This window comes from Oryzias melastigma, linkage group LG3 (assembly GCF_002922805.2).
Source record: "Oryzias melastigma strain HK-1 linkage group LG3, ASM292280v2, whole genome shotgun sequence".
NCBI lineage: Eukaryota > Metazoa > Chordata > Actinopteri > Beloniformes > Adrianichthyidae > Oryzias > Oryzias melastigma.
This window is the reverse complement of record NC_050514.1, coordinates 23,470,749-23,604,552: the sequence shown is the minus strand read 5'-3', so window position 1 is coordinate 23,604,552 and position 133,804 is coordinate 23,470,749. Positions and strand designations below refer to the sequence as shown.

At 37.6% G+C, this 133,804-nt stretch overlaps 5 protein-coding genes and 1 long non-coding RNA gene across 23 annotated transcripts in view; 1 reads left to right on the top strand and 5 right to left on the bottom strand.

The window, feature by feature from the left end:
* Nucleotides 1-19,420: 19,420 nt before the first annotated feature.
* isl2b (ISL LIM homeobox 2b) lies at nt 19,421-22,653 on the bottom strand. Of its 5 annotated transcripts, none has more exons than XM_024294874.2 (6): nt 22,363-22,653; nt 21,929-22,113; nt 21,346-21,608; nt 20,492-20,790; nt 19,904-20,071; nt 19,421-19,831 (listed from the first exon to the last, which is right to left on the bottom strand). In XM_024294874.2, the coding sequence occupies exons 2-6, from the start codon at nt 21,982-21,984 to the stop codon at nt 19,715-19,717; spliced, it is 903 nt and encodes a 300-aa protein (XP_024150642.1). In that variant the 5' UTR covers nt 21,985-22,113; nt 22,363-22,653; the 3' UTR covers nt 19,421-19,714. The 5 variants fall into 5 exon arrangements, with proteins under 5 accessions (XP_024150642.1, XP_024150637.1, XP_024150639.1 ...); XM_024294869.2 differs by having other exon boundaries at nt 21,924-22,113; nt 22,363-22,652; XM_024294871.2 differs by having other exon boundaries at nt 20,504-20,790; nt 21,924-22,113; nt 22,363-22,652.
* A 5,752-nt stretch (nt 22,654-28,405) lies between these two features.
* LOC112160851 lies at nt 28,406-58,737 on the top strand. 3 transcript variants are annotated; one of them, XR_002921748.2, is made up of 4 exons: nt 28,406-29,033; nt 29,112-29,262; nt 52,453-52,564; nt 58,227-58,737. It is a non-coding gene; the product is annotated as an uncharacterized LOC112160851 (long non-coding RNA). The 3 variants fall into 3 exon arrangements; XR_002921747.2 differs by lacking the exon at nt 58,227-58,737 and adding an exon at nt 52,872-53,412; XR_004947471.1 differs by lacking the exons at nt 52,453-52,564; nt 58,227-58,737 and adding an exon at nt 29,808-31,261.
* On the bottom strand, nt 33,412-71,205 carry LOC112160849 (transmembrane protein 266). 4 transcript variants are annotated; one of them, XR_002921746.2, is made up of 11 exons: nt 60,252-60,399; nt 59,374-59,565; nt 44,003-44,157; nt 42,736-42,809; nt 41,790-41,846; nt 40,681-40,819; nt 39,962-40,077; nt 38,926-39,121; nt 36,097-36,159; nt 33,837-34,887; nt 33,412-33,750 (listed from the first exon to the last, which is right to left on the bottom strand). XR_002921746.2 is itself a non-coding variant. In XM_024295696.2 (11 exons), the coding sequence occupies exons 2-11, from the start codon at nt 69,497-69,499 to the stop codon at nt 34,283-34,285; spliced, it is 1,611 nt and encodes a 536-aa protein (XP_024151464.1). In that variant the 5' UTR covers nt 69,500-69,587; nt 70,038-71,205; the 3' UTR covers nt 33,412-34,282. The 4 variants fall into 4 exon arrangements, 3 of the variants coding, with proteins under 3 accessions (XP_024151464.1, XP_024151461.1, XP_036066882.1); XM_024295696.2 differs by lacking the exon at nt 60,252-60,399 and adding exons at nt 69,486-69,587; nt 70,038-71,205 and having other exon boundaries at nt 33,412-34,887; XM_024295693.2 differs by having other exon boundaries at nt 33,412-34,887.
* Nucleotides 71,206-71,415: 210 nt separating this feature from the next.
* fbxo22 (F-box protein 22) lies at nt 71,416-78,313 on the bottom strand. The gene is made up of 7 exons (XM_024295698.1): nt 78,101-78,313; nt 77,736-77,868; nt 76,433-76,520; nt 75,538-75,636; nt 72,770-72,922; nt 72,530-72,695; nt 71,416-72,443 (listed from the first exon to the last, which is right to left on the bottom strand). Exons 1-7 carry the CDS (start codon nt 78,229-78,231, stop codon nt 72,050-72,052), a joined length of 1,164 nt encoding a protein of 387 aa, XP_024151466.1. The 5' UTR covers nt 78,232-78,313; the 3' UTR covers nt 71,416-72,049.
* Nucleotides 78,314-80,039: 1,726 nt separating this feature from the next.
* tpma (alpha-tropomyosin) lies at nt 80,040-87,412 on the bottom strand. Of its 6 annotated transcripts, XM_024295464.2 has the most exons (10): nt 87,161-87,412; nt 86,687-86,812; nt 84,393-84,526; nt 83,094-83,211; nt 82,889-82,959; nt 82,711-82,786; nt 82,569-82,631; nt 82,378-82,447; nt 81,511-81,589; nt 80,940-81,167 (listed from the first exon to the last, which is right to left on the bottom strand). In XM_024295464.2, the coding sequence occupies exons 1-10, from the start codon at nt 87,272-87,274 to the stop codon at nt 81,164-81,166; spliced, it is 855 nt and encodes a 284-aa protein (XP_024151232.1). In that variant the 5' UTR covers nt 87,275-87,412; the 3' UTR covers nt 80,940-81,163. The 6 variants fall into 6 exon arrangements, with proteins under 6 accessions (XP_024151233.1, XP_024151235.1, XP_024151236.1 ...); XM_024295465.2 differs by lacking the exons at nt 80,940-81,167; nt 81,511-81,589 and adding an exon at nt 80,040-80,139; XM_024295468.2 differs by lacking the exon at nt 81,511-81,589 and having other exon boundaries at nt 80,815-81,167.
* A 5,004-nt stretch (nt 87,413-92,416) lies between these two features.
* The window catches only part of tln2a (talin 2a), a 98,640-nt gene continuing 57,252 nt past the window's right edge, over nt 92,417-133,804 (bottom strand). For 2 of the 4 annotated variants that reach the window (XM_036210978.1, XM_024295079.2), the window contains exons 11-59: nt 132,186-132,341; nt 130,913-131,014; nt 130,622-130,698; nt 129,167-129,347; nt 128,934-129,047; nt 128,722-128,830; nt 128,433-128,641; nt 127,932-128,030; nt 126,907-127,074; nt 125,525-125,659; nt 125,231-125,390; nt 123,708-123,874; nt 119,743-119,871; nt 119,350-119,463; nt 119,020-119,133; nt 118,589-118,723; nt 117,633-117,761; nt 117,373-117,475; nt 116,924-117,132; nt 116,563-116,682; nt 116,248-116,445; nt 116,013-116,152; nt 114,389-114,482; nt 114,093-114,182; nt 113,867-113,989; nt 113,619-113,762; nt 113,208-113,369; nt 111,808-111,948; nt 111,517-111,698; nt 110,536-110,668; nt 110,035-110,136; nt 109,672-109,842; nt 109,422-109,568; nt 106,574-106,675; nt 104,670-104,789; nt 104,385-104,531; nt 102,923-103,089; nt 102,182-102,365; nt 101,921-102,046; nt 101,673-101,789; nt 101,402-101,587; nt 99,292-99,399; nt 99,034-99,139; nt 98,824-98,829; nt 98,343-98,467; nt 96,431-96,619; nt 96,172-96,354; nt 95,569-95,694; nt 92,417-94,540 (exon numbers count right to left, since the gene is read on the bottom strand). In XM_036210978.1, coding sequence (XP_036066871.1) covers nt 94,412-94,540; nt 95,569-95,694; nt 96,172-96,354; nt 96,431-96,619; nt 98,343-98,467; nt 98,824-98,829; nt 99,034-99,139; nt 99,292-99,399; nt 101,402-101,587; nt 101,673-101,789; nt 101,921-102,046; nt 102,182-102,365; nt 102,923-103,089; nt 104,385-104,531; nt 104,670-104,789; nt 106,574-106,675; nt 109,422-109,568; nt 109,672-109,842; nt 110,035-110,136; nt 110,536-110,668; nt 111,517-111,698; nt 111,808-111,948; nt 113,208-113,369; nt 113,619-113,762; nt 113,867-113,989; nt 114,093-114,182; nt 114,389-114,482; nt 116,013-116,152; nt 116,248-116,445; nt 116,563-116,682; nt 116,924-117,132; nt 117,373-117,475; nt 117,633-117,761; nt 118,589-118,723; nt 119,020-119,133; nt 119,350-119,463; nt 119,743-119,871; nt 123,708-123,874; nt 125,231-125,390; nt 125,525-125,659; nt 126,907-127,074; nt 127,932-128,030; nt 128,433-128,641; nt 128,722-128,830; nt 128,934-129,047; nt 129,167-129,347; nt 130,622-130,698; nt 130,913-131,014; nt 132,186-132,341 — 6,678 coding nt within the window. In that variant the 3' untranslated portion in view covers nt 92,417-94,411. The remainder of the gene's footprint in view (nt 94,541-95,568; nt 95,695-96,171; nt 96,355-96,430; nt 96,620-98,342; nt 98,468-98,823; nt 98,830-99,033; nt 99,140-99,291; nt 99,400-101,401; nt 101,588-101,672; nt 101,790-101,920; nt 102,047-102,181; nt 102,366-102,922; nt 103,090-104,384; nt 104,532-104,669; nt 104,790-106,573; nt 106,676-109,421; nt 109,569-109,671; nt 109,843-110,034; nt 110,137-110,535; nt 110,669-111,516; nt 111,699-111,807; nt 111,949-113,207; nt 113,370-113,618; nt 113,763-113,866; nt 113,990-114,092; nt 114,183-114,388; nt 114,483-116,012; nt 116,153-116,247; nt 116,446-116,562; nt 116,683-116,923; nt 117,133-117,372; nt 117,476-117,632; nt 117,762-118,588; nt 118,724-119,019; nt 119,134-119,349; nt 119,464-119,742; nt 119,872-123,707; nt 123,875-125,230; nt 125,391-125,524; nt 125,660-126,906; nt 127,075-127,931; nt 128,031-128,432; nt 128,642-128,721; nt 128,831-128,933; nt 129,048-129,166; nt 129,348-130,621; nt 130,699-130,912; nt 131,015-132,185; nt 132,342-133,804) is intronic. The other 2 variants (XM_024295080.2, XM_024295081.2) reach the window with 2 other exon arrangements.

Here is a 133,804-nt window from a genome sequence, read left to right as displayed (position 1 = left end):
TTTTGTTTCTCTATTCAAACCTTAATTACAAAATAAAATGTCAGAGAAGATGCAAGCATTACTTCTGCTATCTAATCACCATGGAAATGTTTTTTTTTCAGTGCATCTTTTCTGCATTATCAGTGTCAGTCAGCTTTTATCACCTTTAAACTAAGATGTGAGCATAAAAATGGAATTATACATTTTTTTTCTCAGCTTTTTGAGAAAACTTCAATATATGTTTTTTTTCTTTCATCAGTAAAAAAAAAGAAAAGATATCAGAAACTATTCATTTGATTTTGTTTTAATACCTAACATTTGAAATTCTTCTAGCAATATTATTTTGTCTAAATCTATGTGCTGGCTACAAATTGAGCAGTTTTTCTTTTATATAAATTTTAAAAATAGACAATTTCTACTTCATTAATCAAGGGGCTGATCATATTTCAATAAGAGTCAGTTTAAATAATCAATATTTAGTTAATCTTTACTTAGAAGATCAATTTTGATCTTTCATATTATGAACTTTTTCCATTTAAAGCAGGGGTGTCAAACTCAATCGCACAGGGGAAAAAATCCAAAACACACCTCAGGTCGCGGGCCGAACAAGATAAGAATGTATTGAACGCTCTAAAACTACATTTTTAAAACTTTAAATACAGAATTTTTTATGAATACAAATAGACAGGAATTTTATTCCTGAATAAATCAACCTAAACCTAAACTACCTAAACTAATAAATCAACCTAAACCTTAAATAAAAAGTTTAATAAATTTTTTATGAATACAAATAGACAGGAATTTTATTCCTGAATAAATCAACCTAAACCTTAAATAAAAATAATGAAAATGAAATGTTTTACTCTCCATAAAAAATATATTTTGTTACAATTATACAAGTTAAAAATAAGCGCAAGATAACATCGAGTCATTAATAACAATAAAATAAAATGATCTGGAGGGCCAGATATAATTTGCCTTGACTTTAACATTCAATATAAAGTAATAATTGTATTTTATGTCAATAAAAAAAGTTACAGTTAATTTATGATGAAATTCCAATGGATGCGAAAATTTATAAAGTTGGTGTCTCCTCTTAGGGGGTAGTCGTGGTGCAGCTGTAAGGCAGTCGACCTCTCTGATAGGAAAATTGCAAGCTCAATTCCCACCTTACACACCCATATGTCGAAGTGCCCTTAGGCAAGACTGAACCCCACATTTCCCCTGGTGGAAGCTTGGCACCAGTGTTTGGCAGCGGAGCCGCCATCAAGTGCCACCATACAAGTATTCGCCATTTACCCCTAAATTTGTTCAGAAAATAAACATAACCGTAGCACAGAAATATTGTCACTAACTTCATAAATTTTTCTCAAATATTTTCGCTCTTCAGGGGCGGACTTACTATTAAGCAAAGGTGGGCGATCACCTTGGGCCCCTAACACTTTAGGGGCCCTGAGCTGAACACTTAAAAAACATCTAAGGTCATTTTCATACCAATTCCTATTTAAGTCTGTCATAAAAAATAACTGAAATGGCAAAATACTTCTCGAGTGAAAGTGTTTCATACTCCGTCTCTCTGCAGCAATGGAATATTCCGTCAACAGCAAGTTAGCAGGAAGGGAGAAACTCTTTAAAAAGCATTTTTAAGCTGTAATATGTAGCATAGATATCTGAGCAAACAGCAGTGAAAATGATTATTCCATAGGATACTGTTTTATTCCAGTAAAAGCTACTTTGTTTATTTTTCTGTCTTTGATCAAACCTGACAAAATAAATAAAAAACTCATTTGTCCCTACTAGAAAGTTAGTGTGCAACAAAAAAGTCTTTTCAATAAAGTCAATGTTTTTTTCAAAATAAAAATAATTTAAAACATTTATTTAACATTCAAACATAATTTCAGTTTTAGATGTTTGAAACAACATTTGGATTCTTGACGATGATGTAAAAGTGGACCAGGGAAGAAGTTATCCGACAAATGTTTTACCCTATAGTTAAGGATTAAAAAAAAAAAAAAGGTGATTAATGCAACCTTGCAGAGGGACCCGTGTCATTGTTTGCTTGGGGCACCTAAGAAGCTAATTCAGACACTGTTGTTTGTAAAGATTCTAAAACATTAGTGGACCTTAAAAATTAATACGAAAATCCTCAATGTTCAACATTAATTTATGCTCTATTTTTTTCAAACCTCCCCTAACTTTTTTGAAGAGTCCTGCTAAAAAGCCGCAATAATTTGCCACACAACTTTGTTTAGAGACACACAATTATTCTGTAATTCACAAAACCACTCATTTGTGTTATGGAATCATAACTGAAATTACAGCAAAATTAATAGTATATGATTGTTGTTTCTGCTTCTGTCTTCAAACGTTGGACCGCAGCCCAACTCGTAACACAACTTTGTGACTGATTCCTGTCAGCCTCAGGGTCAGCTCCTCCTGGGTCCTGCTGCCAGCCCTCATGTCAGCTCCAGCTGCTGGGCTCTAATAACAGCCAGCTGTTTGATCGTTGGCTCACTTGTCACTAAATATGTGTGAGAAACACGCTGCATGTTCACTCACTCATCCCACAGCCTCACCACCACCACTGCGCACAGTAGCCAGAAAATGCAATCTGTGCCAAAAGAGAGGAGAGCAGAGACCTCTTTCATTTCACTTTAACTTAGTATTGAATCATCCTGACCTGGTTTATATCTATCCTTAAAGTGCTACTTTTGCACAGGGGCACACTTGTCTTTAATACTGCTTCAAAGGAGTCCATCAAGGTGCACCCTGTGGCCTCTAGGAGAGGTAATGGTGTCTTTTTAGTGCCATTTGACTGCCCTTACCCCCCGGTGTCCAAGAGATGCATTGATTTTAGTAAGAGGAGGTGGAAATACGGTTTCTTCGGTTGTCAGAAAACCAAAGAGCAGTGAAGCAGCCTTAGAAGACATGCTCAACATTCAAATGTCAGCGTGCAGCCATCACTGCAGCTATGCACCCTTCCCCACTACCGACACTGCAAAAGTAAAAGGATGTACAGACATCCATCCTGTGTCAAATACTACAAAATGAAAGAGACTTGCTCATGGTGTTTATGCATCTTACTAATGTAGGACCAAAGTGGTGAAAATTTGCTGTAAAAATGTTTGCTGACTCATTAAAGTCAGTGAAAGGAGTTTAAGTTGCAGAGCTCTGGGAGATCAGACCGGTTTGTGTTTGTTTGCATACGTGCTGGAAGCGCACTTGATGTTTATTGAGTTGAACCTGGAGGCCAACTACATAATCAAAGATAATTGAGTTAAATCAAATCACTTTTTCAACATGTCAGTCTCTCTGCTTTCATTGGAGCACAAGGATTTCCTTTCAGGATGAGACACCTCAACTATTAGCATTTTCTTTTCAGCAGACAGTCCAGTCTGTTTTGTGGAGCAGTCAGTCAAATGTTCTGTTTTTTAATCAATTTGTTTATCATTTAAATAGAAAGTTTTGATTATTTATCCATGTAAAGCCCACAACATAAAAAAAAAAAATCCTTTTTAAATTAAGATGTTCTTTTCAAACTCTTTAATAAAACCATTGCAACATTAGTTTATCATGTGATATGAATAGTGTCAGTTAGGATATATTGTGCAATTTGGCACGTTTGTGCTCACAACGTTAGTTTAAGATATACAAATATGAACATAAGTGTTCAGGAAAAAAACACCTAATTTACTCATTATCTCAAATTTGATCAACACATTTTTGCATGGTGTATAAAAAAATAATTATCAACACATTTTGCATTATTTCAATGCAGCGAATAAGCATTTACAAAAAGGAATAACAATAGATTATTTATTTGCATCATTAATCTTTAAAAAAAAGACAAACAAATTCCCGTCCAAATTTTTTTTTGAGAATTCATGGGAGCAGCCATTTTAAAAAGAACAGGAAAAGCTCTGTTGCTGCCCCCAGTGGAAAAATAATACACTACACAGCAGAAAACATGGACCAAGTTACATGTAATAGGTTTATTAGATCATTCTTATAAAATAGGGGTCTCAGAATTGTATGAATAAAATTTGATACGAATGATTATATAGGGTTAAATAAATTATTTTTGATTTACTTTCTCTTCTTCTCTTATTTACCATATTTTTTTTATGCAAAACATATCTAAAGGCGATAAGCTATTTTGTAGACCCAGCTTGATATGTTATTAGGAGAAAAAGTCTTGTTGAACCTGTAGGCAGTCGGTAAAAAAGATGTTTCCCTTGCTAGAAAACCATGGTTGACCTCTGGCCCCTGGACATCCATCACGAGGACAGATAAGACAAAGCCAAGACATGGTCTCGTTGCATCAGCCGAGCTGCTGTTTTTCAAGCATGAACCTAAGTAATGTGAGAAGTCAAAGGATGCATTTGTCTCATATTTGGTTTAAGTTCTTTTGCAGAAGCTCTTCAAAAAAAAAAAAATCTACCCCAATCAAACATGAGGATCTAGAGCTGTAAACTAATTCTCATGAGTATATAAAGTTTTACTTTCTGTGTTTTCCTCCCATGCCTTCTGCTGTGATTCAGGCTTGACTCCACGCATCTGTCAGAATGCTGTAATTTCCTGCAACCAAGGCGGAGAGCAGAGTTCGTCATGGTGAAAACGATAAACACTTTAACGTTAGTACAGCTGGATTTTGGAACACAACTCAAGAAAGTTTACTAAATTACACGACGCTCAGATATGAGTCTGTGACGCAGTTCAGAACAAGCTCTGCTTCCAAAAAGCTGAGGCGTTTTCTAAAATCGCCTCAAGCTTGACGTCAGTTGTATTTTGTTTTTTTTATCTGAAGTTTTTAAAAAGCCCTCATGTGTGTCCTCACTGACCAATTCAAAAGACATAAATAGTCTAGCTTGTTAAATAAAAGCATTTTGGGAGAATGAAGTTTCAATGCTGTAAATTTTGCATTATTGAGTTTAAATATTAAATGAAAATAATGATATAAAAACTGTCACAACCTGAAGGACATCAGACTCATCCGTAATCAGCAACAAGGATAACTTAACTCAATGATCTTTCACTGTCTGGTAGATCTTTTCTGTTTTTTTTTTTTTCTTTGATCTGCTATAAGATTGTTTCTGATTTCTGTTCAAGCATACATCTCAATTAATGGTATGAGAGTAAACAATGAAAAATGACTCATGGTGGTTTAAGGATTCAGTGTTGCGAACACTGAATATTCAAACTTTTTATTAACAATAAAAATCAAATAAATAAGCATTAATTTATTTGTATTATTTTTGTTCCCAACAAGAGAACCCATGGGTGTCAAATTAAGAATGAATACAACAAATAAAGATTAGGTCAGTCCATTGTGGCTGAGGAAGAATAGTGGTTCCTCAGCACAAATCTACTCATGTGAAATAAAAGTATATTGCAGCAAGACTGCTCTAGAGTACATTCTCTTTCCAAAAGTTACTCAGGAGACCCAAACCCCAGACAAGCAGCAGATAATGGATGGATGGGGTGATTCGAGCAAATGTCACTGAGTAGATGTTCCTCTGGTTCCACTTTTATTTTTTTGGCATTTGATAAATGCCACGAAAAAAAACATGTATATTTTTGTCTTTATTAACGTTTTACTAGTTCTTTTTTTACACTTTTTTAAAAAACTTTTTACAATAAATACTTCTTACAATCAAATTAAATCAACATATTTATAAATGTTTTTTTCCCCCCGTTTTGCCATGATTTAAAATGGAAATTTGCGAAAACAAAAAGCTAAAGAATGCAATGGCTTACTTTAAAAATGATTGACTTTTGAGTTGATTTAACCTCATGGGAATCAATTAATATCACAAAAAGACAACTTCAAAAGTGAAAATTTGACTTTTTTTTTTTGGAACCTCATTCATTTATTTAGTGATTCAGAATTCCTTCCCTACAAATTTCCAAATTTTTCTTGTTGAAAAAATACAGTTACATGCAGGACACAGCTAAAAACTATTGAAAACTGTTTCATGAGTGAAAACTTTTTTATTCATCCCCACAGTAAGATTCATTAATTTACCGCCCTATAAATAGTTCTCTTGTTTGTTTTTCCACTTTCAGAGCCACCTGCTATTTTTACTACAATTTCTACTTCCTTTAATACGTCTTGTCTTTATTTGGACATAAATTAAATATAGTTTGTTTCCAAATTAACTTTTATAAAGCAAGAAATTATATGTTATGAGTTTATTGACCATTTACAGATAAGAAAAACAATATTAACATAAAAAAATCTTGAATATCCACAAGTGACAACTTGGTTTTGAAGAATTTCAACAAGTGCACTATAAAGGGTCCATCGCTAAACTGAAATAAATTGACTGAAGTAAACAGTCTGAGCATAAAGTGCCTTCTTTATGCTACATTTAGGTACGGCTTACATTCAGATAATTGCAGATAATGCACTGCAAAGAGGGTGTCCAATGTAAACAAGGACCCCTCTCCCCTGCGCACATTCACTGTGAATGTATTGGAAAAAGACGACGAGATAGCAGACAGGCTATCAGACCTGTTAATGTGTCAGTTTAGATGTCGCTACATCCTCACTCAAGCTTACTCCCACTTTAATCTACTGTGCTTCTGACCTACTGCTGTTCTGTCATGCTGACATGTTTAGCAAATACTGTCTGGCCAGGATGGGACGCACCGCGGTGTTACAGAGGTGTTGTTGTCTGTCTGCACGGAGAGTGATGGATTATGGAGGATTCAACCATCTTCAGACTTCTTCAAACTTCAAACACGCCTGCACATTTCTTCCCTCTAAGTAAACGTCGCTTGTACACAGAGACATCGCTACAATGCAAATAATGTTCTTTGTAAAAGACACAAAGTGATTTATTTTTGTTGTCCCTTCCTTTTTTTTTTTTTTTTTTCCTCCAGTGACTTCCGCTGGCACCAACACCAGATAGACTGTCTGAACAGCACCCTTCAATCACTGAGCACAAAAGCAACAAAACACGCCTCTGTAAATATTTCATTGCCTTCAGCCCCCTGTCCAGTCCTGCTGCTTGCTGTCTGCTGGTCCTCAGAGTGACCCATTGTGTGTCCCATGGCAGACGGTTTTGTTTTGTGCGGCTGGACATGGCGGGCCTGTTGTGGGGAGGCAGCAGTGCCTGCATGCGTGCAGCGGCGGAGGACTGGATTAAGGCTGATGTTTCTGTGAGGTTGCCAGGCACGCTCGGCTGCCCTGGCACAGCACGCGCAGTTTATGTCGTTTAGTTTTGCTTACTGCTGAGGGAACTCTGGATGCACTTGGTGAGGTTAAAGAGGGTAAATCTGGGGGAGTACAAAATAAAACAGTCATATTGATGTGATTCATTTATATTTAATTCTCCTGCACCTTTTTTGGTGAACTCAATCACACTTTCAACAGTATCAGTCATCTTGGTAACAAAACGTTCAGTTTGTTCAGGACATTACTGCTTGTACTTTTGGTATTCATAAACTTTATAGTTTATGAAATATTGAGCAAAATATGACCCCATGGGAAATGAATGAGAAATTACTCAAATCTTTCAAAAACCTTTGTGCACTTTGAAACGTATGAACTTCTGCAAACTTTCAGCTAGAGACTCCATTCAAACTTTAAAATTTTCAGCAGTAGCTGGGTTTTTTTCAGGGTAGTTTGGAGTTTAGCTTTTAATTTAGCAACATGCAAACTGTTTTTGACTAGTTTAGGCATTTTTCCAGATTGTCAGGCTAACTTAGAGTTCAGCTAATATTTTAACAATATACTGTCTGTTTTGGCTAATTTAGACATTTTTTCAGTTTTTTAAGCTAATTTAAAGTTTAGCTAGGATTTTTACAAAATTCTAGCTGTTTTGACAAAATTAGACATTTTTCCAGTTTTTTTTTTGTTTGTTTAGTTTTGACTAATTTAAGTCATTCCAGCTATCAGCTTCAGCATTTTTAGCTATCTATCATTTTCAGCGTTTTCAGTTATCAGCTCTAGCATTTTCAGCAGTCATATTCAGCTTACAGCATTCACACTAGCATTATCACAGGTGATGCCATTTATCTCCATAACTTTGCTTTGTCCTTGTACGCTGAATAAAAGCTGTAATTTCAATCATAGTTTGACATCTTTTAAAGAATAAAATGAAGTAAGAATATTTATTTTTGAATTGTTTTTCCTTTTTTCCCGCCTCCTTTTGTGCCTCCCTGCATTGGTCTTCAGGGAACACTTTCCAATAAGAATAATGTCCCCCCTGTGCACAGCCACCATTCAACAATTTACGGGCAGATTACAGATTCTAATAAAATTTTTGCAGCCTAATTAAAGAATCTGCTCCCCATTTTATGATAGTTCAGGTCCCCTCCACCACTTCTGTCCAATCTAATTATTCTGATGTACATAATTAGCATGAGCTGGCCATTGTTGGCTTCATTTGCATATTATATTGAATAATTGAATGAGAGTGGCTGATGATTAAATTAGGGTGAATGACAGATGATTCAGTTCGCGGTGAGGAAAAGTTAACAGAATGAGCAGACTGGGAATACGACATGTACCTTTTGAATATTTATACGTCCCATTGAGGTTCTCCCCCAACAGAAGCACTCTGCTAATTTAAAAAATGTGCAGCTCGGCAGTGCCTAAACTCGGCCCATTCCAGATCACAGGACGGCGTTTCTTCTTCTTTGACTGAATAAAGAGGGACAGTGTAAATGTTTGGTACGCTGGAGACACTTTTTTTTTTTTTTTTTTAGTGTTTTGAGCCTCCATCAACGAGGCACCACATTTACACACTGATAAGACAAATGAGAGTAGTGTGGGGAAATTCATTTCCAGGCACTTCAAATGTAAACACAGACTTCTGGTGCCGGCCTGCCTGCCATGTTATGGACAGGCTCGACCAGGAGGTCCTGGTGAAAAAAAAGGAGAAAAAAACGTGTGAAGCATGTCTTAAATCTATTTGAAATTGAAAAGGGGGCTAACTCCTTTATCTCATGTCACGACTCAAAAGTCAATAATTAGAGATTTATGATTCTCCTTAAAGTTTGGCTGAGTTTGGAGAATTGCCTTTCCTGCTCATTAGTTCTTCATTTGTTGGGTTGCTTTGACACGAGGAAAAGTTTTTTTTCTTTTCCAAATTGGAAACCTGGATCCATCCTAGTCCCTGGAATTTTTCCATACGGGGTCCAGGCAGGATAAATGTTTAGAGGGAATATTTGGAACAGCTTTAGCCTTTCACATGCTAATGTAAGCACTGGCGGCACAAGAAAGCTGGCCTGACCCAGGGGCCACACGGTGACACAGTCTGCTGATTCAGTGCCGGCAGACTTGGCTTTGTTTATGTGTGTGCGCATGAGAAATAATGCATGTCATAAAAAGGAGAACTTTGAAGGGGAACCACTATCCTTGGATGATGAATGCCCCCCCGCTCTTCGGATGTAAATAATCCCCCCCCAATAACACAAGAGCCATCTCAGGAGTGACTTACACACCATCATCCCCACAACATCAGGAAGTGTTTCTCTCCTGGTGTTCCTCACACGTTGAATCATCCTCTCGGAGATCCGTCAGAGGGCATCACTCCATCCATTTTTCTTTATGCTGCTAAACTCACCAGTCCATGAAAAGCAACAGATTTTTCCTGAGTCAACAGGTAGACAAAAGGTATAAAGCTCGCTCCGCTGGTTTACTTCAAGATTGGCCATTCTCAAACACTATTTTGTGACACATGTAACCTGTGTTTGTCTTTGCGTCCTGCATACCTTGTAAAATCTCCTCTGTTCTCTGGGTTATAGTACACACCAGTACACAAAGTGTCGTCTCATTGTCTGGTCAGAGTCATTTGGGAGGACAGAGGAATTTACACAGTCCCAGGATCTGTCGGTAGGTGGTATAGGAAACTGTAAAGATAAGCTACCACAGCGGCTTCCTTTTCACAAGAGCATCGGCATCTCTCAGATCTCCCAGATACAGCTGTGCCCTCGCTCTTATCAGAAACCCGACCGTGCCCACTTCCAGCTTCTGTCTGAGCGATGTGTAGCTCAGATCTCAGAGGAAAAGACGCCTTGATATCAAACCGGATTTTGTAACTTTTATCTTTTGATATGCTGTTTTATTGGAAAACAAAAGTGTTTTTAAATCAGCTGGTTAGAGTAAAAAAATAAATAAATGCATATTAGTACTGAAGTTTCAGCTACCAGAAAATGGATCAGTCTAAATGGTGTGCATTTATGTAGTTATTTTCTTGTTCAGTTACCAAAGTGCTTACATATTGTTTCATATTCTCCTGCTCTTTTTAAATTATTCAGCTTTTTCTGCAGCAAAACTTCTGTACATTTAGTGTATTTTCTACCCTGTGTAATCAGAGCAATTCAGACTTCTGCAAAAAAAGGAGATATTGACACATCCAAACCATAAACCAATCACACCACTTGGAGATTAGCAGATAACTGTTAAATTACAGCTGAATTTTTTTTTTATTCCTATTTTTTTAAGTGACAGAGATTACATATGTTTGTGGAGCTCTTAAACATTGAATACTCAGGATGAAAATGTAAAAAAAAAAAATTACCATATGCACCATGACTTAAAATCTACAGAACATTGACAATAAAGAGACAGATGGACTGTTGGGGAAGAAGGAAACATTTAAACAAATAACATAATCAGACAATGATGGTAAATAGTAGGCCAGTCAAGTGAGAAAATGCAACATTAATCATGCTAAAGACTCATTATGTCCTCATCGTAAATCATAGAAGTCTTCTTTAACTGAACACTTAACCCTCCATCACAGATGCACTTTTTCTACAGCAGCCTTACGGTGGCGCTACAGGAAAAGCCAAGAGAATTCACACTTTTACATGACTTTAATTCATTGGAGAGTTTGCAGAAAATCCATTCAGATTTCTGTAGTTCTGAAAAATTTTATTTGTTTCTTGAATTCAAAGATTCTCTTCAGAACTTTAACAAACGGTTGCATCAATTGATGAAAAAACAGCCACCCACTCATCTGGATGCTCTCAGAGCAGCTATCCCTGGAATTTCTTTCACTGAAAACTGCATAGAGCATTTTAGTGCACGCTGTTGCGCTGCCAAAAAAGAAAAAAAAATGTCATGTGTCTTGGAGCTGCAGAGAGTCAGCCTCTGCTCGGGATCAGACCTCACAGGCCTCCCCAGCTATCTGCTATAACTTCTCCTCCTGCAGGGAACATTTGATGAAGGACAATTTGCTTGTATGTATAGTGCTGTGGCACTGGCTGCTGGAGGGTTATATGAGCTGGTCCAGTGATTTGTGGCGACTCGGTCTGAGATAGTGTTCATGTGAGGAAGCATGTGGGTGTGTACAGTGTACAAGCACGTCTATCTTTGCCAGCGTTTCACCGTGGGTGTGTGTTGGGGCTGAGTTGACACGTTGTGTGCACAGTTCCAGGTGCTCGCTCCAGCACAGACGTCAGTTGTCTTACCCCTCTGTTTGCCGCAAACACTTAAATCGATGACAATGGAGCCTCAGTTCTCAGAAGATGTCGTTTTCCACAATTGGCCTTTTTTTCAATCTTCTTTTTTCCGACTGAAAGATTTCTAATGTGAAATCTCATTGATTTGAGATTTACTAAAGCTTTGCTGAGCCCTCGTTATATATTTTGGCAGTCGAGGGAATCGTTGACTTATCCTGTATCGCTTCACACACCAAAATCACCAGCCAAAATGCTACTGTGAAGCTTCCCAGATCTCACACACACAAATGAAGGCGAGAGGCAATGAAGGCAATAACATAAACCATGAAACAGTTTCCTTTTTCCAGGAAAAGTAGATCGAAAGCCATCTTCCAGCTGGAGTTTTTAAAATTTCAAATATAAAAACCTTTTGTATTTCCAACATTTAATTCTAGTTTTTTCCACTGCATGAATGACCCAAGAATCGTTTGCTTTCATCTCATGAGAAGGGCCACAAATGTCCAATATCAAGTCCTGTGTTTATTTATTTCATTGTCTGTGTTTCTTTTAAATGTTGCCCAGTTCCTGAGAAAACGAGATTGGGTTTCCTCTAATCCTCAAGAACAAAAAGAGCTCCTCGGTTTAATTTCAACTGTCGTCCCAAACATCTTGCGACGGCTTTCATTTCATCAGTCCGAGAGCCCTTTGAACGCTGCTGTAGAACACTGTCCTGAAGGGTTTCACCCTCAGATGATAAAAATGTGAATTATTGGTTTGTTTATCATGCTCTTAAAAGCTAAAGTGCATTATTAAACAGAGAGCACATTAAAGGGGGAGTATTGTTAAAAGTGTTTTAAAAATCTTGTAAATCCCAGTAATTTATGTCAGTGAGGTCGAAGAGGTTTGCCCTGGTCTTCTGGTTTTGATTTGCTTTAGGCTCTGAGGTCCATACCTGTGATGCTCCTTTGCTTCCCAGAAGCAGTCTGACCATTGCAGCGCCTCAAGAAAGGCCAACAGGAGCCTGACAGTTAAGAAAAGCAAGTGAGCTCCTGTCGGGAACAAAATTAAGATATTTGGATAAAAGAGGAAAATCTGTTTGACCATCTGCTGGTGGTGATGTACATCTGAGTGACATTTTATCTTTATTTAAATAAAAACCTTCCCTATTAGTCTTCACATCTGCACAAGTGAATTTATATCTTTTTAATCTTATTATAATCTTATTAATCAGCTACAGGATCATCTGAGCTACTTCCAAATGCAGAAACAAACGTTTATGTGCATGATATAAAATTACTGGATAAATACTTTTTCCTTTCTAAAAAAAAATATAAACTTAAAGAGTCCAACGGTTTCGCTGAAGCTTGTTGAGAGTCTGTCTGAGACCAGAACCCAGCACCGGCCTCAGGGGACACTCTGGCAGAGCCAACAATGGGTCAGAGCTCCTTCTTTGTGCACTTGCCCTCCTTAATCAAACTAGCCAAAGGAGTGATTGGATTTTAATACTGCCGGGCCCACCGTAATGGTGTGATGGACGGGGGACTGGTGAATTGGAGCAAAATGTCAGCCCTTGGTGGCCTCCATTAATGATATTGCTTCATTTCTTAAAGTGGCAGGATTGTCTTGAGAATAGGGGATCACTGCAGTTGGTGGGTGAAGCTCCACCATAAAAAATTTTATTAGCCTTTTTTTTCTTTTGTATATATATGAGCAGTTCTTTTTGAACGCGTCTTCTTTGTTCAAAGTGGTTATCTGCATGAAGTTTTTTTCTAGCTGCTACTATGCAGTTAGGGAGTGTTAACAGTGCTGCTTTATGCATGAATTATATATCTGTCAGCTCGTTCACAGGCAGATCTGCAGGTCTGGTGGAAGACGAGGGACTCCACTTCCTGATGAATTTCTTCATTTTCTTTCAGTGAATCAGTTGTTCTTTTACTTGGATCTTTATGCTCTTGACTTCATGGAAACATTGTCTGTCCCACCATCATTTAGTAATATTTTGATATTCACAAAAAAAGTTCTTTACAATTTTATGGTCCAGTTTTGTGTGAGAGCTCTTAAAGTCTTAAAGTCCCGTTCTCCCGGTGATCTTTTGATTATTATTATTATGCTGTTATTAGGCAAAATTTTAAAAAAAGTTATTTTGCAGGCATAGTTTCTGCAGAGCAGCAGGATGTCATCAGAAATTCACCTCTTGAGTTGTGGGCGGGGCTGTTAGGATTGAGCAAGCCTATATCCTTTTCCCGTCATCCATTTGTTTGCACTTTGACTCGCTTTTGACCCCCAACCTAATGTTACCAGTGCAACAAAAATGGTGATCAATATCGGAGCTATCCAATCGTATAGTTTTAAGCCAGATATCAGCTCCAAGGAGGAAACAAAGATGTCAATGGACCTATTTGTCTGCAACTGGATGCATCGGAACAGAACAGAGCAATGAGCTTGTGCCCGCCGACTGTAGATTTTATATCAAGGCTACAAGCTTTTACCAACTACTTTTTTTGTCTGCTTCTAATTTGCAACAATTAGAATAGAGAAATATTCAGAAATACAAATTTATGCTTAAATTTCTTTAAATATATTTAAATATATGTCTTCCTTCATGACAAAAGAACATGTCAAAAACGCAATTTTCATTATTGTGTCTTGAAAAAAATTCAAATGTATCCAAAAATAAAGACTTTCTGCTTGTTTTGTTTGCTTTCTTGTTCTTTTTTTGACATTATCAAATCTTTGGGATTATTTGAAGCGCTTTAATCACTTCGAGTCTGACATTATTTCCAATGATTTAAAACATTTTCATCAGTCTTTTTTGTTTAAGGTGATGCTAAATTAACTGGAGTCTTGGGTTGAATAATATGTTGCAATTTTGTGACATAGGGCATGAAGGGGTTAAGAACAACAACTCTGGGTTTATTTTTTTACTTGTAAACAATGTTCATCTGTTAATTATGCATTGTGGACTAAACAAATGTAAAGTTCATTTTTAACCCCTTCTGCACTGATCTTTATTCTCTCCAGAATCACCACAAGTATCTGTCTGATATTACACTGAAAAAAATGTAACATTGAAAGTTCTGTTTACATTTTTTGCTTTCATCAAATTTAAAGTTTGGGTTCATAGTTTACCCTACTCCAAAATGTAATTTGATAAACAACAATATTTTCAAATGTAACAAATTGCAGAGCTTTTGTTAATTGATTCAAGGTCTCATTTTTTTGCAGTGGATGCTGTACTGAAAGTTCCCATAACTTCTGCCTTCTTGAGGATTTTTTTCATTAACAGAACCTGCATGTTTTTTTTCTCATTAGTTTCTAACCAAACGTTTAGTTTTCCTAATGCTACTAGAATTTGATGTGTTGTCTGAGCTTGTATTTTATCCATAGCAACAGGCTGCAAAACCTGCTTCTTTATCTTCTAAAAATATATATTTTTTGGTCTCATATCTAAAGCTTTAATTTCAAAGGAAGAATATTTTTCAATGGAACAAGCAGACTATGGAGTACAGCTGGTATAGACAAATTACTTGTTTTCATTTTTTCAGGTTCAAACTGTATCAGTTTGAACTTGAAAGGGTGACTCACTGTTTTTTGTCCTTCATTGTAACAATATTTGAGTGACATTTAGAGCTCTGTTCTGTTCTGTTTGCTGTAATTAGGTTTTCTCCTTGTTCCGTTCTTGCCGAAGATAAGGAAGTTTAACTGGAACTTGGTACTAAATTTACAACGCAATGACTTCCAAAAACCATTCTTGAACTCCTGAACTGACGCTGACATGACCCTGATGAACGCCAGAGAGTCTCCTCCAAACCTTTCGATGCCATGTATCATTGGAGCGAGCGTGACTCACACTCGCTGAATCATCATTTGAATCCACTGACATGTGTTTGTCTTCCTCTTTCAGCTAATAACAGTTTGGTCTTGTCAGAAGGGGGCGGCAGGAACAGGTGAATCTCCTTTGTGTTTTATAGCACGTCATAGAAAAGTGGGGGGGTGGCTCCAACCTTTCCCTCTCCTCCTAATGGGCGTTGGTGTGTTGTTTTTGCAGCAGATTTATGCGTGGGTGGGGCGCTTTGATTTACAGAGGCCTGACACCGTCTCAGCGGCGGGTAGACGAGTTGATGGGGACTCTCTGTGTGTTCCAGGTGAGCCTGAGGTCCTCTCATCTCCACACACAACCTGAGCTATTGTCAGAGCTTCTTCTACATGCACACTGTTCTTGTTGTGTAACACTCTCAAACTGCTGACGCCATTTCCTACCTGCAAGTTCACCAAAGGTGCAAAGATCTCTGCAGCCGTGCATGATTCCTTCTTTTGTTTTAGATGTGTAAGACTAATTCTACCTAAAAAAAATGGCTGAAAAATGTCATCACATGAAAGTAGCATTATTTTGCTTCTAAAAAGGCTTTTACCCTTTTGGCCTTTGTGCTTTTAAGAGTTTAAAGGACAATATGTGGATATTTACTCATTGTGTCAGTTTCCCATAAAAGCAGCATTCAGTCTCCAGGATCAATAGTGCACAAGCAGCACAGCAGCAGCACACCCAGATGTTGACACCGCTCTTTCATTATCGCTGTAACCTGGAGGAGGCATGAGGAAATTCTTGTCCGCAGATGTTTAATTGGCTTGTTCACACAACAGATGAATTGCTTCTTAAATTTCTCATTAAAATACCTGATAAAATGTGTTAAACCTGCTGTGTAAAAGCTAAAGACATGCACCATAATAACAGTTTGTATAAATTTTAGAGAAGATAAGTGATTTGTGTTTATGTTGAATTGTAATTTTCAGGTAAATTATCACCTTTTTTTTTTTGCTTCCAGTGAGTCAAAATCCAATTCCTTTATTTTGAAGATTTTTCTTGCTATTTGTGTGTCCACACTTTATCTGACTCCACTTCACCCAGCCCCCTTTTTTCTTTTTCTCCTTTCCAGCAAAAGAAAAGGCTCGCAGTTCAGACTCTGCATTAAGTCAGCTTGTCAGAAACTCTTCCCTTGGGGGTTTTGGACTTTAAGTCTGTCCCGGCTGTTCCTCTGCTGGTGGCCTCTGTCGAAAGAGCAAGGTCAGAGCAGAGCGGAGTGTTGAAACTTTCACAGAGACCCTCTGAATTCCCTTTTTTCTTTATGATCAACAATAGTCTAAACAAAATTGTGAAAGACGGTACATGTTGCCATGGATTATCTTCAGAAAATCCTCCAATAATAATAATAATAATAAATGAAAATAATAATAGTTAAGACAAAATCTTCCAATTCAATTTTTTGCTTTCTTATTTTTATCAATAGATTTATTAATATGTGCTAAAACTAGAGTATGCAGGCCAATGCACGCTTTGTTAGTGTAAATATTTTTAAAGAATTTTTTATATATTACTTTTTTATATTCGTTTTTTGTCATTTCTTGATTTGTCAAACTTTAGGATGTTAGTAGAGATTTTTGTGGCTATTTCAACATAATTTAATAATCAATGATAACAGTGATAATTACTGTATTAATACTAAAATATGACGACAATATAAATAATGGATTGATACTACAATAATTGTTACAATATTATGTAAGCTAAAACACAAAGAATATGATTTTAACATTTTCTTTATTTTACATTTTATTAAAGAGCCTAGAATTATATTTCTTGTTTTTGCCCACCATGCAGTCCTGATGTATTTATTGACTATTCGTTGATTTTTTTTCTCCTATTATTTAATTGATTTTATTTTTTTACCTGTTTCTTTTCTGAAAAAAAAAATATTTTTTTTATTATAAAAAGGCCAAAAAAGTTTTTTTTCAAAATTATTTTTCTAGATTATGACTTAAATCAATATCAGATTTAACAAAATAAATTTTAAAAGCCAAGTGTTGGAAATCATTGAAGAAAAATACGAAAGACCAAAAATTCGTATTAGACGTTTAATTCAGCAGTTTACCCAGAATTTTCGAAACAAACCAAAATGATCTAAAGAAAATCTGCGTAAAATCTCCGTGACTGATCTGCGCCTCTCGCGGATGATCTAATTACGCCCACCCCTCCACCAATTAGAGAATTAGCCGACACCTTTAAATGGACTCGCCTCTTTATCATTAATGATACGGTGTCATTCCCTCTGACAGCCTCTAGTTGCATTGTGGGAACATGACACGTGCAGACTCGTTTTCGTCGGCGCGGTGACACAAGTCGGAATTAATCACGAGGGGGCGTGCGTAGGGGGGTAATTGTCGCTTTGTTTCTGCTCTGATGCGTTTAGCAGCTTTTTGGCTTTCATGGTTATAGTGTGAGTGCGCCGCGCGTCCGCGAGCTGAGGGGAAATAAAGCTGTGCGCATTTGGAATTTAGTGATGGGATGAACGTGCGCGCGCCGCGTGGGGAGGTGTGTGAGAACACACTCCCAAATAATCCGCGGTTCTTATCAGTGGAAATATCTAAAGTAGGATTTTTTTAAAATAAACGAAATCGGAGGGGGAAAACACAATTTAATGTTAATTTTTAGAATGTTGGTAAATACATTTTTAAATTAAAATTAAACTTTATTTAATCTATGTCAACATTTTGTTTTACTTCGGAATTATTCTCCAGAGGAGAGTTAACAGGCTCTGCATTCTTGCCTGTAAACTCCATTGTTATTCTTCTCTTATCTGCGCTATCTTAATCTGCGCACGTCGTCCGCTTATCTTATTTGAAATAGCTCAATTACAAATCTATAATCTGCCTTTTGTCATTCAAGATTCTCGTTAAGACTTTGGTGGAGCTTCGCGCACCAAAACAATTAGAAATAAACAAACGTTTTAGTTTATAAGAAACGGATAAAATATTTTTTTGTCTTGCTTTCTAAAAGAAAATGTGGACATTGATTTTCCTTTTTAATTAATATTATTTAATACACTAATCTGTCAATATAAATAAATGTTATCTCCTGGAGGTTTCAAATATGTGCTGCTTTTTGTCAAAAAGAAAAAAATATATAATCTCAACGTGCAGAAAATGAAGAAAATATCCAATCCAGCGCGCATTGGGCCTCTTTTACGCATCCCGACAGAAATAACGCAGCTCAGAGAAGGAAAATAAACTGAGGAGGAGAAGTGACCCTCCACGAGCTGCTCCCTGTTCCCCTCAGTTATGGGGTCCTTTTTTTGACGTTGTGTGTGTGTGTCTAAGGTGGGGGTGTTTAGTTTGTTGTGGCTTCAGTCAGTGTATCGTTTGCAGGTGATGCCAGGACCAGATAAGAGGTCGCCGATCCCTTTGCGCGCTGTCTGGACCAGCTTGGCTCGACCAGAGGAACTGGACTGAGTACAATTTACAGCAGATTTTTGCCCCCAAGATAGTAAATGACCACTGGCCGACTCCTGGAGCGAAAACACTGCGAGATGGAGCGGGGTGATAAGGGCGGCACAGCCTGTGGGCTCCAGGTCAGCTTTAAGGGTTCAACGTGACAGACTTGTTAGGCGCGCCAGAAATGCGCGCTTGTAGGACTTGTTTTTTTTTTTTTTTCTTTTTTTTAGGAGTGGAGAAAATCACCCAACAAACAAGCCCCCTTTTTTCTAACATAATATGCACTGACCTGTTTGTATCTACAAACTCAACTTTTATGGAAAAAAACATGTTTTATTGTGAATAAAGGAAAAAAATGAACTCGTTTTGCAACAAAATAAAACAAAATAGTGCGCCAGCGCAATCACCGTCCACGAAGACAGCAGTATTTTCCTCTTTTTTTATTTTATCAGTTAATATTCCTTTAGCGAATTGCTTTCCTAAGAATAAATAATATAACAATAATTTAACTTTTTTGTTCGAGGAGCTCAAACAACCTGCAGATCCCGCCTCAAAGATAAAGTATTTTACAACACCAATACTTTGCAGATTATCATGCTCTGACCTTAAGACAAAACGCAGTAAATGTATCAAAAATGTTCTCATATTGAAGAAACAAGACACAGTATGAGCACACTGAGAATGCAGAGAGTCCGCCTCTGCATCGATGAAAATGGTCCCAAATGTTTCTGAGGCCTCTTCTTCTTTTTTCCTTTCTGATTTTTTTTAAGTATATCCATTTGGAGATCCTCTGTACATCTTCGTTCATGCATCAATTGTTCTGCTTAGTGTTTGTTCTCAAAAAAAGCAACAAAAAAGCAAAGTCAATGGTTGCTCTGTTGGTTCCTTTCTCCATCAGGAAACAAAAAAACTCCTCTCTGGTTTGAGGCCACGTGATGAGCTGGTCGCATGCAGGGATGGGTGGGACTGGGATCATGCTGCAAACTGTCCTTGCAGGAGGAGGTGGTGGAGGTGGTGGTCATCTTAGTGTTGGTGGTGAAGAGAAGGGAGGGTGGGGTATAGCTGTAAGGTTTCACGTCTCCACCGGGCTGGGAACCATACTGTTGGGGGTGTCCGGCAACTGAGAGGACAAGGAAGTCACGTCGCTGCCAGATGAGTTCCCAAGAGAACCTGATTCTGAGAAGGACACCTGGAGATGGAAACAGAACGGTCAAGATATGGATGGGTTGATGAATGGATGGATGGATGCAGGAACACATACCAGTTGCTGAAAGGCTGGCTGGTCCAGGTCACTCTGCAGGGCGAAGTCGCTCAGGGCTTTCCACGGAGGTTGGTAGGTCTGAACCTCCACCGGGTTCCCCTGCACCGTGCTTTCATGCCGAATGGGACTCCCAGCGACAAGAGGGGTCCCTGTAAGACCTTGCAGGTTCTGAGGGAGGAAACATGTAAAATAAAATCAAGATTATACTTAAAAATAAAAATTAAAAAACATATTAACAGGCATATGTGTTCTCTTATTTGTATCTAAGCAAAACCTGCCTCTCAGTTTTGGGGGAAAACAGTCAAATTCAAGGTTTCAGATTTAATAAATGTTTACAAATTCATGTTTTTCTCTTAAAGATCAAGACTCTGAAAACAAAGCTATTAATTCATTATTCATTGGAACTTAAATTTGAATACAGTTTAGCAACAGAGCCAAAAAAAAGCTGCACTGCTTTAAAATATAACCATATTTTAATAAATCATTATCAGAAAAAACGGTTTATTCACTAAATAAACACAAAATAATAATAATAATAATAATAATCAGTAGTCAGGTGTGGTGCTTTGAGGATTTGGTCAAACTTACGAAGATGCTTACAGTCTTATCACTGTGCTGCTGCTGCTGGAGCTGCTTCATCAGGATGGATTTCTTCTTGTCCTTGCAGCGCTTGTTCTGGAACCAGACCCGGATGACTCTGGGGCTCAGGCCGGTCATTTCCACCAGCTGCTCCTTCATCAGCGCGTCCGGCCGCGGGTTCGCGTTGTAGCAGGTCCGCAACGTGTGCAGCTGCTTCTCGTTCAGCACCGTCCTGACGCGCGTCGTTTTCTCCGACTGCTTGTGAACGTGGTTCCGATGCGGGGCCTGCCGCACCGTCACTGGGTCTGCTGAAGACGGGGAGACACCGAGGCTGCATCAGAAACGGTTTGCGCCATAAAGGCCTCGAAATCACAACCTGGTGTTACGCTGCGTAATCGAACATTTAGGCACAGCTGTCGGGTTGATCCAAATAGAAATAAAGATTACATTTTTGGGGGAAAAGTTGTATTTCTTTTTAAATCATTAATTTTAGAAAACAGATTGTGCTTATGTTATCAGAAAATATTCTAAAAAATGCAAAAAAATAGTTCTTTGCATCCCCGACTAATTAGAGCAGCCGAATTACTGTTTGATCTCACTGTAAAATATCGTTGGATTTTGGGTAACAATTCTGCACCGGAGCCGTGCAGCTTTAGTCAACTTTTCCAGCGCATTGAGGTTGTTTCTTCCAAACAAACACAGAAAAGCAGACACACACCTCCGCGACCGCAACACAAACACCAGATTATTTAGATAATACCCCCAAAGCGGCCCAGACTGTCCCCAGACACTCCATTTTTATTAAAATACAGATTAAATTATATATTTATGAATATATTTTATTATTAAATGATGGATCTGACCTGCCATGTGCAGCGGTCTGTTGGAGTGGATGTGTCCGGGACTGATGGGGCTCCCCGCGGAGCTCCTCTCCAGCAGCATGCTGTGGTCCGCCCGGCACAGCAGATCCCCTTCCTGCAGGGAGAACTCGTCTCCCGGCAGCAGCTGCCTGCTGCACATCGAGCACCGAAAGCACTCGATGTGATAGACGTTATCCCGAGCCCGCATCACCAAGTCGCTGCTGCTGAAGCCCAGGTTACATTTTGCGCATTTTATTCCAAAGAGCCTGCAGAAAGGACAGCAATCAGCAAAAACTGCTGAGGGGGGAATATAGTGTACAGCACCATAGAAAAATGTTTTTTTTATTTATTTAAGTATTTTATTATAAATAATATTAATTATATAAAATTGCAACTTGTTTAAAATGTATTTTTTAACTTCTTAGTTTTAAAAAAAGTTTTACATTTTTTTTCCGATATTCCCCCCTTTTTCATACTTTTTTACAAATTATGCTCAACACTTCTTATTAAATATATTTTTTCCACATTTGCATGTGGTGTGAATCAGCCTTTTAGGGGGGGGGGAATGCCAAAAGTCGTACCTTACATAATCTCTTTTGCAATAAGTTTTTCCGTCCCGGACAAAGCAAGTGCACGTCTCATCCAGGTACTGGCTGCACTCTGCACACTTCAGGCAGGCTGCATGCCACTCCAGGTCGGGAGACACTCTGAGTATGTACTGGTCATGGATCTGGCTTCCACATCCGACACACATCGCGAATCCTGGCTTCTCTGCAAAAGAACGCACAGCCTCGTCATCTCCGGCACCACAACCTGGTTTTCCTCATTTTTGTAGGAGAACTCCTGCTAAACATGCGCGCTGTTGTGTAACAGTTGGCGGCATGGATGAAGCAGAACTTAAATGTTTTTAAAGCGGATCCAAAAGTGCAAAGCCGTGGAGGAAAAAAAATATATTTTTTAAAAAATCGATGCGTCACGGACGGACAGCAGCCGCTGCGGCGCGCGGAGCCGCGTACTTACTTTTGGAATGATCCCCCATATCATCCAAGAAAGAAGAGCTGAAAATAATATCCACCATACAGGAAGGATTACGGTGATTCTCGGTAGATGCGGAAAAGATGTGAGGAGGTGACTGGCCCTTCGGCTGCCTCCCAGATAACTTGTCTCTCCGGACAGGAGGGGGCCGAAGAGGCTACCAGGGTCCCACACGCTGCTGGGGTGACGTCATGACGTCAACAGCGGACTCTCCAATCGTCCCACCGCACCTCTCCACCTCGCCTCCACCTCTCCACCGGCGCACAGAGCGAAGGAAAAGTTCACGTGAGCGTGGAAAACAGCGGATTATTCCAATATGTTTATTGTGTCAATATAAATAAACAAATGCAACACAATTAGCAATGTCTTTTTACTTAATTAAGCAAGAATTGCATTTTTTTTTTACAAAATGCAATTGCATTTACATTATTGCAAAAGTACGTTTTTGATCAATTTTGAATCACTTTTTAAATGTTTATATTTTAACATATTCTGTTGTTTATTCTGAAAAATCATTCTTAAGTCAACATTTATATGAATCCAAAAAATAAATAAATATATGCACGTTGCACTTAATTTTCCTCTTTAAAAATAATAATAATAATCTAAACAAAAACGTGATTACTTTCATGTGTGTTTTTTGGACAGTTTGTTGATCTGAGCTATTTTAAGCGAAAATAGTGTCATCTACTGGAAAGAAAGGGGAACTACAGAAGAAGGAATGCAGCATTTTTTTTTATCTCCTCTGCTTTGAGATGGAGAGTCCTGACTCAAAATTCCAGTTAAAGGTCATTAGATGGTTTTTACCAAGACAACTAACTCAAAACATTGTTTTTTGTGGCGTCTTTTATTCTTGCTGCCTCCCTAACTTTGATTAGAATCATGTAAGAGTTTTAGATAGAAAATGAGGATCGTATAGTCTTTTACAAACTGAACCAACCAGCACTCCAGTACTTACAGGTCTCACATCTTTATTTTCCCTATCACAACTATTGATACTTGGATCAGATGGAAGAATTTGAGAAGTAACTATGTTAAATGCATGTACCTGTCATTTTTTAAGAAGTTTGGTGGTCAAATTGATGTCATTTGTGTGGTTTATTGTATCTGTTCAGACACAAAACAGATTATTACAGTTTTAAACTTTATCCTTTACTAGATGGATCAGTCAAATATTATTTTTTTTAAAACAGCAGCCTCCCAGAAAAGGTGAAAATATTTTTTTTTCACAAGACTGAAACTCAAAGGTTTGATTTATGGCAGGGGTGGGCAAACTACAACTACACGTGACCTGTTAAATCTGGACCACCAAGATAGAATAAATTATATTGATTATCTTAATTAATGTTTTATTTTCCATGTATTCCTGGTGTCTCCCCATAGATTGAGCACTACAAACTTAAGACATGTGTTTTGGTGCAGAAAATTATTCTCTGTTGGAAGATTTGTTGTTTTCCTGATGTTTATGTGTGTGTCATTTTTCCCATTATTCCAACACCACATGAAGGCAGCAGTCCTCTAAGTTTGTGTTTGTGCCTCTGAGGGACACCACAGTTAATGCATGTTTTTGTTCAGATTCCATATTATTTATTTCTCTTATGAGGTGGATTACCAAAACACAACTGCTTCTGGTCCGGCAATTGTGTCAGATTTTTTAACCCTTTGTTGAACAAGTCATAAATGTGGTTTATAGTATTACTTCTACAGCCTGCTGTCATTAACTTACAAGTCAAAACTCTTCATTTTGTATCATTTTTCCATTATTTTTTAATCCTTTAGCAATCTGTGTCTGCACATATTTTCCATTCTGTTATATTTGTTATATATACTGTTATATTTAAGAGGTTTGGTGAATATTTGTGAACGTTGGATTAGAAAGTTTTGGCTTTGAAGTGAGCAGACGGGACTTCCTGTTGCTGTATAAGCTTTTTCACACATTCAATCAACAGAGTCATCAGTTTTACAAATCTACACAAGTCTCCATACATGGGAGACAAAATACATTCCATACATATATGGTTCTAACATGACTTTCTTTTTATTTCAGATACTTGAGAATGCATTTTTAAAAAGAGCAACAAATTGAAATCATCCTGATGGTTGATTCAGCAAGCAGCTGTGTGGCTGCAAATAAAAAAAAAAAAAAAACAGGAAATGTTTTGGATCAAGCAACATATTCCTGACAAAATGACAGTCTTATGGAACATATTAATGGTTTATGTTGAGAAAAGTTTGTCTTTCCTATGTGTGTAGAGACTTATGGGACACCCTGTAGTGTTTTTTACTCTCAGGTGGACCAAATAAAGCTGCTGCTTACTCAGTGGAGAAGCTTGTTTCTTACTCTACTGTACATAATCATCATCATCTAAATATATGTTATTTTCAAGTTGTCAAATTTTTACCTCAGCTTCTGCAAAAAGTAAGTTACAAGATCAATTTAAAAAAAATAATCACATTAATACATTAAAAGGACTAAGAGAGAGGAAATGATTTAAATACATTCTTAAAGTTAATATGTGTAATAAATCCTAACTAAAAGATTTAGAAATCCAGCGGTTAGCCGAATCACAAAATTTTTGATTAGTCGGAGAAATGAAAAGAAATATTTGAACAAAGCAAACTGTCCAATAATCTGTTTTTAACTTGACATGTGACCAAAGCCTAAAGTGTAATCACTGTTCGTAAAGGAAATTAGAAAAATCCTAGTTTTGACATTTGTATTTGAATTATAGACATTTTTATGATGTTTTTTTGCAAATCAAACCTGAGTATCAAACACTTTTTTGTACTTTTGAAACTCTATTTCTTATGTCTTAAAAAAGAGAGTTTCAAAAACGTATCACTGGTTCAAAGATGCTCATTAATCACTAAATCCAACACTTATGTTATGTACCGGTTTATTATGTTAATTTAGTTCTTTAGCCAAATATAAGTTAAAAACATATCTTTAAAAAATATATTTTAAGTTTTTCCTGTAATTTAAAATCAAAACCATTTTTTGAGATGTTTAGTGTATTTAAAATGTTTTTTTTAAGTCTGTCATGACCCTAACATCACCCTTGAATGCACAGCTTTTTGGTTTTCTGACATGCCTCTGCAGTATAAAAAAGAGAAAAAAGAAGGAAAAAATCACATCCACATGCAACCAAAGTCACACTGAGAGGGGAACCATGTTGCAGATTTATAATTCATAATTCTTCAGAGTTAATGCAGTATTCACATGATAATTAGTATTAATTTTTGATTGGCGCCCCAGGGCAGCCCTGCATTGTTGGGCAGGAGAACCTCGATACCTTATTATTGTAAGTGTCAGCAGCCTGTGTTATTTTACAAATATTATCAGCTGCTCTCATCAACGCAAAGAAAGCATTTTGTACTTTTTAGAAGGGTGGAAGCACATGGGTTTGCATGAGTTAAAACGAATATATGACTATATTTCGACTTAGAACATGGAAAGACTTCAAATATAGTGTTTATCATATATAAATAATGCATTTTTAAACATTTTTAGCTGCATTCATTTCTTATTTAAGTAATGTAACATGTTTTTGTAATAATACTTTTCAATAGGATTATTGAATTTGCTTAAATGATCATTGTTGTAATTGTCCTCATCCAGGCTCTACTCTGAGAGGCCAGCTGATGAACTTGTCATGATCTGCTTGTTTTGTGACGCACTCGTGTTCTCACACCTGAGGGAAGCTTTTCAGTGTGAAGGAAGAGGTTCAGCATCACTTTGGGGTATTTTCTCAACAGGACAGCAGGTGCACGACTCCCTGACCCGCGCCCTCCACCAGCTGTGAGTGTGTGTCTCCTTAAGCATGTCGAGAGCAAACAGCAGACAGCCAGACTTGTGGGAAAACTGACCGAGCTTGGCAAATCGACTGCTGGAATCAAAAGCTGCCATTTGCTACCTCAGTCTGCAGCTTTGAAAAGCTGTTTGTGTGCAGCTGGTTGCTAAAAGTAAAGAGGATTTTTTTTGCTTCTCCACAGGAAAAAAAAGGGCCTTCTGGATTGACAGAGCCTTTCATACTGTATTATTCGTCCTGGCTTTTAACTCCAGGAGAACTGTGTTCACAAATTGATGCTCTGCTCCTTTGGGGCTGTAGCTGCAACATTAAATTGTACTGAAATATTCATATGTGAGTGCATTTAGCTGAGAGCAATTGATGTGTGACTCCCCAGAGGCCAGATGGAAATGTTTCGGGGCCCAGCATGCATTGGCAGACACCCTGAGCTCTGGTCAAGTCAGTGATTGTGATTTGGCTGAAGCCACCAGATCGGACTGAGCTGAGAGATCAAACAGGCAGTGACCAGAGATTAGTGTTGATAATCTGGTTCTGCATACAGGGGACAACAAAAAAAAAACAATATAAAGAGTAATTACCATCTTAACAATAATTTTCGCAAAAAATAAATTTTTATAATGTTCAATTCTTCTTATAAATATGCACCAAACTGACGTTTTATTAACCGTCTCTCACATGAACTATGATGAAATTAGTTAGGATTTCTTTCTTTTTTACTAAGTGCTTTAACTAATCTTTGCCTACATAATAAAGGTTTTTTTTTTTTTTTGAAAAAAAGGTATAACTTTAAATTCTATAAAGATATATTTATCTGTTCACTAAACATCAACATCAGAATCAGAATCAGAATCAGAAATGTTTATTGTCATTGCACATGGGGATACAATGAAATTGCAGCAGCCTTGGACATAAAGAAGTTAAAAAATAATAATTATAACAATAAAATAGAATAAAAAAATAATAATAAAAAAAAATAATAATAATAAAAAACATAATCATTTAGTAATCTGTAAGTATGACTGTAAATAATTTGAAATATGATATCATATTGTAATGGTGGTTCCTCTGTCTCTATAGGCTGATTTATAAATCAGGGGTGTCAAACTAATTTTGGTTCAGGGGTCACATTTAATTCGTCTGATCTTAAGTGGGCCAGACCAGTAACATAATAGCAAAATAACCTTATAATCTACAGCTTTGTTTTTGTTCATTTATTTTTTTCTCATTTTGAAAAAATGCTTCAAAAAAGCTTGTAGACTATTATTATTATTATTATCACCTTTTCCTCATTGATATTTTTGTAATTGTGGTGTCACAACGCATTATTTTTATAGCAATTTAACAGTGGTGAGGCTGGCAGAGAGCTTAACTGCGTCTTACCCAGATGTGGCACATGCTTACAAAGGAATGTTTATTTCTTGATCCCTGTATTTCTTTTCCTTTGCTCGCCCTAGTGGTGGAATTGCACATTGTGGCCATTTCTTTCTTTCTTTTTTTTTACAGCTTATTCATGTTTATTGGTTTAGTTTGCCATTTGCACTGTTCACACAACACAGAGTAAAAACAAAACCAAACAAACAATAAAATAAGGAACCAGCAGAAGCTTATGAAGCGTATTCGATGCCTTTCCTTGAAAACTCAACATCCAAGCTGAATAGCGTGACAAATAAATAAATACAATCAGCAAAAAAAAAAAAAATAAATCCTTTGACATATGTGTATTGTAATAATTTATACAATTCATTTTTAAACTTTTTTTTAAACTGCCAAAGCGAAGTACTTAATTTTAATTCTTCACTCAATTCATTCCATTGTTTTAGTCCAAGAGCTGAAACGCATCTCACCTTAACTCACACCTTAACATTAACATTTCTTTAAATAACCACAACTCACCAAAGGAATGGGCGAGAAACTTGCTTTTTTTCAACACCCTTATATTTTTTTTCTCTTCATGACTGGGCTGGATTAAAACATCTGGTGAGCCGGATGTGGCCCGCGGGCCGTATGTTTGACACACCACTGCTCTAAAACAAGGTGTTAAAAAAAGTAACAGTCACTGAACTCAGCATCAATCATCATATTGAATATGAACTGTTGTTTCTGAACTGAGCATCTTCTCTTTGTTTGTATCTCATGGTACATATTTTCTATCAAAGCATTCTGTACACAGTTGTAACCTCCATGCATGAAAGGGTTAACTCTGAAATCAGTTATCTTTGTACCGACATGAGAATTTGTTCATTCATGTGGTCATTTTACAAGGATCTGATCAGACTGCTTGTAGCACCAAACATGACTTTCAGAAGGTTGTAAAAATGTTCAGACTTTGCTTTGAGGACATCCGTTTACCTCAGTCGGCCCTCTTGTGGCCAATCATGCGAGGCCACCAAAAGACAGTAGCTCTGGTAATGTGATGTTTTAGATCCCAGAAGACCGTCCTTCTGTTGATCACATGACTCACTCCCATACATCTTCTTCTGATTGATTATGCAGGAGCAGCATAGTCTGAAATTATGTTGTTCCCATTCTTTTTTTTTTTTAATTCAAATCTCATCTTAGAATTTGTTTATAACTTTATTTATGTTCATGGTTTACAACAAACTGGTAAATAATTTACCTGACACCCCCCAGGACTGCAGTGATTTAGTTTGTCCACTTAGTGGATTTTGTTCTCAGTTCTTTCGTCTCATCGGGTGACCCACTTTCACTTGAAGAAAAACAAGCATCTGAAGGGCCGCAGACCAAAATGGTTTAATGGAGAAAAAAAAATCTTCTGTAGCCATGACAACAGTCTCTTGAGTGGATTTCTTCCACCAGGCGAACTGCTGGATCCAGAGCACTTAAGATGTATGTTTCAAAAAAGAAAACCTGAGAAGCTTTTTAAAAAATGATGTATAATTTATTTGTATTTTTCTCCTGCTTCAGAGGCTCCGTGGAGCTTCCTGTGTGGGACGCCTTTGGAATCTTCAGGCTGTGGCAAAAAACCTGGTGGTGTTTCCATATCAGTTTGGTCTGAGGGAGATGGTTGCACCCCACTGCTCGGTGCCGCTGAGCTGGAAAGATACCCCAGTCTGAGGTGAGACGACTGGGGCCTAAATATGAATATGCAAACATTATTGCTGTGTTTCTCCTATAAACTAACCTACAACATAAAATCATTAAAATATCAGTTGTATTAGTGAGTTTGCTTTAAAAAATATACATATTATGGAGGATGAAATCATCCTTTATATTTAACTTAATTAAAGTATCTTTATGTAAGTATAAATACAAAAAAATATCAATTTCTTTAAAAGTTTAGATTCCACCTGAAATAAATAAATAGATAAATATGTAGTTTTGTTTGGACACTCCTATTGCTGTAATATTGGGGCAGGATGAGTTCACATTTTCTAAACATTTAAAAATATATTTTTAACCATTATATTTTAGTTTTTTAAAGTATATTTTTACTTATTCAACATCAATTTAAACCTTCTTTTATTTCTTCTTTTTCTGTCTTTTTGTTGTAATCTTTAATTTGGTGCCTCCTGTAAACTCTTTAATATAAATATTAAAATTTTTGATGTGAGATGATGTTATCTGTATGTAACTAATTCCTCTGTTGTGCTGTTTCTGTAGTGCTGATGCGTACACAGGCTGTCACTGTAAAGAGGAACTTGTTCTCAATCAACCTGCATGTGTAATAAAGATTCAACAATAATTTTAGTCATTGTTACTTGAAAAAATGATAAATGCTTCAGAAATGGGATCTGACCTCTTACCTAATTCTGAGAAACTTTAAACATTTGCAAAAACATTATGGACCGATGATTTACAAGGACAAGAAAACATGTTTTCCATCTTCCAGTTTCACTTGCAAAACATGTCCCGCCCACTTTGCAAATTTTGCTGTTTTTTTTCTATAAAATCTCATTTTCACTGCAGCAATTTGCATATTTATCTGCCAGTTGAATGTCATGAACTTGTTAGATGCTGCAAAGTTTAAAAAAAATCCTGATACATTTACTAATAAACTCAATTTCTTTGTTCATTTACAATCAGTCCACAAAAAGTTTATTTTAGAGATAGAAAGATAAAATGTGTTTCTACTTTGAGTTTGAAAAAACATTTATTGAAACAGTAAGATGAGGAGGAACAGTCCTCCATGACCCACCAATAGATGTATTAACAAAGCATATGCCTATTATTCATGTAGGAGCAATAAATAGTGATGTTTTTTTATTCATTCTTTTATTATGCATAAAAAAACACAAGTTTTTACCTCTTTTAAAACTTTTTTTCTTTATTCACTTTTTTATTTTATGATAGACCTTTATAGATTCAGGGCAGTTTGATGTTTTTTTTCTTTTTCCAAAAAGAAAACTTGTACTTTTGTTGTTTTTATCCAGTGGATTTGCATAGCATCCACAATTGTGTGAATTTTATAAATCATTTAAAGGAAACCTACTCTAAAATAGAAACTCCTTTAGGTTTTGCTTGTAGTGTAAAGTAACCCCCACCCCTAAAAAAAAAAAAAAAATCCTTTAAAATGTTCTACTTGTGCATAACCTCGTTCTAGCAGAGTCACTGCAAGAGCAGGAATAAGAGAAAATTCCACAAAGGTCCAGGTTGACAAAACCAAACATACAGACATAAGACTTTAAGTCTCTGCAGAGCTGAAATACTAACAAACCCTGCAGATGTGTGCCAAACCGCTGAGAGCAGAATTGCTACAGGAGATGCATGTTGCAAATACCAGTGCTGGCAGTCTTTAAAGTTAATAACATTTAAGAATATTGACATTTAAAGAAAGTAACTTGAATAGCTGAGAGGATAAACTTTGTTGTTCAACAAGACTTTGCCATGTTCGGAACTCATGAAAACCTGCATTAGGAAATAGTTCTCCACAGGCAGCAGATCTACTAAGAATCCACTAACAATCTGCAAACTCAAAAACAGATTTAAATCAGAGTAAAAGTCTTCATGACACAGAAACTGTGATGACACAGCAGTTAGGAGTATTCTAGAATGAGAGAAAATAAACTGGAGATTAATATTATTATTGAGAATTTTCACATTTAGATTTGGAATTTGACGCTAGAATAATACAGTGATAAAACAGAATAATACAGTGATAAAACATAAAGTTTGGTGTCACAATGACTTGTAAAGAGACATAATTATGATGAAATTATACCCAAGTGTTCTTGGTTTATCCCATATGAAATTTGTTTTAATCCTCTTGCATGTTAGATGTTTATTTTCTAGACATTTTAGCATTTAAAGTCTTAAAAAAGGGAATAAATTGTGTCACATGTGATGGAGTTTTTGTGACATTGAAAGTCCTCACAGAAGAGCTATGTCAGCACTATTCAACAAACAATTCCTATTACATCTATGTATGAAGTGGAATATAAAACTAACATCACAAAAGGGGGAATTTAGCTCTTATTTTTGATTAAATTTAATTAGGAATGTGCAGTTTTTATAAGAGATAGAAAGTTTCTTATCATGGAAGTAATGAAAACAATGATCATGTAATGTTCATAAAGTTAAAGTGACTCCCTCTGTGCCATTATTAAACCATTTCAATTATTAAGAGTCTAATGGTCACTGTTCTTCAGTCGTCTTCTCGTGTGTGTGACAGAGACGGTTTCACTGGAGAGGTCCCAAAAGTAATTTACCTCTTAGCGTGTCTCTTAAAGATCTGCCCAGCGTCCCGGCCTGTCAAAATTCAACCCTGCACCCAGACTGACTGGTATGATCTGTTCTCAGAGTATGAATCATTTAGCCTGTAGTTAGGAAGGAAATGAATGCAGTCTCCTCTTTTCCACAACGTTTGTTTGGAGGTTTTATTTCCTCACAGATTTAGCTTTCACACGGTGAATCTGGGAACTGAAGCATGTGAGTTGTCTCTTCTTTCCATGGCTGGTTGGACTGAAGGGGGTTCAGAATAGAGGCACTACACCTCCACTTGAGACATTAATACGATGGCAGCTGTGACAGATAGAGGCCGAGCCAGAATTTGGCACCCATTTTCAAAAAGGATTCCTTTGTGAGTGTCAAGAGCCAAGCGTATCATTATTTATTTACTTGTGCCATGGCGTGCAACGGGCCTTCTGTCTGAGTAAAGAAGATGAATGTGAGAGCGTAAGGAATACCTGCTAGGTTGCAGAACCGGGTTCTCGTGCTTGTCTGCTGTTAAAAGAGTTACATTTGCTTTGTTTTTTCTTTTTCTCTTTTAATACTATCACTTAAGATGTCAATCTAAACATATAGCGATATCAAAAATGATAATAACTTATGATTGTATTTTAACCTTTTAACACAGGAACTAAAGTGTTTATGTTCTTTGATTTACGATAATTTTTAACTGTTAACACAATCAACGTAATTCTAGTAGATTCTAAAGGAGAAAAGCGGCTCGTCGAGCCGCTTTTCTCCTTTAGAATCTACTAGAATTACGTTGATCGTGTTAATGGTTGAAAAGTTACAGTATGTTAAGGATGTTGTGTTTAAGCATCACTCAGGTGTTTAAGGCGCCCAAATTCTTTGCATAAACAGTAAATCTGTTTCCATTTAATGACGTATAATTTAGTTTTTGGTGTCGTCAACACCCAATTATTCATTAATCAAGCTTAAAAATGATACATTTAAAGCCAATTCATAATAATGGGTTTGGTTTGCTTAAAAATTCTGATTTTATCACCTTCAAATAAAAAAATTTAAAAAAAAGCTTTTAATACAACTTTTGATTACACCAAAATGCATAAAACTATATTTCTGGCAAACAAACAAAATTCTCACCTTAAGGTTTTGCCACTAAAACCAGAGAAAATACTTTAAAATTCTGTACTTTCAAGAAAATAAATTAATAAACTAACAAACAGCACATTTTTGAAAATGATGCTAAAGTTTCGCTTTCTTGAAAAAAACTATTTGATAAATTACAATGTAAAACTAAATATTTTGAGCATAAAGAAGCAAGTCCAGCTATGACAAGTATTAACTATTTAACATTTTTGATAAACATTTGACAAGCAGCAAAATGGTACACTCTGAATTAATGAGAGGGTAATTGAGGAAACAAATCTCCGACTGACAGTGGCTTCACCAATTAGTGGTTGTTGTGACAGATTTGCTGTTAATGACCTTAAATAATTCAAAGTTATCAGAAGTGCATGCAGATGAAGAGACAATGCAAACCTGAATCTCAAAGACAGAAATCATCAGTCTAGGAGCATTTAGGGAAATACCAAGTTTTATTTTTGCTGTTTTTATTCAAATAACTCCTGCATTTGGCAACAACTCTCTCCATATCAAGTTTACAAAATAGTCTGTAAACATTAAAGTGCAAAGAATTTGCTCACCTGTTTATGGCACGTTTCTTTAAAGGTTCATGCTACAAGCACTCGTGTGAGGAGTCCACTCAGTTCCCTTCTCATTTCATCCAAACAAAACACTAATACTGTTATTCCAAAACACAAAATGCCATTCAGCAGGTTGTTTTTATAATGGGTGACAGGAAGGCAAAAGTTTTTTAAAAAATTGGCTGTTTTGAGTCCTGCCTTATACCCTGTGGCTGTTTGAACAAAGAACAGCATAAGTCAGTTGAACGTTGAAATACAAATGAAAAGAAAGAAAATACATTAGAAAACACCCCCTTACCTGCCTGAAAGGTGTTCAGCATCTGTGTTTTTGTTCCGTTTAGGCTTAATCGGCCCTTTTGCTGGTTTTGATAAGTTCAGTGCATTGCTGACCTCCTCAAAGTTCAAAGGATTCCTGATGAAGGCTGCGTCCACCGACACATCCCAGTTTTTGTGCTATGTCAGGGATTTCTGATTTGAAACACCATTGTGGTAGTTAGACCGCGTAAGAAGAATTTTCACTCCGACTACTTACCTCTGAACACAGTCAATGAAGGTACTTTAGTGTTAGCTGGAAGCTACGGCTCAAAGCTTGCCCTAAACTGGCTAATACTGAAGTTACACACACAAAAAAATCCCTATTTTCAAATCTGCTGCAGTCCTTCTGCAGCACAGATAAATGCCAAACGGAACCGAATTTATATAAAAGAATAAAAGCTTCTGTGTAAATGTGGCTTTATGTGCAACTTATGTGTCAGGCGTGTGTCCCAGAGGTGAGTCCGCCGGGCCCAGCAGCCGGTACTTCTCCTCCAGGGACGGCTCAGTGGTGCTGCCCTGCAGGTGGATAAGTGGCTTGGTCTGCAGGAGAACACACCCTTGGTTCCTGCGGTTGAAGATGTTAATTCTGTTGTCCAGCTCAGGGCTGGCATTTTCGGAACCAGTAGGACTGGGAAGCTTAAGGTTGACGGGGTTTACTGCCAGGCCCTTCTGAGCAAGGCAGGAGTCCTCCGAAAGAGAGGAAAGTAGCTCCTGCACCACCGCCGTGGGGTCCCTGCAGGGGTCCGAGCCTGAGAAGGAGGGAGGGCAGCAGCGATGGGAGGTGTAGCTCAGACTGAGGTCCTGAGCGGTGCTGCAGTCCGTCGTCGACGAGCCCGGAGTCTGGTTGATCAAGCTGAGAGGGCGGGCTGTCAGGCTGCCGCTGGAGCGGGATATGCTGATGGAGGACTCGTTCACAACACCGCCCGCCCGCTCCACGGCAAGAATCGCATTCGACTGGATGGGGTTGGTGGGGAGGTGGATGTCGATCGCAGCAGTGGTGATGACCCGGGCCCCCAAACCAGACACTCCCGCATCTGGAGACAAAAATATAAATGTACCACAATTATGGAAAAATACTTGCCTTTTCAATCAATCAACACCATAAAAATGAAATGAAACAAAAAAATACAAATTTAAAGGTCCTTATTGGCAAAATTGTATGAACATTTGGTTAGATGAGGTGCTGCAAAATATAATGTTGTCAAGGATATTTAATACATTTATTAAGCTTTTAACCAGTTTATTTATATGGCCTTTGTTGACTTTATTTTAAAGTGTTACCAAATATTTTTAAGTACATTTTCTGATGCACAGCAAAAACCCATTCATTTGACAGCAGCAAAGATTTAAAACCTCGTTTTTAGACATTTAAATTTTTTCATTTTTTTTTTAACTGTTTTAACTTATTTTTACTCTACACTTTTCCAAGATTTTCTCAAATCAGCACAGTCAATATTTTTTAATTAAGAGATAAGATTTAGAAATGAGGAAATTATTATTATTATTATGATCCATTTGTTTGTTCACCTTTCGGCAGATCCCCCCAGGGGTCGCCACATTTGGTTGGTTTGGCAAACAGTCATATGGCGGATGTCCTTCCATACAACCCTGTATTTCATCCAAGTTGGGGACTAGCACAGGGAGATGCAGACATGGGACCCCTTGTAGCTACATAGTTGAGCAGTATCTTGAAGGGTCTTGTCCATCGACTGTAGAAATCACTGGACATAACCCCTCGTGTTCCAAATAGGAAGTACCTGCTGGTTCCAATAAGGTTCCATATTCCATAGATGGAATAAGTTCAATAAATGTTAATGAGTTTGACTGGTGTTCATTGTCATTAAACTTAGATTTATGTTATAAATATATGTGCTAGTTTAAAATGTATGAGACTTTTTTTAAGATTAGCCACCTTTCAATAAGGTCATATTCTCATTTTGTTCTAAAATGAGTCATTTTACTTATGACACTAGTCTTTTGACACTAAAATAGAAATAAGCTGCAATTAGTTACATTAAAAACTCAAAAACTACACATCCTTTAGAACAAGCAAGTAAAAAATATTTATTATTGGGCTGAATAACGTATAATTTTAGGTAATTCTAAGATATATTTTTGGAAAAATGACTTGCTGCATGAACCGTGTATGTTTTATGTAATAAATACAAAGAAGAGTCTTCCACAATGAAAAAATGGGACTTCTGCATGTTTTCAATGAAAAGGAATTTATAAAAGAAACTTACCACTGCTTGCCTCACTGTAGTATTGACTGATGTAGTTGTTCATGTCGTCGCGCACCACTGGATCTAAGTTAGAGATATTGACTTAATTATTTGAAAGATTTTTGAAAACAAAATCAGAATGCAAAGGAATTCATGCTTTTAATATCATTTTGTTTTAGCTTGTCTCACAGGATAACTACATTTCTGCATTAACTTTAGCTCATTTTCAAGAATCACAGCACAAACTTGTTCCAATCAAACACATCTCATGTATTTACAAGAAAATATCGACAGAAATGACTTGGGCCCCAGGCCATAATTGCTTTAAAGGCAAGTGATCATACACTGGCACATTAGCTGCACCTTATTGCACCAGAAATAAACGGGGTGGGGTGGGGTGGGGTGGGTACGGGTGAGAGGGACCGGGAGCTCTTTGTTATGGCTCCGGACTCCGTGTGCTCGGAGGGCGACTGCGATCTGCCGTGCTCTTCTGCTCGCTTGATTGGTCTTAAGCTCACTGTCCGCTGGCTGATTGCGAGCCCAGAGTACCCTGAGTGCTTGGCCCTCTCTCGTGGGACGAGGCAGCAGACTCTGATGGGTAATTTCATTTATTTTTCAGACTAAAATATTAATCCCTGAGCCACCCCTGGAGAGGAAGCATTGCACTCACTAAAACAAGGCTGAGACAATCACTCCACAATTAATAACACATGAGATGTAAGGTGGTGGTGGGGGGTGTCCAGCATGTAGAAGAGGCTCCCTCCTCTATCTGTGTCACCAAACTTACCGAGCTGTCACCTCACCGTGGAGGAGGAGAGGTGACACGCGAAGGTCCTTTCAGTTCAACTCTAAATTCTACATTTATTTCTAACAATAGCACGAAAATGGAAAATAGCTCAAACCAAAACAAAAAAAACGAAACTGCAACAATAAAGTAACGTCTACAGTATGTTAATGAATTGTAACCATGTTCCTGGATTCATTTATTAAGTTCAGTCAATGCCGTTTAGTTTAGTGGGGTGGGCGTAATAATCTGAGTATTGAAAGGTAAAGTGTCAAAACTAGCATGATGAGATCGATACTTTCACAGCAGTTTGTCTTCACTACGTGCAGACAAGAGCTTGAATTTACTTACAGAACCTATACAGCATCTATCTGTCTGCAGTGTTGCCAGATTGGGCAAAAAACAGCCCAATTTGAGTAAATACCTACCCAATTTATGTGAGAAACTTCCCAATCTAGCAACACTTTCTGTGTATGCTGCTGCTCACACACCTTACCCCTCCTCTTCCTGCTTCATCGGAGAGCAGAGACATTAAAGGGTAACCAAACAGGGAAGTTGGAGGCTGGCTCCACCCACAGCCAAAATTTCAAAATCCAGAGGGGTGGGGCTTGGGAACAGGACTGTTATCATCACTGGAGCTGCTGATTATGACGTGGGACTTAAAAGGTTTGACCAGTCACAAAATTCAAATGTAATACATCAATTAAACCTGTAGGGGACAGCATACAGACTGTTTAGACTATGTTTTCAAGACTTGAACAAGTTTATTTTAATTTGTCAAAAATGTTGGCAATGACCAACACCAGCACTTTTAATGCCCCATTTATAGAGCTCAACAGCCAAAAAAAGGTGATTTGGGGTTTGTTACCCTTTGAAGAACCACATTTTTGTGCCAATAGCAGGATTTTTTTGTTGTGTTGTTTATGTTTTTATAGTTATTACAGTGTTGCTTTTGTCCACTTTTTTCACTTTTTTTATTACTGCTTTTTTTGCGGTGCTATTATACTTACATTTTTGATACATTTTTGCTTTTTTATTTTTCAGTAGTTTCTATTTTATTATTATTATAGTTTTATTATTATTGTTGTCCTGTGTTTTATTAATTAACAAAAAAACTGTATTTCCAAAATTATTCTACAATTAAACATTTCAACAAAAAAGTATCAGTATTGATATAGGCGATACTAACTCTGTAATTACTTGGTATCGGATCAATACCCAAACTCCCAATATTACCCCTCCCTACTGTTTATGCTAAACAGAAATTTGCCATAGGTGATGTAAACCTGAGTTGGACGTTTAATTGTCATCAGGCTGTCTCAGGAAGTCGTGTTTCTACAGAGCACCTCTTTCGCCTGATAGTTTGATGGCACCCTGCAGGCCCCAACAACTGAAATATTGAGGAGTACCAATGAATTCAACTTGTCCCACACCCTGTGGTCTAATGCTCAACCCAGTGACAATGTTCCTGTAAAAAGCCTCACTTGTTTTGGTGAGACAGATTTCCCACCATGCCCTTGGGGTATTTTTGCGGCCACCGTGGAGCCTCATGGTGCCCTATTGTGGTTTGCAGGTGGAGAACAGATGTTGACAGGAGCCCGTTTTTTTCTAAACATGGCCCAATGCACAGAGCACTCTGTACCTGAAATAGGCTGAGTGGCCGGGGTAAGCTGGGCCGGACCCACCGCGAGCGGGTCAGTGAGACAGATGGTCGGGGTTTGAGGGTTTGACAGAAGCCCGCGCAGCCTGATGTGGTGTCAGAGAACATGCATGTTTTCTCCAGGATTCATCATATCCTAAAAGCTTTTTTGCCCCCACATTGATCCCCAGAGCGCCTGCGGTCAGAGGGGTGTTGAGTGTGAGCGTTGAGGGGCTAAGAGCCCGGCCCCAAAGATGCCGCAGGGCTACTGCTCCAGATTAACTGTACACTGCTGTGGCATCCCGCTCACCCGACGTCACCCTGTCTGTGACTTTTACCTTCCACATGACTGCATGCAAGCTGCTTTCTCCAGAAGAGTTTGCATCAATGAAATCACTCTGATTCCAGTCTCTCACTAATATCCTACCTGCACCGACATGAGGCTCCCTGGGATTCCTCTGACCACCCTCGTCGTCAGACTCCCCCGGTGTCAAACCTTCCACGACGTGAAAGCTCTGGCCTTGTTTGCCCCATACGTGGTGGATCTGCATGGCGGCTTCCCGCTCTGCAGCCAGGTCCAGGTCTTGCTGGGCCAGATGTGCTCTCAGCTGTCTGATCTCAAACTGAAGATGGTTGGTGAGCATGCATATTCACAAAGAAACCAGAAAGAGAAACAGGGAGGGGGTCAGGGGCGTGAATGATAAAATCAAAAACAATCATTTAAAAAGGTGATAGAAGACATTGAAAAAGGGGAATGTGACCGGAGAGGAGGAGGCCAATCAGAGACATAAGAATGAATGAGAATGACAAGAGAAGAAATGACAGAAAAAAGTGAAAGCATTCTTCAGGTAAACTGATTTTGCAAAGAGACAAGACTTGTTTTTGAGGTTTTGCTGCCCTCCTCTGGTAAAGAAATGAATTACAGCCTCAAATGTAAAGACACAAAATAAACAATTAAGCATCTATTATAGCAGTTTTAAAAATATGTAATCTGATCAAATCATTTAAACATAATTAGGAAAAAATATAAATAATCAGTATTTAGTGGAAAATATAGTGGGCTCAGGTACAGCATAACATAAAATGGTGATTATTTGAACGAACAAAGTGCCCTTAAAAATATCTTTTAGAGACTTTTTGCCCTTTAGATGTTATATGAGGGAAATTTGAAATATTTTGATTAATCTGTATGTGACAGAAAGGTCAAAATACAGATTGTTATCAATCAAATGGATGTAAAGACTAAAATAGTCAGCTGAGTTTGGATGATTACAAAACATAAACTTTACATCAAACATGATCATGTTACATTAACACTCTTATGGTAATTTTTTTTCAACGTAGAGTAATTATAGAAAGAATATGGTTAATTCCATAATGTTGACTACATAATCTATACATCAATCTCACACATGACCCGAGCTGGCTGGAATACTAAATCCTGTGGGTGCTCGGGGACTCACAGCCTGCTCCTGACAGATCTGAGTGAGGCGTTCCAGCTGCTCCTCTCTAACAGCCTTGGTCTTCTCACACTGCTGGATCTCCAATTCCATCTCCACTTTCACCTGCAGTACATACGCTAAAACAGAGAGAAAGCAATAAACACATCGAAAAAAAGTGAGGAGACTACAGCAAACAGTGATTCGGCAGAGTATGATGTCAGCTTCTCCCTTTGACTGCAGAGACAGTAAGGTCTCATATGTGTTAAGACATTTTTTAGAATTTATAAAGCTTTGTGCTGTCATAAAGGAACTCAACTACTTAACAGAAAGCTCAAAGGGAAAGTATGACTGGATGTTTACTGAAATTATTAGTCGTAACCAAGAAAATATATGTATGTTTTTTTAATCTTAAAGACAAAACATGACAGCGATAAATAAAGCAGATTTAAAGGGAAATATAAACAGTCTTCAGTGTTCACCATGTCACTGGAAATAAAAACTCAAAACTTTTAAAATCTGCTCGCTTAATCAAATTTCCAGGATCAGACGAATGGTGGAGGTGAAGCCCCAGCACATGCCTGTTTTCACCATGGATTCCTTGAATTCACTAAACATTGTGCTTATTAAAAAATAACAAATAAAAACTAGAGAAATAGAAATACTAACCATAGCAGCGAAACGTTTATCATTTATACAGTCATGAAGAAGCTTAAGAGAGAACGTTTTTTTTTCCTCCTCACCGTCGATGATTCTCTTGACTCTCCAGATGCGTAAAGTGATGATAAGGCTGATGGCGTCCCACGGGCTGCTGGGCCCATTGGCCACTGTAGAGGCCACCATTGGGGCCAGAGACAGCACAATGACAGCACCGTCAAACACCTGAGGGTGTCGTGAACACAAGAGCACACAATGAATCTGAATCACAAAAAAAAGAACCTTTCATGAGATCCTATAAAAACCAAAACTCTGGCTTTAGATAAAATGTTAGTTGATGGAGTGATTTCTAATGTTCATCATTAGACAGCACCACAGGATACATTCCTTCCACTGCTGGAGACAGAATTACCAAAGTTGATCTCAGTACTTGACAATGATATTAAAGATTGGCTCATTCTAATAGACAGAATTCTTGCTTGTTTGTAGGAGCTATATAATTATATTCTTCACTGATATAGAAATACATTTTATAAAATCATACAATGGGATTTCCTGTATTCATTTCTTACATTCGGTCTCTTATATTTGAAGTCTGTGAAGGACATATTTTTAAGTCCGACGACGTGCAGAACTAGTGAAAAGTGGAAATTAACAAAAGCTTTATTTCCCACTCTACAATGGTTGCACTCTATGGTCTTCTTAATCAAAACGATACTTCTCAGCGTGTGGTCCTAACATATGGAATAAACTGGACAAATAAACTAAAAATACAAACACAATTGGTGCCTTTAAAACTATTATTAAAGTGTGATTTTAATCTAATATTAAAGATACAGTAATATGTAGAGAAATGTGTTCGTGAAACTTTAAGTAGTTAATTCCACTGAACCTTGAGTGTGATTAAATGAGGGTTTGTGAAGATAACTGCTTATGTAAATGTGTATGTAGTTATGTTTATATAAATAAACTGAGCTTAATATTTAGGTAAAGATCTTTTTTTTCTTTGTTTGACGTACTTTTGTTGATTTAGCGATGAGAACAGATAATATAAGTTTTCTTCTTTCAGCTCCTTTTCATTTATTAACTGTTATAATTTCATTTTCTATGTTGATGTTATATATTGTTATTAAATGAAATTAAAAAACAAAAAAAGACTATTTTCATAAACTTTTGTTGCATTACCAACACTAACCTCAACTTTATTCTCTATGTAGTCCCAGATCCCGAGCACAACGATTCTGAAGACTGTCTAAAGGAGACAGAGAGATAAAAAAAAAAACAAAACTATTTATTAAAAACATGTGCATAAATCATCAAATTATCCTAACATTCAATAACCTTAGAAAGAGAGAATGCGACTACTAAAAGTTTGCTAATAATGTTAGAATGTTTTGCCTTGGGTAAAAATCCAAAAATAGACTCTTAAAAATATTTTCTAACAGGTTAAATGTTAATTAGATCACCAAATATTAATTAAAATGTGTAAAAACTAGTAGAAACCACTCAAATCCGATGTGTTTATTGTGAAGGTGCCAAAAAACATTTTAGAAACCAGAAAACAAAGATAAAACTATATCAAAATAAAGGAAAACTTGAGCTGGTTGGAAGCCAATCATTCATCTTCATCTGTAAAACTAACAGAGACAGTGTGAGGACGTGAGGCTGCATGATCTGCTGTTGCTGGGTCAGCGCTGTGCAGGGATCTATTGATGATGTGACAAAGCAGCAAAGTCGGTTGAATTAATCCTGAATTATATCAAGAATTATATCAAGATCTAAAGATCTGAGAAAGAGCAAAGATGTCCGGAGACTGTCAGAGCTCTCTGTGGAGATGTTTCCTCTGTGAGGCGAGTGGGTGAGGAACACGGACGGATCACATCGCTGTAACCTCATCCCCAACTGCTCATTAGGCTGGGCTTTAATTATTGCTGCTCACTGCTAATGAATGTTTAGTGAAGGAAATTAAAGCCCAGGCCAACGGGTTAGTTGCTTTGCACTAAAGTGGTAGACTGTGGGTCAAATCAAATCTTCTTCTATTTTGAATTTTATGAATTAAGAATAGTTTAAATAAAAATAAACACATAAAAATGTTGATAGTCATGATGAATATGGCAAAAATGTTAAAATTTAAGGCTCACCTCTGAAAAGAAGAGTGACAGGATGATAAGGCTGATCCAGTGGATAATGCTGGCAAATTGGAAAGCATTAGAAACTGTGGAGAAAAATTCAAGAAAACTTTAATGTATGAAAGCGTTAATAAAAATAACTTTTTGTAAAAAGGAAATTAAACTTAATGATATGTTTAGAGTAATTTATTTTTTAATTAAACATCAGATTTGTATATATTTTGGGACTTATTTATGGAAAAATTCAAAAAAATTTAACTTTGGTTGAAAAAACATTTAAAACTTCTCTTTTAGAAAAATTCAGAAATCAGTGGATAAGTAAAATAGATATTGCCAATAAAATATGTCTTTTTGGAATGTTTAAAATGTTCTTATGTAATTTTGATGGAGGATATAAAATGAACATTAAATTTGAAACTATTTATGAGTATTTCTTCATTCAAATTGTGAGGAATCAGCAGACAAAATAATAATAATTTGAAAAAGAGCATATTTGTGACAGAGGGAGGGGAGGGCCACAAATTCTCCACTCTGCTCCATTCACATGCTAAATAGATCCATGAACACATTTTTTTTAAATTTGAGGCTTAAACAACATAACTATAATTAAAAAACAACTAAGAATATTTTGCAATAGATCAAAATATGATTGAAGTTGGACTTTAAAACAGTTTTTTTTCTGTTTTTGCTTCTATCTTATTTGAAATTATGACAGAGCAAGCACACAATTAAAAAAAAACATTTCTTTCACGATTTAATTTTTTTTTTGACTTATATTTTGCCATAATGTCATTTAGACATTAAAAATTATCTTAAAAGAGGGGTTAAAGGGGGTTCACTCTTTACAGAAAGCCTAGAAGTCCAACAATCAGAAGACTCCTTGAATTTCTGTAATTTATGCAGCACCTGTTTATTACAGATTGGATGTGATTGTAATGGATGCTCTCACAATGTTGAGTCTCCAGCTAACAGCTAGCTTTTGAGGCACGGTAGTATTTTTAGTACATAAAACACGGATGCTCAGAAAATGCTTGAGTCAGTGTGTTTCTGTGCTGCTGTTACACAATTGTTGCACAAACTTCTATTTTGACAGAAAACATCTGCAATTCATGTCCAGGGTTGTGCAGCACGAGCACAAATGTCACCCGACAGAGAAAATTCCAGTCATCAGTTTGAGACCATTTTGATAGGACGTTTTATAATAAATATAAAAACACTTCTTGTCACAGCTTAAAAAGATATTTCCCCCATGAGAAGAAGATAAAAAAAAAACACTTGCATTGTAAAAGTTTGGTGTCTATAAGGAGCTCCAAAGAGAGGAAAAGCACCACCAGGATGACGCAGGCCACCAGAACACAGTTGAAGCCGGCGCTGAGCAGACAGACCTGCCACAGAGCCACTCGCCGTCCACAGCACGGCTTCAGCCAGTTAGACCTTTGAGAAAGCAAAGAAAAGGGACGTGTTTTAGCATAATTTATCATTTAACTGAAATATAAAAGATAAAAATGTCTATCAAAATGAAAAAAAATGATACTTCTAATAGTAATTGACAAGTAAAGCAAATGTTTGAATATTTATCAGGTGAAAATGTATTTACTGTTAAGTAAAGTTGCTCTTCCGAATATTTTACAGGAACACATGTGTAGAAATGACCAGCAGAGGGAGCTAGAGTTAAGACTTTTGAAAGGTGAACTTTCCCTGGATCCGGTCATAGAAGGGCTGATATCTGAGTAGAGTGGTGAGGATGCGCTAACAGAGAAACAGGGAGTCTTTGTAAACCAGTGGTTTGACCATCAGCTGCCTGACTGGAATATTGATGCTTCTTTTCATGTGGCAATCAAAGGAGTTACTATAAATGATGCTGCTTGGAAAGAGAAGCTTAGCTTAATAAACAGAATTAAAAATTTTGATTATGATTAAAACATTTCACATTTATTTAAAGTCACAATAGTAGGTTTTTGTTGAGGAGATAGTAGTAGGTTAACATTTGCTCCAGATCAAAAGATCGGTAGAAAACAGCAAGAATCCACTGTAAAGCAACTAAAGTCTGGCAAGTCAGCCAAATGCTATTTTGAAAAATTGAGGTGCTGATAAAGATCAGCAACTACAAAGGCTGACAGCCGGCACTGACAGAAACAATGCCTCTCCCCAGTTCTCCAGCTGGAATGGAAAGTTGGCTCTGCCACAGCCGTTCCCTTCTCTCCATGTACTGGCAAGAAGGAGGCAGACTTTGGCAGAATGTTTCCCTCCTCTGATCGTGTTTTCGTTCCTTGCCGTGATGCTAATATGTGCTACAATGGTGGCAAAATGGCTTGATTTTTTTTCATTCATTGCAGAACAGAGTTACTCTCACCATGAAGTAACTTAAACAACATTTTTGTAGCTTCAGAAATACTGGAATTGAACAAGAAATGCATATAAAAAAATCAAACTTTGCAACAATTGTAAATTTTTAATAAAAAAAAAACAACTGGGGAAAACAGACTAATCTTCAAATTAGTTTGTCATTTTTAGAAGTTTTTCTTGAAATGTTTTCATTACTTTTTATGCATTTATAATATATTTAAATGCCTTTATAGCCTCTTTGAGGTCCTACAGGCATGGCTTATCAAAGCTAAGATAACCCAACCACTAAGCTCAAATACTTACACACTTTTTTTTGTACAGCGATTTTCCAAATTGTGTCACTCAAAGTGCTTTACATAAAAACATAATCAAATATTAAAAACAAAAAAGCAAGATATTGCACACTAAAATGATGTAAAATACAATAAGCACTCGTTTTGGATTTATTGACCAGCTCAGCGACCTTGTGGTAGAGTGTCTGGACTGAGACTTGAAGGTCATGAGTTCAAATCCCAGCTGAGTCATACCAAAAATTGGACTCAGCGCCTCCTTGTTTGACACTCAGCACAAAAAGAGGAGGGATTGGGAAGTTAAAACACCAAATGGTTCCAGAGTGCAATCGTGTCTGCAGCTCACCACTCCCCCAGCTGATGGGTGAAATGCGGAGAACAAAATTCACACTCCTATATGTGTGACAACTAATGGGGCTTGAACTCTATTGATAGCTGAAATCTTTTCTTTTAGGAACTGCTGCTGTTGGGCTCAAATTATATGAGACTTGATTCGCTGGACGAAACTTCAGCATTTAATAAAGAAGCTTAATGTGACACAACAGATGACCTGAAAACTAAACACTTAAATACTCTGATGGCAATTAACTGAAATGAAAACAACCAGGATACATGTGAAACTGGTGTGACTGAAAAAAAAATGAAAAATTCAAAACATAACTGACCAAAACCACAGCATAGCTGACAAAAACCAAACCAAAGTGCACAATCCTCACAGTTTCACACAGGATGGTCTTGTTTTCCTTCATCTCCAGTCTCACTACAACACTAGTCCCTTGTACAGCAAGTTTTTGTGACCTATAATAAAAGTGTGTCACTCAATTCTGCTGGGTCCTTCTGTCAGACTCCCACCTTAAACAAACAGTGGAAATGCTGAACTTACAGTAGTGATTCAACGCTGCAACAAAAGTGTCTCAGGGGTTTCTTTTTTCACGTGTCACCTCCTCACTGTTGCATATTTGCTCAGTCAGTGGAAAAGGCCACATGTGTCTTTTTTCATTTGCTTCACATGTGTCCCTCGCTATTATTTGGTTGAGCAGAGGCAGAATTCCCCGGCATAGCTGTCATAGGCAGTCGGACAAAGGAAAGTGCTGAAGAAGAAACTGTTTCTTTCCTATGTTTGTGCAGCCGTAAGGGAAAACTGCAGCTGAGTAGATCACTCTACCTTCTCGCTGATTTCTCAAAGAGAACCATTTGTTCGGGCCTTGCATGGATAAAGCCACAACTATGTAAACAATGCATGGCTAATCTAATAAAGGCATGGCCATGCTGATAGCAATCATCCCCTTGGCTTTGATTGGGGTGGCGCAAGTGTTCAAGCTCCAGATGGTGTGCAATCTGCTTTTCCAGAGTCTCGGAGAGACAATTATCATCATCACACAAAGTATATACCAGACCACTTTTTAGAATAAATTGGTAATATTTGCCTTATTCCTTAGTATGTTTAAAGTGCACAAATATGAGTGTTTGTCTAAGAACCTTTTAAGAAAATTTCACATATTTTTTAAAATGTTCATATTTCTGAACTGAAAATGCACTTCAGCTGCTTGGGGAACAAAAAAAAACAGTCCTGATTAAATCACTAAAAGTTTAAAGAGTTGTAAAGGTTAAAGAATGTGAAATAAAAGAGGACAACATAATTGAGAATAACTAAAATAAACAGATAAAGATGAACAAAAGCTGCTTGTCAGAACTTTTACGTTGTAGATACATTTTTTATAAATTAGAATAAGTTAATAAAAAAAAGAAAAAAAGTTTAAGAAGGAAGAATTTGTTGTCAGTCACTCACCAGATATCTGTCTTTTTCATGTTTGTTCATCCTGCATTTACTGAGAATGATGACATTTAAAAATGGATTGTGTTACAAGACAAGTACCAAATGTGTTTATTGTTTTTTTTTATTTTTTATGTTTACAAAAAATTACCCAAAAGTTTAAAAAAAAAGACTTTTGTTTGTGGGCTTTATAGAAATTAAATTTAAGATCCAATCTGATGAAAATGTGTTTTTAGGGTTTTAACACATTCTTCTGACATTTTTCTGATAATTGAGGACATAAAAAAAATTAAGCTCAGAATCACATTTCTGAATATTTTTTATTCAAATTGTTGTGAAGCAGATGAAAAAAATACCATTTGAAAAATAACTTTATGAGATGGGCCACTAACTCTCAGAAATGGGGAGGGGAAGGGGCGAGGTTACTCTGCTCTAATGGTGTTGCTCACAACTCAGAGGTGAATTACTAAAGAACTACTGCCGCTCTGCTATGTCACAAAAAACGACACAGGTTTTTTGATTTGGCAAAAAAACAAATAAACTGTATAATCACAATCAAAAGACCACTGGGAACGCTTTTAAAATAGATCAGAAGATGACTGAATACGGTCTTTAAAGAAGTCATTAAAGCTTTCAGACTTTTATTTAAAAATGAGCTTTGGTTTATTCTGTTGTATTCCAGGGAACTCCTCAGAGGCCTCCAAATTTTAACTGTCAAATTTGACACAAAAATGCTAATAATATCAAACGAATCAATTGAATAAGAATGTGACAAAACTTGTTTTTGCCTAATTTATGCCTACAAAAGTAATATAAAACAATCTGTTTATTAGAAATTAATGCGGAAATATACTTTCACATAATTTAAACATAACAGGTTTTTCCGTTTTTATTGTTTGCTTAGTCATTTTTTTCTTTTTATGGACGCAATTCATACTGTCAAGTCTTTTTTGTTTTACGTGATACTTGAAAAACCTACAGGTAAATAGAAATTAATGAAAAAAGCAGTAAAACTAAGATACAATATGAATAAACAACAAAAAAAAAACAAATAAAAACAAGTAAATGTGGATTTAAAGTTTTTTCTGGTGTTGTGAAGATCCAGATTTGATACTTGGGGGGGAAAGTCTCTATATTTTTGTGTACTCGCAAATTACAATAATTTGAATGTAAAACAAAAAAAAAACACAGAAATGCAGCTTTCTTTTCTTAATACATGTCCTCCATTCAGAAAAATGATGCAAACACAGGTTAAAAACAGCAAAAACATGCTTTTCATTGACGAGGTTCTTTAAAATTTGGGTAAAAATGTAATAAAGTCAATGAAATTCCATATAAAAGATAGTCGTGTGTGTGTCCTTTCTTTATATCATGCCAAAACTAGCCGCACCCAGAGGCGACGCGGCCAGACGTGGCTGGTGACACATGCAGCATTTTAATGAGTCTTAATAAAGCAACACAACAGTAACAAATGTTGTTTCAGAGCCTCTCGGTCTTGACAGATAGAAGAACCTCGTTTGAGCAATGTCAACCGAAACGACCGTGTCTGCCTTTTGAAGCCCCTTCTGATTCACAAGTTTAGAGTATTAGACAAAACAGCTGGAGCTGAGTCATAGTTATATGTACCGCTTGTTCTTTTTTTTGTCTTTCTGACGCCAGTGTACACTTGACTGGTTTATCACGCTTCCTGTTGGGGAGATTGAGTGAGGCTGGCCAGGGAAACACAGGAAGCTGATTGAGTCAGTGGAACTGATCAATACCAATAGTTTTAAGTGAGCTACAAAACAGTGGAACCTTCTGAAAGTCTCAATAGATAGAGGACTCGTGGAATCTACTCGGAATCTGTTCGGTTTGTTTAAAACAGACAAAATTTTTTCCTAAATTCAACAACTTTTCTACCTAATTTTGGATATTTTTAATCAATAATGTCAAATCATGACCCAAATATTATTACATCAATAAGTCTTTAATTAAAGTAAGCACTAATTTAAAAAATGTACAAATAAATACATGAAATAAACTATAATAAATATTTTTTTCTGGCTTATCCTGCAGAAAAATGTTTGAAAACATGCTATCAATAAAAAATAGTGGCTAAATTTACAGCTTTAGGGGGCATTTAAGGTCTGAATGGGAAAAAACAGTGTAGTTAAAAATATAATAGACTTTTTTCCCTTCTTTGCCTTTGTAGCTAAAATAGACTTGTCTGTCATAGACGTGGTTAATTTGAATAATGCTGTGAGTGGAAATAACAAGCATACTGTATAGCAATGGATTTGTGGAACAGTTCCCAGCGAAAGCTCAATCACGCTCGAGATTCAGTGTTGTTCGGTGTAATGAAATTGGGCAACAGCTGTCTTACGTTTTATTTTTACTCCGAACTGAAGCCTTTTTTGCTTTGACTTGAGTTCTATTTTTGCTCCGATCACCTGAGGTGCTTTGAAATGGGTGATGACAGCTATTCCTCGGATGAGAGGTGCGACTGTGAATGCAGACGTTAAGTGAGATCATCTCAACACTTCTTTTTTTTTTTTTTGAAATGCTAAAATAGAAAAAAAAAATCCCAGCGGATTAAGCAAAAAAATCTATCCACACCAGAACACATGCGGGGAAAGAGCTGACACTTTTTTAGGAAAATGAGAATGTCTTTCAAACTTAAAATTGAGGGATGTTTTTTTCCAAATAATTACATTGTTTAGATCGTATACATCATAGGTGACATTCTAATTCAACACTTTAGATTTTCTTTAGTTATTCTTTGATATTCACATCTGAAAGGAAAGAAAAAACCTTAGAGAATGAGACAACAGTTTCTAAGTACTGAAGAAGTTCACACCACGCTGACTTTTTCAGAACTAAATTTCCGTAAACATCTTTCAGTTTTAATGAGTTACTACTTTGTGATTGCCTATGTTTTGAATCAAGGAGAAATTACTTAGAAGATTAATTTAAATATTAGTGTGAACACAACTAAAATGTGTCTGAAAACTTTTCTGGTTTAAAAACACTCATCTAGAAAATATTTCTATATTTATGGCGAACAAACCCAAAACTTTATTTAAGTCGGACCAATTTGCATTTTTGAAACATTTTATTTGTTCGTTTAAATTGGCTTGTTTTGTAGTAACAAGGTTTGGATGTAATTTCTGCCAAAAACTGTCAATTGTAGTAACACACAAGGTTTAAGTACATATTTTTACAAATTTGAAGTAAAAAAAAAGGGTAACAAATCCACCAGCAAAGAATTGTGGGTCAATTCAAGTTAAGAAAATTCTCTCATTGTGTGTTCATGTTCTTTTATACTCTCCCCGGGACCTTTTAAAGATATACTAAAACAAATAGAAATATATAAAAGTGATGAGAAAGCTATAAAATAAATATATATATACATTTATATAAATTAAAAAAAAAACTGGTGAGAAATGATAAACTTTCCTTTTTATAAAACATGTTCATAAACACAGAAAAGGCTGCATTGTGTTGCCTTCCAAAAGTAACTCCCATAAAGATTCCATATTTTGGAATCCAATCCTTAAAGGATACCAGGCATTTAAAGGGGATATCACCTAAGCATAAAATACATGCTGAGTTTCCCTGATTCTGCCACATGGCATTTAGTTAATTTTACATTTCAATGGCTCCTCATTACCAGAGCAAACACATCACTGATTACAGCAGATCATCAAAATAAGAAGCTGGCCCCGAAGCATTAACAGTACAGACTCCAAAATCAGCAAAAAAGTATTTCAAATTTTTCATTAATCTCTAAAAATCCTCAGAAAACTGAAAGTTTACAGAAGTAAACTTAGAAATAACTCATACAGAAAGCTAATCAAGCTAAATAAAAACTAGTTCTTGGTCAAAGTTTCCAAAATTTAAACATTTTCCCATCTGAATGTAGTAGCCTTGAGTTGTTGAATTAAATAACTACAATAGCTTTATTTTTTATACTGCAGTGCTAAGGCAGATGCTGTCATGATTATGTTTGATCCAGATCTCTTCCACTCTGTTTTTCAAAAATCAACTGGAGTTTGGATGAAAAAACTTAACAATGAGGTATGTTGTTTCTAACTTTAAAATAGGAGAAGGCAAACACTTGCAAATGCTGATGGTGCTGCACAAAAATTCCATCAAAAAATAAAATCTGCTCATCTATTAAGGCACTTTGTTGTAAAAAACACTTTTTAGCCAGTTTTACACTGCAAAAACAGGCCCCTAAGAAGTAAGTAAAAAGAATTTACCCCATTGGCAGATTATTTTTTTAAATAAGCAAAAAATATTTGCCAATGTGGTAAAGAAAGGTTTTGAGAATGATGACAGCTCAAACGAGAAAACAAAGAAGTTAATGGATCACAAACCTGAGCTTTTTCAAACTGTGGGGTTTGTCTTCAATAAAGAAACACTTCGAAATGCAGTTTTTATCTTAGATTCTTTTAAAGGCTTTGTCCTCCATCACAACAAAAATGCTACAAGAACATGTTAAAAACACCAAAATACAGCTTTCATTGGAGTGGGTCCTTAAGAATCAGTTTTTGCAGTGTGGAATTATGTTTATTTTCTTAAAAAAGCATAATAAACCTGACTTAAATTCCAAGGCCCATTCCGAATTCTTCCCTTCTCCCTTCCCCTACATTTAGCCCTCCAAACGGAGAGTTATGAAAAAAAATAGTGCCTTATATTTCGGACGTCACTTTCGTTTGATGACGTTATCAATAGTCACTGGTCCGCTAGCGTGAGCGCGGAGCTTCCAGCCCTCAAATATATACGTAACAACAGCAGTTTTATAACTTTAAAAAGTCATTACTTACATTTAAATGTAAACTTATGTGCTTAAGACTGCACTAACGCGAAGAAAACCACTTCTCAGTGCGATGCGGTTTACATTTATGATGGAGGACTTTGTATCTCTCTGCTTGGCGGGTAAAATTAAAAATATATATATATCCCGGACACAGTGGAGCTAACACTTCGACTTCAAATGGAGCTGTTTTCTTGTCTACATGGACCCAGAGGAAGGGTTAAGGTTAAGGATATGGTTAGAGTTAGGGTTAATACGCCAAATGGTTCCTGAGCCGGACTTAAAATAGATGCAGGTAAAGTGCATCTTGGCTGCATGTATAACGTGTGACCAACTTGAATTTCCATCAGTTTTTGTGAAATGACATCACCCATGGAAGAAAAAAAAGTTGATTTTATCAAAAAGTGACGTCGGGCTTTCACAGTTTGGATGTTATATTCGAGTGCTGACCTCACAGTCTGTTTACATCTCCTCCTCTATATGTGTGTGTTTTCTCAAAACAATTCAATGTCCTTCTACAGTCCGACAGCACAGGCTGATGGATGGACACACAAGCATTTAACTTCCATACTATGTGGGCCAGCAGCGGCCCCTGAGGCAGAAGAATTAAGGAGCCTGGGAGATAACAGGAAGGTTGGTCACCCCCTCAGCACTGAATCAGACGGCTTCCTTTGCTCTCTAATTAAATAAGAACAAATTACTTCAACTGGGTGAAAGCCTTCTGAGTGAACCTAATTCTGAGGAGTAAAATGTCAGCTTTGCTCCCCTCTATCTCCCACAAAGTTTAGGATGTGAAGTGAATCTATTTAGATGTGTCCTTGCAAGATAACCTACAAACCTTCTAAAAAGATTTTTATTACCTACTAGTATTTTAATATCAGTTTTACCACAAAATCACTTGGATTTAGGAAAAAAGCTGATTTTTTTTTTTCCAAAACAGGAAACCTTTGGGTTGAAGCCGGAGGTGGAAAAGGGCAGCAGCATTTGTTTTTTCCTCTCTTCCCCTCTTGCTCACTACAGAATTAGATGAACCATCTGGTGTTGGTACCTAACCACAGATTTCTTACACATTTGGAGCAGCCATATCAGTAACATATGCTTCTGTCTCAGCGTCTGGCAGCCACACGCCTATCACTGAGATGGGAGGTGACATCACTCCACTGCTCAGGTGCTCACTTGTAATTGCATTCTGGGGGTTCGGGTGGTCTGCTGGGCCAGTCTGGCAACTTAAATCTTACTATTTTTATACAGCCAAAACATATTCAGCATTATTTTCTTCATTTTTATTTGATGTTAAGCATTTATATTTGCCCGCAGACATCCTTTCTGAGCAGCATATTCAACACTGCAGAATCTTTTCCTAACTTTTTTAGGTGATTTCAGAGATTGGAATTGGTTTATTTCATCCAATCAAAACACACACACAAAAAAAAGCTAAGTTAAGTAAAGCATCATAGGGATGGAGTTTTGACACATAATCCTGACACTTTATAACGATTTCTGAAATAATATGTCTATTTACATAATTGATTTGTACTTCATCTTTATCATTTGAATCTTCAATTTTTCAATGATCTAAAACTGTGTTTGTAAAGTATAAATAATTAATTTAACTGTAAGTAAATGATGATGATAATTTATGTAAAGAAAAAAAAATAATGAAGTTCTCTTAGAGTCCCAATTTTTTTGTTTTTAAAACAAGTTTCATCTTCTTAATAAATCTCTTAAAAAGATAATAAATAAGAATGCCATGATATTTTTAAATTGTTTGTCAGTTTACCTGGAATTATGTGATTTTTCCTTACCCTTTAATTTTTGATAATCTTAATATGTCTGCTGTTTGTCTTTATTTTTGCTTAGATTGCTTAAAATAAACAATTTTCAAATACAAATGCTAATCTAAGTTTACTTCCTCCCACTCCCTTTCAAGCAGTTGATCAACAACATAAACATGACAATGTTGTTGGCCAACTTAACATTTAATAGTTTCAATGCTCTGTATGTATAGGAGCTAATATGTTTATTTATGAATAAGAGTAATTATATGCATATCTTCCAATCAATTTCAGACTAATTGCTCTAAGCTTCATACATCTCTGTATGTATAAATAAAGGTATTTATGCTATTTGTCTTCTTTAGTTTTATTTTTGTATTGCTTAAAATAAATAATTCCCCATATATCTAAGTATAGTATAGATATATCTAATATTAAATTATTGACTGGGACTTGACTGGAGAGTTTAAAAAAAATAAAGTAAATGAGATACAGTCTCATAATTTCATGCACCTGGAAATGATCCCATTATTATTATTCTTAATTATTAATAGATATGTTTGTACCTATACATACAATTCATCACAATAAATTACATATTTACTCTATTTATTGTGACAGACTAGTAATATAAGCTTAATGAAGTTTAAGAGAATTAATTTAAGTTATAAAAAAGGTAACTTTAAGTGAAACTATTTAATAATAATAATAATAATAATAATAATGAACTATTTAGTTTGACCCATGGTAAAATTTGACTAAAGGTTGATTAGCTTTTAGAAAACTAACTTCCTGATTACATTCACATTTTTTTTTAGATTTAAAAGTAGAGATGTACCAAAAAATAAAAAGGAAGATTTCCTAACCCTAAAAACCCCAAAATAAAACCAATCTCTAAAATAAGTGAGCCAACCAATAAAATCAGCCTGATAGTATAGGTGGGGGGAAGCAGGCGGCTTTGAAAGTGCTGAACACAAACTCATGCCACCTTGGTCCTCCCAGCATCTTTCTCAGACAGAAAGATGGATGGGCCCAACTCTAATAATAACTATACTCCACTTACTATGGCGCCAAAACCGCTAACACTGCAACTGCCCCCTGAAGCTAGGTAGAACAACCACCTCCCACAAAATGTTGCCCACTTTCCTCCTGACAGGAACTCAGAGTGGGCAACAGGACTGCAAGCGCGTGCTGGTGACCTGTTTGCCAATCTTCATCTTGACTTATATGAACCATAGATGGCTGAAGGTGCCTTCTGTCGGTGTTCAGGTGACAGACCTGTTTTGCCATTTCCATAATCACAACACTGTCAGTTGAGGATGGAAAGGGAAATCTAAAAAATGAGATTTTATTGTGAAGTAAAAAAAAAAGGAAACCGACAGATTATAAGAAGAGGCAAGAATGCAGCAAAACAGAAAACAAGTAGAAAAGTGGTGAAAGAGAAGAAAACGAAAATGTGCAGTGCCATCAATGAGAGAGCACTATTGTTCCTAATATGGTGTGACAGCCCAGTATAAACTGGAATATGAAGTGAAGCATGATTACCGAGGATTAGATAACAACCACTATGCTGTGCAGAGAGAAGGCTTTTCAGGCGTGGCCTTGTTTCCTGACTCTCTTTCTGGGTGCATGACTGCTCCACGCGTTGTGTTTCTCTTCATGCATAAAGACATATATGCGTTCAGAGGGGAGAAAAAGAGCAAAAGGACCAGGGGTCGTGAGTGAGTGGCTGCCAAGCGGCTGTGCAAAGCGAGGGCAGCGCACTACAGGAGAAGTAGCATTAAGGTCAGCTCCACCTTCACCATTCTACAGGCTGTGATAAGTGAACATGCCTGACAGCAGGTGCTTCATCACACAGTGGCAGCTTGACACAGACGCCTTTTCTCTTGATTAATTCCCCCTGCTTCCCTTCTGCTAACATGCTGCATAGTCAAACAATTATGAGACAAAGCACTATTGAATTATCTCCTTCTCTCAGCATATGTAGACATGTAGTCTTTTTAGTTTCAACATCAACTAAATATAAGCACAGGCTGGTGCATGAAATGCATAGAGAACTTTAAAAGATGATGCAGCTGGGTTTTTGCATATTTTTCCCCCCTTTTACTTGGAAGGACAATCTTCACCAACTGATAGTGAAAAAACATTGGCACTTCCACCAGTGAGCTCTCATTACTCCGATAAAAAATCCCCACATTTCTCATGAAAGTCTTTCTTGATGATGAAGTATCTCGGAAAACCAATGAGCCAGTTAATGCACGTTAGAAGTAGAGTGGTGGTGGAAGAGGGAGTGAAGGCAATCCACTTCCCCAGGTGGAGTCAGCAGTTGATGCCATCCTGCTGCTGATCTCTTGGCTTCTCTCAACTTCCCTTCATCATTTCACTCTGACAATAAAAAGCATCCGTCTGAACCGTTTCCCTAAAGATAAAGATTTACTTCTTAGTATTTACAAACCAACTCAGACATTGGCAGGACGGTGCTTAGACGCGGTCATGACCCGACAAAGTCAACTCTCAGGTAGATGATGCCAAAGAGCTGATCCTGGAAAACTGTCAAGCCTGCTGCAAAACATGATGATGGTGCACAGGACCAGTGATCGTGAAAGTCATTGGAGGATCTAACGGTTGTGGTCTGTTTGATAGCAAGATCAATACAATAGTAGGAAGGAGGCACAAGCACAATCACAGAAAGCCCAGCTGTGCTGAAATCCACATATTGAAATACAGCTGAGTCCTGCAGAGCTACGGGTTGAAGGATGCATCTCGGAAATGTAGCAGCAATTACTCATTCATTGGTATTAGGCGTGTTTTAATCGTGCAGACGAGATGATCACAACAAAGGACACGAGCCTACATCTAAAAACTGGAATCATTTTCTTATCATACACATTAACAACATATAACTTTTTCTAATCAGTTATAAACTCCAGTAGAACATTAACAGGAATAAACTCACCTGTACCAAATGTCTCTTTGCACGGACAAAGTGAAAATTGTGTTTTTGGTGCTTTTAAAATGTTCTTATAACATTTTTTCTGGTGATAGAGTACATGTATAAAGAGAATTAAGATTAAAATTGTGTTTCTGATTATTTCTTTATTCAAAATCTTTATTCAAACTCAGTGCTCCAATCTGATGCTTCCACTTGTAGACAAATAGATCCATACACGTCTTTGTTTTCCTCATCTAAGCTGGCATTTGACTCAAAACTGCACATGTTATTAAATCTTAACAGTTTTAAAAGTCAACTAAAAACGTACCTTTTCAGAATGGCTTTAATACTCATTATTCTGTGGCATTTTATTTTTTTTTCATTTGTTTTATTGCGCTCTAATTCGTCTATTATGTATTTTTTTGATAATTGCTTTTTGTAACTTTATGATATTTTAAAATTTTTGTTCTTAATTTGCCAAATTTTAAATTTTCTTCTGTCCTTCTTTTATCATAACGCACGTTGGTGCCCTGAAGAAGTTGTAAAGTGCTATATATGTAAACTTTACTTATTCCTCTAAAACTGTACGGCTGGATAGCGCCAGTATTGCTTGCCCTTTTCGTTGCACTGCTAATGTTAGCTTAGTGTTATGAGGGACTGTGGGCTAGTGGGACAGCATGTAAACAACTACTGCCGCTCTGCAGAAACTATGTCCTAGAAAATGACTTTTTTTTTTTTAATTTTGGCTAAAAACTGCATAATCATAACTAAAAGACCAGTGGGAACGCTTTTAAAATAGATCAAAATATGATCAGAGTGGGACTTCAAAAGCTAAATAAGAACTAAAAGTTGAACACAACATTTTTGACCTGCCAAAACTTTAGGTTCGAATAAAATCCCATTTGGATTTTTTTGCATTCTATCCATCCATTTTCTAAACTTGCCATGTCCCTTCTGGGGTCACGGGTTGCTGGAGCCTGTCCTGCTGCTGTAGGGCGAAGGCGGGGCACACCCTGAACAGGTCGCCATTCTGTTGCAAGGTACACAGTCACTCCCACACAATCACATTTGCACACTTAGGGACACGTTAAAGTAGACAATTAACCAATGAAGAATGTTTTTGGACTGTGGGAGGAAACTGGAGTGCCCGGAGAAAACCCAATCATGCACGGGGAGAACATACAAACTCCACGCATAAAGGATCAAGCCAGATTTGAACAAGGGCTTCTAGCTGTGAGGCGAGAGCGCTAATGCATCTTTACAAGCACATTTTAGCAGGCATTATTCGCATCACAATCATAGGATGATTTTCAAAATTAGTTTTAGGAAAAAGCATGACAGTGTGTACATCCCTCCATTTCTTTTTAACAAGAAATGTGGCAGTTTTTTTTTTTTTTCAGGCAGTTATGTTACCAATTCTTTAAACATGCTTTCTACATGATTCAAAATCAGTATTTCACTCAAGTAGAAGGTAATCTTAATTTGCAACACAAGCCTTGCGGTAGTGTCATTAAAGCTTACATGTTAGATCAATAACTCGCTTTCTCTCCTTGGCTATTCTAACGAGTGTCTTTAAAATTTTCTGCAGACCAACACAAAACGTTCCCAGCTGTCTGCGGGTTTCTCCTGAGCGCTGTCACAGCCCCAGACAGAATGATCTGTGACGTTCACTTTGCATCAGTCAGGTAAGACATTGACTTTCCATCAGCAGAGACTGAAGGATGGACACCTCTGCTATTGAGCTGTATGTTTAGATAAGGCAGGCAAGAATGAATTGCATACTAGTGCTGCCACCTCCCCTGAAGTCTGATGTTTTAGTCAGTTAATTACCTCAGGGCAAAGATGACAAGCTCTGAATTCTAATTCAGTTAAGTAAGTCATCTTAATCTAAACCAGGGGTGTACTAACTTTTTGTGGCTTTGCTGAGGTAAAACCAACCATTTGCCTGCATTCTTTGAGCTATTTTAATAATATTAAGTGCAGATGAACTATTCAGAGAACATTTTATTGCAGTGGCATACTTTTACTTTTTTACATAGAAAACAGATGCATTTGAATATGCTTTCTGACCAAAATTATTGTCAATATGTCAATTGTTCACTCCCATTTAGCTTGTCGTAGTTAGCATGTCTTGTCTGCCTATTAATACTGAACTTATTGGAAACAGCCACAGACTCTTAGTATATTAGGCAGACGCTGCTGTTTCATATTTTTTACTGAATAAATGTGCCACTGCGACAGCCCTCACTGTCAACTTTTCTCTTTGATTTATAGTTGACATTTTAGAAATAAGCTAGTGTGTCACAAAGGGTTGCAGAACAGTGTTCCTTAGGTTCACAACGTAATTTAGCCAACCACAATCAAGAAATCATACACAGTTTTTAGAAAATGCCGGGTCTATTATTGATTTTTCTGTGGAAATACGGCCCGCAGGTCAGTCTTTGGACATGCCTGATCTAAGTATATTTTCAGGCATTGTATATACATGCTTGCTATTCACTATCATTAGTATGGATTTATTTTGTTTACTGACACAATATAAATATAAATGACTTCACCAAAAACGAACACCCAAGCTATTCAGCACTTTCTGACACATAATTGATGGCACCTTTACAGTACAAAATAATATATTACCTAAAATGTCGCAGCAGGCTAAGAAACTACATATTTATTAAGAATCATGTTACAAACTTGAAAGAAACTTAAATCTCAGATTGAGAAATTCCACTCACCCCTCCCTGTTTTCATCTTCATCTGCATTGGAGAGCAGCTGTGAACCCGCCAACGAGAGGTCCAGAGCAGCCAGGGGTAGATCTCTGTAGCCAAAGCTCACCAGCTGGACCGGAGGAGCCAAGCATTGGTTCTCATCGTCCACCGGCTGAGAGATAATCTCCAAGTCTGACAGACCCGCCTGCTCCACTTCGCTGGTCAACACACCATGATAGGAACACAAAATGGACAGAACACACTTTTGAGACCACAAATAAATACAAATACCAGCAAAGAGGTTTTAAAGCCAACATACAATATATTGCAATATGTTATCATTGCTGATTTGTTGGAGGGAAGAACATTATTTTCAAACATCAAAGCGAGATACAGCAAAAAGGAAAGAGCTGATGCTGCATAGAGATGAAAAAAAAGTTTAAAAATTGCAATACTGAAAAGAATACTCTAATTATTATGCCCAGCAATTTGACAAAAAACCTTCATTTGAACAGTGCTGGCTTTAGGAGTAAACACAGACACCCACTCAGCACCAGGAAAATGAAACTACCACCCTCCTCCATTGCAGAAGGCCAAACTGTTTTAGTGTCCTACGATTGTCCACAACCAAACATATGCAAGACAAAAACAAAAAACACCAAAAAAACATGATTTATCAACAGAACAATGCACTGACAATACCTGGGTGCCAAAATACAAACCTAACCTGAAATTTGGAGGAGTTTTTAACCAAAATATCATGACTCTTTAAGCTTTTTGGATTTATTTGTGTCCATTATATTACATTCAGCTTTATGTGTTTTGTCAACTGCATATAGAAATTGTAGTTTGTTAAAACTTTGTGATTTTTGTAGAATATTAAAACATTGCATTTGTGTCTTACATGTTAATATATATTTTTGTGCTCAGTTCAGCCTTTTTGTTTACTTTGTAATGTTTAAAGTGCATCTTAAGTATAACACATGTCTGCTGTGTGAGGATAGTACATTGACATTTTTATGTTACTTCTTTTGCTCTTGTGATGTTCACCAAAGTCACACCAGGTTTAGGTTGTTAATTATCCACAGCTGTCTTCATTTATCTTAACGATTGTCATGGTTTTGGATTCTTCAGTGCCATGTCATCTACTTTGTCACCTTTTTGGTTTTCCATGAGTTTTATTTCCCACCCCATGCTGAAGTTACTCCAATGAAAATCATGTTTTTAAAATGTTCTTGTTGCATTTTTTCATGATGGAGGACATGTATAAAATGATATATTATTAAAACTGCATTTATAAGTATTTCTTTATGTAAATCGTGATGAATCAGGATCAAATGAAAATCTGTGGTTTGAAAAAGTTCAGGTTTGTGGGGCAGTGATTGGAATGGGCGGGCCTAAGTCTGCTTTCTCCATTACAGTTCTGTTGCATCCACTTGCAGACAAATAGCTCCATTAACGTCTTCATTTTTTCTTGTCTGAGCTGCCATCTTGCTCAAAACTAAGTGGCTGGATAGTGTGATGGAGTATTATGGCCAGTTTACAAGCAAAACAAAGATTTTTTTTAAATACAACTTTAAATCTAGCAGATTTACAACTTTAAATCTTGTAAATTCTCAAGAGGAAAAACTCATAATATTACTTTTTTTCATGTAGCTCTAATAGTCCATCTAATAGTCCATGACTCTGATATTACTCACCTTTTTATTTTTTTTGCTATGCTACTGTTAGCTTGGGCTTGTCAGGTGCTATAAGCTAGCAGGAGACAGTGTAAACAGAGATATCTATGCTAACATGCTAATCTTTCCTTCCTTGCTGTTGAGAGCAATGAAGCAAATGTTTTTTTTTTATTGAGTGTGTTTACTCCAAAGAGAAATTTGGCTAAATGTTTTTACAATTGCAGATTTTCAGACAGAGCAGATACATTTTTATGTTTTAGTATAACAATCTACCCAAAGGGATCACCCAACACTGGCTTCAATTTGATTCATTTTTTTTCTCTAAATAAGGATTTTTTTCTGGGTTAGCTTTACAACAAAGACTATTGACAAGCAAATAAAAATGCATGCACTTTCTGTCGTTTTCATATAGTAGAAGCAAACATTTACTCTTAACCAGCTACAGTCATCAACCACGACATCTGAACGCACCACGGCCGCCCAGTTGGAAGCCAGCAGCATGCAGCCCCGTGTGCCCACAAGCCCCATTTGTACAAAAGCTGGGCCATCTTAGCAGCTCGTGGAGGTGGAAACAAATGCTGAGTGCATCTGCAGACTGACTGTGTGCGCCCTGTGGTGTGTATTTTTAGACCAGAGCAGATGCTGGTGTATCATGTCTGCTGTGACGTCATTGCTTCTCCCTTTGTCAGCTGAGTGGATCCCCACTCTCCTTCAAATGTCAAAGAGAGTCAGGAACAAGGTGGACGAGGAGGGGAAACTAGCGGAAGGGGGGGATATCAAAGGTTATGCAAGAATGAAAGATGACGGTGGAAGCAAAAGGGAACAAGAAAGCAGATGAGACAGACAGGAGGAGCACAAAAATTAAGAAGGCATATGGAAATGGAAAGTGGATATAACGCTCTAAATGAGAGGAGGAACAAATGAGTGAAAAGAAAAGAGGGAGAGACAAATAAGATGTTCACAGCAGATTCATCTGTGAGGAAAAGCTCAAAGCATGTCAGACTGATGGAAAAATGCCAAAAAGTTAATTATTTGTGTTTAAATAACCCACTTTGCATTTAGATTTTTTTTTTTGTGACACATTGGGAGATTTATAAAACATGGTGATCCATGTTACACCAGACAGATTTTAAAGACTCACTCGGATTAAAATCATGTTTTAGAGTTTTTAACATGATGATAAAGGACATATTTAAAATAAAAAAGTTATGGTTAAAATTCCAGTTCTGAGTATTTCTACATTCAAATCTTTGTGAATCAAGAGCACACAAACATATTTGAAAAAAACTCGTAGATCATGACATAGAACCTGCAATGGCAAGCCACATTCTCCCTGATCAGCTGATGTATCTACTTACAGGCGACTAGATCCATGATGTACGTCTTTGTTTTCCCCAGCTGAGCTGGAATCTAGTTCAAAGCTGTATGTCTGGATAGTTCCAATATTGCTCACCATTTTTGTTGCACTGCTAATGTTGGTGAGGGGCTGTAAGCTAGCAGGAGGGTGTGTAAACAGATGGATGATGGGAAATGGGGCTGGGCTTAGAAGTATCAACGGTCCTGTCCATAACTCAGAAGTGAATTTCTAACAAAGTAATGCAAAAACAATAGACGTTTTTTGATTTTGCTTAAAAACAGCAAAACTGTAATTTAATGACCACTTGGAAGGCTTTTTCAATTGATCAAAATATGATCAGAGTGGGACTTTAATGCACACAAATAAACCACATGACATCACATATCATAAGCACAACTGTGGTGTACAGAAACAAACAGTAAAAAGGACTCTAGAGAGTTCTGGACGGACAGGAGGAGCCTGTCAGCACTGACTGAAGACAACCTTATCTCCACTCTGGCTGTGGTCATTGTGATGTGAAGTAGAGAACACAGTAAATGTGAATTCCATGCAAAAATGTAAAATAAAATATTAAGTTATCACCCTCTTACTTTTCATTTTTTGAACCTCAAACACATAGAACATGAAATAATTGTGGAGTACTGTTGTTAGCAATGAATCAGAGATCTACAGAAATTGAACTAATTTCACGATTTTCACTTTTTCTATAATAATATCAAACTTCAACCAAATCTCAATTTTGGGGTCAACATCTAAGTTGGCTCATATTAAATGTAATAAAACAATTAATGACATAAATCAAAAAATGTTGACATTCCTGCATATTAGAATTACACAATTACAAATATTCTGAACTGCTGTTCAAAATAATATATTAATATGCATTTCTCCTATATGTGGCTCTACACACAGCAACCAAAACTGTTTACAAGAAAACAACACAACCTCACTTTTACCCATCTAAGTTTGCATCAGTCTGAGGGAAAACCTCAGTGAGGTTCAACCTCATTTTGTTTTTTCTTATGTATTCAATTTTCTATTTTATACAGGCATCTTACAACACTACGACTAGTAAAGTGAAACTTCATCTAAATGTATTATTTATCCAGACAGGCATTTAAACAAGTGCTTTTAAACTCAAACAAAGCTGTTTTACTGCCTAAGATTATATATATATATCAAACTAAAAAGGAAAAAATAAAGAATATTAAAGATTGGTCCTTTCCAGTAATTTTATGCTTAATTGAACACTGTTGCTGTTACTGTATTCCATTCCAGATATGTTTTTTTTTCAATTATGCATGGACAGGCCGAGCCACCTCTCATCCACAGAACAGCTGCAGGTTTGGCTCTTGTCCCAAACAATCAGAATTGTACACATAACTATTTATGACAGACACAAGCTGTCTGAAGCCCGCCAGACCAGAGCCTGCAGTGATGGCATGAGGCCTCTGCCAGGATGGCAATTACAGTACTAGGAAAAGGCAATAAAAAGGGGTGGCATGCCCTTTCACTGGAGTTAGAGGATTTTTTTTGGGATGCTTCTATGAGCAAACGTTTTAGTAAATTATATTGTACATTATTGCATTTGATTTTAATAGAAGTTACAGTAGTGTGTCAATATATCACATAGGAGGAATATGTCACCTTGTTTGCATTATTACTGGAAGTCAATGTGCCAAAACTACGAAATTATAAAGCCACATGTCGATCAGAGCTATTAAATCCTACAATTAAAAGTTAAAAGAAACACTTTTGAGGACATTGTTTTACATTAATTACTACTTGATCATGTGACCCATGTTGTGTCCAATCTGTTTTGTGCACTAAATACAAATACATTTGGGTTCAATTTATACAAAAACTGACCTTTCTGAGTGCTCTTATCTAACAGAAACAGCCAATTGAAAAAATTCTAAAAGTCTTTCATGGAAAGACTAACAGGAGGTGCAACTACAGAAGAGACGCCACGGGACAGAGGTGATATTCAGGGGAGCAGGTCTCCCTGAGGGTGGGAGATAAAATTAAATGGTGGGCTGTACGGTTGAGAGCCAGGTAGAAAAGGTCATTATGTGACAACACTTGCTCAAGGGATTTCACTGACCAAAACAGAAGGTCATGTAAGTAACTGGAGGCCAGCTGTGCCAATGTTCTGCCTCGGACCAGACGCCTGGCTCAGGAAGCTCCTGACTAACTGATAACTAGCAAGAAGGACTGGAAAAGAAAAAGTAATTTGTTGCTTAGGAAAATGTTTGTTCATTCATGATGTGACTGGTGTAAAGACTTATGATCCCAGAAGGAGAATAGCTTGATTGGTTTAACAAAATTCACATAAATATAAAAGTATCAAATGAGCACTTCTGCTGGAATTCACATAAGCTGTAATTCTTTTACAAATTTCCAACTTGACTTACTTGTGAAACTTGAACTAAATCATGAACTAGTTTATTAGCAGTTTCAAACCTGCAACAACAACAGAATCATATTTTACAACAAAAATAAATAAATCTTCTCTTAAAAAACATCAGAAAAACTTCATACAAGATCAACACACTTTTGTAAGATGAGGTTGAGTGCCGTGCCTTACAAGAGTACGAGGCCTCTAACTTAGCCAGAAAACTGGTAAGACAAAGCAGATGTTCACTTCTCCCACCAGCTGGCAGGAGGACTCTGCAGAAGATGAATATCCCCCTGTATTAACACAACAGAGCCATCTTTTTCAGACCAGAAAAAAACAACTCAACTCTTTTCATTACTTTGGTCATTTACAGTCCCCCTGTGATGAAAATCATGGTTTTTGAGTTTTTAACATGTATGTGCGGCATTTTTCTTATGAAAGAGAATAAATGTAATAAGAAATTTTGGTTTTGCATTTGTATTTCTCCTCTTAAATCGCTGTCAACAGCTCTGCTGCACATGCACTATAAACTCTTTATCTGTTCCGGCTAGCGTGTCTAGTTCAGGTTCTGGAGAAGAGAAGATGGTATCTTCACATTGACTGCAGTCAAATGAGCCGCTGTTCACATTTCTGTGGTCAAATTAGCCGTCACTGGATTTTTTGTGTGAGTTTCATAAAATACTAGCAGAACTGAGAACGCTGGAAAATTTCTGCTAGACTCCACGGAGTTTCTAGAGGTGACCACGGAAATGTGAATGGCGGCTCATTTAACCGAAGTTGTAAAGTTTAACGAAAGAGCATTTTGATGTTAGCTTTGATGTTAGCTTTCTTTATTTTCCCAAGGATTCTGCTCTGAGAAACCAATGATTGAACATATTGATCACAGCAATGCCAATAAACATTGGAGAATTAGCTAAAAGAGTCTTTGGTGAACTGGAAGGAGAAAGAATCAGGATTTTGGAGGAAGTTCTGTCCACGAAGCTCTTCACTTCCTCGTCCGAGCGGACATCCAATTCAAAACGATACGGCTGGACATTATTGATATTGTTTGACATTTTTATGTTAAGATTTATGCAAGCGAAGCACAGAGCTATCATAATCAGACAGGGGGAGGGAGGGTGGAGCTGCTCAGCTCCAATAGCCACGCCCCCTCAGAGGAGATTTTGGAAATGGAGGCTTCAAATCAGCATGAAAATGGCTTTTAAAGACATTTAGGTTGTGGGGTTTTGGTTAAAAACATCATAATCCTAATTAAAACACTACTAGGGACATTTTTTTTTATTAAAAAATTGTCATGGGGGACTTTAAGACAATAATACATCAAATCAAGATGGAAAAGTACATTGACATTTTGTTAATCAGTCTAATTAGGAGTATCATTTGTGGTCACATTCTTTCCTAAAAAAAACTATGTCTCTTTTCTTGCTTCACCATTTAGACCCAACATTACTCCAAACTTCCACAGAGTGGGGAAAGGTTTGTTCTGCAGTAGAGTTATTAAATTTCCTTTAAATATGCTTGCAGAGTTCACAAAGCTGGAATAGTTTCACCCAAATGAGATTTACCCAAAAATAGCAACTTCTGTCAAACTGGCTTCCATAAAAAATAAATAGAATTCAAATAGCAATGCTATGCCCTCCTCAATATGTAGCAATTATCTACTAAAATGTCCTCAGATGTTCTTTGAGAAAACCAAACCACATTTCTTCTATTATTTCTGGCCGGTGGACATTAATGAAGTCTACCAAGCTCATTAATATTTTCACAGATTAGTCTATGATGAATTGGCGGACTGCACAGTGAACAGTTTCAGTGCCGGTGTGACCAGCGTCTTATCTGACCTTTTCTGATGTGAGCAGGGAAAGGCACAGGAGGCACAGAAACTCTGGCGGAGCAAAAGTGAAACAGCAGAGGTTTGTTTTTAGAACAGAGAGGTTCATTAACCTTTTTACACCATCTCCCAATCAAATTTTGTTCTCATGAGTAAAATAATGTTTAAAAAAGGGACATTTTAGGTTAAATCTTAGACCAAAAGTTTAGTAAAGTGTAAAATATATGGATAAATTTGTGCGTTCAGCTGGTTTTAGAGTAGAAAATTCTCAATAAACACTTTAAATTACACCCAAATACTAAAAAACAACATATCTTATTTTTGTTTTTCCTTTAAAAATAGGGAACAATTATTTATAATAAATGTTATCAAACCTTTATCTGAAAGTTAGAAGATATATGAGACATTAAAGTAAAAAGAAATGAACTCTCTAAAGAAGAGCTAGTCCTTATGGCATCAGGATATTGGGGCACTTGTGGACAGTATGTATTCCCAAAAGGCAGAAAAACACCATATGCTCATCAATTTTTCACTCTAGAAGAAGAAAGAAAAACTTAAATCTCCCACTAGTGTGCAGAAAAAAAACTGTATGAACAGGATTGTGCCGAGAAAGATGAATGATCACTTCCAGCTCAGAGGAACCAGCTCAGTCCAACAGCTCCCTGCATATTTGCACATGAGTATATTGTTCTATAACACACAAGTCAGGTGGCACTCTCATTTTGTCCAGTAGTGTTCATGCTTCAATGCAATTTAAAAAAGAGCTTCTAGTTCTGCTAATTGGTCCACAAATACAAAAAATAATGAAAAAGAATAGATTATAAAGTATATAAAGTCTATTTAAGCCATTTTATTTATGGTTTTATCCAAAGTCTCAATGCTTCAGAGAATGACATTATTTTAGCCCTCACTAATATAAAGCACAAAACTCTTAGATATCAATCTCCAATCTGGAGGTTCTGGTGTGGACGCATTTTTAAGCCTTTCCGTTTTTAAGTTTATAATATTTGTTTTTACTTTGATTCTTGTGTCCATTGGTCTTAGTATTTCCATATAATTACTGTACCTTTTATGTATGAATTTCTGTTTGCTTTTTATAGTCTTGTTATTTGGACTTTCAGTCCGTAATGATAAATTATTCTATTCTATTTGGTTCTAATGTATGAGTTGGTATTTGTTTTGACAAAACATCTGAAGTTCAGGTGCTAGTTAATACCAAAACAAAGGATGTATTAAATAATCATGAAATAAGTAGAATTATTTCTTATTCCTCTGAAAAAGAGTATTTTGAATTACTTCAAAATCCATATACAATGAAGACAACTGATCCAAAGTAGAACATTTTATTCACTTAATTGGAAAACTTAATTGCCAAAATTCCTTTATTTGAAGTAAATTAACAACAAATATTTGCATGTTCACAAATGGCAAAAATAATAGATTAAAATATACAAACAAGTTTTTTTATTATAATTATTATTATTAAAGGGGCTCTCTGTTGAAAGATTGTTTTAAGTCAGTTTCAAGAAATAATATTGCAACCTCACGTCATTCTTCAAGTTGTATTAGAGCAAACCTCAAATTTGACACCATCTGTTCAACAGCTCAGCTGGAAATGGGTCACCCAAAGGACAACGATTATAGAAATATATCTACAAGAGAAGGACTGACAGGTTCAGACCTGCACCTGGATAAAGTGTGGATCTGCACAAAAGCTAAGCATGAATAACCAAATACTTGAAAGCTTTAAAAAAGTTGAGATCTTGTTGATAAATCGTATAGGTCAAAAACTTAAAAAATTGAACACACTGAGAAAAACAAATGTAGCTTATTTACCTTTTAACCTTTAACACCCGAGGCCTCATCGGTGACGCTTAAACACAAAATCTTTAACATACTGTTACTTTTCAGCACGATCAACGTAATTCCAATAGATTTTGAAGTTCAAAATCTACTGGAATTACATTGATCGTGTTAACGGTTGAAAAGTTACAGCATGTTAAAGAACATAAACACTGGAACTCCATTGTTAAAGGGTTAAAAATTCCTCCGTTCCTGCTAATCTGGATGCAAATATGTATTATTTAATGTTTATTTTAATTTAGCTTAATTTGAAGTAGATGCCAAAAATACAATCTGATGAAATGACTATTCCTTTATTTTACTTCCAGAAAGAAACAGAAACTTACTATTTAATTGAAATAAAAGCAATATTTTTGTGTGTAGTTTTTATCTTGTTTGTGTTGTTTGCTTGCGGGAGCCACTCTGCAGAGCTGGTGTTCTCATAAAAGCCCACATGGAGGAACAATTTGGGGCCATTCATCTAGGTCAGGGAAATGAATGCAGCTAGTTAACACGAGACAAACTTCATTCGTACAACAGCAGCACAACAAATATATCCTCTTGTTTTTTTTAACATAATCAAAGATAAGATGATGAGCTGCACAACATAACAAAAGATTGAGTGGACATTTTTTGCACAGAAAGTATCCAGCACAAATACTAGTACTCATTTTTAAAAGAAGTAATCAGTGCTTGTAAGTGTGGAACAAATGCTCTACAGTCAGAGCGATGCAGGTGGGTTTGCATGAATTTGCATGTTCATTCAGACAGATGAGGGTCAGCGACACCTCAATGGGAACTGTGTCTGCGTGAGTAAATGTCGGTATTGTGCAAAAGAGGGGACTGAGTGACTGCAGAAGAGATGGGATGTCTGAGAAAGCAGTAACCCGGGGCTAAAAGTAACGAAAGGGGGAGAGAAGTCCAAAATAATTTCGTTGTATGTGCACAAATTGATTGTATTTAATGATATTTTTTAATTAATGTGGAAGGAGTTTGTGGAGGAAAGTGGGAGCTATGTGTAAACTACTTACTCAGCATTTGCCATGATGATGTTGGAGATGGAAGCGTGGTGATGATGCTCCACACTAGATCTTCACTCCTTGTTTTAAAGCTGCAGCGCTTTCATGGTGAACCTGAGAAAAAAGTCTTTGCAACTTACAAACATTCATACTCTAAATAAGGTCAATGCTGTATCTTAAAATGCTTGAAACAAACAAACAAAAACTATTCTTTTTTTTTTCGTTTTCTGTTTAAGTTTTTAAGATATCCCAAGAAAAACTAATTTTCCATCAGCTGTTTGCATCTTTTACCAAAAACTTTTCCCCAAAAGTTCTAATCTATTTCATGAAATATAAAGAAGAAAAAATACCAACACATTTAATTATAAATTCAAAGTAAAAACTAGGATTTTTTGTGTTTTTACGCATGAAGCTTCGTGCGTGATTTCAGCTCTCTGCAGAGCTTAACTTCCCACGCTCTCAGTCAGTAATAATAGCTCCTTTTTTAAAAACTACACTTGATAGGTGCGTGTGCAAAAACCTGAGAGCCCCTTTCTTTTTTGGAGTGAATTTAAAAGGACTTACCTGTGAGAGACGTCCATTGTTTGGGGTAACCGTGCTTCCCGTTGCCCCCTCGCTGACAGCGATGTGTCCCTCAGTGTGGATGAGAGTGAGTGAGGCAGCAGCAGCAGCAGCAGCAGCAGTGCTTCTCCCCGCTGCTGCGTCGCGCTGCGCGCTTTTCAGAGCAAACCCGAGGAGAGGCTGCAGCTCAGAGGCGAGGAGCATCGTCTCCCGGCATGTTAGCCTTTAAGAAGCTATCCGAGCGATCGAGCAGAGGGCCCTCGATTGTGATGGCTATAGAGGAGGAGGGGGGAGGTTTGTTTGATCCAGATGCAGAACCGGGTCCTGCTCCCCCCAGCGCAGGGTTTCCCTCCTCGCGTGCGCAGCGGGGAACCCTCCGAAGGAGCTGTCCAGGTGCTGAAACGAGCCCGACGAAGACTGTCGAATCCCCTCCGCAGCGAGGAGCGGCCGACAAATTCATCCAGAAGCAGCCAAAACATTGACGTGCCCGAAACGGAGACTGACAGTAGCCCGTAAAGCGTGTGACATTTGCATCGTTCCGGTCACGACATAGCAGTCTCAAACCATGGGATGGATGAGCGCGCGCGCGTGAGAGGAGATGAATGTGTTCAGATCCAGGTCCAGCGGATTCCTGCCTCAGATGGATTTGTGAGCTTCACGCCTGGATAATCGTTCCTCTCAGTGTCATAGAGGTTTTTTTTCCTTCTTTCCCAAAATAAAAGACACTATGGGAATATAAACTGCCTTCACGGCAATTGGCTTAACCATTTGTCATTCACTGGGATTAACCAGTCGATGGTTAAAGCCCACATCAATCAATCTGAAGCTCTATCCTGTTTTTAAAAACAAGTGTGAACGCGGGTGTAAGATGACTGGAGTAAATGGCTGAGGGTTCAGAGAAAAACACGTTTATGTTTTTACGCGCGAGGTCACAACCCAGCGCGCCTGCAGGGGTGGAGAGAACAGTCAAAAGACTCAAATCAATGAAGTTCATAGAGGAGCAGGAGTTTGGGATGTTTAAAAACTTCTAAAATAAATGTAAATTGTACACAAAGACACCGTAAGGATCAATTTATTATATAGAAAAAAAAAAAAAAAAATAGGGAAAACTAATATTTTACAGAGATCCCTTTAACATCAAAAACCGAAAGCCCTTATTAGGATTTCTTTACTTAAAAGCACAAAAAAAATTAAATTACAATCACAAATGTGTCATTAGGAAGTTTATTTTTGTTAGGATGAAGGCTATGAGACACAATACCAGGAAAAAAATAGAAAAAATTAGAAATTCAGCTCATAAGAACATTTACAAACTAATTTTCTTTTTTTTATTACGAGTCAATTTTTGAGAATTTGACAAAAGTTAAAGTAAAATAAAACATTTTCTGAACCAAACATGTTTATTATCAACAGCAACATGATAAACAAGCCCAAACATTCATAAATATAAGCAGCAAGTTATAATCTGGAATGTGGACAAAGTACACTGGAAAGCTTTCACCTGCAACCTAAACCACGAATTATGAGAAGTTTGCCTGACATCTTTTACTGGGACCATGTTTGAAACATCCCTTTCAATTATTTCCACGTTGCTGGGGCCTATCCCAGCTGTAACACTTGGTACATTCTGAATGGTGTACCCCCCCAAAAGAGTAGAAGTGGTTAATGTAAAGATGCATACGTTTACCCTGATACTCATTTCTTTTACTTACATTAAAAGTGCCGTTGCGGAATCAATAACCTTTACACATGCTTGAGAAATACGCCAACATATATACTCACCGTCAAAGAGAAGGGAGTCATGTCAATGCATACTGAATGTCAGATACATTTGTAAAAAAAAAAATGATCAGAGTATTTTACACTCCAGAATGTCTCCAAAGGGGAACCTCTCAGCTTTGAAGGTTTGATATCCTCCATTCTTATTATTATTATGTATAGAGACAGAAATGCTCTTTACATTTCTGCTGCAAACACAACAAATTCCTCCAACTTTAAACTGATCTATCAACCAGTCAGCCCAGATGGACCAGGGTCATGACCGTAGTGTACTCGTGCTGAAGGGTGTCCATGTCTGTGTCACACAGCGTGTAATCATCTTTAATGATACGGTCACAGCCGATCTCGCCGTTGCCGAAGAGGCCGAAGAGCGGCGTGTTGGGGAAGACCTTGCGAAAAGCGTCGGCCTCCACGTTAGGCTGGTTGTTATAGTAGTTTTGGCCTCTACCGACACAAGCAAACATGAACCCCAGGGTGTTTTTCTCTGGAATCCTGGCTGCGCTTAAACGGCGAATGGTGGCTTCCGCTGCTTTGGCGCTGTTCACGTCTTGGTCCAGAAGTACAGACGCCCCCTGGACTTTAGGGCCACTCAGGGCCAGACCCACCGCGCCGTAAGAACCTTCACTGCAGCTGCAGAGTGGGAGATGGTGGAAAGTATGAGCAAATAAAAGCAGTTATTTACAAAACAGCAATTATTCGTATTAATCTTAATTTACCATTGTCTGGGAGGAGAGAAGACGCCCTCCACAATGCCTCCTGCGATCAGAGCCTTAGACTTTGCCAGAGGCTCCAGAACCTGATTCAGGAACCGGGCTCCTCCAGTTTTATAAGCTTCGTAGAAAAATATGAGCACTACACGCAGCTCCGAGTTATCAACTAACCCTGGAAGTCAAGTCAACAAGCAGACGTTCATGACAAGAACAGACAGGAAAGTTGGTGGAAGTATAGAGACTAACCTGCTTCCTTCAGGGCTGTCGGAGAGATGGTCCTCTTACAAAAATGAAAGGGCTTGATCTGGACGCCCTCAGTGCTGGGGAACATGACGGCAAAGCCAGCCTCGCCATCCTGGTACTCCTGGGGAGGGCTGGAGCAAGAGCCAGTAGGAGTCACTGCAGAACCACAGAGCAACAAATGAGGGGAAGTATGGTAGCTGGTTCTCACAGCCTGTTCGCAGCTGCTTTCTCTGGAGCTCAAGATCTAATGTAGGGGTGCCTAACTCCAGGGCTCCAGCTGGTTTTCCAGAAATCCTGGTGCTTATCTGCTGCTGATTACCTGAACCAGGTGTGTTTAGCCAATAAGAAGCTTCAAAGACAAGTTGGTTGGAATACATGTAGAACATCAGCCCTCGAGGAGTTAGACTTCCGTTTTAAACACTTTTACTTCAAAACGTGATTAGATCAGGGGTGCCCAAATTCGGTTAGAGTTAGGCCCTTGAGCCCTTAAATTTTAAATTGTAATAATTCCAATGTGATTGTTTTGTTTTATATTGTCATCATGTTTTGCGATGTGTGCTGATGACGTTAAAGGTCACCCTTGCAAAAGAGATCTTAATCAGAGTGGGTTTTTACATAGTTAAATAAGGTTATAAAAAAAATAAAATTGAAAAAAAAAAACTTCCCAACTGGGGGAAAAAATAGAAGAACTACCATGAAGATCAACATTTATCAATTCATAAAAGTGAAAGAGCAGAAATGTAATTTTATTTGTGGATTTATAGATTATTTTACTACTATCATCTACTTTCTCACATTTAAATGTGAGACACTAAAGTCTGTTGTTTCACTATTGTGCTTTTTTGTCTCATATTCTAAGAAGTTAGTGGGCATAATATGACAAATCAATACTGATGGTAAAAAAACTGATCCATATTCAAATAATTGTTCACAAAACAAGAAACTAGAAGGAAATAATCCCTTTTAAGCTTTTTTAAAATCATTTCCAGTGGTCTTTCCAGTATAATTATGACATTTTTAGTTAAAAAGTTTTTTTTTTTTTTTACAAATTTGAATTAAAAAGATACTTGGAAATGCTATTTTTAGCCTAATTGTCTCTATATATATATCCTCCATCATCAGAAAAATGCCACGAGAACAAAAGATACACCAAAAATGCTATTTTTAAAATCAAAGTAGGTAATTCAATCAATAATCGTTTAGATTAAATTCAAACTAAAACACCAGAATCAAAATTGAAACAAGTTCTGGAATCCAGTTTGTGTTTTTGGTGGATCCACCCTGACAAACGGGCGGCTGTAGCTGCTGTTACAGCTCTTTTTGCACGAGCTGCACGGTAACAGCAGCAGAAGACAAACGAGATCCATAAAAGGACAACTCAGCGCTCCTCATGTGACTTTACTACCAGAAATTAATGAGATAATCAAGCCCGCTCTCAGTTTAGGAGATGGATGCACCACGATGCAAATGAGAAAGCATGGTGCTGCAGAGCCATAAATACACATGGTCAGGGGACAGTTTCATTCACCCACACCATCATTTGATTTACAATTGACTCCTCAACTGATCTCTCAAAGAGTTCGTGCCTTATTTAATTTGTAGGATAAATAAACTTTTCAATACTTACACTCTAACATATTGAGAGTGTAGAATCATTTAGACTCCAGCTGTGATTTCATACATCTCCACCTCCATTCCCAATTGCCCGCAGCTCATTAAGGAATATGAAGAAACGTCTTTTCTTTTTAATTTCTAAGTAAAGAATCTGAATAGATATTCAGAAAATGTGAACAAACATATTCAATATGGCCATCATCCCCAATTGGACCGTCTGCTGATCAATGAAATATATCCAGCTGTGATTGATGAGACTCGTGTGGCTTTGAAATCTGCCCTTTGGGTGCAACTGTTTACAAAACACAACAAGCCGCGAATCAGTGATTCGCAATAAGAAAATGCAAAGATAATCAATGCTTTATTAAGCACTGCTTCACCTGTTGTAATGGATGAGCTGCCCCTGTTACTGCCTGACCCTTATTCGATTAAGCGTTTAATTTAGCTGAATAAGCCGAGCGCTGCGACCCGGCAGTGAACTCTGGCTGCAATATCACAAATGTGACAGTTATCACAAACAGCCATTAAAGCTGACAGACGAGGAGAGCCCGAAAAGCCACCATCTAGAGGAAAGAGAGCACAGCTGATGGAAAGTCACTTCTCTGGTGAGTTGTGATTAGAGGGAGAAAAAAGGGAGGGCAGCACCACACTCACTAGGTAATCTATCAATGTAAAAGGCAGAGAGGTGCCAGCCGCCAGCAATACGGAGGATGAATGCATGTTCTTGTCAGAGGATGGGGCAACTATTCCTCTTAAAAGGGCTCCCAAATCATAGTTTTCTTTTCCGGTGCTACAGAGGGTGAACACAAACATTTGAATTAGGAAAGTGGGAATAGATGCTGGAGCAGGTTTTTAGAAAAGTATAAGCAGGGTATCTTTACACAGTCATCACACAACAATAAAAGGTTTCAGGACATTTAGGCCGAATCCCTATTGCTCCAGCTGAAGAGGCATTTGAAGCTTTAATGGTGTCCAAATTAGTTTTTTTAAGGGTGTGACTTAGCGCTAGGTAAGATTAAATATAATATATTACGTTCTTTACACGTTTTGTTACATTACATTCTCAATTTAAATTCTGATAAATAAAAAAACATGACTCATTTTTGATAATTGTCTTCTGATGAGGTGAAGACAAGAAATAGATCAGAAATACTTACAGACTATGCCCGGTGCAGTAATACCCAGGATGTCGCAGCCTTTGGGGAAAAGCAGGTTCAACTCTTCGACTGTGTCTGGACTTTGGCGACTTCGTTTTGCTTCAGTCAAAAAGGGAAAGAAAACATTTGTAAGAAAGCGACATTAGTATCTGAAAAATCTAATTAAGAAATATACAAATATGTGGATCTTTAACCACAACATCAGCAAATATATAAATTAATATTTTTGTTTTGCACAGGTGACCTGAAATTTTAAGATTAGAGTAAAAATGTATTCCTAAAATAAATGTTTCCCACATGACTATTAAAAATGTATGGCTTTAATGAACCATGAGCAATTATAAAATCCATATTTGAACCACAGTCAAATATTTTATTTGCACCTAAATCTCAAATCATCTTAAATAATATAACTTTAATATGTGAAGTTCCTCCATTTCAAAAGTTTAAATGTATATATTTCAAGATCAGGACATCTGATCATTTATTATTAATTGAGTACATAAAAAACACTGGTACCTTACCTGAAACACATTATTTAAGAACTAATTATCAAATAATGATGTGGGGAGACAGGAAGTGCTGTGGTCAGCTGCCTTTCACTAATTATACCTACTTTACTGTTTCAGCTGTTTCTAAACACAATCTATTTTCTGACTTTTAAAAAAGAGCCTGAACAAACATGTTGTAAGAAATAATGTAAAGTAAACAATGGCTACAAAAAACTAGAAAGTAGGCAATGTTTTGAATCAAAAGAAGCAGTTAAAACACAAAAACGAGAACATTTTATCAAGATTCTACTTAAAAATGTTGTACTCCAAAGATTCATTCATTTTCCATACATTTTTCCAAAGTATAGAAAATAGCAATGCACATACAGATTGCACATACCAACCTTTGTTTTGTCTGTAACAATAAACTTGCCCGCTGAATGTAGCAGAATCCACCATAGCCAGAACTGTTTTTGGCAGGAGAAAGACTTTCTGAAAATGAGAATAAGCAAAATTCAGATTAAACAATTTAAATGAGTCTTAATTATTCTAGAACAGCCTTCAGAACATATCACATTTTAATAAAATACTTGAACAAAAGCACAGAATTTAATGGCAACTGATACAACGAGAAAGAGAGCCCACGTCACTACTGTCTTAAAGCTTTTACACTGGCTGACTGTCAGATTCGGAATTGATTTTAAGACTCTCCTTTTGGTTTTTATTAAATATCTAAATGGGTTGGGATTTTCCTAGTTATCAGGTCCCCTCGATCCTTACAAACCCTCCTCAGCTTCTGCTCTCTTAAATATTCCCACTATAAGAACCAGGACTCACGGTAAAGCCTCTTTTCAACACTGTGGTCCTCATCTTTGAACCTAAAGATCTAAGTTTTAAGCGTAAATTAAAGATTTACATAATACATTTAATTAACTTATTTATTTAATTGGGTTTTAAGTATTTTTAATTGCTTTTATGGTTTATGATTTTTGCAGGGGTTTTTTTATCTTTACTGTGTCTATTAAAAACCAAAAGTGTTTCCTTCCATTTGAATCTAATCTTTTGATTGTTTTTACCCTTAATCTATTGTGTTTTATGAGTTTTTAACGGTTTCAGCATATGTGCACCTTGTTTTCTACAGCACGTTGATGACAAGTGCTCTACAAATAAAGTAATTGATTGAAACTGCAAACAAATCTAGGCAGGTTGATCCAGAGAAATACTTGGGAGAAACTCTAACTAAATACAAATGTATGTAAAAAAAATATTATGTTAACACACACCTTTTTTAAGTTGCCCCCAGGTTATGGTTTTATTGCACCAGCAAAAAATAAATAAAAATAGGTACACAACTTATTTTTTTCCAAGTGCTATAAAACTTTGAGTGATCACACTCAACAGTAGGAAGGTATCAGTTCCATAATTATTATTTTTTTTTACTTCTTTTTATTTATTTTGTACACTTTGTTGTTGCTACTGTCACATATTTTTTAAATCTTGTTCTTTCCTGGAGAGTTGCAGCACTGAATTGCCTTTGGGGGATCAATAAAGTATTCTAACTGTAAACAAAATCTAGCGATCAAACTTTGGTTCTCCATTTCTTAAGGAGGCGTGTCCTTTTTGTGCATATCCATTTTGGAGGGTTTTCCTAGAACTTTCTTGTGTCTATGAACAACAGAGAAAGCAATTCAGTTTGACTTAGTTTACCTCCACCTCTTCAGACAGAGTGCTGCAGAGGGAGTGAGCCTCAGTGGTGGAAGGTCCACAGACCGACACCCATGCCAGCTGCTGCTGCGTCCTGAGGACTCTGCGAGCGCAGTTCCTCCACAACCTGCACACACTAGGAGCAAAAGCGGACCAGTCATTCACCTGTTCCCCGAAAAACAGCATCATTTCCGTTTGGACTTTTAGCAAAACGCGATTTAGTACCTTAAGCAGATAAAACATAAAAGTAAAGTATCTCCTAAAAAGTCAAATTATCGAAAGTAAAAAACAATACTGTTTCACTTTCATTCCCCGGCTAGCAGTATTAGCAAGGTTGTTAGCTTAGCATTTAGATATTTTTTCTTTACCTCGCCATCCGGAACAGCGATTTTGTCGGTACAAAATTCAAGATTCTCTCAACCACTTCAGCAACATTACTAAGTACGTATGTCGCCTTACTGTCCTGTAAAGGCTCATTTAGCTCTTGATTTTCAGTCATGTTTCACTCTCATGTGGATCGATTTCCAGCTGCTCAGCTAACTTTTACTTGCGCTTATTTATCATTTATTCTGGGGGAAAAAACTACAGCGCCCCTGGTGGCGAGGAGGGATATTGCGGGTGGACTTTTTTCAACGATGTTTTACTTGTAAGAGCATACATTCTAATGTGTTTTGCGTTTCTGTTTATTTTTGTAAAAAAAAAAAATCAAACACATGTAAAATGTTTTTCCATATGTTTTATTGATGAGAAAATTCCAGGAAATGACATAAAACATGTTAAATGTGTCATCAAGAAATTGATATGAAAAACAGAAGCACTAGACACCGATGGTGTGCATGACAGTGCAAACTGACAGTGACCACATAAATAATAAAAAATCTTGTCATATAGTCACAACAGTATTTATGGCTTCATTTGAATGACAATGTGCAACATGATTCCAGCAAAAAAGTGCAAATTACCAAAAGTAAACATGTAAACCAGTTCACAAAAACACAAAAGTTAAACTTGATAGAAACATGCAAACTCTGTATCTGAGCTGCACTTTTTCTTGCTACTTTGTGTAGAGGAAGGGTCGGTCAATTCCAGGCTTTAAGGACCTGAGTGTCTGCATGTTTTCCAGATTTCCTGCTCCTTTCATGGCTGGTTACCTGGATCAGGTACGTCCTGCTGTTTATACCAAGTCAGAGCAGAGTATGCTGGGAAACAAGCAGGAATGCAGCTTCTCGGTCCTCACTCATGACATAGAGCCTCACTCTGACTAAAACTTGTAAACCTACCCCCCCCCTCCCTAATATTATCTGTTCATGGGAACCAGCCACATGCAGGCCATCTGAGAGAATGTGGAAAGTAAACAATATTGCCATTAGTCAAATATTAATATTTTTATTAGCTAGATCCAGCATCCCGCTTTAAGGAGTTGCATCCAACCCCAGTTCTCCAAAGTCACACCCCACATTTCTGATTACCTGGACCAACTGGTGATTAGTCTGGAGACATTTAATCCAGCCAATCAGGAGTCACGGTTAGCACGGCAGAAGCTCCAGGGGACCAGAGCTGGAGACCACTGGCTTAGACCTCCTTTAGCCAATCTTATGTCCTAGTTAATAGCAAGCTACATCAGTCAAAGACTAGTAAACAAATGATGTAGAGAATATTTCTCATCATTTTCTCAAATTTTGAAATATTATTAAATTCAGGCAAACTACAAATTAGATTTTTTTTAACAGTAAACCAAATGGGAAATATTAGTTAAGGACAGCTAAGATTACAATTGTTACTGATAAGTCTTTTACATAAACAGGATGTTATTTTCCCTTTCATGTGAGTTTGAACTTCACCCCTATTCATTGGATCAAAACAAAAGCAGAACTAAATCAAATAGGGAAAAAGTGACCCCATCGAGTCCAAAAGAACAAACTAAAAGTGTTACTTTACTATCCCAAACCAGAAAATCTACAGACTTGAGTGATAAATATTTGATACATTTTCTGATTATTTTGCTACACATAAATCCCACTCAACTCTCCTCCCTTTTAAAGAAGGCAGTAAGTCGGATCTGTTGTACAGTCAAGCGTGCTCCCTGGGTTCTCTCCGTCATGTTAGGACACATTTAAAGAGATTTAGAAGGTTCTCGATACCTCGTATCTTTGTAATATAATTGGTTAATGGAAACATGGCAGCCAGATCTTCATGCTTTAACTGTGACACGCTTTTGTAAACCAACAAGCTTCTCATTTCAAACCAGAGAAAGTTGGGAAGAAATTGTCATTGATTTTTGAGTTTGGAGACTCCGTGTCATTTTTGAAATCATTGAACATAATCTCTTCAGGCTACGCTTCATTTAAGGCTACTCTCAGTTCATTGGTAAGAAGACGGTTTTTATCAAGCTGCTTGTATAGTTGATCTTGACAGTCAGAAAGCAGAAGGAGAAAAAGGGAGAAAGACAAGACGGCAGGTTAGTACAAACAGTGCACAAAGGGTTAACATAGCTCTGAAGAAGTGTCCGTTTAGAACTGCCTCCATGAAGCCATTTAAAGGCAAAAGGTCAGCATTTCTGAAGTGGATTCAAGTGTCTACAGCTCAATACCTCAGGGTACAGCCACTTGAAGACTGACCTTCTAGAAAAGTCTTGACACCTACTTTACCACTCATCTATAAAAAGAAGCCTTTAAAAAGGTCATAGAAGAGACATTCTAAATCTAATTCAAAGGATTTTCCTAAAAATCCTTTAAAATGTGTATTTTCATCCTTTTGATTTGCTTTAACATTTTGAGCTTCTCTATTTCAGTGCCTTTTTTTAAATATAATTTATCCAATCCAAATGATTTTATTTGTTATACATCTGGGATCAAGATGTGTTGTGGATACATCACTATTCTTTCATACCATTTTACTCAAGTCTAAATTTTAATGAGTTCCTATATGTAAAAGAGCCTGAAATAAGATGTTTTAGTAAAAAAAATCCAAGAAAATGTGTGTTTAGAAACAGCCTCCTAAACTATTGTTAAACTACCATCATTAGTTCATCACCTACTATAAGTATTTCCATCAATGTCCTCTCAAACAGAAAAAGGAACAGTAAAATGGGAGAGGAGCTCCAGATTTTATTCAAAAGCTACTCAAAAATAAATTAAAACACAAAAGACAAATGAAAAAAAAAGCAATTGGACAAATGCAAAGAAAGAAACATTGCAAGAGAAAGGGGAAGGGCTGACACAGATGGAATAATGTTTATTTTACAGAAAGCAGAACGGTTTAAAAGTCTGCATGAGTGATGGAACAGTGTGTGCTGACAGCGACGGCCCAATGTGCAGGAGTGGCAGGGCGGTAAAGAAATACAGACACAAAGGACACCGAAAGATGGGCTGTGCTGCACAGGAGTGAAATGATGACACACAACCAGCTTCTGACGTGAAAGGTGAAAGAGTTTAGCTGTGAAAACAGAAAAGCACAAGTGTTGGATGGAGAAACCAAAAGAATAAACAGATACAGACGTGCAAAATAAATATAGAAAATGAGAAAGTTAAACAAAAGGGCCACAAACACCACTATGAAGAAGTCTAGGTTAGTCAACTCTAAGAAGGTAGTCCAGAGAGTTTATTAGTTTATTTTCAAATCAGGGTTAATCAAGCAGCAAAGAGAAATTTAAAAATCTACAGTTGAGCTGAGAATAAATCCACACACCCAAACATGCCACAAGAGGGAGCTATTGCTACATCAGTTAGGGGGGTTAGGATCTAAGGCACAAAGCATTGTCAGGCACGTGGAGAATTACATGGATGTCATGTCGTTGAGGGCATGGTCCAGCTCCTCGCTGATGGCCTTGTACTTCAGCTTCTGGGCATACAGCTCATCTATTGTGTTGTAATTATTTAGTGGAGAGGTTGAAAACAAAAAGACAAAAGGAGTCAGAGGGGGTAAAGTTGCAACAGAACGTAAAATGTAAAAAACCGAGGAGCAAAATAATAAAGAAAATATTAAAATCAAGTCAGGGCAAAAATAGGGAAGTGAGATGAACAGCTGCTAATGTTGTGTCAGATTCCTGAGGAGTCACAGGGGAGCTGCTTCACATGCTGCACCCGCCTGCAAACACTGCTTGGCCTTGAAAAGTAACTATAGCAGAACGCCATACAGCGCCACGTTCAGAAATGTTGCCCTCATGACTATCAAACCGACCACTATGGATCACCTTTCAAATATCTGAATTTATTTTACCCAGCAGAGAAAAATTTATATTTTTCTGATGTTTAGCGTAATGAAAAGGAAAACTTCTCCAAATATTTAAACTCTGTTTTTTTCTGAACTTTGAGGTAAAGAAATTAAGATAAATAGATTTTCACTAGAAAAAGGCAATAGATTAATCAAATCCATGAATCAATTGATTATTTCTTGCACATTTTTAATGGAAAAAATATTTTGTTAGTTTTTAATTTAAGAATGACTTATTAGTAAATCACCTCTATTCTGTTTAAATATCTGCCCGACAAGTTTTCATCTAATTAAATAGATTTGGCAATTTAAAAAATAAATTGATATTTAATCTAATTGAACTGAAATGGTTGAAAATGTAGTATTGTGGCAGTGATAGATAAACATCCATCCCTAGATAAGTGATCGGTGTCCGAGTATAAAGATTTCATACCCTCAAGGTCATCAATGGTCTTCTCAAGCTTGGCGACTGATCTCTCAGCAAACTCAGCACGGGTCTCAGCCTGAGAAGAGGAACAAAGTCTGGCATTAGCCACATTTGAAGTACCAGCATGCAACAGTCCTTCAAGTGAAGTGCGATGTCGGCACGTTTGTGCAGCTCTATCTGGACTCTGGTGCTCTCACCTCCTTGAGCTTGTCTGTGAGAACCTTGATCTCCTCCTCATACTTGTCTTCCTTTTGCGAGTACTGTGGTTGCACACAAAGAGCAGAGTTATTGAAATGTGTTCACACTGACAACTTTGCTCCTCGGGATATGGCGCTCTACCTTCTCTGCCTGAGCCTCCAGAGACTTCAGGTTGTTCTGCACAGTTTTCAGCTCCTCCTCAAGTTCAGAGCATTTGCTGTCAAACCACACGATCGCTTTAAAATGTGGATTTTATAACTAAAATTTGTCGTCAATCACAATTCTCAATAAAAGTTGAAGGTGAGAGGGGAGCAGCTACCCTTCAGACAGCTCAGCGCGCTCCTCTGTACGTTCCAAGTCGCTCTCAATGATCACCAGCTTACGGGCAACCTAAAAATCAAACAGATCCATCTGTTACAAACTCGTGGACAGCACAACCTATGACTGCAACCATTACAGAGGAAAGGAATGTGACCCCCCCCCCACCCCCTCCCCAGAGAGCAGAGAACAGCTGAGAAACTTGCCTCCTCGTATTTACGGTCAGCCTCCTCAGCGATGTGTTTGGCTTCCTTCAGCTGGATCTCCTGCAGTTCCATCTTCTCCTCGTCCTTCATCGCCCTGTTCTCAATGACTTTCATGCCTCTGTAATTGACAACAACAAGTACATTTAAATCATTTTTAATTAATGCACCTATAAAGAAAATGACAAGAACTCAGTTTTCTCAAATAAACTAAATTATAGTTGTCCTGATTCGGTAGCTGTTTAAAAATAAGAGTTTATTTGAATACTTTTCAGTGATCAACTTCAGTTTTTATTGCCAGCATTGCAGGACTTTACTCCCTTGCATCTCTCGATATAAGAAAGGTCTGGTTTATACAGCATGTCTTCAAAATCTTTATTATAGCTTAATTTATCCAAATTAGTCTTATTGTAATGTATTTTTGGAAGAGTACTTTTCCTAATACTTCATAAATACTAATACTTCATAAAATTTTTGTTTTGCAAAAACACATTTTCAGTGCAACACTGCATCTGTCTTATTTCAAATTCTCACTTTGATATTAATATTTTTCAAGTACCTACAAAGTACTTTTTAGTGAAGGAAATATTCCTATGCATTTCACAACCTATTTTACAGTTACATTCTCACTCAACTCATAACTCTTCAGCTTTTTATCTTCCTAAATCTCTTACTTGTTGATGCCAGTTTTCAATAACATTTAGGACAGTGAAACTGTGGAATGACTTTTTTAATGCTGAATCTCTATAAAGTGTTACAAAAAATGCCTAAAAACATTTAATCTCTAAAGTCTCTCGTATCTTGTTCATTTAAAATTGTTTTATTTGTTGTGATAAAAATTCTGAATAATTCACTATATTTTAGGCATTAGGGTGGTGGAGGCTTAGTCCAACAGGTTTTTTGTCTCTCCCTACACTCTTTATTGTACAAAATGATAATAAAAATAAGAATGTATTGACTTCTGCTTTTACAAATAGGAGGGTTTTGACTGGAATAATTGGGAATCATAATAGCAATTTCCTTAGGAAACTAAAATAAAAATCTGCAAGCGCAGTACTGCTTTTAGCCAGAGGTGGCAGCACTGCTCCACATAATTGATTCTGATCCAGAATGTTTCATGTTACAGTCATTAAGCAGCATCCTCTGAGTAAAAGTGAAGAACACTTAGAGGGGTATGAGTTTCATCTTCACACAATCTCAATCTTGCTTTTAGGCACCAATACAGAACACAAATTAAAACCAAAAAAAGTCACATGAGAGTCCAAGTACTGAAAAGATCCCAGTGTGGTGGATGATGCTCACCTTTCACTCTCATCAGCAGCCTTCTCAGCCTCCTCCAGCTTGGTAAGAGCTGTGGCCAGACGCTCCTGAGCACGGTCCAACTCCTCCTCAACCAGCTGGATACGTCTGTTCAAGGAGGCTACATCTCCCTCAGCCTAGGACAACAAAACTCAGTCAGGGTTTGTGGTTCCCTAAAAAAATAAATAACAGGCCACTGGAATGACCGGAAGCCATTCTAGTACAACCGGAAGTCACACAGGAATGATAAAAACATGTTTAAACTGATTAAAATTTAGATAGTGTTGGTTGATTTATTAGAATTTTAGGTATATATCTATATATATTTTAATAATGGCAGGACATTGTTTCCATCCCCCACCCAGCAATTTCATGACTTTACTTTTTTGGGTCATAAATAAATTTGACACAAAATTCCGCTTTAAGAAGGATAAAGGCACCTGTTTATGTCCCCACAAGCTGCAGCCGAGCTAATGAGTCTTTTTAATCTCCGAAAAGCAGTGATGCTGCCCTCCTGCTAGCTTAATGTTTCAGGGGTGCCGGTTTAATCAGGGTGGTGTCCTTCCAGCCTCCCATCCTCTCCTCACCCCACACACTCGGCTATTTTCTAACTCATCTATTTGATACCCGGTTGTAAACAAACGCAAACCTTGATTGTTGGGCCTAGCGGCCACGCTTTTTGACCAGATTTGCGCCTAATGCCTCCCACAGCCAGGGGACTAATTGCCTTAAATGATTAGCAGCTTACAGCTTCCCTCGCACTCCTCTCCTGGTTCAGATCCCGCTGTAGCTGCGCCGCCCGTTCCTCCGCCGCATCGGCCTGCTCCTGCAGCGACTTGATTTTCTTCTTCACCGCCTCTAGAGAGCTGCCACCGGCCATTTTTTTGTGGGGGAAATATTTTGTCTCAGCCCGGCTAAATGTATCTCAACTCGGTGCACAATACGTCCAGCAGGAACTTCGCAGTCTTGGGGATGCGGCGCGTTTGATCCCTGCCCCCACCGCCTTTAATCAACCACTGATGAGGATTGGGACGTGCCACCATCCCCGGAAGTGCCGATTTTTACCCGTAAATAGTTCATTTTTTTATCCCAGCAAACAAAATATACATTTTATTCATTTACATTGTTTTATTTTTCAATTTTAAGAAACAATATCATATTTTTAGCAGTGTTTTATGCTCATTTGGCTGTGGTGTAATTTTGTGCGCATCCCCTGTTTTCGCATTGAGCTATTCCTGTCTAGATCAAGGCTCCAAACATCACACACTTCAGCGAGGAGCAGCTTAGAAGCGGCACTTGCTGTTAAGTCACACAAATCTATGGAAAATACGGCATATTACAATTACAAAAAAACACTTTGGAAAATAACTAATTATTAAAAATGTTGTTTTATTGTTATTTTTTTACTTTTCTATCCTGTTTGTTATGGAGTATTGTCTAAAATATGTATTTCTTCCTTTAGCAAAAAGTAGTTTATTTTATTAAGAGCACAGGAAGTATGCTATAGAATGAATTATACTCACTGAATACTTCTTCAGACTACATTGTTTAAGTTTACAATACATAAAATACATTATAGTATAGGCTTATAATTGACAATTTTATGCTACATTCATGACATATTGAATTGTTTATGACAAGTTTTCTATGAATGTGTGAATTTTACCTATTTTTCCCAACATTTTTTTCTGTATTTGCTTGTTTTGCATCTATACTCATCTTTTTGATAGTAAATGTATTTCTTTTCAAGTCTTGTCTTATCTTAATAATTACATTTTTACAACTTTATGACATTTGTTCTATGTTAGTTTCAAATAAACTGGCAAATAGTTTGTGTGAGACTTTTTTTTAAACAAACAGATTTATGATAATGTTTTTTGTTCCCTTCGTGAGGTACTGTTATTTGTAAAATGTGACCATCAGTCCTTTGGCCGTACATGAAAGGCCGGGTCAATAAACTGGTAACTTCATCTGGTTCAAGCAGCGCTGTGGAGTGCCAACTGATACCTGGACAACTACAAATCTGTCAAAGAAGTTTTTCGCCAAAGTACCCGTACTGTAACAGGACACCACTCTTAAGATTCACCCAAGTGTCTCTGTAAATCACTATAACTCAACAACCACTGACCTTACCATATGCAGCTCATAAGATAAATTTAACTATCCTATACACATCCTATGGAACTTCAGTGTCTCCTCTGATCAATTGTTGTATTATAGTATTTGAGGAGGTTGGTTAAATTTGTTTTCTGAGTATGAGGTGGTATACTTGAGAACCTCCTAGAGTCCAAACTCACATCTGTGGCTTTCTTCTCGGCGAGCTCAAGTTTCTCCTGGGCATCCTTCAAGGCCTCAGAGTACTTGTCCAACTCATCCTCAGTTGCCTTCAGCTTCTTCTGCAGTGCTACCAGGTCATCCTCAAGCTGTTGCACGGGCAAAAGAGACACAGCTTTAGACCACAATGATTTAAATAGAGGAATAAAGGAAAAAGGTAACTTATTTCTGTGCAAAATCAAGCAACATGTCAAATAGGTAAAAGCTGACATTGGTCCCACAGTTGTTTTAGATCAAACTAGGCCTCACTTTCAACAAATGGAAAATGAATAGTTTATATTTAAGTTTTGTTTAGTCAAAATATATAAAACAAACATTAATATATATATATATATATTTTAATTAACTTTGATTAAATAGGATAAGACACTCATCAGCATCATGTGGCGCACACCATGGCACCAACACATTATAACTGCAGTGGGTTTAGTGCTGACCTGTTTGCTTCTGTCCTCAGCTGCTTTCTTGTCTGACTCGGCCTGCTCAGCTCTGTCCAAGGCGTTCTCCTTGTCGAGCTTGAGCATCTGCATCTTCTTCTTGATGGCATCCATGGCTGCTTAGTGTCTGGGGTCTCCACACAAACTACAAACAAAAGAAACTGAATGGAAATGATGGGAGCGTCTGAACCACTCTGAACGCCAAGCTGGAGTGCGACTCCTCCGGGTCTGTAGTGAGTCAAATATGTATTTTGGCTGTGCAGATACTGGACACCCAATACTTTTTTGGAAACAACTGCAGCTGTTTGCCAAGGAGGGACTTGCATTTTTCCCGATTCTCCTCACTGATTCGTCCTTCAGAGACATTTGATCACATCTACGACTATACATGGAGCACAAGCGTCACACATCCCCTCCCTTTCCTCCACTCTTACACACCAGGACACCATATTCAAGACAACCTCTAAGTAGAAGTGTCAAGAGGTCGTTGCACTCTTGAACCAGTTTTTGAGGAATATTATTTGAAAAAAAAACTTTCTTCATACATTCAAATAAGTATATCTGTATTTGGAAATGTTGTTTACTTTATTTTCAAAATAAATTTTAACAGTAATCAAAGTTATTTCATAAAGCGTGGGAGATCCTGCTCATGTTATTCAGCTTGTTCACTCATTTATTTACTTTTCAGCACTGATTGAGTTACAGGAGCATGTCATGTATTCTCAAAACAAGTGCAGCTGATTGCATAAGCCCCTGTGAAAATTCTTCTCTCTTTGAGGCATGTCACATTAGCCAGCGTGGCTTGCTTGTCTTCTAGGGATCACTGCAGCAGCTCCCTCACAACATAGCGCAGCAATCAGATAGGCCTGGCCCTGCTGGAGTTTGTATTATCGAGCTTGTCCAGCTTCTGATACGTGCACGAGAGTTTGTATCTCACACACGCTGCAGCTGGTGCGTTGGTGAGTGCAGTGGAATATACAGAAGCTTTGGCTTTTCAACAGCCCCCTTTCTGTCTCTCTGCAGCTTTGAAAGTTCAAAGGGCCAGAGAGACAGTTACAGCTGTTTCACAGGGCTACCACGTCACTGGCAGTAAGAGTAGTTTGTTTTGGTTACTTTAAATTACATGAATAGTCACAAAAAATGATTTGATAAGTCTTCTACTGCTCCTCTATCAATGAAACATGTTGTAAAGCGCCTATTTTGAAATCTACAACACCTGTCAGGTTCTATCCATTCCATTACTGTTATACTCTCAGACTTTTACACAATTAGTACAAACTAAAATGTGTCAGTGACTCTCAAAAGCCACAGTTTTATATTTTTGCCTCACAAAAATCCCCTTAAATCAAGGCAAATTCAAACGTTTTTGGAATGTTAGCCCTCTGAATTTATTTCAAGTTCTGAAAAATATTTTAAATTGCAACAGTCAGCATCAAGGTGTTTGGCAAGAAGCACAGATGGCAAATAGCTGACAAATTACTCTAAAAGAACTGTTAAGTACTCCAAACTTTCCCCTTTTTTATATGAATGACTACTGTATTTCATTTCTCTGGCGGGACTTCTTTCCTGTGGGACTTTTTTAGGTTGGTCAGTTGTCACTGTGTTATCATCCTGCCATGTGTTTTGTGGACTATGCAGCAGCCAGCCAGACATACCAGTCATATACTGAGATCAGAGGGTCTTATGGAGCAATCCATGTCACCCTCACACCCTGGAAAGACAGAACGAGGAACATCGTCACATCGTACCTGTCCAGCAGTTAATGGTTTTCCCGGATTAGGTCCTGATTCTGGAAAATGAAGCAGATCGTATAGTGTTATAGTTGCTACCTCAAACTATTTAAAATCTTTGTGGAACTGCTAAATCTATATCCGCTAATGCTAACATTATTTTTATTAGTTATTTATTTGTGATTTTTACGTGTTAATGTGTGTAAAAAAAGACCAGAAATACACGATTTCCTAGGAGAAAGAGACTTTGGCTCTGCATGAATGAAAAAGAGCGGCTGAAACTGGAAGACAGACAAGCGGGATAACTGAAACTACTTGGAGTATTCCTGGAATTCCTAATGTGCAAATTGGAACTGGCCTAGTAGCAAGTGTAGTCTTTGTAGTTTGTGGTTGATAATTGTGTTTTTGTGATAGGATTTGTTATTTTTACATTTTTTTGTGGAGTTTACTAATCGCTTTCAGCACTTAGTCCATATTTTTATGATCGTCTTTGAATGAATTCAGACTTTAATCTGTCCAAATATTGGGTCTTGAAAGAGGTTTTTGATTAGACAAAATGAATCATGTATTTTTTTATTTCTTTTTATCCAATCAAACAATTTTAATGGTTTAGTGCTCACATGTGATACAATTCATGACTATAACACATATATTTTATAATATATGTGTTCCACAGCTGCATAAAACTTGTTGGATTTAGCTCAAACAGACTGATGTAAAACTTGTGATTTTAGTGAAAAAAAAAATGCTAATATGAGGTCATCTGAAATCAAGAAACCAACTAGTTGAGCTGCCAAGTGAAGAAGGTGAACTGAAGAGATGAAACATTGCATGTCACCATCATCAGAGTCTGTATCAGCTTTCTGACTTTTATTATTATTAGATTTAGGACATAAAAGTAATGGATGAGCTGTCTCCTATCAGCTGTTGGTCTTCATTAAATACAGCGTCCTTTTAAAAAATGTTTTTTTTTTCCCTTTCTGTTCCCAGCCAAGTCAGCATAAAAACAATTTTTTTTAACAGGTCAAAACATTGATTGATCTGAGAGTATTTTCCATTCCAGGAGGTCGGAATTTTTGTCAATTTGACAAGGTTATACAGGCGAAAAAAATAAAAAGCTGATGGAAAAATATCAGAAAAGTGATGGCAGTTTTGAAAGCAGTCCCACAAGCAGCTGTGCCTCTGTAATTGACATTGCCTCCTCAGATTTTAGTGCCTGACAAATTTAGCTGGGACTCAGTTTATAGCTGGGACTGGATATAGCTTTGGGTTTAGTGCTGACTCAGGAATGTCGTCTTCTCTTCACACTTAAAGGGACTTTATAAGATTGCTGGGACTGACCTTTCTTGTCAGTCACTGACTTTTCATTGGCTCTGCCTTCTGTCAGTTTGCTGCTCTAACACTCTGAATCAGAGATAAACTAAGACTATATATTTTATTGATACACAAAAATTGGTTAATTCAAATCAAACTTAACAAGACAATTAATACCTGAAAAACCACACGGATCTAAAAACTTTTAATTCTGTTTATGTTGCCAAACCAGCTCTGAAGCATCACCAGGTACTGAGCGATGCTTGGAGGAGTCTTTATAAGATTTTCTCAAGACTCTATAGGCAGATTAGAAAAAAACTTCATTTTTAAAATATAAAAAAAGTATTTTTACATTATATTATAGTCTTATTATCTTTAATAATCTCTTAAAGTTTGAACCAAACATTTAATATGAATATTTTTTCAAAATCAAATATGTTCTTAATCCAAACTAGTTTGAACGAGATTTTAAAAAAAAAGTTGAAGAACCACTTCACAAACAGTTGCAAAACAACAAATTTAAGTTCATCTCACTGTTTCACTAAAATGTAACCCTTATTTTGTGGTCAGGTAAAAACTGACCCAATTTCACACTTGAACACGGGTCCATTTTGACGGAACACAATATAAGGGGGTTAAGAATACTCTCTCCTCCGAAGAGCATCCCCATATAAGACAGTTACAGCACATCTGAACTGCCCTATAAAAAAGAGTTTGGGTTTTATGATAGGTGACTGAAATTAGCATTTGTGGTTATTACTATATCAGCTTATAGTGATGATACTTATTATAAGTTTATTACCCCTTAAAACAAAATAAAAGTGGTTTTAAAACTTGCAGAGGCAGAGAAAAAATCATATTTATGTTTTTAAATAGTAGATTTTAAATATTTCTCAACAAATTTGTTATACAATGGACAAAAAACATTAAAAAGATAATTGAAAAAGTCCACAGAAATAGCAGCAGAAAAAACAGTCCTGTTTTATCTTGTGTCCAAGGATGCCTTACATATTTTAAATGAAATAATCAGAGCTTCTGGAATCTAAAAGATGAGTTGCTCACACTGTTGACACTGATCCACATCATGACAGATGCTGCATTCAGCTGAACGTATGGTCCTTTTCATTTTTGGCACATGATTCATGCTTGATTTCTTTTTACTCATTTGACCCCAAACTACACGTGTACACCCTCTGCCCTCTGAAATACCTCCACTCCATTGTGCTAAGTGAAAATAGTTGTAAATGGTTATGTTGTAAAATGTTTTCTTTGTGATAGTGGAATATATATGGAGGCAGACCCAGTTGAAAATGTAAAAACAAATGTTTCTATGGTTATCAGTTCTATAGGAAAACAGAAAGACTTGTGCAAAACCAACATTTCTGATCATCCTCAATAACAGTGTTTCATCCTAAGTAGATATTAATGGAGCAAAAGTAGGTAATTGCTTAATGTCCCACTCCAACTACGTAATTTTCTATTATAAAATTATTCCCAGTGAACTTTTAATTAGGATTATTCTGTTTTTAACCCCCCCCCCCAAAAATCAAAAAGCATGCAAAAATTTTTAAGTCATATTTTCTGCAGATCAGCAAGAGCTCATTAGAAATTCACCTTTGAGTTTTGGGTTGGACTGTTGGTGCACAAGTTTGCTAACACTCTCCTGCTAGCTTATAGCATCTCACAGGCCCAAGCTAACAGTGTAGCAAAAAAACACAACGGCCGTATAGGAGCTATCTGTACAGTTTGGAGCCAGGTGCCAGTTCAGATGAAGAAAATGAAGACGTTAATGGATCAATTTGTCTGCAAGTGGAGGATTTAGAATTGTAGTGGAGAAAGAAGACTTTTGCCCGCCCATTGCAAGCTTTTTAAGCACAGCGCTTTTGTCTGCAGCTGATTTATAGTCATATATCTGCACATTTCTTTATATTGACACGTTTTATATTTTATTTTAAACTTTTTAATAGTGATTGCTCCAATTTTATTGTCCATGTAGATAGTGACAGTAAAGGCTTATCATATCTTACCCAACACAATTTGATTGAAAAAAATAAACAGAAATGCAGTTTTAATCTTACATTATTTTATACATGTCCTACATCATAAGAAAAATGCTACAAGAACATGTCAAAAACATGAGTTTCATTGGAGTTGGTCTTAAAGCAGAAATCAGACAGCTGTAAACTTTGAAAAAAAGACAAAATAAACATTATTTCATTATACTTAATTCTTTTATTTCTGGTGAATACAAAAAAATAGTTTTATCAAGGCCAGATAAACATCTTTTATAATGCAACTTGTCAATAATTTTTAGTGTAACAGCCTCCAAATTGAATTTTGTAAAGGTTTCAATTTTGTATTCCTCTGTAACACCTCAAATATCCCACAGCACTGAAATGCATCATATCTTCATGGTATATATTGAAATATTCCAATCACATTTATCTTTCATATAGGGTCATAAATGCACAAAAAAGCCCAAACATAAAATTTCAGAGACTTCATAACACACATTAAAGCAGCTAACTGACTTATGTCTGCAGTCTGTGAAGTTCAGAAGCACTGTGGTGCTGTACAAGCCCATGGAATGCAGTACAAAATGTGTCCAAGAGTAAAATACATGTACAGTATTGATACTGATAGGACATTTAAAACTGCAATCATTTGTTTTTTTTTAACCTTCTCCAGGACTTTCTACTAACCACTAATGTGAAGCTTCCATCCAAACAGTGTTGACAATGTATGGGCTACGGACTAAGGCACTAATAATGACACAACAAACATTCAAAACAATAAGCAGTGGACGTTCCCCTTCTTCCTCCCTTTATTTAATGCTCAGACAGAAAATGTCTAAAACAGCTGTCTGCCTCCAGCTGTATGGTGTGGTGTGCGGCCCTTATGCGAAAGTCGCTCTGCATTTGAAGAGCAAACGCATGCATTTGCACAACAGAACCTAACCGTACAATCAAACTCAGTAAACAAGACACTTCTAATGCAGCAAGTTGCACAGAGCTCCCAAAAAAAAAAAGATCGGTTGCAGTGATAGAGACAGTTGCAAGAGTTTAAAATTATTGCCAAATTTTCTTCCGTTATATGCGTGCAACTAAAGCTGAAGTGATGCAAGCAGTATTGCTAAAAAGAAAGGGCGAATTAGTAATGATGAAAGAGATGAATACTAATTAATGAATCAAAGTAGGTGTAGTGATCATATGCACAAATTTTCCCTCACGCTGGCAGAATTATGAACTTTTAGTCATGTGCAGCAAATCCTCCTCTGGATTCCCACTTCATGTTGCATGGTGTCCAGCTAACCAATGCTGCCCCCTAAAGCATCATCCGTTCCATTGCATCATGATCCAACTCCTGTTTATATTTATGTACATCTAAAATAAAGGAAAAATAATGTCCCTAAATCCTCTAAATCTACATTAGTTGAAGTTAAAATGTGACCATTTCTGATCCTAAAGAACTCTAGAGGTTAATAATATTTTAACGAGTAATAAATAATCTGCCTATGGTTGCACAAAATTCACATGTAGTGTAATCAGAGGTTGCACACATCTATCCGGATGGGTTTCTTTCAAGCGTTTATTATGGGAAAATGAGTAAAACAAAAAAACAAAAAAAAATCCCTTGTGTCTGAGAAACAGCATAGTTTCTCCTTTTGTCTTAGAGTTTTTGACTACTGGATTTAAGTCATGCGGACATTAAGGTGCAAACAGAAGCGTGAAGGCTGACATTTCCCACAACTGGAGTTGTTTTTTCTTTCAGAGTGAAGTTGCAGTTACACGGCAGACGTGACAGGAAGAGCAGTGCAATCGATTCTTCATTTTAAAGTTCTATGCTTAGTGTAAAATAAAAGTCTAGCTTATGGGCACACAAGAGAGCGTGTGAGCTGTGCTGTTTGTCCCTGGCATGTCACATTCTGGTTTACATTAAAGTAGCTATTCACGGACATTAAAATCTGTCAGTTTACCACATTCTTCATGTTGTTTTTGAGAAGTAGTCGTTTCCACGCAGTAGTAGTAGTAGTATAAAATATTTTCGGATCTGACTCGATCTTTTCATGCAATAAAGTCAGGTGGGTTTTCTCTGCAGACGGAAGCGGTTTATAAAAAAATCAGCGCCTGAAGTCTCTGCCGGCCGCATGCCTTTCCACGTGCGCGCATTTGCACACACACAGAAAGAGCAAAGGATGAGTCAGTGATTAGTTGGCATCCTCCCGAAGTTCGCTGGGCAGGAACTTGTACTGCTGCTGCCTGATCTGAGCCAGCTTCTTCCTGGCTTCCTCCAGCTCCCTCTCCTTCCTCAGCATCTCTTCCTGGGCTGCAATGATCTGAGCAGAAAGCACAAACATCTCATGTTATGATGAGGAATCAAATGTCACCTCTAGAAAGTTTTAGAATGTTAAAAGTATTTTCAACAAATTTCATTAATTCTAAACAGAGAAAAAACATATTTTTAATGAAAACTCCAATGAAAATGGTGTTTTTAACATGTTCTTATACCATTTTTCTGATGATGGAGGACATATATGAAGATTAAAACTGTCCTGAGTATTTCTGTAAAAACGTCACTTTAAAAGCTTGCAGTTGGTATGTAAAATCTACAAACGACAGGCCACAAGCTTTCCTGCTCGGCTCGATTCCGATGGATCCGCTTGCAGACAAATAGATCCATGTGGGTCTTTGTTTTCCAAAGCCTAAATAATTCAATAATTCATTCTTTCATTCTTAGATTCTCTATTTGGTTTCTTTATCCCAGTCTTTAAAATGACCAAATTTACCCAAATAGGTTAAAGGAAACCATAAATTCACTCTCTTTTTTACTGTCTTGCTGTTGTGGTAAACTGTGGAATAATGTTTATCAACATTTGAATGATGGTAAATAAAATGAATTTTCTGCTCAATATTTTTTGGATTGCTCATAAAAGTGTTCCTACTGTTTTTTTTGATGTGGTAAATTAGAGACTCTGGACCTGATGTTTATGTATTTATGTTTTATTTTGTTATTTGTTCAAGAATGAGAAAAAAACAAAAACAAAAGTGGTGTCAAAGTAAAGGTTGGAAGTCGTTGATAATAAAAAAAAAGTAATAAAGGTAACTTCTTGGTTTTATTTTGATCTTTTACTGCGCCACAATGTCCCAAACTTAAATAAGATAAATCAAAATAAACCTTTTAACAGAAATTATTAGGATCAAAATATTTAGTTTAAAATAAATTAATTAGATTAATTAATTAGAGGTCACAACTAATTATTTGCACACAAAAGTAATCACATGACAGCAATATTTATGATTTAAAAAAAAAATCTCTAAGCTCTTTCTTCTACCATGGATTCTTTGTGATAAGTTAACACATTACCTGGGCTATTCCACCCACAAACTTGGTCTTGACTACCACGTTGTCCTCATCCGCTTTGTCAAAAGCTGCCTTCTGAGCTGCACGGACCAAATTGTCCGACGCCTTTTTCACAGCGTTCCCAGCAACCTGCAGATCAAAAAGAGCAGCTGAGGATGATGGTCCAGTGTTGTAGAAGATATATATTACTTTCATATTTAAAAAACAGTTGACAAAAACACAATGGAAAGCAATGAGCCGAGTGGTTTAGCTTAAAAATTCATTATTTCAAACTGTAAAAGTAATGCAGCATTGGTATTCCTTCTTTAACTAAATAGCCGGGTTTAAAGAATAAAACCGGTTTGGTTTTGTTTATAAAGAAACACTGATTGGTTGTGCAAAAAAGACAGATATTTTTGCACATAAACGAGTTGGAAAAAAACACAAAAAGGTGCAAGAAAGTAAAATTACAGTAAAAGTTTGTAAAAGAAGCTGCAACTTCATGGACCTTCTATAATAGAATCTGATAGTAAAAAAATCTTATGTTCTACAATAATTGCACAGGTAAAAGAAACATTTAAAATGTTTCATCAGAACGTGCTCTTTCCAAACGAGGCTTGCTCAGACCTGCAGTCTCCTCATGGCCTCAGAGTCCTGGTCGGCCTTCACCTTGCAGGCTACCAGCAGCTGGGCAGTGGAGGCTGCCACCTGCTTGGCTGAAGAGATAAGCTTCTCCTCGCTGGCGTGGCCTTGAACAGATGCATTGGCTGCTTCACACAGGCTGCTGGTTGCTGCTGCTACCATTCGCGCCTAAAGATGAGAGTTGATTTAAAATTACAACAAAATGGTGCGTCGTCGGTCGGCGAGTCTTCGCAGCGAGACTCACGGCAGAGATGAGTCCCTGAGACCACTGCCCGTCATCCACGGCATTGGCTGGGATGGCGCCCACTTTCCCCTGAGCGACCAGCTCCCTCTGGGCAGCAGAGGCTGATTTGACCAAAGCGCTGGTGGCCGCAGCGATGGACTTGGCGGCTTCTAAGATCTGCTCTTCAAAGTTTAGCGTCTCATCTGCCTGCTGGAAAAAAACAAAAAACAAAAACAAAAAAAAAACAAGGAGACAGTCAAACTAAGACAACACAGTTATCAAACTACAGATAAATCAGGGTCTTTGTTGCTTAATGGGAAAAGAAATATCAATTGAACAGTTTTGCTTCACAAAGAAATCTGTTTGAGAAGCAACAGGAGAGTAAATCACCCTCTGCTCCAGACAGCCAATCATACTCCTGTCAGCACAGCATCCCACACCCTCAAACACACTCACGCCACAACTCTGTAGACAGAGCGGGACACTGTAGGAATATGTTTGATATATAGTTGGGACTGAATTACAACCTAATATATCAAACATATCAGACAGAGCCCTGCAGAGAAGGCCTCCGGTGGTGGTGAGGAGGGGAGAGGGGGGTTGAGGGGAGAAAGGAGACACTAGACTGGGAGAGACTTACAGCTGAGACCAACAGATGGAGGGATGGGGTCGAGATGAGGGGAGGGGGGGCAGCCAATGGGATGGTAAGCCAAGATTTGATTGGATATTTTAAATTCAATTTGATGGATAATATTTTTCCTTCCTTGACTCAATAGTCAGTTATTTAAACTATTTAACCATCAGATTTACTCATAAATAATAACTCAGGGGTCCCATTTTTAAAGGGTTTAATTTAACAAAAGCAAAATGCACAAAAAATTAGGCTTAAACTCTAATAGCTTTAATGACAAATTAAAATTGTTTTTCCAATGTTTTACCTTTATATGCATATTAAAAATACATCAGCTGATTATACTTTAAAATAATTTTGTTTTTCCTCTTGATGTGTTAATAATTAAAAATTTACAAGTTTGAAATTATACTTTAATTAAAAAATTGATTGAGTGGCTGTTAATAAATTGACCAAGTTTTTTGTGATTTCTCTTAAAAACACAAAACATTAAACTTTAAACATCTTTGCCTTTAAAAGCTGAAGAATTATGGCAGTTTTAGGATTTACAGTTTGAAAAATTCCTTCAGTGGATAAAAATAAGGCGGTTGATTTTCTTCCAATCGAAAATACAGTGATTGATTGTGATGTAAATGTAAGGTTAAGACCAGTGTTGGGTAAATTACTTTCAAAAAGTAATTGATTACTTTACTTCAGTTACTAAAAACAATCATAGTTAAATTACTTAACTCATTACCTGTTTGGAAAAGTAAGTCACTACCCGTTACTTTGCTTTTTTTTCCCCACTTATATACAAATTCTCAAGGGAAAACTGTTTAGCACAAACAAGATCCTCTTGTTTTTCGTTTTAAATATGCACAGTTCTGCACTGCTGCCAAACTATGCATATGCGCCACTAATGTTTTTTTTTTTTTTTCATTAATCACGTTTCTCTCGAAAATATCAGAGCTTCCAAAAGCTAAGTAACAAGGGTTTCTATAGACCAGTAATTGCAATTTATTTCTGAAATTTTAACTGTAATTTGTTACATTCCTTCATTACGGACGAAAGTAACTAAATTACAGTAATTTGTTACTTTTTATTTATTTTTGGTTTTGGTTTTTTTGTAAGCCGTTACCCCCTCCACTAGTTAAGACTTTTACGTCCCTCACTTTTCTGATAAAAATACTAACATAACAAACTGTTCCCAAAGAAAACGTTTTCTTTGTAAACCAAATTTGAGTTTTTGAGATGTGAGTTAAAGCAAACTTAACTTTAAATGTAATATTATTTCTCCATTGCATCAGTGACTCAGTGGCCCACCTTTGGTTTGGCTCTGGGTTTGAGCTGCTCCAGCTTCTTGGCTGCTGCTTCGATGGACGCTGCCGCTCCGAGCAGCTCCGTCTCTGCGATTACCGTAGGATCCTCGGGATCCACCCACTCTGAACCTTCAAGACGGATAACCAGGGATCATTAAAAAAACAGAGCTTGAATATTATCCAGCAAATGTGCGCATGCCTCAAACTACAACACTGCATTCAAAATAAAGCATTTGAAATGCATTGCCATCCCATGCATCACTATGCAGACCACAAACTGGCTGAACGTGACGTGATTTATTTGGAATGTGATGATGATGATTAAAAAAAAAGACGGATGATGGATGGAGCTCAAATTTGAATAACAAGCTTTAGAGATACTAGTTCAATGATGACAAAAGAAATATCCGTTATGCTGAAAGGAGATTTGTGTTAAACACTTTAAACAACTGGTGAAACAAGCCACAGCACAGAAAGCGGCTTACCTCCATCTGTGGCAAGAGAAGAGGACAGGAACATGACTACATGTCTGTTAAAAAGTTTTCTTACAGAATTGCAATGTAAAAGTAATGATTTTATGCAGATACTTGAATGCTTTTAGGACATTTTTCCCCCTAAAGTGAATCAACTATGAAACCTTCATATCCTGGAGTGAATCATCACATTATCTAGAGCTAGATAGCTTGAGTTTTTACCTTTCATGGCCTCAGCAGTATGGATCAGCTCTGTGACGGCACCTGCAACACGTTTGGAGCAAGCTGCCAGATGCTGCTTCTGCTCAGGGGACGGCTTCACCAGGACCTACACACACAGACATATGTAATGACTAAACACCTCTACAGCTTTAGGAACAAGTTTAAGCTTAATATAATTGCTCCAATGTAAAAATGAAGGAAAAATGCAACTAGAGGAGTCAAAACACCCCCCCCCCCACATTCAGGTGTTAGACCTACCAGGAGAACTTGCTCCAGTAGTTCAATGTATCCAGTTGTGCACTCGGCACCAAACCGGAGCGCTCTGGTCTTCACATCCTCACTGACCTCAGGATGGAAGGCCGCTTGCTGGGGAAAGAAAGAAAAAAGAAAGTCATTTTATAACAAAAACAGCCCTTAAAATCCCATTCCTCTCATGTTTTGGTTTTGTAATTCTTGAAATTCCCCTCTGAGTTTTGGTGCAGGGTAAGCCTCCCTCATTTCCCATGATCCTTTTGTTTACACTCTCTCTTGCTGGCTTACAGCCCCTCACAATCCCAACCTAACATTACCACTGCAGCAAAAATGGTGAGCAACAGTGGAGCTATCCAATCATGTAGCTCAGATGAGGAAAACAAAGACGTACATGGATCTATTTGAGTAGAAGTAGATGCATTGGAATGGAGTGGAGCGAGGAGCTTGTGGCCTGCCAATTGTAATTTGTACGCATTAACTACGAGCTTTTTCAAATTGCAATTTCGGCTCCTGAATTACTACAGTTTGCATGAGAAATGCAGTTTTAATCTCAACTTTCCTTATATATGTCCTCTGTCGAGGAAAGTGATACAAGAACTAGTTAAAAACACCAAAAAAGCCGTTTTTATTGGAGTGGGTCTTTAAACCTAATTTGTGATAAACAGTGTTGGGACTAACGCCGTTTAAGTATAACGGCGTTACTAACGGCGTTATAAATCAAGTAATTTAGTAATCTAACTAATTACTTTCATCCTCGCTGTAACGCCGTTATAGTTACTTCGTGTAAATCGCGGCGCGTTACTTCAAAGTTTGATGATCTTGCTGGAGCTGGGCGCTTCGCACCCGAAAGTTGCTTGTGTTGCGCGCCCCAAGTTGCATCAAGATACATGAGAAAATCCGGTTTCTTTTCAAAATATAACCAGTTTTTCACAATAAAATGCCACGATTGACAAATGTGATCATGTTTTTGTGTCTAAACAGGCGGTAGACACGGATATAAAAATTACAATCACAACACAAACGTGCACGCGCGAGCACAGTGACACACAAAACAGACAGGCACGCACACTTTTTTTTCTTTTTTCACAGACACGTACACACGCAGATCAACGTGGATAGACTCCGGTGCGGAGTGAGGAGTTTCGGGAGTTAATAAAACGACAACAGAGAGACAGAGAGCAGCTCATCTTAGCAGAAACGGGGTAATATTTATAAAACACACAACACAGACAGACACGAGCGCGCACAGATCAACGCAGTGAGCAGACTCCGGAGCGAGTGGGCGGGGCTGCGGGATTTTGGGAGAGAAAAAAGAGATGCAGAGAGCTGCTCCTCTTAGCAGAAATATGGGTTAATAATTGTAGTTTATTAATTTATTATTGTTTTGCACTTTCAGTTTTTTAAGCCATTTTGTTTAATTATAGTTGTAGGTAAGATACTTGAAGTATGTTGATAGTTGAAACGTTTACCTTTTTTGTGTGAAGTTACATTTTTTATATGCCACTTGTTGCAGTGTTTTGTGTGATAATTCTGACAAATAAATATTGAAAATTCTTTCCCTAAACCCTCTCTCATGTGTATCCTAAACTTAGACAATATGACTCCATTGGAAAACTATACCAGTATACTATTGTCAGTTATCATCTATTATTGAATGTAAATTATTTTTTTTATTTGTAACGCAGGAAAAAATACAAAATATTACCATATTTAAAGAGTAATTTAAAACGAGTTACTTTTCCAAGTAACTAATTACTTTGAAGATGCAGTAATTGAGTTACTAACTCAATTACTTTTTGGGAGAAGTAACTAGTAACTATAACTAATTACTTTTTTGAAGTGAGATGCCCAACACTGGTGATAAAACAGGTTCTGACCTTCTCCCACTTTTCAAACTAGCTTTTCAACCACATTTCAGTGGACAATTACCAGCACCATCCTTTTTTTTTAACTTCCATGATTTTCTTGTTTTCTTGTACCAATATTAAGCTTAAATAAAAAAATAAAATGTATAAAATCTTGTTGTAGTTACGCCTCTAAAAGTGTTCTCCGTGTTTACAGAGACTTCAATAGTACTACCCTGTAGTGTAGTGTACAAGTTGGATTGATTTCACACCTTGCAGGTGGTCAGCATGTCAGAAATAGCTTTGCGGCTCAGGTTGGCGGTATGAATGATGTCCTCTTGTCTCGCAGAATTTCCTGCAGCTACAGCTTTAGCTGTTGCCATGGTGATCCCCTTCGTCATGCGAATGAACTCCTCAGGCGTCGTCGTCTTGTATGGGGCATCCTTGGACTGAAACACCTGAGTATAGAGAATAATAAGTGAGGTTTTTAGTCCTTCCAAGTTTTCACTGTCAGGAGGAATGGGTCATGTGCGGTTTCCTCACCGCCATTTCCTGTTTAATGCACTCAATGGTTGCCTCCAGTGCCCTGGTGCCCCGAGTGGCCTCGTCCTCTACAGCCTTCACAGTCTTCAGCAGAGAGGTCACATTGGTCACCATAACCTGAAAAAAAAAAGCATGTATGTTTTCATCAATTCAGATCAATCAATTATCAATTAATCTTTGGAAGAATAAAATTAGACATAAATACAAGACTAATCTTGAAATGTAAGAGTTTAAAATGCTTTCCTCACCTTGGCAGCGCTCTTCAGCTGATACATGGACGGATCATCTGCTGCCTTGCCTGCTGCACACTTGGTGGCACTAATGAGCTCAGCCAGAGCTTTGGCCACATCTTTCACTGCATTAATCAGAACCACCTAAAGAGAGAACACATACCGACTGATCCTATCCCGTTGTGGAGCGAGGTCAAACAGAAACTGGGTTTTTTGTAGCCCACTCTCCCATCCCGATAACAAGCGCCATGAGTGAAAGAGGAGCTGAAATAGCCTCACCTGTGTCTCAGGGTCATCCGAGCCAATGCTGGCAGCCCCGAGCTTGACCACATCTGTGAGCTGAGTGATGGTTTTGGCAGACGACTGGGCGGCCTGCGCTAACTTCTCCTGACCGGAAGCAGCGCCGGACACAAGCATCTTTGTGTCCTCGACCAGAGCTTTAGCCGTCTTTAGGATGTTTTCCCTGAGAGAGAGAGAAGGATGATGAGGGAAAAACAGCAGGTTAAAAGAACAAAAACATCAAGACAAAGCAGCTTTGAGTTTCTGTCAACAATCATAAAAATCGACAAAAAGATTGTCGGAAAGGAATGATTATGTAATGAATGAAGTCCGCTTTTTCATGTTAATGAGCGGAATGAAAGGAGCAGCAGGTTTCTCTGCCATTCTCTTTCATCATTTTTCCTCTGAGCCTTTAAATTGTTTCTCTTTTATGATATTTAGTACAACTTCAGAGAGCAGCGATAAAGTCACAAACCTCCTCTTCTGACCCAGGAAATGCCTGCTTTAGAACTATTTCATTCACAAGTTATACCCCAAGCTGAACCCATTCGGAAACAGGAGGAGGAGTGTGAACACCACGAGACACCCTGCAGCTTTCAACCCAGGTAATTTGTAGTCTCAAGGACCAGAAATTCCCTCCCGTTCTGTGACTAATACGTCATCCTGTCAGCTTGTGATGAAAGACGAGAAGCAGAGGCTGGGCGTTAGGATTCTTTGCACTTGTAGATTCAGAGCTCTAACCTGTGGTCAGCGAAAGATTCATCGTTCTCTGCGTTGAGAGTGCCGGCTGACGCAAACATGATGGTGGTGTCCAGGTCGGCGATGATGCCGGACACTGCGCTGGCTGCTGTGATGCAGGCCTGAGTGCCTTTGTTGCCTGCCTGCAGGGATGAAAGCACCAAGGACACCTGGGGGACATGGAAGCACACCACAGACAATAATCATGCAGGTGAGGGGGAGCAATTCACTTGACACAAGATAGATATATACTTTTTCTTTTCTGTTCACTTTTAGGAGGAAAAAAAGCACATACACCATAGCACATAAGTCAACAGAAACTTTAAATGTACAAAAAAAAATGCAGAAAAGGTTTTAAAAAAGTACAAAATTCTACATAAAAATGACATTTGCGCAATTTTAAGTTGAGTTCTACAATTGTTTATAGAATAATTGAATGAAAAATTAAACTAAAAGAAATTGGGAAACAAAAATATTCAACTAAAATATATTTAAAGTCCCCCATGGCAATTTTTTTCATAAAAAAAGGTTCCCAGTAGTGTTTTAATTATGATTATGAAGTTTTTTAACCAAAATCCCACAACCTAAATGTCTTAAAAAAAATTTTTCGTGTTAATCTCTGTTTCCAAAATTTCCTCTGAGGGGGCGTGGCTTTTGGAGCTGAGCTAAGTAGCCCCGCCCCGGATCCCCCTCCCCCTTTCTGATTGTGATAGCTCTGTGTCTTGCTAGCATAAATCTTCACCGCTGCTACATTAAAAATGTCCAGCCATATCGTTTTGATACTCGGACGAGGAAGTGAAGAGCTTCGTGGACCATACTTCCTCCAAGAGACTGCAGTCAAATGAGCTGTCATTCCCATTTCCGTGGTCACATCAAGAAGCTCTGTGGAGTCTGGTGGAGATTTTTCAGCGTTTTCAGTCTTGCTACCGTTAAGTGTTGTATGAAACCCGCACAAAAAAATCCAGCGACGACTGATTTGACCACAGGAATGCGAACGCCGGCTCATTTGACTGCAGTCAGTGTGAAGATACCATCTTCTCTTCTTCGGCACCTGAGCTAGGTACGCTAGCTGGACCAGATGAGGGGTTTAGTGCATGTGCAGTTGAGATGTTGTGACGTATTAACATTTCATTCATTCAAACAGAGCCTGTCTGCGACAGTTTGACTGAGCGATTTAAAAAGAGAAATACTCGGAAATGCAAAAACGAAATGATTTCTTATTACATTTGTTCTCTTTCACAAGCAAAATGCCACACATACATGTTACATACTCAAAGAAAAATGATTTTCATCTTAGGGGAATTTAAAAAAGCAGAAACATTCAGCTAATACATATTTTTAAAAGATTACCAAAGACTTCAGTTTTTAGGCTACTTTATCTTCAACAATGAACTATATAAGCTAATTAGAAAACTCCTCCTTTGGTAAACAGACAGTGACTATATATTGAGACGTGTTTCCAAACCTTCTCTGTAACGGCACGGGCACATTCAATCAGCTCCCTCTTGGTGTAGCCGTCAGTGGGGCTGATCTGCAGAGCTCCAGCCTTCTGAACCAGGTAGATGCAGCCGTGACCGAGCTCCTGCACTCTGGTTTTGATCTGGAAACCAATCTAAAGGGATGCAAGAACATCCACGCAGATTAAATAAGCGATTGTTTGTTATTTCAAAATGACAATGGGAGAAATATAACTAAACAATGTTTACATCTATGGAGCTTTGATAAACATGTGTCTGGCTTTGGGCCTCACCTCTTCTGGCTCTGCTGTGTGGGACGCCAGCCGCCCTTGGACGGCCAGCTGGCTGTAGTCCACTGTCACCTGAGAGGCCAGGGCCCCCAGCTCGTCTGGACTCGTCACCGACTTTGTCATCTGATGATTAAAACATAAATAAACTTCAGGCCGTACACAAACACGCAGTTTGTTTGTGACTTGTGCAGTTCTTTTTACTAAAAAAAATGTGTGCGGATTTTTGCGTAGAACACCCAAACCCTAATTTGTGCAGACATATGAGAAATTCAGATTAACTATGTGGAGCATAATTTCAGGCAGGCGCCTCAGTTGTGCATAAATAATAGTGTTTTACTGCGCTCCTACACCCTGCCCACAGTTATCCATAAATGTGTTACTGAATAAACAAATGTTCATAATCAGCTTCGGTCATCCATTCAGCACACAGATAACGGAGGGATTAGGAACAAAAAGAGCAAATTTTAAACTTTTTAGTTAATTAAAGTTTGAAATTTTATTCGGTTGGTTAGTTAAATGTAACATTTTACAACTTTTAATTAATAACTGACATTAAGCAAATTCAGACTTGTTTAGGTTAAGTATAGCTGTACTCAAAAGGTTTTCAAGCAAGTCTCAGTTCATACATTTTAAAACTGGATATCTGCACACTGTGTGGACATGCATGTGAGCCACTGTTAAAAAAAATGTCAGGAATGTATGACACAGTTACCATAGGCAGATAAACATTATGCATTTGATATAATTCTCCACTTCATTGGATCATATTCAACTGAGCTTCTATATTCAGTGTCCTTTAGTGCTAAGGCGATTGCTGCCAACAACAAAAGAGAGTGACGGAAGAAAGGCAGCCAAAGAGCCTCATCTTCAGCAGCAGGGAGCAGAGGGATCAGTGCTCTTTCAGATCATATTTTTGCTGTGTGACATATTAAATAAGCAATGTTAAAAATAAAATGTCATGTTTTCTTTAGTTTACAGCCAACAGTCATATTTAAAGCTCTGAGCTTCTTATGTCATTGACCACAATTTAATAGAACAAAATATGTATGTAGATGGTTCTAATTTATTATTGTCGACTAATAACTAGGGCTGTCAATGTTAAGGCATGTGAAGAAAATTAACGCGTTGATATTTGCCGGTTCAGGATTCCACGCTATGCATTAATTTCTGATAATCCACACTTATCCCGCATTATCCCGGTTATACCATGGTCACTTAAAAAAGAAATAAATATTCAATATTTTTTTTGTGTTTTATTCTTGATATTTTTTAAGTTTAGATCGCTTTTTCACAAAAAAATTTACCTCACAAAACATTGTGATTAATTGGGATTAATTAATCAATGCATAATTAATTGTGATTAATCGCAACCCAAAAGTGTGATTAGTCCGATTCATTTTTCGTTTGACAGCACCTCCAATAATTTACCTAGAGGTGAGAAAAATAATTCACATATGTCAAATATGTGTAACTGAGTCGTATTTTTTAAAGAATCTGCCCCTTAGTGTTTCAAATAATTCTATGTCAATTTAAAATGTGTGTAGATGAGCACATTTTACAACACAACAAATACAGACGTTTGTGTTGAGTTCTGCTTCCCACCCGTTTTACCCAATGTTTTGGTGTAAAAAGAGCTTTAATTAATCAGGCCTCTGGTCTTTTTCTGTGATTTAATTTGTAATATTGCAACAACTTCAGTACAGTTACAAGCCACTCCGTTAAAAATCAATGAAAGTCTATCATACAAACACATTTATTAAAGTAACCTAAATTACCATTTTTGGACGGTTCTAGTAAACTCATTAAAATCTGATTTATGTTGTGACACCACGTATTTTCATTGCCAAATAATGAAAACAAAAGTTTTGTTTATGTTCAAAATGTAGGGGATTTACCCCAAAACTTACCATTTCCTGAGCAGTGACTGCTATAGCCTTGGAGTGCTTCACCATACTGGTCTGGTAGTCCACGAATGACCCCTCCCGCTCGGGGGGCGTGCCCTCGTCCAGCTGAAGCAGAGGCACACAGTAAAAAAAAAGAAAAAAAAGACAATTTTCATCCCAAGCATTACTGCTTTGTCCTTCACGGCAATATCTCCAAACAAAGAGACAATCATGCGGCTCATTAGGTTCCGCGACACGTTCAAGCACATCTACCCCTCAATTACACTGATTGAGGCAGGTGTGCAGGCGTCAGCGCATCCGCAAAACACTTAAATGCTCAGCGCATGAATGCCGAACACAATTTACTAATCAGCCATTAAATCTAGTCTTAAATTACAGGTTAAAAATCAGTTGGATTATCAAAACTGATCCTTAAATGGTATGTTTTTTAGCCAAATTAGTGAGAACTCCACACATTTGAATGGGAAGGCAGAGGAAATGGATGACGGTACATGAGGGATGCATTCCAACACGGAACTGAATCTGTAATATATCAAAGCACATGATGTTGGCTCCTCCTGTAGCTTCAACTGAGAAACACCAGCTAGATTTCCAAGACAGCTCAGCCCAATCTGCAGAGACGGGCATTAAGATGATTGATTTTAAGGGATTATCCCCCATTTCCGTGATAAACCCATACAAACCTCTGAGCTCTACATCAACTGCTTTCAATAATGATCTGCAAAATGTGGAGGGAAGGACGCGTCTCCATCTGGAGAATGTGCAGATGAAAGCCACTTGGTCACACCTTTGTAAAACTTCTCACTCGAGCGGGAGCCCAGAGATGCAATTAGCTGATGTTATTTTCAGTTCTCATTCTAGATAAAAGCTTCTTCCTTTCATAACACTTCTGTGTTTGCCAATAGTTTGGCTGTTAATTAGAAAGATGGACCAGTTTTTAGGAGAGCAAATCTGTGAATCCTTCCTTGTAGTCACTGACTTTTGATTTCAATTTCTATGTTAATCAGTCGTGTTTTTAATTGACGCCTTGAGAAAGAGTAGCACAGAGAGAGACACTGAAGTTTGGGTTAGAAAGTGGAAAAAAAAGCTTTCAATCAAAAAATTCTAATCTCTTTTCTTTCTTTCTATACTGAATTTAAGTTTATTTTAATATTCTTGCATTTGTAATACTGATATTTAATAATACTATGCACCAGTAACAAAATTCCTGTCTTAAACATGACACAGCACTTTCTCTATATGCAGGTTGAAAACAAAAGTGAGAGCAGCCAGGTCCGTTCACCAGGTAAGCACCAGCTAACCTCCGTCCCCATTGACTCATTCATAATAGAAATTCTTTTGAACTTTGTTTAATTTTACATTTGAGACTCTTTTGTTCCAATTATACTTTTATGTAAAAAAAAAAAAAAAGTTGAAAAAAAAGCTGTAAAACTGCACTGGTTTTGTAATGTAATCATGTGGATACATTTCACTGATTCTGAATAATCTTCGTCCGTCTGAATAAAAAAGTGAAGAAAAAACCTCCTTATGGAGCGGCTGTGGTGCAGAGATAGAGCGGTCAACCTCTGATTGAAAGGCCACAGGTTTGGTTACCGCCATGTGTGTTGAAATGTCCTTGGGTAAGACACTGAGCCCAGCATTTCTCCTGGTGCCTGCAGGTTAGCACCTTGCATGGCAGCAAAGGTGCCATCAGTGCGTGAATGTGTGTGAGTGAATGGGACATCTGCCTGTAAAGCACTTTTGGCCAAGCATAAATTTCCTATTTCATTCTCCCTAAAAAAAAAAAAAAATAAAAAAAAATAAAAAAAAAATGGGGATGTTCTGATCAGACTACACTTGTGTAAAGTAGCTAAAGCAATCAAGTAAAAATAGAGCAGATATCAACCAGTAAAAATAGAAAGTTTGTTAGATAAAGCTTTAGTATTTTCAGAAACATTTTTGATTAGATGTGATTCATTTTTCCATTAACATAATTAATGATGGTTTTATTTAAATTTGTTGCTGTGGCATAAACATGTTGAGCGTTCATGATTGGCTCATATCAATGGAAATTGATTTGAATTTGAAAACTAGTTTTGATTGTTTTTTTTTTTTTTAGAGATTATGGGGTTCTTTTTTTAAACCCTTCTAGGACCTGGCATCAACATGCGTCGACATTACTTTTTTGGTAAAAAAAAAAAAAACACAGTAGTTATTTCTGCTTAATTCTCAAAGAGAAATACATAAGGATCAGATCTTAAGGGGTTAAATCACCTTCTTTCCCAGCAGTGTCTCACTGCCGTCTGTCAGCAGGAGACAGCCATTCTCATTAAAAGGCAACACAAAAAATCTTTTTTCTGCTAAGATGCCTTTGTAGGTCGTTGTTTGTGTTATGAAAACCCAATACAGACACTTGCTGACAGTTTAAAATATTTTTTAAAGAGTTGTTGATCCTGGAAGTCTGAATCTGTGAATATCTCACTAGCTTTACTGAACTGTTTTTGTGCACCTCCTCCTCAAAATAGCAGTGCAATAAAATGTTGTGATTCGTTCATGATATACAGACAACTAGTAGAGTATTTATTTAGACCGAAATAAAATGTCCAATCCCTGATCTGAGTACAACATCCAGTTTCAATCGAGTCAGCAATCACGTGATCAGGTCCGATTTTGGATCACGTATTCAGATATTGACATCCCTTAAAAAATATATAATCTGTAACTGATGCGTTGAAACATCATTCCTGCAATTTCAATTTACTTTCACTTTAGAGTCAAAAGCTGCAGTAAATCATTTCCAAACTTAGACTGCAGATTAAAAGTTTCGGTCTTTTCATTTTAAAAGTTGCGATCTTGCAAGATACAAACTCACCTTTGCCATGGCCTCAGCGATGGACTCCACCATTCCTCCAACCATGCCCACCTCACTGGCTGCCTCATTAAGCGTCACCATGATGTCATCCACCGCCTCCTTCATGAGCTGTGCTGCCTCTGCTATGGCATCATGGGTATGGGATGCCTGTCAGGTGTGAGCAGAAGCAGGTAAACATCCTCAGTGAGTCTTTGCAGACCTGAAGTTACCATCAGTGTGGGTAAAAAAAAAACATCAGAAGTCTTCATACCTTTGGGTTTCCTCCACCTTCCTTGGCAGCATAGAGCATCTGCAGAGCAGACTCAGCCAGAGTTTTGGTTTGGTCCAGGAAAGTCATCTGCTGCTGGTGGTCTTTCAGCTTGGAGGCCACGCCCACAGAGGCTTTGATGAGAGGCTCAAAGTAACCAGCCAGCTGGGTCACCTGGGGGCAAAAGCTTCAGTTTATGAGCAAACTTTACTGAAAGAAACTGAAAATAATGTGAGAAAACGTATACATATTGGGATTTAAAAAACAAAAGAGTCACAAAGACAAAAGGAATGTTTTTCATGATGCCAAAAACTCTTACTTTGTTAATCCACAGATCCACATTAAATCACTGTCTGTCCCACATACCTTGTGCCCTAGTTGGGAAGCTTCGCCCCTGGCAGCTGTGGAAACGGGGTCAATTAAGTGGCCAATTTCCTGCACAGTGGATGTCAGCTGCTCCTGCAAGGCCTGGATAGAGACAACAGAATAAATCAAATGTTTTTCCTCTTTGAGACGGTGCAGCGTTCAGTCAGTCAGTCGAAAAGTATTGGAAAAACACCCTTTTGCAAAGGTAGACAAAGAAAAACACTTGCTCTGAACTGCACAACATTGAACACTTTCTGGATTTAAAGCAGAAAGTTTAAGTTCTTATCAAAAGTCAGCATGGAAAGACGATTTGTTATTATTAAAACTTTTTTTTGCTGATTAGGTCATAAAAAGAGCAAAACAGACAAAATAAATAGATTAAGATAATGGCGGAAGAAAAGAAAGATTAGGTTAAATGACTGAGATAAACTGCCAGAAAAGGGAAAACAAGGAAGATAAACGGATAAAGCTGAAAGGAGCCTTTCGAGGATGGTCGCCTACCTCCAGAGAGATGTCGTCCCTGCTGGGCAAGTTCTGGCTGACAACTGCCAGAGAGGCCTGCTCAATGTCCCGGATACATTTGTTAATATTATCGATGGAAGAGTCGCATTCCCGCTGGCCAGGGGCTTTGTCTCTGAGAACGAAGCAAGAACAAAAGAGGATGAGACACCGGAAGTATTAAAAAAAAACGACTGCAGACACACACACACACAAAAAAAGATAGCTAGAAGTGGAATGAAGGAGAGATGCTACGGAACATCTTTCTTTACCATCTGACTTGAAATATAATGACCATGCAACAAGTTTAGCAGCCAAAAGAGCTTTAAGGGAGAGCAGAGGAATCCCGGCCAAACAAAGTAAGTAAACGTCATGAAGGCATGTTTAGTTGAGCTTAAAGAGAACCTCGTATCTGTACGTAACGAGGTCTGCTTTTGTTAGAAGAGTCCTCTATTATCTGAATTCTTTTGGAATTCCAGTAAATCACTGAATCCTATTAAATGCCTGAGCTCTGGTCTCTAAAGAGAAGCTAAAAGTGGCTGCATGTGAATGTTAATGTGCAGATGTTTGGAGACGAGCAGAAACCCTTAACGTTTGTTAGGGATGGAGTCCTTCATGGACTTTAGTTTCATTAGGAAACAGGGTTAGAAGCATGGAAGATCTAAAATGCTAAGTTTGTAGGTTTAATAATAAAAAAAATAAAAAGGTCTTGCATCCCGAGGGTAAAGTTCTTAGACACGCTTCATCACAGCGTTGCATGCAATTATGCATCCAGATAAAGGTTGTAGACCCGAAAACCTAATTTACAACTTCACAATCTTTATCTCAGACTGTCACCTTTAATAATCCTTGTACTTTTTCACTGCATACAAATGAGCGCAGCCATGTGGAATTTGCATAAAAGTTTTTTAATGCGTTGCTGAGCAACCCCACAGTCAAAACAAAACTCTAAAACAAATACTTTTCTATCATTGAGTCACTCACCGAATGGCTGTGATTAAACTCTTTATGGAGTCGGAGACGGTTCGGGAGTGACCAGCCAGAACAGACCACGTGGGCGGGTCTTTTGGGTTGATGGCCAATGAGCGTGCAGTTTTAAGGAGGAGGGTGGAGCTGTCCAGCATGGAGCATGCTGATTGGATGATGGGCTCCTGGGCAGCAGCACCCTGCAGAAAAACACAAATACATTTACTACTTTTTTGCTTTTTTTTCTAGCTTAAGTATATATTGTAGGTTTGAATGTTTTTAATTTGACACTGATGAGTTCAGACAAACCTCGTTGCTGATTTGAGCTGGCACACTGGCAAACTCAGGGTTGGAAGCAAACGTTGTGAGGTTCTCCACCGCTTCTATTAATGGAGTCGTGGCAACTTGACACCTGCTCCTGTTCTCCTCCGAGAAATCTCCGTCCAAAGCCTGAACAGTCATTGACATGGGTTATCAAGGTGAAGCCGTGATTAAACTTCAATTTGTACTCCTGCAGTTATCAAACACGAGACTCAGGAATGAAATGAAGGTTGGATTCAGTTAATTACAGGTGACTCATATAAATTGAACCTCTTAGCAGAACTTAAATCAAACTGCTTAATTGAAATTGAATGAAAACTTTTTGTAAAATCTCTAGGAAATAAAACATTTGGAAAATCCTGATGTAATTATTTTTCCTACTTTATTATATAAATTTAAAATAAGATAAAAGAAAAACTCACACTTAATGAAAAATAAATCTATGACAGAAACAGGCATAAATTTCCGTGAAAAGTAATTAAAATTAGATTCAGTAGTGTTTTCCAATCAGAAAATAAAAGAAAATTATAGAAGAGAAACACAAGTATGAACAAGAGCAGGCGCCAATCATCCAAATAGAATAAATAAAATAAAATACATTGATGAGGGTTGCAGATTTACATCTCTTAATCCATGCAAAACAGAAGATACATTGTCATTTTGTTAACAGAAAAATAAAATGTTTTAAGACAGTAAAGATTTAAAAAGGATCAAAAAACAGTCCACATCTTAATTTTATTTAAAAATATTAAGTGGGTAAGAAAAGTGAGTGCTAACACAAGTTTAGATCTAACAGACATCATTGCAAATCACACCCTAAATACAAATAATTGAGTATGTAAAAACAAGGTGCTTTTTGAATTTGGCTTGGATTACTTTGGCTATACGAATGTCAAACTGCTGTTGTTAAATTTAACTACTTGTCAAATAAAGCTTTTCTGTTTTTTTTTTAAATCAAGAATGTTTGTTTCTTGAAACAAGACCATTCACAAACAAAACTTCTGCTTTAAAATATTATTTAAAGTAAAAAAACAACTAGTTTCAAGACAAATATTGCTTAAAATAAGATTTTTTTTAAGATCAAACAGCTCAACAAAATCTTTAAGATTTATTGTCTTAAAAAAAAGTTGTTAAAGTTTTGTGAAAAGTTAATGTGGTCTTAAATCAAGTGTAATAAGATATTTAAGCTAAAAACTAGACAAAAATACTTTGTGAGATTTTGTGTTTTTGCAGTAACAGTTCCTGCTAGAGAACACCAGGATGTTTTTAGTTGAAATTATTTTATTTTTTTTTTTTTAAAGCAACAAAGGCATAATTTTGTTCTGGGATAGTTCTGAGTGCACTTTGGTAAAATGTCAAACATGTTAGCTGGAGGACTAAATTCCTACCTTTATGGTTTTGACCAGGTTGGCAGTGCTGTTAGCAACCTCTTTGGCTGACTGGACAAAGTGCCTCTTAGCGACGGGGTTAGTGGTCTTGGAGGAGGCCAGGCGGCAGGCGTTGCACAAAGCTGACGTGTGTTTAGCGACGATGGTGGCTGCTGAGAGCACCTGCCACATTGTGGGAAAAAGAATATAGTTGGAATTCAATTCATTTCTTTATTGAAAACAGTTTTTTTTCAATGACTTAAAGTGAAACAATGATGGAGAAAAACAGAAATTAAGATGATAAAATTGCAAGAGCCTAAAGCATGTTGCTGAAAGGCAGCAGCGACATTATATTAGAAAAATGGGATCACTTTATTCATTAACTTTCTGACAGCTGTTTGGAGCGATCAAGAAAATGCTGTGCACAGAGACCTGGGAGGGGCTGCTTTCTGGGTCCACTAGATTCTGGCAGGCCATCTGGATTGCCTGGTTGGCCTTGGCAAACTGGATGGGATCCACCAGACCCTGATGTCCTGCCTGGCTGTTGGGATCAGACACGCCCACTAGGTAGGAAGCCTGGTGAAAAATGTCAACAGTCGACAGTGTTAATCATAGGGAACTCCCGCTCCTGGAAAATGGATCATTAAGTATTTGGAGAAAAATGTCTCGGCATGCAGCACCTGTCCGGCGGCTTCAGTGAGGCCGCAAAGGGCTTTGGAGGCCGAGCTCACGCTGTCACCAAACGCCGTCACGTCGCCGATCTTGCAGTTCTGAGATATACCAGCCATGGACTCCCCGAGGACCTGGAAAAAGAGCAAAATAAACTTAGAAACCAAAAATAATTTAAAAGTAGTTGAGACACGATTTAATTGCTTTGATCGCCAGACTATTTTCCTAATGACCCACCTTAGAGTTCTCCATCACACTCTCGATGCAGTCAAAGTAAGACAGGTCATTGACCGGTTCACTGGGGTTGTCCAGCATTCCTCGCACAGCCTGCGAGATAAGCAGCAGGAGTCCGAAGGAACTTCAGAAGTCATTCATTCATCTTAGTCATCAGATAACAAAACGAGTAAGATACATTCATCCATTACTGACCGTGACCATGGCTGTAATTCTACACTAAGCCTCCTGAGAGACATTTGCAGAGCTGGCTGCTGCTTTTTCTTTGTGAATCAGAAGGTGCTGAAAGTGTGATTTACCTCCAGCTCTCTGAGGGCGTTGTCACACTCTTTCTGGCCGGGCGCCTGCTGGGTGCACAGCGTGATCAGCTGGTTGATGCTGTCGGTCACGGCTCTGTGACAAAACAAACCATTAACGCTGCAGGAGGGGGCTGGAAATTTATTTGTATCCTGGAATAAAGGTTTTGTACACTTATTTGTGTTAGATGATACTTGAAAACTCTACAATTTGATCTCTGGAAATGTCATAAATGTCACATACTACTAGTTTTTATATTTATTTTCAGGCTCTATGTACAAAATGCAGAACCACTGAACACTAGGGGTGTGTATTGGTAAAAGTCTGGCAGTACTTGACATATCACGATACACGTCACGATATGATACACATCACGATATATCACGAGACAGTACCAAAGAGAATATTTATTGTTTTTGAAATTATGACTTAATAGGAATTTTATCTGAATATTTTTGCACTTTTCACACAAATAAAATTGTAAAATACATTTTTTAGCGATCAACATATTAACCACTGGAACTACATCTCATATACAAGTTACTTTGAATTACACAAATTCATGGTGCTTTTCTTTAAGTAATTCAGGTCATATTTTCTCAATATTCAACTTTATCTGATTTTCACTAGTAGTATAGGAAAAAAAACATGCAAAGATTAAACGTGTTTTAACCAGTGATATTTCATTTAAATGGTTGAGAAAAAGTGCTTTGTTTCCAACACTGATATGCAGCAGAAACCAATACTTTTATATCAGTTCAGGTGCTTGAACAGCCACTTTCCAGGAACACTTTAGTGTGATGAAGCAGCGTGATAGGATGAAGGAGCGCTTGAATGCGGCTAAGACCCTTCATTTCCTTCTTCCATACAGTCTGAACTGCAGTGCTTCCTCTCCATTTTCACACAGGCGGAAGAATTTCCCCACTCATCGCCACGACAAGTCTTTTTTCAGAACATTATATATGTTGCTCTGATCCATCAGGTTGCTGAATTAAAATATTTTGTTGTGAAGTTCAGCAGGACTTTCGCTCGCTTTGTCTTCCGCATTGTCACGCACATGTTCTTTCATGAGCCACAAAGCACACAAATCCACAAATTTATACATTACCAGTACCAATATGGCACAGATTTTTGTTTTGGTACTCATTCTTGGCTAAAAATGAGTTGTACATGACTTATTGTACTATATCACAACAACCATGAGGCTCTGAGTTCATACAGAGTTCACCTCTATCACAAGATGGTTCTTGCGAGATCTTGTTCTGTTTTGGTGCGGTGTAGAGTTACTCAGAGACTCAGTGTGCCGTTAACTAGCAATTAGAGATTTAAGTGGAAAACAAAAGTAAGATACAAACAAAGTATCGTGATATTTCACGGAATCGACATTTTCTTACACCCCTACTGAACATGCATTAAAAGTTAAACCAGTTGAATTTTGACCAATGAGGGACTGTGATTTAGTAGTGTGGGTGGCATTTTTTTAAATTTACAGTCCAGTGTGAACACCATGTGCTAAAAACTTGTTCATCGACCTGCATTCTTGAATGCCTTAGATGAAGGTCTCATCTCATCTTGAAAAAACAATAGTGAAAGATAGAAACTAAAAGAAAGCATGTGTGCAGTTACCTTGCAGCAGCAGCTAACAGATTTTTGGCGTTGGCTGCTGCTGGATCCACAGAGAGACTTTTCGCAGCCAGCAACAGTTTGCTTGAGGCCATGGAGATGTTCTTCAGGTTACCGATCACCTGAACCTGGTCATCCTTTTTCTAAAACAGATGCCAAAATAGTATCAACGAATGATTTGGAAGTCTTGCTCGACTAAATTGATACTGCTGTGGAACTGATACACAATTAGACAAACCTGTGTATGACCAGCCATCTCGATGCCGGCGTCCAGGAATTCATCAAAGTCCTGGCTGAACTTCCCAGAGGCCACAGCCAGCTGGCTGCTGGAACCTCGAGTGGCGGTTACCACCTCGCCCGCAGACTGGTTCAGGTCGGCTGCAGTCTGGTTGAGCTCGTTCTGGGCCTCCTGGAAGGATTTATTGGCTGGGGGGATCTGGACAGTGCACACACGAGAGATACTCATGCTTAATGACAAGAACCTAACAGCTGCTTCCACTTCAGTGAAGCTGCTAAAATTTGTAAAAATAAAATGAATATTCAGGAGACTCACAGCTTCCATCAGAAGCTTCTTACTGGCCTCCCCGATGCTCTTTAGCGCCATGTCCACATCCTTCTGGCCAGGCAGACAGTTGACACAGTTGTTCAGGGAGTGAGAGACAGCTTTGGCCACCTGGGACGCACATAAGGTCAGGACGGACAAGGTTTACGGGGGTGAGCGCAGGCAACTGGGCCAAGTTAAAAATAATCAAAAGAGCTAAGTGAACTGTAGCTTGTAAATTCTCAAACACATTTTAGGCAGCACATTTCCTCAGGCATTTGATGCTGTGGCCTGAGTGTGAAAGCCTATCATGGTGGTTTAGTTAAAACGACCTTGTTGGGTCATCAGTCTACACAGACCTGAAGCACCTCACCTGTGCAAGTCGCTGCTGACTCTCTGCGTCTGCAGGGGAAATCAGCACCTGCTTGGCCTCATGAATGAGAAGAGCCGATCCTTCCATAACGTCACGAGCCGAGTCCAGCATGGCAGCTGAGGCCTTGGGGTCGGTGGTGGAAGCAGCGACCCCGCGGGCCGCCTGGGCGAGAGTTTTCAGCGCCTGAGCCGTCTCTCGAGCAGCTATCCCTGCAAACAGATACAAGAAAGAAAAAACCTTTACCAAAGAGAAACGTGTAAAGCATTAGACTATCTTTGACAGACCTAAATATGAAACATTTCCTGTAGTAAAAGTTTAATTGTGTTTACTAAGAAATCAAACAAATGTGCAAAAACAATTTAGAGGGATTTACCAAAGACACAGATTTCAATTTAACCAGTGAAACAGTTTCTACTGAAGTCAGTTTAAGAAAGTCAGAAGCAACCAACCAGTGAAATGTTCATTTCCTTGAGCTGCACAGGTGAGCAGCTGGGCCATGGAGGATCCTACCGACTTTGAGGTGCTGCCCAAATCCTGAGCACATTTCTCCAGCTGAAGAGAAAAGCATAAAACAAAACATTTGCTGACAAGGAAATATAAGGAAAAAATCCTCATCCATCACTCGGTTAAAATGCCAGCAGCTGGTTGAAATATTTCTCTTGAAAGAATGGATTCTAGGGGAATTTCTTGGGTTTAGAGGATTTCTTACAGATTCTCCAGGCAGAGGTTTCAGCTGGGTGTTTGTTGCAGCCAGTTTGGCATCTTGCAGCTCACTTCTCAGTGTTTGAATTGCAGTGAGAGCTGAATCGATTTCCATGGGGCCACAAGCTTCATGAGCCTTCAAAATAAGAGTTCAGTTTCAAAATCACATTTTCTCAAGTTACTGTATATGTTTTGTTCTTGAGCTTTGGTTAAAATAAAAAAAATAAAAAAATATTTTTGTTTATTTAAATCCCACTCCGATCATCTTTTGATCTATATTAAAAGCTCTCCCAGTGGCAAATTAATTATTATATCCAAAATTAAGAAAACTGCTGTTTTCTGATTTCTGGAGAGAGGCAGAACTTTATCAGAAAATTGCCTGAGTGGAAGGGAGGAATGTCGACGCAGAGTAAGCCTGTCCTCATTTCCCATGATCCTTTTCTCTGCACACTCTTCTGCTAGCTCACAGCCTCTCATATCCCAAAAACTCTCATATCTAAAATTATCTGTGCAACAAAAATAAGAGCTATTCGTACAACAGATACCAACAATATTTTTCTCTGAATTCACAACAATTAAAAAAAAATTATACTCATAAATGTCATTTTAAGCTCAATTTTCTTTTTACTGTTTCCCATCATATGAAAAATGCAGCAAGAACAAATTAAAAACACATTTTTTAGTGGAGTGAGTCTAGAAAATCACCTAAACATAATAAAATTAAATACATAAAATTAATTTCAATTTTATTTTTATGTATTTTATGTAAAGCACTTTGAGCTGTTTCTTTACATGATAGGTGCTATATAAATAAAATTAATTTGAATTTGAATTAAACAACATAGAAAATATACCCTAATAAATGCAGTTTGCACATTCAGTGTTTGCATATCAAAACTGCAGTGGTTGTGCAGCACTAAGCTACATCTATGCATGACTTCCCCCCATGTATCTGTGCCTTACCTTCTGTGCAGATGTCCTCAGCTCAGCCAGACAAGTGGCCAGGTTTTTGGCACACTGGCCCAGTTGCATCGCTGCTGCCTGGTCCGTAACCGTAGGAACAGAGGACTTGGCTGAAGTCACCATCTTGCTACCAGGCTATAGGGTGAGAAAGAAAATGCTGCTTTGGGAAATAGTCCTCTTAAATTTTATTAGCAGGTGATTGTGAATAGCACATAGAAGCTGACAACAACTTCTTTAAAATTTTGCTCACAGCAAAAAAGAGGTTACAGGCCCATTTTTACAGTCCCAACCGACAGTCACTATTTATACCTTCAGCCTGGTTTCCAATGTAGGCCTCAAGTTTTTCAGTGACAGTTTGAGAACATGTTTTTTTAAAAAGTTCTCCATCCTAAACACATTCCTGCAATATTGAAGTTATAAAAAAAATGCACCTGTAGGAAGTTCTGGCTGGCGATGATGAGGGCAAGTTGAGCACTCAGGTCTTCCGGTTTGGCCTGACTGCCTCTGACTCCCTGGACAAGCTGTGGGATGTGATCTGCCACTGCCTGCACACAAACACACATTTTCATGGTTAAAAAAACCAAAAACCTTCTGGTATTGCTCTTTCCAGCCATGCAGCACCCCCGGGCAGTAATTGAAATCAATGGCTGAAAAGTTCTGACAGAATACTGGGAGCCCAGGACTTTTAAATAAGCATTCCAGGTGCAGGATAGAAAAAGAAAAAAAAACTGACTGCACTCACAGTGAGCTTTAATCCTCACCTTACAGCTCTGCACCAGCTGCTGGTGGGCAGCTGTGTTCTTGTTGGAAGCAGCGGCGTTCTGAGCAGCAGCGATCGTCTGTGTCGCTGCTGCAGCAGCTTGTTTGGCAGCATTCTGAGGAAAGGTAATCCAAAGCAAACGGTTTGTCATGGCAGCATCCTTTTTGGTGTTGATATTTGAGCTAACATGGGATTTGTCCCCACCACAAAAAAAGAATAGAATGTGTTTGATAAAGTTTTCTACTTTCTTTAAAGCACAGTAACAAAGGAAAACAGAAATTATAATAGAGAATAAAACTGGGAGCACCAGATGCTTCTAATTCAAAGTGTGCATCCTTCTGATGCAGCTCCTGCACTCCAGTTAAGGTGTAACAGATACTCTGACACTCCTGACCTCCAGCCTGTTGATCAGTTTCTTCTTGATGGCATTCTGAGCAGCAGCGTTGGTGGCCACGCGTAGACCTTCTGCCGCCTCTCTCAGTCTCTGCTGCTGATCCTCGTTTTCCGGGTACGCTGCAGCTCCCTGTGAAAACACACACCCGTTACAGCCAAAACAACACAGTCAAGACTAGGGAGAAACAAACATCTTCAAATTGTAGTGTGGAAATGTTTCATGGGGATGCAAACTCTACTTTATTTTTTTTTAACCATCAATCACTTTTTTGTTGGAGGTTTAATGTTAAAATGTTTTTTTTGTTCTTTACATATTGCAGATTCTTTTCCGTTTTTTGTTCATACACCCAGCAGGGATAAAAACAAAAGAATATTGATGAAACAGAAAGTTGAAACATTTCTGCAACTGGAGCGACAGCTAAGCCAGCCGGGATTAAGATAACAGAGTTGTCTCCAGAAAAACAGAAAAAAAGGTTTGTGGTATTTTTTATGTTTATATTTTCTTATAATATGTACAAAATGTTGTTATTTGACATTGTAGCTCATTAACTGTTTAGCCAAATAACAAATTAGCCTTTATGTTAACAGTTTTGAATGGTATCAGAAGGTTCTAAAGTGTCACTTCAATCATATATTGAACTATTTTAAAGCATTCTCGCGGTCTTTTAATTATGATTATGCCATTTTTTACTGAAATAATAAGCTTAATTTTCCTTATTTATGTCCTCTATCACCAAAAAAAAAAAAAAAAAATGCCACAAGTTAGTGTTTAAAAAAAATACTAACAGCATGATTTTCTTTGGAGCTGGTTTTCAACTTTTCTTCCGATTGTTTAGCCAATTTAGCATCACCCCTAATACAGGCATTGTTCAATGTTTGGCTAATTCTGGATTTTCTCAAATGTAAATAGATAATTTATCCTCAATTTCAAATTGTTAAGCATTCTTCAGTTTTTAGAGGCATCATACCCCTAGATTCTGGCAGCCCAACTGCAGTTCCTCTGATCTACTATCATGCCCGTTTCCTAGCTCTCGCTCTGCTGATCACCTGGATCAAGTGTGTTTACAATGAGGAAAAATCTGATTCAGCAAATCAGCAGCAAGCAGAACAGAGAGCTGGAGAAGACAGGGTAGTAGATCTCCAGGACCAGGCTGGTCCAAGGTCAGTAGAGACCAATAAGGCCCTGCAGGACTTGGAGAGTAGCTGTAGATGGCAAAGACTATTTCACTCTCCCTGCAGTTTTATTTATACTTTTATACGCCTATATGTGAATGTTTATGATGTAACATTTTACTTCCAAAGATTTAGTTTTAAAATAGCCACATATTTTCTTACAGCCCAAAACTTTCTAAATGTTCTGATTTGTTTAGATGGACATAATGCAATATTAAATCTTTTTTTATTTTTTTTTAGACTAGAACAAACCCTAAAGAAAGAAAAAAAAGCATAAAAAATCATTTAATTAGTCACCAAGGAAACGGCTGTCTGAGGTCTCCGTCTCGATTAACACAGATAAATATACAGCTGTGATAAGCCTGGTATCACACGCGCCTAACCAGCTGGAGGGTCTAATTTATTTTCATGGTGGTGGAGTCGAGTTTTTAATGTCTGTGTGATCCTGTGGACTGATAATAATGCTGATGTGCTGGGATGGCAGATGGATCGCTTGGATAGATCAGGGTGGAATAAGCAGCAAAGCCAAGACTCCCCCTCAGCAGCCGGCAAAGGAAGAGCTCACTGAAGTCTTATTCCAGTTTTTTTTTTTTGTGCTGAGAAGTTGAGATTGCAGAAGAAAATGGAGAAAAACTGCAAATGCTGCTCAGTTAAAAGCAATTCATGGAAATTTTAATCCACAAAGACTATATTAAATACTAATTGCAGTAAAAAAAAACAGGCTTTTGTGCAGACTGGTGTACTTAGTCAAGTTTGAATTACCATTGGCAACCACAGCTGTCACTGACATACTGTATAGCTGGGCTGTTAAGACATGACTCAGTTCTCCCACACTGTGAGGCTGGAAATCGGCGATGAATGGGAAAGATGGATGCTACAAATGTAATTGTTCTTTAAATAATGTGTGCTTGTGTTCATCTTCTGATACTCATGTTTTCATTTTGTCTTCTGTTGTCATTAGGGATGCCACAATGCTCGGTTTAAAACTGAATTATATGCAACCTCATCAAAACAAATGGTAGCTTGTCCCTATTGGATATCAGGATGTTTACATTTAAAGTGAAAAACGAGTGTAGTGCTACATTTAGGAAGGAATTATTATTTATTTTATTACATTACATCAGGCATTGTATGAGTCAACTCAAAGTTTTTATTTTAATGTAATAAAAAAAATGATTTTGGGAAAGTTTTAGTTTTTTATTATTACTGAAAATCAGAAATCAGTTTCTATAATGGCGAGCAATATTGGATTAATCCAGTTGTACAGTTTAGAGACAGGCCAGCTCAGACAAGCACATGACCGTTAAAGGCTCATCATTTTTCACACACCTAAGTGTGAGGGGGCCCAGGGTGCTAGCAGGGGGCAGAATGGAGAAAAGAGACGTTGGCACGCCCATTTCAGTAAGTGCTTTATTAGTCTGAGCTTTTTCTACATTCCGGTATTAAAAAAAACGGAGTTTTAATCATAAATTATTTTGTATATGTCTTCTATTATGACAAAAATGAAAGGAGAACATGTTAAAACCACAGAAAAGAAGATTTATAGGCTAATGGTCAAAATGAGATTCAGCTTCAGACCTTTCTGTGGTTACCTTGAACAACTGCAACAACACTTGGGTTTCAAACATTAAATGTTCTAACATCTAACAAGCAAAAGTTGTGAATTGAGATTAGGAATTGATTTAAAGGCCTGCTAGTGTGGAATTTTTAGAAAAATGTTTCATCCAATGGGCCAACCTAAAGCCACCTTTTTAGTTCGATTGTCCTCAACAGTTTTGTCAGTTTTATGTCACTATGCAGCAGATTTTAATAAATGTAGAAATATCCACTTAAAAGGAGCCTGACAATTATTAGAATATGCAAAGACAAATGTAGAAGTAAAGATTCCGTCAAAAAGACCGCAAAAATTTAAATCAAAGTAGCAGAATAAACCAGCACAGCTGTAACAAATACATTTTAGCTCAAAGTTCCAAAAACACCTGGTCTACATTTATCAGGCGTTTCTTTTGTTTTTTGTTTTTAGTAGAGTAGGATTGGTCCAAATTGAATTATTTTTATAAGAAGTCCCCAAGTGGTTTGCTGCTAAACTGTTCTGGTTCCAGAATTTTAAACCTGCCTCAAGAAAGAAGTTGGGCTGTGTCTTAAACATATGAAAATGAAACGGAACAGAATTGCTTTATATTTGTTTCTTATTATGTCACTTTTACCAACCTTGCTTTAAAAGAAGTAAAAAAAAAAAAAGACAAACCATTTTTATTCGTTCTGCTTTAACAGTGGAAAAAAGCAGCACAATTAACATAATCAATATCCACCTCTTTTGAATTCAAAGCAAACATAGTTCCATAGTGATGCTAAAGGTCCCCACTGACTCTCACACAGCAGAAGCAAGCTGAATGAATCCTTAGCAGCACACAAAGACACGCAACTCCTGGGACTTCGGACATCTTCCTTCTGCTGTCACTTAAAAGGTCACATCACATATACCAGAGTAACAGCACTTAAGGCCCTTTAAATCCTTCCCTTCAAGCTTTAACTAAAAGCCTTTTGCATCGCTATTCTATATTGAGTTTTCAATGTTTTTTAAGCATACAAATACCACTTAAGAAATTAATCTACATATTTAACTGTCTGCAGTGAATAATAAAATTGGGAATAAGTACAAAAATCTCTCATTTTGATAGGTTACATCCAAAGACTGCATTAAGTGTAGACATCTGCTTGCTTTCCTCCAAAATAACCAACAAAAAAACTGGAGAATGTAATTACATGCTTCGTGTTTCACTTGTCGCTCACCTTAGCAGCCTCCACCATCCTTGCAGTAGCATCTGCCAGTAATTTAGCGGCTGCCAGGAGCTTCTTTGAGTTGTCGACGTCCACCTCGGCTTCGGCATCAGACCTCATGGCATTCACCAGGTCTGATGTGGCCTGAGCCAAGACCCGAGCCTGACGTACCATCTCACCTAGAGAGAGCATGGAGAACAGATGGAATTAACGCACACAGAGGTGAGAAATGTGTCTGAAATACACATTTTAATCGGAACTATAGTAGAAACTGTGAAGCAGGATGTTGGGAAATCTCAATGAAACAAAATGTTATTTTTAGTCTTTTGGCTACTGATCACATTTAAAGTAATACAAAATATAGATAAAAAAATGTTTCCTTTTATTTACTCTTTTTGACAGATAAAATATAATCTGAAAGTCAATAAAAGGAGTTAAAAACTCAGATTCATGTCAGAGCACCGACAGATCTGCCAAAGACTGAAGGATTCCCTCGCACATCTGACCACGTTTCCAGGGGGCCAACAGTCATTCAACCCTTCAATAAGGCCACTCAGTTCATCTGAGCTGACCTTACACCCCTGACATTCTCCCCCTCTTCTTGTCCGATCCACTGGTCTTTCTCTGCTGTCAGACATGTTATCGTCCCTGTCAGCTTTTCTCAGCGCTTCCCTCGCAGCTGACAGCCGTCACTTCAGACCCTCCGCAGTGTCAGTCTCTCAAAGGAAAAGACGGAGTGAGCCTGAACAGACTCACAACAAGGCAGCAAGTTGTTCTGAGCACCGAGAACAGTGTTGAGCTACGATTTGGAGGAGCTGATTTACAGTTTCAACATATATAAGGGCCAATCATCTTTGCATATTCACATAAGTCAAATAAATAGATGTTTGTTTGTTTATTATGGAATAAAAATAGTAAATTTCACCACTATTTTCAAACCCTATAATCCCCAAATACCACAAAAAAAAAATCATCAAACGGCAACAAAATTTCATCAAAACTATTAAAAAATATCTGAAGCTCAGAGTTTAAAGAAGAATAAAGTAGAATACAACTTTATTGATCTCACAAAGGGGAGATTGCACTATAAAAATACACCATAAAAAACTGATTAAAAAATGGATGGACAGTCCTCTGCGACGAGGGTGTTCCATGTTGCGCTGTTCTTCCTCTGGGCGTGCTCGGAAGCACAGAAGTTTAAATTTAAATGTAAGTCATGGCTTTCTGTTTTAGAATGACATTTTTAAAGTTATAAAACTGATATTGTTATGTATTTCTGAGCGCAAGCAGCGCTGTGTTAACACAGCTGACCGGCGACTATTGATGATGTCATCGAGTGGGAGTGACGTCCAAATTTGAAGACACTATTTTTCATAACTTTCTATTTGGAGGGCTAAATGTAGAGGAAGAATTCAGATTCAGCAAAACTATTATTTACTCACTTGGTTAATCAAAAAGCAGCAAAACTGCATAAAGCTTCAGAAATACCTCATCCTCTATTCTGCAACATTTAGTGAATTCTCTTTTAGACTCACCTGCATCCCCCATGGAGATGAAAATGCTCTCCGTGACGGTCATGATCGTATCCGTAGCCTGGTCATAGCGTCCGATCGGCTCGCCCCTGGAGGTGTACTGGCGGACGTGCTGCAGCAAGTCAGCCAAAGCCTGACTCACCACGCTGGCTGCGGCGCTCACCTTCAGGGCAATAGATGGTTATCTGTGTAACATCATCTGTTTCTTTTTTGATCATTTCTATTTCTATTGACGGATGCAAGGTAGATCTTTTCTTAACTGAGAATTTAAGAGACAAAAAGCTTTGGGTTCCTAACCTGTTTGAGAAGCTCGCCGTCTTCTGTGGCTGACAGACAAGCCTGGATGCAGCTCTCCACCGAGCGGTCCACAAGCTTCCCCGCTTCGATCAGCTGCTCCTGGCAAACCGGGGAGCTAATGGTTGGACTCACCACCTTCAGCACACAAGGTGGGGAAAAATGTTAAAAAGAGGAGCAGGAGTAGAGAAGGATAAAACTTTCTGTTCAATCACCTGTTTGAAATAACTGAAAATAAACATCACACTTTAACTAATTTTTATGCGTTGAGTTTTTGTAATTAAACAAGAGATATGTGTTAAGATGTACGAACAACACACATGTGCAGGATGTTTGAAACATCTGGCAGGTAGTCTGAAAACTGGCAGCCACAAGGTGTGAGGTCACACTGAATACAAACCATAAACCTTTGCTGAAGTCAGTTTTTGACAAATTAGTAGTTAAAAAAGTTCACTTTCTTTATTTCTTACAGCTATAGAAACTACAAATGGAAAGGAAAAAAGATCTCTAAGATGACTTAAGCAGATGGTTCTCATCACGCACTAAGCACAGAAGTAGAGATTTGGGAGTAGCACTTTAAACCAGGAGCCACAACGTCTTAACTACAGACATTGAGGGTTAAAAGGTCAGACTTTACAAATGTAGACCGAAAAATGCATTGCTAGTTTGTTGAGTTGAAGTTGAGTTTTTTGCTAAATATTTGCAGAAGTATCTTTATTCTTTTTTTTAAATATACTTCCTATATGACATTTCAGCAGGTTAGTACGGCAAAAGAAATAATTTGCAATTTCCCCATTGTGAGACTAATAAAGGTTTCTTAATCTTAATATCATTAAGGCTGGGTCTAAAGAATCGGTTAATTGATATGAATCGATCAGAGTCCAGTAAACAAATAATTGATCCATATAACTTTGGATCAATCTTTATCTAATACCTTTTGTGCCCCCCCCCAAAAAATCATTTTCCGGTTTGAGACATTTGTTTACACACTGTTAGTCCAAAAAAATGGTTTCGACAAACCATGTTATTGTATTGTGAATTAAAACTGATAACTTCACAAATAAATGTTAAAGTGTCTGAACTGTATCAGGTTTTGGAGCATTTTTTAAAACAAATATAAATCTTAAAAAGTGTGTTTACATCATTTAAAGATTACCTTAGTATTTTTCTATAAATATAACATATAAATGTGTCAAATTATGTACAAGAATCAAAACTGAATAGAATTGAATGAATCAAAAGAATCTGAAAAAAATAGTGAAATGAACTGATTCAGGCCTCGATGAATGGAATTTAATCAATTCTGGGAATAATAAGTGATACCCAGGTCTACATGTCATATGTATCAATTCTATTCATTCATTTACTTATTTCACAGTCCTTACCTTTGCACAGGCCACCAGCTGGGAGGTGGACAGGGCACACTGTGTGGCGGCAGCAATGACCCGGTTCTGCAGGACGGTGTCTTCTGCAACCTGAGCGACGTTCTTGGCCTTCAGCACCAGCATAGCTGCGGCATTGGCCACAGCTTTAGCCAAGTTCATTAAAATATCCTACAACAAGGAACAAACGCTGGAATTATTATAAAAGTGCTTGCAAACAACATTTAGTCGTCAGCAACAGTCCATAAAAAGCTCAGGCATGTCCTAGAATTCAGCAAAAATGTGTGTGAAAGCTGTGAGTTGAAAATAAAAAATACTTGTAGCTGTAAGACTATCAGGTAAAAAGCTATTTCTTATTTAATTAAAAACAGAGTGATGTTCAAAAAATTACATAAACAACATCTAAGTTCTCGGATTATGATCAAACCTTCAACACCAACAGCTGCATTCCTTTAAGACCCACTCCAATCAAAATTGAGTTTTTTGTGTTTTTAACATGTTCTTGTGCCATTTTCCTTACAACAGAGGACACATTTAAAGAAAATTAAGCTTAAAATTGCATTTCTGCGTAATTCTTTCTTCAAATTGTTTTGAATCGGGAGCAGACGAAAAAATGCGGTTGATGAGGGGGCGGGCTTATTCCGAGTCAGTAGTCCCGCCCACAACTTAGAGGCAAATTTCTGATGAACTACTGCCGCTAAGCAGAAACTTTGTCCTAGAAAATTATACATTAAAAAAAAAAAAAAATCCTAAAATAGCATAATCATAGCTAAAAGACCACCGGGAATTAATGTTTTGAGACTGTAATGCATAGATTTCAATTGTCTTGCAAATCTGTGTAGCCAACTAAAAACAGCTCATTGTGTGAGAAAATGCAGAAAATAATGAACTTCATTTCGATCCCATCAAGCCTGGATGTTCTGGTGAAACTTAAATACAACTTCCCTGTGAGACTGGTTGTGAGCAAGTCAGCAGAACCTGACACACTTTAAGTAACACTGATGACACATGGCAGACTAAGGAGTTACCTGGAACCTTTCGTCAGTTTCGTTCTCTCCAATCTGGCGCAGGAGGTCCCCGCTGGCCTGACCGATGCTTCCAGCTGCTGTCAGCACGGTCTGACGGGGCTAGACACACACAGACACACACACATATAACAACCACGATCTTCTTGCACCACCTTGTATCATGAGAACTGGGTTTCCTTTCACTGTTGCTGTAGTATCAGTTGTTTACTGTGCATTAAAATAGTCTACTGACGTAACTTTCATTTTAATTGTCCTTCAAGGTTGACAGTTTCACACAAAATCGTAAATATAAAAGATAAAAATATGAAGCTTACGTCATTTATCATTTTGCACCCCCATTTTAGTCTCTTTAAACACAATTTCTTACACTTTATTGTTTTATTACCACATTTAAAGTGGAATCTTCTGCTTTGTAACAATTCATACATCCACATTCTCTCTTTATAAGACTAATTGTACAGTAAAATGTATAAAAAAGAGGTTTGAAGTGCCTGTGCTCACCTCTCCAGAAGCTGGCTCCACAGCCTTCAGCAGGTCAGACACAGCCCCCGCAAGCGTCCTGGCGGCCTTCATTAGGTCGTTGCCTCCTCCCACGTCGTCCTCCATCAGAGCAGCCAGGAGCTTCACACCCTTGGACATTTCCGTCAGGTTGGAGGAGATGGTGGTGATGGCACAGCCCACTGCCGTATAGTCTGTGTCTGTGGGATCACCTGAGAGGAAATGTGTGAATTATAAATGTAAACCAAAAGACGCGCGTTAAAACAAAGCTCCTCAGGAAACAGTCACTAACCGGCTGTGAGGTTCACGACGGACGCCGTTCCTGCAGTGATGGCGTCCACCTGGGAGTGAATTTCATGCTTGGATTCATCCATCTTGTTCTGGATCCACACCTTAGATGCCTAAACAGAGAACACAAATGTTGAATATTATATTGATAACTTCAAAGTCCTGTTATGAAAATTGGTAAGCAATAACACAAGCAGTAATCGTGGTTGTTTATACCATATCCTGCCCGAGCGGTGGGAGGTTGTCGACCTCTCCCAGGTCTATCTGGGCCTTCTGCACAGCCTGCATGCTGGTGTTGATGGTTCCCATGAGAGCCTGCTGGGCTGAACTCTGCACACAAAGAAAATCAGATGCAAAACTTGATCCAGTAGTGATGTTTAAATTACCTTCCCGTCACCTGGAAGCTAAACCATTAGCATTCAAACATCAACATGCGTTGCATTTCTTACCAGTGGTGGCATGTGCCCACGATGCATCTGGCCCATTGTGACCTGCTGTTGAGCAGAAGGCATGGTTCCCAAAGTGAGGGACTCTGTGCCGATGGAGCCGGACCGGATCACTCCGGGCAACGCCACAGAACCGTGCTCCACCCGGCCCACACGGTTAAACTGTTGCTGTAGGATGGTGGACCTGTGTATTTAAAAATCAGCATCAATACAAAATATCAAGGAAAATTTTCATTTTTCGGCTGCTCCCTTCCTCGTCCTCGCTCACATCAACACTCTTTATCCTTGCTGTGGCTGACTTTCATTTGAGCAAACCTTCACCTTTCTAGATGTTCCTCCACCTGCTCCCTCTCTCACTAAAAACCACAATGTCATCTGCATACATCATGGTCCACAGAGATCCATGACTGACCTCCTCTGTTAGTCTGTCCAATTCCACTTCAAACAATATGGAACTCAAAGATTATTCTTTGTGGAATCCCTACAGAGAATTCACGTGTATAAAAAGGTTATATAAATATGTCAATGATTTATTTATTTGTTTTAAGACTAAATTTTAGGACAAATTTGGTCAATTAAAAAAAGAAGACAACAGTGAAAGTCGTCATTATTTTAGTCAGGTTTTATTTAGTTCTCCTGAAGATGAAGTTGAGCAGAGTTTTGAATTTATAATCTTAACAAGTCTTTCAACAAGTTTTTTCAAGTTAAAACGTAGAATATTTTAAGACCTTTTTAAAGACATGTATGCCAAAAATTAAAACCAATTTCTTGGTTTACTTCCCATTTTATTAATTATTTCACTTTTTTATTTTATTTATGTCAATTTTATGACAAACTGTCACTTTTTCTCTTGTTGTTTGTGGTCTGATGCGTTAGAGCTCTTCTTTTACGTATTTTTTATCAAAATGTCAGTAGATTTTGAGCGTATTAGTGCATAACAACTGGTTTTCCAAATGTTCATTAAAAAAAAAATAAATTTTTGACACGAAATGAGAAATGGAGAAGTTTCAGGCAGCAGTTTTTCAACGCTCAGATATCAAATTTCAGGACTTTATAAAGGCTTTTTAAGGTATCATTTCCAAATGCATAAATTAAACAATTTTAAGGCTTTATAAGACCACATGTGAAACTTGTCTTGAGTATCAGATATACAGATAAAGAGAAAAAAATACGACAACAGATGAAGGAAGCAGTGAAAAACTGAAAACCAGGAAGTCATCCCAGTAGAGGCTTAAACAATAATTGTATTAGAGGAACTCGGACAGATGTCTACCAGTAAAGAGATATACATGTAATCAGAAATGAATTAAGCCGAACATGACTGTAGCTTGGAATTGAGCTGCAGATGAAGGAGTCTGTTTGTTTTACTCTATATGCAACCCTTTTGTCAGAGGAGCAATACATTTTTTTGTTACTGTGATGCATCTTTATTTATACATTTATGTACTAGCCACATACTTTTTCGGGGATACTGATTCTTCCAGCATGGTCGACTCCTCATCACCTTCCAATCCAAAGCGGTCTTTGCTTTGTTTCTGCAGAAAGATATATCAGATGCATGTTTTTTTTACCCTGGGGAAAACAGGCAGGTAATATTTGCACAAAAATCAAAATGCATGCACAAAGCTGCTGCACAATCCCATCTGCTGAAATGCCCTTTATCTATTTGCAGCTGTAGGTGAAAACAAATCGAAAAATTCATCAGCCAGAGGGACGGATTTGATTTCATCTAAAGAGGGGACGTCCTACCTTTTTGAGGATGATGTCGATGTAACCTGCAATGAGCTGGGAGATCTGTTCCCCTTCAGTGGTCTGCACAGAGTAGTAGCTCTCCTGATACTCCCCAAAGTCCTATAAACAGAGTCCCATCGTGAGCATGCATTTTGCACTGAAGTGCAATGAAAAGTAACCAGCACAGTGCTTGCACTGTGTACAGGCTCAGGATTTAGTGTGAGGATTAATGTGAATCCATGGAGACAGCTAGTCTCAGATGAACACCACACATTGTGTTGGTTGACGTCAAGCTGCTGCAGCATGCAGAGACTCAGATTAACCCAAGAGCCATCTTTGACTGGATGCAATGCAGGAAATTTTGCATCTTTCTTCCCCATTGCTACTTCTAAAAAAGTAATATATTATATTCTTTGAATTTAAAGCAAAAAAATAAAGATGGATAATTCTATTTTCTATAAATAAATATTTGTCATTACTCCTTTACAAATATGACATTTACCCGTTTCTCCTCCACATGGAAATGACAAATTAATCCCCAAATCAGGGTGACATACACGCAGACTAAACAGCGAGGCACTTCAACTAATTACCCTTGGCAGATCTTTTAGATCTGCAAGATTAGACTCATGTTGTTGCTCAACTCTGACAGCTAACAGAAGTAAAATATTGACAAGGAAGCACAAGAGGGTTTTCCAAATAAATGTGGTGCATGATGAAGCAAAAGGGCCTTGCAGGATCACCTCAGCTGTCTGATTTACAGATTGCTTTATTGCCAGCCCATCACTCTTAGTTAGCAGAAAGTACAAAATGTTCAAGCAAAAAAAGATAACACAAATATTACAAGAAAGCATAAAAAGGGGAATTCTAGAAGGCTTTCAGTCCCACTTTGATCATCTTTTGATCAATTTCAATAACACTTCCAGAGGAATTTTAACTATGATTAAGCCATTTTCAGGCAAAACTTTGAGTCCTTTTATAGGACATAGTTTCTGCAGAACAGAAGTTCATTAGAAATTTGCCTCCATGTTGAGGGCGGGACTATTGGCACCGAGTAAGCCCACCCCACTTCCCATCATCCATTTATTATATTCTCTCCCACTGGCTTACAGCCCCTCACAACCCCATGGTAACATCACTGATAAATAAAAAGAATGGCGAGCAATATCAGAGCTATTCAGACGTACAGTTTTTCCATCATGAGAATAATTCCACAAGAACATGTTAAAAACACTATTTTCATCTTTTTAAGTGAACACAGAGAGTGTGTGCATGCATGTGTGTGTCTTACCAAGGTGAAGCTCTTGGGTGAAGCTGCCCACCTCTTCACAGTGGTGAGTGGCCACTCCTGAACTACATCTTTGGTTTTCTCATCCACCCTCATCACAGACTCTTTGGTGATGCCCAGGAGGCGCGGGACTAGCTTGTTTTTACTCTTCATCTTTTCCTGAAGAAACAAACCACACACGAATAACAATCTACTCCATACCCTGCATAGATATTCAAGAAATATGACATTAAAAGTGTTTATATTCTGCAAAAACAGGGCCCCTAAAAAGAAGTTAAAAATTCCTAAAATGTAAAAAGTTTTGTTAGGGTAACAAAAGGGCTCTATACAAGAATTCTTATTTTAAGAAAACATTTTATTAAATAAAAATTATTTTATGATTGAAAATCTTTCCTAACTAGAAAATGTGCTTTTCCTGCGATAATGCTAGTGTGAATGCTTTCTGCTGCATATGGTTGCAAAAGATGCTTTGGCAATTTAAGAAATTGCTAAAACAATTTGCTGAATATGCTAAAATTATTTGCATGATACCCAAAGGTTTTCTGCTTAATCCAGAAATTAACCTAAAAAACCTCAGTAGATGCCAAATTTCCCAAAAATGCTGACATGTTGGATGTTGCTAAAATATGAGTTTGACTCCAAAAAATCTTAGTACCGGTAGATGGCAAATAAACCAAAAAAGCTAGCACGTTCCTAAGATATTAGTTCAACCCAAAATTTGTCCAAAACACCTCAATGGATGCCAAATTATCCAAAAAGACCAAGACTTTGCCAATATATTAGCTTAACCCCAAATTAACTAAAAAAAAAAAAAAAAACATTAGTGGACGCCAAATTAGCTAATAAAGCTAACAAGCTGCTAATAAATTAGCTTAACACCAAATTAGCTAAAAAAAAAATTATAAAAAAAATGCATAAAAAACATGAGACGGATGAATATCAAAAATACAAGCACGAATGTCCTAAACATGGTGAACTTTTTGACACCATAGTTGCAGAACTTGAAAAGTGCAAAAAAAAAAAAAAAAATCGTAAAATTTCTTTTTGACTTAACATTGATAGAAAAATCGCATAAATTACGTAATACGTTTGCATTATACTTACAAGCTGAACGTTTAGATTAAAAGATTGTAGAAATTACATAAAGTGTTATTTAGCTTTTACGTGTCAAAAAAATGTACTGAAGAAAAGTAAAGGAGCAGGAGAATCACTTTAAGCATTTCTTAAAACAAGGGTTATTTTGCTTTCTTAAGATTAACTTTTTGCATAGTGTCAGTTTGTACTCTATATATGGCTGCTTGAGATGTTAATGTAGTTAGTGACCATTATTTATATAATATGCATAATGAGCTTTGCCTCTTGATATACTTAATTTGCATATATGTAACATGAAGTATCTCCTTACTCCTGAACTTTGACAGAAGAGCCTTTTGTTTCTGGGTGGGGCCTCTGTGGCATCCACTCCATTAATTGAGGCTTGGAGGAGTCTGAAATTTGGGGTCATCTGCCCCTGTGCTCTGCCCTGCACTCTGCATTGTCCTGCAGGGAGGGGCTGCTCATGCTGACAGCGTTTTGACTAATCAGTTACTATTACACCGACTGGATTAAACCCTCATTAAGAA

Excerpts from the sequence above, each read along its gene's own strand:
- fbxo22 (XM_024295698.1), bottom strand. The coding sequence starts at position 78,231 with ATGACTGAAAATCAAGAGCTAAATGAGCCTTTACAGGACAGTAAGGCG. Across the intron at positions 75,637-76,432 it reads TTGTTACAGACAAAACAAAG|CAAAACGAAGTCGCCAAAGT; the intron begins GTTGGTATGTGC and ends TTTTGACTGAAG. Across the intron at positions 72,696-72,769 it reads GACAGCCCTGAAGGAAGCAG|GGTTAGTTGATAACTCGGAG; the intron begins GTTAGTCTCTAT and ends CTTGACTTCCAG.
- tpma (XM_024295468.2), bottom strand. The coding sequence starts at position 87,274 with ATGGATGCCATCAAGAAGAAGATGCAGATGCTCAAGCTCGACAAGGAG. Across the intron at positions 83,212-84,392 it reads GCTGCTGATGAGAGTGAAAG|AGGCATGAAAGTCATTGAGA; the intron begins GTGAGCATCATC and ends TGTCAATTACAG. Across the intron at positions 82,632-82,710 it reads TGGAGGCTCAGGCAGAGAAG|TACTCGCAAAAGGAAGACAA; the intron begins GTAGAGCGCCAT and ends GTGCAACCACAG.
- isl2b (XM_024294869.2), bottom strand. The coding sequence starts at position 22,420 with ATGGTGGATATTATTTTCAGCTCTTCTTTCTTGGATGATATGGGGGAT. Across the intron at positions 22,114-22,362 it reads TATGGGGGATCATTCCAAAA|AGAAGCCAGGATTCGCGATG; the intron begins GTAAGTACGCGG and ends GTTCTTTTGCAG. Across the intron at positions 20,072-20,491 it reads ATAAGACTGTAAGCATCTTC|AACCTGCAAGGTCTTACAGG; the intron begins GTAAGTTTGACC and ends TTCCTCCCTCAG.
- LOC112160849 (XM_024295693.2), bottom strand. The coding sequence starts at position 60,316 with ATGCACTTTAAACATTACAAAGTAAACAAAAAGGCTGAACTGAGCACA. Across the intron at positions 42,810-44,002 it reads AGACACCAAACTTTTACAAT|TTTCTAATGCTTTCCAATTT; the intron begins GCAAGTGTTTTT and ends TTTTCTCCACAG. Across the intron at positions 40,078-40,680 it reads AGTCAAGAGAATCATCGACG|CGTATGTACTGCAGGTGAAA; the intron begins GTGAGGAGGAAA and ends TCTCTGTTTTAG.